The following is a 144,179-nucleotide window of genomic DNA, read 5'->3' as shown; positions in this document are numbered from 1 at the left end:
CCAAGAGCGGCAGTTTGACATGATTTTGGGTATTTGACTGTTTAAGCGCAATAAGCAGCGAAAAAGAGCTGAATTTAGTCCTGAGAGGCGCTTTACGTGCCAGTGTTTGGCAACAAAATCTGTAGGAATGAGTAAAATTATGAGCAATCCCATGCCGAAATTCAAGCCATTTAAAAGAAACAATATTCATCCGCAGCAAATGAAGCGAGTGTGTGAGTGAGAGGAGGGTGTGTGTCACTTGCTGTCGGAGAGATGAGAGAGAGAGAGAGAGAGAGAGAGAGAGAGAGAGAGAAAGAGACGCTGGTATCGTGTGTCTATTATGCGGGAAAATGAGTATTAGAAGGGTTTCAAATATTTCAGTATCGATATGTATCGAAAAATCAATGTTTGACAATACTACACTGCACTTAGTTGATTTCAGATGCCTTTTTTAAAAGACTACAATTGAAAAGTGTTGATAGTATATATAAAATTCAACCTGCCAAAGTGGCTAGTAGGAGTGACTGCGTTACATGCCACTGCTGAAATACACACACATTTGGCGGGTTGGCGAGTGTTAATGTCAAGCCCTGTTATGGCCTACAGACAAAAGACCACCATATTGACCTTAAAGAGTCAAATAAAAGCAGGCACTCACTTTCTGGTCGGGTAGGACCGGGTTGCTCTGCAGGTGAGTATTAAGGAGTGCGGCTCCTGGCCGGTCGTGTTCGCAAAATATGGTGCCGTTTACGTAGTGGAATCGGTCACCGGGGACCAACTGGTTTCTGCACGTTGCACAGGAGAAGCACTGGAACAGATGAGAGAGGAATGAGTACATTTATCCCTTTTTGCAGTCTTTTAAGTGCTGAATTATTAGCCATGCGTTTTATTAAAGCATGCAGAGCTGCTAGTCAGGGTTAGCCTTTACTGAACAAACTGCCTTGGCTCAGTGCTCAAAATAATTTTTTTATTAAAAAGAAAATCACTGTGCAAACAAGGTCAGTTCCATTCGAAACAAATGAGACTGAACAAGATTATTAGACGAGAACACTGAAGGAGAAGCTGTAATATAGCTAGGCTTTATCCAGAGATGTATTGTACCATACTATTATGTGAAAAATAAATAATGATTAAAACATTTAATTCAGCTCTAATGAGCATCAGCCATTTAGAAATGCAGGGATTGTTCGCCAAAGAAAGTGAAATTCTGTCATTTACTCACCCATCATGTCGTGCAAACCTGTATGACTTTCTTTCTACTGCGGAACATAAAACAAGTTTCATGTTTTTGTCCATACATAATTTTTGGACCCCATTGACTTTTAGGCAACACGGTTACACTATTTTAATGTGTCCGTATTACAGTGTAATTATACATTTAGGTTCTGAGTAATAATAATTACTACATGTACTTACTATAGGGTTAGCGTTTGGGGAAATGCTTTTTTTACAGTGTCATTGTTACACGTTACATGTAGTTAATATAATAACAATAAATTCAGCCAAATTAAATGAACTAACCCCTCAACCCCGGTTACACTTTATTTGAAGGTGTCTTTGTTACACTGTAGGCTAATTATACATTTACAAGTATATACAAATATTACAAGTACTGAGTAATATTATTAAGTAACTACATGTACTTACTATATGGTTAGGATTAGGTTTGTTTGAGGGTTAGTTGCATGTAATTATACATATTTTACTGTTATTACTATAGTAACTTCATGTAACTGTAAAATAAAGTATTACCTTACATCAGGGGTGTCCAAACTTTTTTAAAAGGGGGCCAGATTCGCTGTTGTGGACACACCTGGGGGCCGGTTACTTTTCTATTATACATTATTGCTGTCAATAAAAACGAATTAAAATCACACGTTTTCTGAATATTAAAGTTTTTAAATATTAATTTATATTGCAATAACTTTACATTCAATCTCCAAATTTATGTATAAACAACAAAAAAGTATATTTTTAATATTTATGATATCTTTTTATGACTGAAGGCCAGTATCTCTGATACCAATACTACTACTGATGTGAAACTTTTTTCTCTCTCAAATGTAACCATTAATTATAGCCATTCAACATTACAGTATAATTGAGAGCTATCAATTTTAATATTTATTAGACTTTAAAAAATAACCAAGTAAAAATGTACTTTAACTTTAATTTAAGTAGCCTAAGCTTAAAGCAATCTTCACTAAAACCCATTATAATAAATGTCATAAACCTGTGACCTCGGAAATATACGGAAATTGAATAAAGTTATCAAATACTAAATTCTAAGTTAAATGTAGATTAATCCTTAAAAGTACAACAACATTGTTTTCCTCTTTTTCTTTTGTTCTTAAATGTGATGCATAAATACATACATGTACAGTTTGAGGCAGCTTTAATTACCTTTTTGGTAACTTCATGACTTAATTGCCGACATAAATGACATTGCATGCTCGGGGTTTCTTTTGTGCTTTAATATGAAATGATATAGGCTATAGCGCGCCGTCGCCACATTTGTGTGTGCAATTAAACACATAACGTTACACATTTAGTGGCGGTGAAGCTGCGTTTTATGGTGTGTTCGTAGCGCATACTCTTCAATTAAAATATCGTTTCTATATCTAGAATGGCTTTATGGTATTTAGCCAATAAACACATTTAATATAAATACAAATGCACAAAACTGCACATTTATGTATGTCTTTAAGTCTGTAATTACTCATTTTAATACAAATTTAATAAAATGAGATATCCTACATTAGTGTCACCACAGTAAATCCATGATGGTGAATTGTTGGTTGAAAAGTATTCTAACTGAATCGGCTAAGTGTTTCTTCTGATTTGCACATTAGTGTTGTTGATAAGTCAGCGCTGTTTTTACTAACGAAATTTAAAATCACAGAGAGATTTGCAGTTTGTACCGGAGACCTCTCCACCGAACTCGAACACTTCTCACAGGGCGGTTTTGTGGACATGTGTGATCGAGACACTCAGCAAGTAAACACATTTGTGAGCTTGTGAGTCGCGCGCTGCGCAGTACGCACAAGTAGCACTGTTTCGTTCCGCTTTTGGCATTTTAATGTTTACCAGCCTAAAATCTATTACTGCCAACTTGTGTTGACATTATGAAACTGCACGATTTGTAAATTATGCGTGGCGGGCCACATATAATATATTTTAATAGACAAGCTGCAGGCCATTTGAAATTCATCCACAGGCCGCATTAGGCCCGCGGGCCGGACTTTGGACACCCCTGCCTTACATGCAACTAGGTCTGCATATATTGAAGAAAAATGCGATATGCGATAACTCGTTAATGCGATATTAAACTTATACAATTTAATCAACAATTTATTAAAAGCTTGACAAAAATTATGTTTAGGGTCATATAAAATACGTTTATTTATTTTTCTCAAATCCTAATTCTATTCATTCACACAGAGACACGCAGAACATGCAGGATTCATATTTAAATAATCGTTTTGCGGTATAGACACTAGTTTAAGATTTCAGTGTACTGGCCTCCTTTTTTTCAATATTTAGAAAAAATTCTGTGTTATACAATAAATTCCGTTCTTATGACTGGATTCCGCGATTCTGTCTGCGTTTTCCACATCGTGGAAATAAAAGCGCCATAATTAAGCACACAGAAGGATACATGTTTATTAGGCTGCTGTCACTTTAAGAGCTAATGCATGGATCCAATATAATGTTACACACGCTTTCTTTCTCAACCCTTTATATTCACTTAAGACATAACTGACCGTTTAAGTGAAAACAGTCTCCAAGACAGGCATTTTGAAATAATTTAGTGTGTTTTTGGCCATATAAGCTGCGGAAGAGAACTGAATTCGTCATCATGTGCCGCCCGTGAGGCGGCTTCCTTTGTGCGCGAGTACTTCGCTTAAGCAGGTCACATTATGGAACAGGCATGTGTCCAGTCTACTCTCTGCATCAACCTAAAATTTGGACTTTTTGTAATCTTTTGGAGTATTAAAATCATGCAGTTATCACAAGCCGTTGCGATATGCATATTGCGATATTTACATTTGCGATATTTCGATAAATTGTGTATTAGCCGTACATGCAACTATAACAAGGACACTTGTTATAAAGTGTAACCCTTTATTTTAAGGTGTACTTGTTACAGTGTAATTATACATTTAAAAACTGAGTAATAATTAGGGATGCACCGAATCCAGGGTTCGGGTTCGGATTCGGCCGAATATTGGGCTTTTTGACTGGGTTCGGTTTCTGCCGAACCTCAGAATTTATTTCCACCGAACCCGAACCCTAGGCTTGCACTATGCGCGCCCCGCTGGTCGAACTTAATGACGCCGCTGTTGAAAGTGAAAATGGAACTCATGAACAGAAAACGTGGCAGTAGCCATATACTTTAAGTCAAAAGAAGGCGATTCAAGTTGAGCTACGCGTTCAATTTGCAATGCCGATTTGTCTCGTGATGACAAGGACCCTAAACAACAGCCGCTGTTAAAACATTTGCATATGAAACATCCGAGAGAATACGAGTTGTGCATGAAGGAATCTACAGACAGCAGCCAAAAAGTATTTTATTTTACCGTGCAAACAGCCTATAGATCTATAGATCAGATAAAATATAAATAAAATTAGGCCTAATAAAATATATATAGGCTACTTAAATAATTACCAAATTAAGATGACAAAACGAAAATACACTGAATCCGTTAGCTTTGAAGAACCGGAATTAGGTAAATAGGTTGATAATATACTATATATCTTTACATATATAGCATACTATTCTCTTAAAACCATAATTTCGTTATTTTTATTAACCCAAATAATGATTCATCCGCTAGGTTGCACGTGAGGGGGAAAAAATAGGTTCCTTCCACTTAAGAGTTGAGCTCTTTTTATTTTAATAGGCTATATCTCTTTACATAAATAGCCTACTATTTTCTACTTAAAAAAAATAAATAACTTCGTTATTTTACTAACCCAGTGTTTTGTATGTGAATGCTGTTTCACGTGAATATAACCACAGGAGTGAAGCACAAAGCTTTGTTTAGCCTGAAAGGAAATAATGGTCAGAGAGCACTTTTTCATTCTGTTTTGCTATCTGGATATAGTCACTCGATTTTCCGTGAATTTTAACAATAGGCCTAGTCCATTTTATCCCAATGGACATGGACATCTCGTTTCTTTTCCCAAATCTTCACTCGCGTCGCACCCATTCGCAGGGGATTATAAACGTTTCTTCCTTTCGTTTGCTTATAATTAAGTCTATTATAACTATTCACATCCTTTACTGTGGGAAAGTATAAAAAACACTGTAGGACGAATACCTTTTTACTTCAAATTTTATTTAACACAGTTTGTTCTTGTTATTAAACTTGTTAAGGCGCGTCAAGTTTGGTTTATTTGAATAGCGCATTTCACACACACGCCGGTGATTTTAGTTTCGTTTTCTCTGGCAGTGAATAATCACATTGCCTAAATGTCTTGACCCTGTGGAAGATAAAATCCGCTCTTCAGACCTTTTACAGCAAGTGTTGCTTTGCAACATCAGTAGAACATATGAATACGAAGATATTCGAGAAGGTGTAGGCTATATTCAGTGTCCCATTCCTCTCAAAGCGCAGAGCGGTAGGCTATATGACGCATCTTTGCGGGGAAATAGTATGAATCAAATATTTTTCTAACTGATATTTAATTTTCATATATTCTTGAGGTTACCATTATTTACTGAAAATCGTTTTTGTTTTATAGGCTGTGTTGTTTCACTGACGGAAGTGCTAAAATAAACACGCATGCTTATGGATGTTTCAGCCTCAAATGATTTCAAAATGTAGGCTATAAAGGGTATCTGACATAGACTACAGTATTTAAAATTGCATATGCATTAGTTACATTCTCAATTTAATTTACAGAGCAATTCCTGCTAAGTTTTTAGTTTAACTAATACTATAGAAGTGGATTAGTGTGTGTCGCAGACTCGCAACGGGGGCGTGGCATCACGATGGTGGCGCTCCATCTTGATGTCGGCACAACCCTAGCGCGCGCCTCCTGCTCTCCGTTGGGTTGTTCTTTGAAACGACAGAGGACGACTCGGGGTAATTTTTCTATAAACCATCATGAAATAGCGGCGAGAAGAACATACACGACAATGTTTCCTTTAGTAAACTTGACCAAAACTGGTCAATAGCATCCCTACACTGCTGTGGACGTTGTTAACTTCATTAATGTGTTTACTGTGATAATGGACTGCGGACGGGAGTAGGATTCGGTATTCGGTTTCGGATTCGGCCGAATCTTAACCAGTGGATTCGGTATTCGGCCGAACCCCAAAAATCTGGATTCGGTGCATCCCTAGTAATAATAATTAACAAGGGTTAGGGTTTGGTTTAGGGTTACTTGCATGCAAGTATGCATAATTTGTAGTTATTACTACAGTAACTACATGTAACATGGGGACACTAAAATAAATTGTTACCAAATAAAGTGTTATGACTTTATCATTTGGACCAAAACATAATCTTTTGTGTTCCGCAGAAGAAATTAATTCTGGGTTTGGAGAGACATGTGAGTAAATGACAGGGGGTGAACGATCCCTTTACAACACTTCACGTAACAGACCTTGAGGTGGTAGACGTTGCCCTGTGCCCGCATGACCATTTCACTGGCGGGAATGGACTGACCACATGCGCTGCAAGCCCCCGTGTGCCCAAATAACCTGGAACACAGGAGGTAGAACAAACACAGTGAACATCCTTTCCAAATTGAATTTAGACAACATAGGAGTAATATTGAGTAACAACATAGGAGTGCAGCAATGACTTCAGCAGTGTCGACACATCAGGCTTAACGTTAAATGATGGTGTGTGACGCATCTACGACAGCACGCGGCGTCTCTGATGTTCTCTGCGGGAGAGAATGCATCTGCAGAAATCATCAACACCCGGTGGATGCAAATGAGACCAATGCAAATCACCACAAGAACAAAATGCTTGTCAGCATAGCATGACAACTACAGCTTCAGACAACTTTTGAATTGCAAATGACTGTGGAGACTCTTGTCTCAAACGGTCTCATTATCGACTTGCGTCTTTGTTATAATGATCAAGATTTTTGGTCACTACTAACTGTGGAGGTGGAAAAAAAAAATACGGCTCTAAGAGTTAAAAGCCTTTTTTCACACTCATTATTAGTTGTTAAAACTGCATGGCATTTCAAGAGTGCAAGATGAGTTTTGCCGTTTGTAAATTTTGCAGTGGTACCTGGTGAATGTATGGTTTAGTGAGCAATTAAATTACTTTTAAACATTTTTATGCTTGATCGGTGAAATTAGGTTCTATTAGTGGAGTAGAAATGAAGGGCTTAAACAAAACTGCTCATTCCATTTATTTTATAAGTGGGTTTCTATATTTTCAACCCTGTTACTAAAATTATGTTCATGTCTAAACTCAGTTTAACACCCTGGTTTCTGCGATCTTGGGTTTTAAGCAATAACCAAAACCTCAAATTTAAACAGACAATACAATTAATCAGACTTACACAATTTAAAAAAAATAATAACAGTAAAATGTAAACAAGGTTATGAGTAACAGGGCTGCAAATTACACCTAAATCACACTAGAACTCCGTAGGATCAGCTAGAACAGGACTAAATGCTGGTTTGCAATAAGTGAGAAACCCATTTAAAAGTAGTAACAGGGTGGAATGGTTGGGCTCAATAATAATAATTGAGAAGATGGAATATGATTATAAATAAATACTATGCTTTGGAAAATGTCCAAATTAAGTTACTCCCTGGATGTCACAAAAAAAAAATGTTTTTTATATATATATATATAAAAAAATGTTCACACACACACACACACACACACACACACACACACACACACACACACACACACACACACACACACACACACACACACACACACACACACACACACACACACACACACACACACACACACACACACACACACACACACACACACACACACACACACACACACACACACACACACACACACACACACACACACACACACACACACACACACACACACACACACACACACACACACACACACTACCGTGTCCTTTGGCATTAGGCTTAATTTGCAGCCCTGTTACTCATATCCATGTTTACTGTTATTATTTTTTAAATTGTGTTAAATTTGAGGTTTTGTTTATTGCTAAAAACGCAAGATCGTAGAAACCAGGGTTTTAAACTGTGTGTTTAGACATGCATATAATCTAAGTAACAGGGTTGAAAATATAGAAAACCATGATTATAAATAAATACTATGCTTTGGAAATGTTTTTTTTTTTTAAATATAATTTATTTGAATGCATGCATTATATATATATATATATATATATATATATCCCGCCTTCTGGGAGGAGATACAGGAGTCTTAAAAGTAGGACAAATAGACTAAAAAACAGTTACTATCCATGGGCCATTAGGACTCTGAACGGGGACAAGACTTAATATCGTCCATTTTATTCTTAACATGCAATACATTTTAAGGTGCAATACACCAATATATCTTTTAACATGTTATGTGACTACTTTTATAGATGATTATTCACTTAGTGTTATTTATTTAACTTCAAATTTTATGGTTTTCATTGTCTTTTGCAATGTGTGTTTGTGTTCTCACTGATCAGATGGGCATTATAATTTCGTTGTACTGCAATGACAATAAAGCTTCTAAATCTAAATATTATATATATTTGGTAACACTTTACTTAAAGCCTTTATGTATAATGCATTATAAAAGTTATTCATAATGCATGTTATAATGCATTCTATGTTTTCATAATAATTGTAACCAAAAGTTAAAACGCATTATAATATTTACAGATTTCTTGTTAGATCAGAAAATGGATGTTTGTCACACGTTTTAATGCTTTATACTTTCAAAAGTTGTAACAATGAATAGACAAGTGATTATGTCCATATTTACAACCATTTATGAGACAATACAATGCATTTTAAGGTGCATTACAATGTATATTTATTGCATCAATATACTTTTATAGTTCATATATATACACACACACACACTTTACAATAAGGTTCATTAGTTAACTACAATAGTTAACATGAACTAATAATGAACTGCTCTTTTAAAGCATTTATTTATCTTTGTTAATTTTAATTTCAACATTTACTAATGCATTATTAAAATCTTGTTAACATTAGTTAATGCACTATGAACTAACATGAACAAACCATGAACAGCTGGATTTTTATTAACTAATGTTAACAAATGCTGAATAGAGGTGTTGTTCATGGTTAGTTCATGTTAACTAATGCTTTAACTAATGTTAACTAATACAACCTTATTGTAAAGTGTTACCATATATATATATATATATATATATATATATATATATATATATATATATATATATATATATATATATATATATATATATATATATATATATATATATATATATATATATATATATATATAAAAGCATTACTTCTTTTTTAGTGATTAAAATGTGTTAATAATTAAAGAGATTTACGTTAACACTTTGTCTTAAATCCTTTATGCATAATGCATTATAAAAAGGTATTCATAATGTGCATTATAATGCATTATATAATTTCATAAATAACTGTAACCAAAGTTAAAATGCATTATAAAATGCAGTTACCTTGTAACACCTGAAATTGCTTGATTGTGATGCGTTTTAATGCATTATAATCTCTAAGGGTGCAAGTATGATGCATTATAAGGTACATTACAAGGCATAATTAATGCATAAAAAATACATTATAAAAGCTTTAAGTAAAGTGTTCCTAAATTTACTCCAATAAGTTGACCATCAGATTATGTCAATATGATTAATTGCTGGATGTAGTTGAAGAGGTCATGACCTCTGAGCTGGGATCCCAGCTGGGGTCATACAGAAATGCAGTCTAAATGAAGCACTCGCGTCTCAGGCCAAGTGCATGTTGGGTTGCGTCTGACCTGATGTAGTCTGTCCTGCAGAGGATCATGCCTCCTTTGCTGTAGCAGGTGGATCCGATCTCTCCCAGCTGAGCCTGACAGCACGAGCACTTGAGGCAGCGCGTGTGCCAGTAGCGCTCCATGGAGAAGAGCAGGAAACGGTCAGCGATCCGACCCCCACAGCCCGCGCATGATCTGGACACGCACGCGCCGCCCGCGACCTGGCTGTTCACCATAGCTACGGCTGGAGGGAGGCAAATCACAAGACTATAACCAACAACCTGCATGGTGTGCAAATCAGTTGTTTTGATGAGGAATTCTTTTGACTGATGTAATGGGAACAGCAGGGCCAGAACCACCATAGACACTAAAGTGAACGTTTCCCCCACAATACTCAAAACAGTGGGTTTTTCTAAATAGAAGTTCTTTAACTTCTTCGCACCTCCGATGAATGAATATTTGTTGGCTGTGACGCTTCATAAACAAGCGATTAAGTGTATGTGCAGCATAATCCTTCAGTACAGCTAAACTACACAGTGACGCAAAGATGATACAGGACAGGTTTACTGTACAGTACACTGCTGACTGAATCAACATTAATAAAGAGCATACATGTGGATAGTCATGCCTTTCTAGATTTTCTAACCACTTAGATGTGAGAGGATTAGCAGGAATTCAAATCACTTGTAAAAAAAATGTAATGTATTAGATTTGGATTATGAGTTGAAATAAGACAATAGAAATAGTTGCTTCCTTTTGACAAAAAATATTACTTTTTGTCTGTCTGCATCATGGCAAGTTATTGTGTACAAAAATAAATAGAGGCATTTTATATCCAAGCATCTAAATTCCAGTATCACGGGATAAAATGCATTATATTTTCCATAATCAAGCAATAGACGTAAACAGGCTTAAACAATATAACTTTAAAAGGGCAGACAAATTCCATTAAAAGACGAGCGAGTGTAAACGAGATGAAACACATTTATATAAAATGTATTTATTTAAAAAAAAGTATACATAAATATTTTTATTTTATATATATATATATATATATATATATATATATATATATATATATATATATATATATATATATATATATATATATATATATATATATATATATATATATGCCGAAATTTTTCTAGAATAACCATTATAAGTCGTAAGAAATAACATGTCATGAATATGTAACGTTAATGCAGTGAACACGGAACAAGAAGAGTTACAATACACAACATATATTGATGAATCCAGTGTATTTTAATCTTTAACGTTAAATCCTCAGCTCATACATTGCAACTTCGTCAACTTGAATGTATAGTGCAAATAAATATCATATCAGCTCAGTTTCGCGCATGTGAACATAAAGAAGAGCGACTCACCTCGAAGATCTTCCAGACCCGGTGAGCTCACACACTTTATCCGTGTAAAGTTATCCGCCTCAGGACCTCGCGCTCTTATGACTGTCCTCCTCCTCCTCCTCCTCCTCACGCGCACATTGCAGAGCACATTGCAATCTAATTAGGGTCGCTTTGTTAGAAGAAGAATGAACCGCGTGTGCCAAAGTTACTGGTTCCGTTGCATCGTGCGGCAGACAGACAGCAGTCCAAAACAAGAGCGCGCGTTATTCCGTGAGCGAATTCATCAAGCAGAGCCGCGTCGCGTGAATCTCAACGACCGACGGAGCCGCCGCGGGTCTTTTTTTATCGCTGGCGTGACGTAACAGAACTGAACACTTCACCTTGATAGGGTTGATTATTTCGGGGCGTGGCATAGGCTAATAAATATGTGTCTGTCACGTGCCTACTGAAACTCTTTACAAAAAGATAAAACCATCTATCACTTGAAATGGATCTTTATTCTCAAATGAAACAGATATTATAAACGAGGGATTTATCAACAACCCTAATGAATGTTCACTATATTAAGTAAACACTAAAACACTTAATATTCAACAATATTATTGATCTGACTGCTGTATAGAACATGGGTTTTCAAACTGCCCAGGGGTTCTCCAGAAGGTTCTAAGGAGTCCCCTGAACATTTTGGATAGTAAAAAGACAAAGCAAAAATGGATAACATTAATTCTAGCCAATTTAAGTTTGGAAACAATATGTTGTATTTATAATGTCAAATTTAGTCTACTATTTATTTAACAGTGTAAATGTTTTTTTCCATACATAAAAATATGGATTTTAGGAAGGGGGTCCCTCATAAAAGGTTCATCATTTGGGGGTCATTGGCATCATAAAGTTTGAAAACCCCTGGTATAGGATTGAGCTGGACAATTACGATTGACAATGATGATTTTTATTTAAAGGGATAGTTCACCTAAAAATGAAAATTACCCCATGATTTACTCACCCTCAAGCCATCCTAGGTGTATATGACATTCTTCTTTCAGACGAACACAATCAGAGTTATATTAAAAAATATCTTCCAAGCTTTATAATATGCTGGAACACCAGACTCTCATGAACATGCGTACGACAGTTAGCGGAAGTTAAGAGATTAGAGATTACAGTTTGTTTTTCTTACACAAACCCATGGATTCACTCCAGAAGGCCTTTATTAACCCCCCAGAGCCGTGTGGAGCACTTTTATAATGGATGGATGCACTTTTATGGACTTCAAAACAAAACACAAGTTCACTGCCATTATAAAGCTTTGAAGAGCCAGGACATTTTTAAATATAACTCAATTGTATTTGTCTGAAAGAAGAATGTCATATACACCTAGGATGACTTGAGGGTGAGTAAATCATGGGGCAATTTTCATTTTTGGGTGAACTATCCCTTTAATTAACTGATGATCTTTACAACGGAACTGAATCAACACTGAACTGACTTTAGCTGAACAACAGCCGAAATGCATTATTTTCCTGTTATCAGTGAAAAAAGTTGCTTCGAACAATCTGTATTGTATAAAGCGTTGTATAAATAAAAGTGACTTGACTTTTGACTTAAACTAAAGTTGCTTGCATTTAGTACAATATTTATTCTCCCTGAGGACAAACTCACATAGCTGAGCACTATTGTTTTAATACATTAACATTGTTTTAATACATTAATATTAAGATTATTTATATATAAGTCATCCAGCACCCTGGTTGAGAACCAAATCGATTATGTTTTATTAATAAAGGTGTTTAAATAGGCTACATGCGTCTTAATTGCAGTCATGAGTCAGCTCAAAAACATAAGGTCGTAAATTATAACCCTAATATAATTTGCTTAGGCTAACTGTTGTGCTAACATGCTATTTATTAAAACCAACTCTGTTAATAAAACAATCAAGTTTTGCAACATATTAAAGTAGCTCACTTGACGCCCCATCGATCATCATAGTTGACTCCCAAAACTTCAGATCACTCAATAGTTATCGATTGATTCAATTCAACGAGCGATTTAAAAACGGACATTGCAAATATGACAGAAACAGCCACATGAGCTCTCTTCTGAATTCATAATCTTCACAGAAGACAACGGGAGAGGGTCATATTTGACACTTTATGGTTTTGCACCTGTGTGTTATTGTAGGCACCACTAGAGGTCAGTGTTGTCTGAGTTTGGTTTAAATACCTACTATGCCAGTATACTGTTTTTGTGAAGAAAAAGTACATACTTTTGAATTTTGGGACACACTTCTTCATGCTCTGTAGCTATTACTTACGTGCATCCTGTCACCGTTTAAACTGCAGAGACTCTCCTCACGTGTTTGCAATTTGCATAAAGAAGCATTTAAAAGTTAATGACCAAACGTATTATTACTTGCTGTTGCAGATGAAATAGCTATAATGTGGATAACATTGAATAAATAAATTTTCGTCAGGTTACATATTGATAAATCACTTGACCCCCTTATCTTAACCTTTTCCCCACCTCTCTACTTAAAGGGTTAGTTCACCCAAAATTGAAAATGCTCTCATTAATTACTTCCCCTCATGTCGTTAGACACCCGTAAGACCTTTGTTCATCTTCGGAACACAAGTTAAGATATTTTTGTTGAAATCTGATGGCTCAGAAAGGCCTCCATTGGCAGCAATGTAATTTGCACTTACAAGACCCATAAAAGGTACTAAAGAGTCGTTACAAAGTTATACTACATTATACTGTAATATAGGCTACTGCAGTTATTTTTTGTAAGGGATTTTCACTCTACTGTTACACCAAGTCTTGATTTATCAGATGTGAGATTATATAGCCTAATATGTTTTTTCCTGTTTACGTATCAATATGCAAATTGTCACTAACTAACCTGACAATTCATATTTTATTTATTGTGGTAAAAGTTGAATGTATGTGCTAGTCTTTAACCCTGTGGCCTTCTGTTCTGGTTTCCGACATACTTCCAGTTCCTCTGTCAGATCCATGCTGAAACTCACATCTCGCTGTTAGTCGATCTGCTCCAGACCTGGATCTTCCTGGATCTTCCTCTTTTACTCTCTGTGCGGCGCCCAAAGCCAGCTTAACCTGATTGATCAGTTATTGTAGTGCGTCTTCAACATAAACTTATTTTATTTCAGTTAGTTTTTCATGTAATAATCATGTAAGTCTATGCTTTAGCTTTCGCTGCGTCTGAAATCGCATATAGTCTGAGGTACTACATTTGAATTTGTGACTGTTAAAAAAGTATGTTGTAAATAGTACGAATATGGGTAGTATGAATGAAATTTGCCATGTTTTTACTGTCTTGTGATCAACTAGCGTCAGTTGCACCTCTTCACTGACATTCAAGGGATAGTTCACCCCAAAAATGTTAACCCTCTGGGGTTCTTCGGGTCAAAAAGGATTTTTATAAAATAATGTTAAAAATTGTAGCTTCATCGGAATGGTCCGAAACTTGGTGACTTTATTGGTACTTGGTATATGAACACCCATTGGGTGACAGTATTTGAAAAGTCTAAGTAGTCGTAAAAAAAAAAAGTCACACTCAGGACCTTCAGATCAAAAATGACCCCCATAGGAAATGAATGGGAAATGGTAAAAATATGAAAATACAGTTTTTTTGTGCATACAATCAGCGTTTGATACTGTGGATCAATGCACTTTGATTGATAGACTGAAAACAACCGTTGGCATTACTGGATCAGCTCTGGATTGGTTTTCCTCCTATCTTTCAGACAGGAGTTTCTCTGTGTCCGTAGGAACATATATGTCAGACTCTGCTCCTTTGTCCTGTGGTGTGCCCCAAGGTTCTGTGCTTGGCCCGCTGCTGTTCAGCCTGTATATGCTTCCTCTTGGGCAGATTATTGGTAGCTTTGGAGAAATATCATACCATTGTTATGCTGATGATATTCAACTATATTTATCTTTTAGCCCTGATAGGTTGGACAAACTGTCCTTGTTGCACAATTGCTTAGCCTCCATTAAAAATTGGATGGCAGACAACTTTCTACAACTAAATCCAGACAAAACTGAGGTGATGATTTTTGCACCAGACAACATTATTCCTAGGATTAGGCACGCAATTGGGGCTATATCATCCTCGGACTGTAATGTTGTGCGAAATTTGGGTGTCATTTTTGATAAATCTACGTGTTTTAGCAGTCATGTTAAATCTGTGGTTCGTTTCTGTTTTTTCCATCTCAGGAACATTGCTAAGATTAGATCTGTGGTTTCGAAAAAAGAGATGGAGATGCTTATTCACGCTTTTATTTCTTCTCGTCTCGACTTTTGCAATGTATTGTACACTTGTTTAAACAAATCCTCCATGGACAAATTGCAAGTGGGACAGAATGCAGCTGCAAGACTTTTGAATAAGACCAACAGGAGAACACATATTACACCTTTACTTAAGGCTCTACATTGGCTTCCAATTAGTTTTAGAGTACAGTTTAAAATTTTAACCATTACTTACAGAGCCTTGCTTGATCAAGCTCCCTCTTATATCCAGGATATACTGCATACATTTCTGGTCGCTCTTTGAGGTCTTCAGGCCAAGACCTTTTAACTGTTCCTAGAACACGTTTTAAAACAAGAGGTGACCGAGCCTTCTGTGTAGTGGCTCCAAGGCTCTGGAACTCTCTTCCATTAGCCTTGAGAGCTTTGGACTCTGTGGAAGCTTTTAAAAAACACCTTAAGACGCATCTTTTAGACAAGCATTTAATTAGCAATTATGGTTTTGTATGTTTTTGTGTATATATGTATATTTGTATGCTATGTGTATGTGTATATCTTTTATGTGTATATTTTCATTTTGTGAAGCACTTTGTGACCTTTTTGTCTGTGAAAAGTGCTATAGAAATAAAGCTTACTTACTTACAATCTACAAATCAGCCAGGATGCAGAAAAAAGGACTCAACAGTGAAGGGGTGAATCTCTAAAACATCAAGAGTGCAAAACAGACAAAAAAAACTCACACACAAAAACACAATTCGCTTTTGGAATGGCACGCATTCATTTGTGTGTGCGTGTGTTTTTGTGTGTGTGTACATTTTTTTGTCTGTTTTGCAGTTTTGCAAAAGTTTTACTCCCACCCTGTACTAAGCAGGGCTGAGCCTGGTCAGTACCTGGATGGGAGACCAACTGGAAAAAAAAAAAAAAAAAAAAAAAAAAATATATATATATATATATATATATATATATATATATATATATATATATATATATATATATATATATATATATATATATATATATATATATATATATATTTATTTATTTAATATTATATTTTATTCATTTTATATTATTTCCCTTTACTGAAACACTAAAGATGAATATTCCCTGTACTTCTCTCTGAGGAGACGAACATGTTATCTGTATGTTTTGGAGAACTATGTTGTTTTCAGTTGACGCTCCAACTCCAACCTTTGTATCTGTGTGTGTGGTGTGTGTGTGTGTGTGTGTGTGTGTGTGTGTGTGTGTGTGTGTGTGTGTGTGTGTGTGTGTGTGTGTGTGTGTGTGTGTGTGTGTGTGTGTGTGTGTAGTATTCTGTGTTACAGATCAGTATTGAAGGTGTACAACGGGCATCCTAGGGAGAGTGACAGTATGTTGTTCTGGGCAAGCTGCTCCAGACCTGGAAGGTCACTATGTGCCTAATTCCAGAGTGAAAGCATCAACAAGTGATCTAAGGAGACGTGCATCTGATTAACTGACAATGTGTGGAAATTTACTGTGACTATCTATTTTCTCTTAGCCAATCAGAATCATTCAACCTGCAGCTAGACCTTGAAAAGAGTATAACTGTTGAGAAATTGTATGTACGATAAAGGTAGAGAGAGAGCGCGACCTACGAACTCCTTGTGAGACTTGAAGCTGGCTTCTGCTGATGAAACTGCAAACTATCCTTCAGTAATTTTTTCTTTAATTAATTGCACTTCTGACTCTTGGTCTTCATTCTTCACAACTGGTCTTGGGTCCTAAACTGCTATCCCCTAACAAGTCTCTAGATCAATTACTCCGACTTGGCAAACAAGCTCCTTTAGGGATATGTGAGGCCCCTAAAGCAAACAGCTCAGGCACATTTTACATCAGTGATGACGTCGGCAATCCAGACAGGTTTGTGTCCATGGCGATGGCAAGCATGAACATTCTTTAACTTTATTTCTTAAAAAACATATTTTATACAATTCGTTGTCCATATCCTGAATAGCAACCTCTAAATTGTTAGAAGAATACTGTTTTTCATGCTTTTAGTATGATTATGTTAGTCTTATAAACTAGTGTGCTCCAAAACAATGACAACATTTTGAAGATATTTTGAAGAGTTCATAACTTACAGTCTCTCAGTTCCGCCAAAAAGGATCAATGAATTTGATGACATCACTCTGCACTTCAGCTTCTCATCAGATTTTCTGTCCAATCAAATGCTCTTTTGAATCTGAAGCCGCTGAAATCGGTCACTTGTTCACACATTTATTGTTTTCTACATGGCACACAGTGCACTATATAGGGGATAGGGAAAGATCAGACAGTGCATTATATAGGAAATAGGGAACGATCAGTCAGTGCACTATGTAGGGATAGGGAATGATCAGACAGTGCACTATGTAGGGATAGGGAATGATCAGACAGTGAACTATATAGGTGATAGAGAACGATCAGACAGTGCACTATATAGAGGATAGAGAAAGATCAGACAGTGCACTATATAGGAGATAGAGAACGATCAGACAGTGCACTATATAGGGGATAGAGAACGATCAGACAGTGCACTATATAGGGGATAGGGAATGATCAGACAGTGCACTATATAGGGGATAGAGAACGATCAGACAGTGCACTATATAGGGGATAGAGAACGATCAGACAGTGCACTATATAGGGGATAGGGAATGATCAGACAGTGCACTATATAGGGGATAGAGAACGATCAGACAGTGCACTATATAGGGGATAGAGAACGATCAGACAGTGCACTATATAGGGGATAGAGAACGATCAGACAGTGCACTATATAGGGGATAGAGAACGATTCAGACAGTGCACTATATAGGGGATAGGGAACAATCAGACAGTGCACTATATAGGGGATAGGGAACAATCAGACAGTGCACTATATAGGGGATAGAGAACGATCAGACAGTGCACTATATAGGGGATAGGCAACGATCAGACAGTGCACTATATAGGGGATAGGGAACGATTCAGACTGTGCACTATATAGGGGATAGGGAACGATTCAGACAGTGCACTATATAGGGGATAGAGAACGATCAGACAGTGCACTATATTGGGGATAGGGAACGATCAGACAGTGCACTATCTAGGGGATAGGGAACGATTCAGACAGTGCACTATATAGGGAATAGGGAACGATCAGACAGTGCACTATATAGGGGATATGGAACGATCAGACAGTGCACTATATAGGGGATAGGGCACGATCAGACAGTGCACTATACAGGGGATATGGAACTATTCAGACAGTGCACTATATAGGTGATAGGGAACGATCAGACAGTGCACTATATAGGGGATAAGGAACGATCAGACAGTGCACTATATAGGGGATAGGGAACGATCAGACAGTGCACTATATAGGGGATATGGAATGATTCAGACAGTGCACTATATAGGGGATAGGGAACAATCAGACAGTGCACTATATAGGGGATAGGGAACGATCAGACAGTGCACTATATAGGGGATATGGAACGATTCAGACAGTGCACTATATAGGGAATAGGGAACGATCAGACAGTGCACTATATAGGGGATAGGGCACGATCAGACAGTGCACTATACAGGGGATATGGAACTATTCAGACAGTGCACTATATAGGTGATAGGGAACGATCAGACAGTGCACTATATAGGGGATAGGGAACAATCAGACAGTGCACTATATTGGGGATAGGGGATGGTAAGACAGTGCACTATATAGGGGATATGGAGCTATTCAGACAGTGCACTATATTGGGGATAGGGAACGATCATACAGTGCACTATATAGGGGATGTAAGACAGTGCACTATATAGGGGACAGGGAACGATCAGACAGTGCATTACATAGGGGATAGGGGATGGTAAGACAGTGCACTATATAGGGGATAGGGAACAATTCAGACAGTGCACTATATAGGGGATATGGAACTATTCAGACGGAGCACTATATAGGGGATAGGGAACGATCAGACGGTGCACTATATAGGGGATAGGGAACGATTCAGACAGTGCACTATATAGGGGATATGGAACTATTCAGACGGAGTACTATATAGGGGATAGGGAACGATCAGACAGTGCACTATATAAGGGATAGGGAACGATCCGACAGTGCACTATATAGGGGATAGGGAAAGATCAGACAGTGCACTATATAGGGGATAGGGAACGATCAGACGGTGCACTATATAGGGGATAGAGAACGATCAGACAGTGCACTATATAGGGGATAGGGAACCATCAGATAGACTTTCACACTACTATAAAAATATAACAATGTAACTATATTAATGTCCACACCAGCGGATGATATTGTTCTGTTCATTCTGCAGTTTTGTCTTCTGTCTCTTTAAATGTGCACACTCTTCAAAGCAGGATTGATTCTGATTGGCTGTCAATGTTTTTATTATTCATCAGCTGGGGAAAAAAAAACATTCTAAAAGTGATTATCGTTCCACTATGACGTTAGTTGTGCTGGACTGCTGTTCTTTTATATCTAAAATGATTACTTATCGCCCTTAGTGTGAACGGGCCTTTATGTGGTTTGGGTTTTAGTGATCCTCTAAACTGCATCAAGTGATGATCATGGTCAATATGATCAATGATCAATATGGACATGGATATATGAAGGAACAGCTTGGCAGAGAAGAGTGTGGAATTTGAAAGTCAGCTGTGATGTTTGTATTGCAAAGCCAAGAGTGAGCTGAGACCTCAACCAACAGTCATTCTCTCTCTCTCCCTCTCTCTCTCTCTCTCTCTCTCTCTCTCTGGTCTGTCTGAGACTTTATTTTTGTCTATCTGGCAATAAAACCTTCTGACAATAAAGCCAACAACAGTTGTTAAAGGAGGAAATTAAAAGAAAAGGTGTACCCCCGGTTTCACAGGCGAGGCTTAAACTAGTCTCAGACTACAATGCATGTTTGAGCTCTTTTAACTGACAGTAACTTGTACTGATATATCTTAAAATATGTCAGTGTCATTGTTTTGTCTCAAGATGCACACCAGTAATGTTTTATGGCATGTTTATAAAAGCTACTTAAAGGGGTCATGAACTGAGAAATCTAATTTTCCTTGAGCTTTTGATCTATAAGAGGTCATCATACTATAAGAATATCCTGTTCATTTCAAAACTGAAAACTTCTTTGTTAGTCTAAAAACAGCTTTTATTATAACTAAGCCCAGAGGTGAAAGACCGCCTCTGCAGAAGAAGATCAACGCCTACTTCATCATCACAACTTTGGCCCCGCCCACTGGAGTGTTAGTGAGATGACGAGGAGAGAAGAGTGATAAAGGATCACTGGACAAAAAATAACATTACCTTCCAAAGGATCCTAATGTTAGGAATGTGCTTATTTATTTTCAATAATGTGAATGTCTCAGTTGAGCATTATTTATTTGTATTAGGTTCATTTCACTGTGGATTCTTTGGGAAATCAGTCGTAATTTCGGCGCAGGCTTTGCAAACAGACTTTTACGATATGGACTCGACAGTAATGCCACAACATGTAAGTAACTGTGTTAATTCTAACGCCTGATCTGAGACCAGTGATTTCTGATATGATTCATGTACAGTATGTTGCTTTTAATTACAAAAATAATCGGTTATTTAAACTGTGATCAAATTATATATAGAAAGCGATCAAAGAGCACTCACTTTACAATCACTGGAGCTGTCAATCAAACAGTGCGAGTTTATCAGTGACAGACTCGCGCCAAAACTCCCTTAATAATCAATGAGAGCTGTAATAGTAGAAACGTGCTAAAAGTTTTCGAGAGAGTTAAACATGTAATACTAGCTATGTCATATCCAAAGATGTCAGCCAATCACAGCAGTGGGCGTTTACACTGAAGTCTCACAGCAGCCAATCACAGCAGTGGGCGTTTACACTGAAGTCTCACAGCAGACACGCCCCTTCAAACAGAGAGTGTTCAAAACAGAGGCTAAAATCAAGTAGGAAAAATGCCTTTTATTTCTAAATCATGACAATTTTTGATGTAAAAATCATACTAACATTATAAGTGCACCACAGGAAAATGTATAAAAAAAAAGTTAATGATTCTTTTAAATGTCCTAATTGAACTAAGGCCCAATCGTGGCCTAGTCCTGTCTATTAAACCAGGCCTAAGTTAGAGTAATGTACTTAATTAACTAAGTCATCCTGGAGTTTGCTGAGATGCCCTATAGTTGAGAACCACAGAATCAATCAAACAAGCATTTTTCCTGAAAATGTAAAAAAAAAATTGTGACACAAACTGATCAGCAAAGTAATTTATATTCAACATCTTAACTATACAAATAGTCGTTCACTCCTATACAAGAGAGCATCTAGAATTTAAATATGCCCCGAAAAATGAAGCAGTCTCAGAGAGTCACTCCACCGGTAGTGAAGCCTGTACACTTTACAGAAGACAAAGCCAGTCTCCGTCACACACACATCCTGCTTTCTTCCACACGTAAACACGTTAAAGACATCTGTATACAGAGTAAACACTCTGCAGTATAAAGAATGGTAGAAAATATATTAGTTTAAAGCAAAAAAAAGTCTTATCTTCATTTTATCCCTTAATCAGGTAACTCACTCACATAATATCTCATTACTAGTGCATTTTCATAACTGTTGAGCGGCAAATATATTCACTTATCCTTCCAGAAACAATAAAACACTTCAGAGCTAAAAAATAGCAGAATAAATAAAATCCGAAAGATTTTACAAACAATATAGCTATGTCCAGACGATTATGAGGAGAGTAATGGGCAAATCTCACGAAACCTGTGAAGAAATGTGACCTGGACATGCTTAGATGAGATTCACACTAAAACAGGCCAAAGCAAAAGAGAAATACATAAAGTGCAATAACTGTATACAAATCTAGAACAGAAATGCGGCAGCTGAGAGAAGGCAAGTTTACTATTCTACAGTTTAGGGAACATCCCTGAGAACGGGGAACGTCCTTTGAGTGTCAAAAAAGTGAGTTTTAGCCATTATGCAATGATGGCGCGTTGTGTGTTCAGTGGGAGAAGGTGTGTATGTCGTTGTGAAGGCTGACGGTGGGTGAGGAACGCTCTCTCTGAACCCTGCACAAGCTCTTGCTGCACCGGCAGCGCTGGATCCACATGACATTACGTGTGATGTTCTCACCGTCCGGGCAGCGGAATCGCAGACGCACCGTTCGGGACGCGGACGGCTGACAGCACCGGCCATCCACACAGGAGCCGCACGTGCGGGGCCGGTAGCGGCGAGCCGTAGAGCAGCCGGCAAACGTGATCTGCTCCGGTTCCCGAGACCTCACTGTCCGTCGACACTTCTTTCCTCTCTGAATGACATAACAAAGCAAGAAACCATAAATAAGCGTAATAATACCTCCATACAAAGATGTAATTAAGGTTTAAGGTACACAAATTTCTTATGCTCAAAGATTGTTTGGAGTGGGTTTCGCCACGGAAAGTCTGTTCACTTGGCGGCCATATTTGCTACGCCAGTAGAGCCGACTGGAATCAAACAAATGAGTTCAATCGAATTAACATTTTTGAGTATTTAGAACTTTCTTTTTCTTTTGAGTTCTCAAAACTGACATATTTTAAGTAATTTCTTTTGTGTTCCATTGAGTTTTATGAACTTGTTTCTTTAAATTTAGACAAGCTTAATTTGAACTGAAATTAGGCTGGGATTTCTATTTCCCAGCATGCTTTGCCATGACACTCAAAAGTGAGATATTATAAATGCTAAAATATTAGATGCAAGATTAGTGTTAAGGTGGAGATATACACTCACCTAAAGGATTATTAGGAACACCATACTAATACTGTGTTTGACCCCCTTTCGCCTTCAGAACTGCCTTAATTCTACCTGGCATTGATTCAACAAGGTGCTGAAAGCATTCTTTAGAAATGTTGGCCCATATTGATAGGATAGCATCTTGCAGTTGTGGAGATTTGTGAGATGCACATCCAGGGCACGAAGCTCCCATTCCACCACATCCCAAAGATGCTCTATTGGGTTGAGATCTGGTGACTTTGTGGGGGCCATTTTAGTACAGTGAACTCATTGTCATGTTCAAGAAACCAATTTGAAATGATTGGAGCTTTGTGACATGGTGCATTATCCTGCTGGAAGAAGCCATCAGAGGATGGGTACATGGTGGTCATAAAGGGATGGACATGGTCAGAAACAATGCTCAGGTAGGTCGTGGCATTTAAACGATGCCCAATTGGCATTAAGGGGCCTAAAGTGTGCCAAGAAAACATCCCCCACACCATTACACCACCACCACCAGCCTGCACAGTGGTAACAAGGCATGATGGATCCATGTTCTCATTCTGTTTACGCCAAATTCTGACTCTACCATCTGAATGTCTCAACAGAAATCGAGACTCATCAGACCAGGCAACATTTTTCCAGTCTTCAACTGTCCAATTTTGGTGAGCTTGTGCAAATTGTAGCCTCTTTTTCCTATTTGTAGTGGAGATGAGTGGTACCCGGTGGGGTCTTTTGCTGTTGTAGCCCATCCGCCTCAAGGTTGTGCGTGTTGTGGCTTCACAGATGCTTTGCTGCATACCTCGGTTGTAACGAGTGGTTATTTCAGTCAAAGTTGCTCTTCTATCAGCTTGAAACAGTCGGCCCATTCTCCTCTGACCTCTAGCATCAACAAGGCATTTTCGCCCACAGGACTGCCGCATACTGGATGTTTTTCCCTTTTCACACCATTCTTTGTAAACCCTAGAAATGGTTGTGTGTGAAAATCCCAGTAACTGAGCAGATTGTGAAATACTCAGACCGGCCCGTCTGGCACCAACAACCATGCCACGCTCAAAATTGCTTAAATCACCTTTCTTTCCCATTCTGACATTCAGTTTGGAGTTCAGGAGATTGTCTTGACCAGGACCACACCCCTAAATGCATTGAAGCAACTGCCATGTGATTGGCTGATTAGATAATTGCATTAATGAGAAATTGAACAGGTGTTCCTAATAATCCTTTAGGTGAGTATTATAGTGTTTAATGGTTTGTTTTGTTTGAGTTTCTGTTATGTTGGGTTTTATGGGGGTTGGTCAGCAATTAAAATGTATGAGTACAAAATAAAAATCAGCAAGTTCTGCTTACTACTAAAAAATTTATGTTTACCGATTGCCTCACTTTTTTTGAGTTATGCCAACTTATTTGGGTTTACACTTTACAGTGCATTTGTAGTGATGTCCGAAACGATAGTAATCCCCCGAGTGTACAACATGTACGCTCATTGGCCAGGGAATACCCATAATACACTGTGAGAGTCGCACGCTGAATGAATTCCTAAGTCTGACCAGAAGATGACGCCCGCAGAATCATCCATCAATCCATTTTCCAAACCGCTGGTCCAGCGTAATATCAATATCATATTAGTGTTAATTTCGTTAACGATTTATTTTATGCCAAAAATCATTCGAATAGTAAGTAAAGATCATGTTCCATGAAGATATGTTGTAAATTTCCTGCCGTAAATATATAAAAAATGTATTTTTATTTGTAATATGCATTGCTAAGGACTTCATTTGGACAACTTTAAAGATGTTTTTTTTTTTTATCTTTTGCACCCTCAGATTCTAGATTTTCAAATAGTTGTATCTCGACCTTATATTGTCCTATCCAAACACACCATACATCAATAACTATTCAACTTTCAGATGTATAAATCTCAGAAATATCTCACCTTCACAGCTGGAGTTATGTCACATTCTCGGTTCTGGCAAAGGCGTGTCTCTTTAACCAGCTTGCACTGTGCATTGCTATTGGTCACACGACTTGAGATGCCAAACCCGCAGGAAGTAGAACATTCTGACCAGTCGGTGGTCTGTGGGAAACATTCGGATGCTGGGAAGGGAACCACAGACACCGGCGCAGACGCCCACTCTGCAGGGTTAATGAGAAAAGAAAGCCATGAAGAAAGCGTTTCACCTTTGTGGTTGCTAAAGTAGTTTAAATGTTGCTAAAGTGTACACAGTGTTACCCAATACACTATTTGATTTTGATTTGTTAGGCAAGGATAGCATAATAACATTTTTCCACTTATTCCACTCTTGAGTATTCGAAAGACCTACGACAACTCTATGACAACTTTTATACCTTATACATTTGATAAGGTTATTCTGTCATGCAACACCGGAGTCTGTTAGCCTCTCCCCCTTCGCCATGTAAGGAAAGATGTGACAGTTGAGCGCATGAAGTGTCCAACATTCCACACTTAATTAAGTACATCATCATCAGGGTATTTAAACTGCACTTTATCTTTTTGGAATTTTCAGTGTGAACACACGCCATGCGCCAATAGTGCATTAGTATGTGAATTGGGATGCACCCTTATGTACACTCCATTTTATCAATAAAATGCTGTTTTAACTGGGGCGATTTTGTGCTTGAGCACCCCCAAGTCGTGTTTGAGTTTAACTTCAGCAGCTCCAGGCACGTGAACAAAAGCGCCGATCTCATTGGTCGGCCAGTTTTTAACGTGCCGTGTCAAAACAAAAAAACTAACCCACTGTGTTTTTTTTTTTAAATTACGTTTTTACGCCTGCCGGTTTTGCGTGTCGGTGTGCATACTCACATTGGCGCCCTTTGTTTAGTCACGAGGCGTTAAACGCGCGCAAAACTTGTCCCGGCGTGAACAGGCCTTAATTCTATTCCCAGAGTTGCATGATTGACCTTATCATAACTGATTATAAACCTATTTTATCTTAAAGGTGCAGTGTGTGATATTTATGAGGATCTATTGACAGAAATGCAATATAATATACATAACTATGTTGTCAGTGGTGTATAAAGACCTTACATAATGAACCGTTATGATTTTGTTACCTTAGAATGAGCCATTTCTATCTACACACACACCACGGGTTCCCTTACAGTGAAGTCACCGCCATGTTTCTACAGTAGCCCTAAAGGGACAAACTGCTCTACAGAGCGCTAGCTACTCTCTGCTGTCTCACACAACCACATCATTGTCCTGTGTAGGCCACCGTAGCTTCTCTATGTGCTTCGAAACTAGGGAGGGATGAGCGGTGGGTGGGTGCAATTCTCAACCTCACCACTAGATGCCGCTAAAATTTACACAGTGCACCTTTAACACTGTTCAAAGTACTTTAAAATAAAATAAAAATGGTACAAAAAAATGAAATAATAATAATTAAGTATTTATTTTTATAAATTATTTTATAATATTATTTATAATATGTAATAATATAACATTTTTCCATTATAAAATGTTTACAATTTATTCTCAGGAACCCCAAAAATGAACAGAGTAAAATCAATCTCAAGAGAACATGAGGGTTATGAACCAGGGCTATATAGTTAACTAAAACTAAAACCATAACCATGAAAACAATTCAATTATGTGAAATTAAATAATCATTAAATGAAAAAAAAAGTTGTTTAATTTACCTTGATGCGCTAAAATAACTAAAACTTTATAAAAACTATTTAAGACATTTTTTTTATTTTATTAAAAACGAATAAAAATGACAAAACACACAACTAAATTACTAAAAATAAACTAAAATTAATTGAGGTAATACATTTAACAAATTTAAATGCATAAAATTATAAACTCAAAATTGGAAATATTAATAAAAACCTTAAGACCTCCGTTCATATTCGGAACACAAATGAAGATATTTTTGTTGAAAGCTGATGGCTGAGAAAGGCTTCAGATAGGCCTCCATTGGCATTCAGTACATTTACACTCCCAAGACCCATAAAAGGCACTTAAAACGTCCTTACAAAGTCCATCTCACCACAGGGACTCTACAATAATTTTACGAAGAGACGAAAATAGTTTTTGTGCGCAAAAAAAAATCAAAATAACACCTTTATCCAACTTGTTCTTGTCTTCCGTGTGTGCCTCCACGACGCATGCGCGAGAATATGACGTAGCGCCGGGGTTTGGGAATCCATGAAATGCACACTTTAACCCCATTTTGAGAACTACGCCGAGACCTAAAGCACGATCAATGTAGAATTCAACAGCTTAGACACGCGCGTCTTCCTCTGCTTGTAAACAAATTGCTTCTGGCTCATGTGTCCGAACGCCGGATCTGCGTCATATTCTCGCGCATGCGTCGTGGACAGTGTTGCCACAGTTACTTTGAAAAAGTAACTTAGTTACTTTACAGATTACTTGATTTTAAAAGTAACTAAGTTACTTTACAGATTACTTGATTTTAAAAGTAACTAAATTAGATTACAAGTTACTTTATTAGTTACATTCATCAGTTGCCGACAACACCTCTGCAGCCTCAACATAAAAATGACAACCGTTTTTGCCAACACTAAACATAAAACATGTTACACTACACTAAACATAAAACACTAAACATAAAACCCTAAACATGTTAATGAAAAGGTACAAAGTAAATTGTTTTTATTAAATACATTTATGAAAAACAATTTATATTTAATTTTTAATTTATATTTATATATGAATGTAAATAATTATATGGGCCTACACAAATAATATAAAATTACAAGATTTATATTTTATTGTAAACGTAATGTGCAGCTCTGTAAAGGGACAACAAATATATGATCGATCCGTGAGAACAATATATTTTTTAATCATCTTTAAGTGCACAAAACTATCAAAATATATGAAACGCTTCAAAACAGAGCGGCAACAAAGCGCTTATGCGCATCCCGGGTGCAGAATGATGCGCTTAAAGCAACATGGAATCAGAGTGTGAAAAGTCCACGGCATAAAGAGAAGATGAGCGTCGAGCCCACAAATCCTAGTCTACTATGTTGGACCTATCGGTCCAAACATTCACTGATTATTTGTTTCTTCACAGTTTTTAATTCTGGTTATTGTGCGTGTGATGCTAATTAATAGTCCTTGTGTTGTCACCTGAGTAGCGAGCACAACATCTTTCAGAAACCGCAAGATAAACTCCAGGAAGATAAATTATTTTATCAACATATAAAGTATTATAACGGGAATATATCATATGGAGTGAGCTTTACCGTGCTGCTGACTGGAACCGAACGACGCGCAGTTTGAATGCTGAACGGAGAATGACAGCAGCGGAGGAAAGACATTCAGCTTTGGAATGGCTTTAGATGACTTTGTAGGCTACTAGCAAATAATAATATACTAATAATGATTGCTGAAGGATAATGTGACATTATATATTTCTGATGATTATTTAATTATCACGACATGCCTAATCTGAACAAGTGACTGCCTGTCTTGAGTTTTGTCGACAGACGGAGCGGCCGCCTCGTAATTCTCTATGCAGGAAAAACCCTGCTGAGACTAAACAAGCAAAAATATATATTTTTACTAAGGAAAATGACAAAAAAAAGTAACTCACAGTGACTTGGATAAGTTACTTTAATCTGATTACTGGTTTGGAAATAGTAACGCGTTAGATTACTCGTTACTGGAAAAAGTGGTCAAATTAGAGTAACGCATTACTAAGTAACGCGTTACTGGCATCACTGGTCGTGGAGGCATACACGGAAGACAAGAACAAGTTGGATAAAGGTGTTATTTTGATTTTTTTTGCGCACAAAAAATATTGTCGTTGCATCGTAAAATTATTGTAGAGCCACTGTGGTGAGATGGACTTTGTAACGACGTTTTAAGTGCCTTTTATGGGTCTTGGGAGTGTAAATGTACTGAATGCCAATGGAGGCCTATCTGAAGCCTTTCTCAGCATCAGCTTTACACTAAAATATCTTCATTTGTGTTCCGAATATGAACGGAGTCTTACGGGTGTCGAACGACATGTGGGTGAGTAATTAATGACAGAATTTTCATTTTTGGGTGAACTAACCCTTTAATAGTATCTCAATGCTTCTTGAATACAATACCTTGAAAGGAGCTCCTGCTGGACAGGAAGCTGTCCTGTAGGAGTCTGCTGATGTGGTTGGATTGGCTGTGGTGGGAACTGGGGTCCGGCGGCTCTTCCCTGATGCTGTTCTCATGGTCGCACAGCCACTCCTCGCAGCAGTGGCCCGGCGGCGTCTCCAGCCGAGGGTTGGCGCAGTGTGTGCTGGGCAGAGGGATGTTGTGTGGGCACAGAGGCATGCAGCCCACCACACCGTCCATACAGCTGCACTGGTGCTGGCAGCTGGGCTGGAAATCCTCTCCGTGCTGATACACACGCCCACCAAACTCACACGGACGGCCCTGAGCGTCAGCTGACACACACACAAGACATCATCAGTTGAGTCATTCAGTCAAGAGTCTCTGATGGAGCAACTCACATAAAAATAAGCTAATCGCTTTTAGGTCCCACTTTATTTTAATGTGTCCTTGTTACACTAATTACACAAATAAGTACTGAGTCATATTAAAGCTGCAGTCCGTAAGTTTTGCCTCTTTGTCGCAACTTGCAATTGCAGTTATTTCCTGAATTATCATCTTTATGTGGGTTGTGCGGTGTTGAGTAATACCGCACCGGTGTGGATACTGTACTTGGAGTATGACCAAAATAAGACTTTTCACTGGAATATGTCATCTGAACAAGTAACATGTCTGCCACTTTTGTTTTGACCAACTGAGAAAAAAAAGCATTACAATAAATCGCGCTACCAACAATGATTAAATCTAACTATTGCTTAGCTCATTTCACATAAACCCGTGTAAATTATTCTTATTCTTATACTTTGTTCTCAAACTGTTAATGTTAAAAACATCAGCATTGCGTGACTATATGTATTTAGTGTGTGTTAGCGTTACCTGTAGATTTAAACTTCTGTACAGTCTAATCTTTTGCTTTTGACTACGGTTGAATCTCCAGTTGTCACTGATGATTATCGTTTGGACCTTTCTGGATTACAATCCCCCATTAAAATGATACATTTAATTATTCCAGCTGCTGTGAGAAAAGGCTGTAAATGATCCGCCACCTGCATCTATCTATCTATCTATCTAAAACGTATAGTATGTTTATTATATTACATTACATTTCTATAATATTATATACACTGAAAAAAAAAGTGTGCTGGATTTACATGATTTAATCAACCCGATCTCACGGCAATTCGTACATATTTTACGAGGTGGCTAAAGCGTACGAATTTGTACGACCTCACTCGTACGACCTCACTCGTACGAATGTCTACGATTTTTGCTAATTCGTACGTATTTGACGAGTTGACAAATTCGTATGAATTCTTACGAATTACCTACCTCAAACCCCGCCCCTAAACCTACCCGTCACTGGGGTTTAGACAAAACATACAAATTCGTACGAGTGAGGTCGTACAAATTCGTACAAATTAGCCACCTCGTAAAATATGTACGAATTGGTCGTGAGATAGCGTTGGATTTAATTGTGTACATCGCTCCCACATGAATCAATTAAGTTAAACAAACATAATTTGTTCATGTAACTTAAACATCATGGAATTAATACATTTTAAGTGACCCAATTAAGTAGCCTCAAAGTGAATTTTATATGGCTCCCTGACATGATTCAGGCATTCAATTTCATATATACATTCATCCACATCAGTTTCATATATTTTAATGTACAACTGAATTATAATACTGCACTAGCTATAGTTGACAAACTTTCAGCTAGCTCTAGCACACATCAGCATCTTAATGCTAAGCATTAAGAGCTCCTTCAGCAAAGCCGTTATGACATTAGTTGTGTTAGTCCACAGCCTAATGCTCCACTTTTCTCCACAATGATGACCCACTGTAATTTAAATTGTTCTAATAATTCCAACATAATTGATTATTAAACTCTATTAAACCCAATCAAGTCTCCCCCTTTCTCATCTTGCCAAAATATACATAAAATAACACTTTTACATATAAAATAACAACATTTACTCTCTCTTTATTTAGCCATATGCAAAGCATGCTGGGAACTAACAAGGGGGCCCAGTGTCAGTTAAAGCAACAAAAATCATTAATGTAATCTCAACACAGATGGATTAAGTAAACTTCAATTTGACTTATATTTAAGTGGATTGAACACAATCAATTTAAGTTAGGACAAAATGTATAGCAGTTGTGTTGCTTTAGCTCATTTTAAATAAGCAATTTGAACAAGCAGTACAAATATTTTTTTTCTGTGTACAATATTTCAAAATATTTTTTTATACAATTGTTAGATTACCCTTTCTACTTGTAATTATACACATAATTTACTGTTATATAGTAACATGTAAAACCTGCAAAATCCTTGGACTTACATCAAGTCAACTATAAGTGTATTAAATTGACTGTAATTTTATTTTGTAATTTGTAACTTTTGCTCTGGCAAATATATATAAGATTATATATTTAAATAATAATAATAATAAAAAAATCATTTACAATTATTGACATGATGGTAATGACTTCATTATTGAGGACAGCAATTCTTTACGATTCATTTATACTATTACAAACAAACACCAAATATTTGTTAAGTTAAACTGCAGTGAAATAGAAAATTGCCTACAGTTTTAACATCTTTGATCATTTTTATATAAATGTATAGTTTATTATACACTACGGCCTGGTTTCACAGACAATGCTGAGATTAAGACAGGATTAGTTCAATTAGGACATTTAAGAAGCTTTTATAAACGTGCCTTAGAAAAAGACAAAATCTTGAGACAAAACAATGGCACTGACATATTATAAGATATATCAGTGCAAATTACTTTCAGTTAAAACAGCTCAAATATGCATTTTAGTCTGAGATAGCTTAAGCCTGGTCTGTGGAACCGGCCATAATCTATCTAATATTATATAATTTCTCCTTAATTTATTATATATGAGAAGTTACCCTACCCTTTCTACTTTAAAAATGATGAAATTAAAGAGAGAGACTTACCTCTACAGAGTCCACGTCGAGGGTCCCCCCCGGCCCCTAGGTGGCAGCGCAGGCCTTTGATGTGGTCACAGGGTCGGTCAGGGCCGCAGTCTTGATTAAACTGCTGGGCGCACACCTTACAGCAGCCACATTCATCCAACACCCAGCTGACCCCGAGCGGACAGGAGGGCGGAGACGGGGCGCACGAGCACGGACGGGAACAGCCCCGGGTTCCCTGCAGGAACAGAGCGAGAGATGAGAGAGAAGCACAGCCACATCCACTCACTTCAGTAGAAATGAAAGGCTTTCACTGTGAGGATGATGATGAGAGTGTAGGAGTTGTCAGGCCAGTGTTTTTGTAAGTTTGTATGAGTGAGTCAGGCTGTGTTTATAAGATACGCTCGCTTAGGTGTCTGTGTTTGAAATGTGACTGTAGAATCGAATCATAAATATACACTGTAAGATAAATTGAGTCGTTGTTACCATTAGGAGCTATTTCTGATGTGATCTCCACAGAAATATTTTCCCTGATGCAACCTAAAGTCAAAAGGTCATGCTTATACTTTAAAGTGTTTAAAATGAAACAAAATTTGAATGAAGTCTGCTCACCAAGGCTGCATTTATGTGATCAAAAATACAGTAAAAACAGCAATATTTAGAAAAATTATTGCAATTTAAAAGAATTGTTTTCTGTGAATATATAGTAAAGGGTAATTTATTTATTTGATCAAAGCTGAATTTTCAGCATCATTACTCAGTCTTCAGTGATCCATCGGAAATCATTCTAATATGATGATATGATGCTCAAGAATCATTTATTATTATTATTAATGATGAAAACAGTTGGGCTGCTTCATATTTTTGTGGAAACTGTGATACTTTTTTCAGGATTATTTAAATTCAAAAGAACAGCATTTATTTGAGATAGAAATATTTTGTATCATTAGAAATGTCACTTTTGATCAATTTAATGCATCCTTCCGAATAAAAGTATTAATTATGTTTTTGTCTTTCTGACCCCAAACTTTTGAACAGAAGTGTGTATTTTTAAAACATTAAAAATAAATAGATTCACATAAAATGTAGCTTTTACCACATGAAATGCCTTTTTTAGAATCTTTATATATATTTTTAGAAAGAGATTGACTCGATGAAATCAAACAAATAATTTGTTCATAACATTTGTGAACCTGGACCACAAAACCATTCATAAGGGTCAAGTTTTTGCAATTGAGATTTATACATCATCTGAAAGCAGAATAAATAAGATTTCCATTGATGTGTGGTTTGTTAGGATAGGATAGAATATTTGGCCGAGATACAACTATTTGAAAATCTGGAATCTGAGGGTGCAAAAAAAAAATCGTAATATTGAGAAAATCACCTTTAAAGTTTTCCAAATTAAGTTCTTAGCAATACATATTACTAATAATAATATATTTTTGGTCGGAAATTTACAAAATATCTTCATGGAACATGATCTTTACTTAATATCCTAATGTTTTTTGGCATAAAAGAAAAATTGATAATTTTGATCCATACAATGCATTGTTGGCTATTGCCACAAATATACCCGTGAGACTTATGACTGGTTTTGTGCAGGGTCACATTTTTATGCTCAATAAAGAGAAATGAATGAGCATTAGGTCGTATCCGAGTACAACAACCATAATAGACTATTTGTCATTTCCCAAAAGATAATTTTTTGTCCCACACAACCATCAAAGATTGAACAGATATCTCGTGCAATGTCTGTGAATTGACATGTGTGCAACATACAGGATCTACTCACCTCTCCTTCAGATGTGCATAAAACAAACAAGACGACGATGCAAATAACTGTCCGGGTCCTTTGATTCCTTCCAGAACACATTTCCAAGCTGTCCCCAAAAATGAATACCCAAAATAGTAAAAAAATCCCCAATGCAAAAGGCAGGTTTATCCACTTTCTAATGAACTCAAAAGATCTCAGAGGGTGTCAGCTTGTCTATTTGTTTAAGTGAGAGATTCAAGCAGTTACAGAGCGCATCAGTCAGACTTACTAAAGGTACAGCAGGACTCAAACAGATGCTTGTCAGTTTTGCAGAGCTTTTCCAAAGAGCAGGCAGGACACCTTATACACACAGAGAGAGAGAGAGAGAGAGAGAGAGAGAGAGAGAGCTGGTCTCTGACATCAGAGCAGTGGGAGTGTGTCTTCATAATGAGGGGGTCCCTTATTTGTGTTGCGGGGCCTCTAGGGACCAGGGTGTGAATGCAAAACTGCAAAACGAGACTGCAAGTCTCAGTAGTGTGGATTACAAATGACAATGAAATGAAACAAAACCACAAAGACACTTAATACAACTAACAAACACATTCATGTAGGGTGTTCACCTGACCGCACAATTTAATTGCGAAAGCCGCACTGGAGTGTATAAAAACATTGTTATAATAGTGGAACAATTGAGAAAGGGAACTCCAGCCGTTTTCCGTTTGGATGGGAAGTCCTGATGCAGATGCGAAGGAAAATCCCCATAAACAACTCAGCTCACACACACGTATGCGAACACTTTCTACTATCCTGCTCCGAGTGCTTCCTCCTGCTCTTTCCTCACTCCCTCCAAGCGTTTCCTACAGCGGCCTCGCTCAGGAAAGCCCGGCCGTTCACACAGGTTCCCGTGTTTTTGTAGGAAAAACGAAACATTCTCATTGTCATCTTGTAAGGACATGAAAAGTGTTTTCTATTGAGTCACAGGAAGAGCTCTCCGCTGGGCCTCAGGTCTGTGTTATGAAACCCAGGAAGAGAAACATGGGAAGGCAGGAAGATCTCCAGAGATTGCTTTCATAGAATTTATATAACCGCCCTAGAACTTCTGTGCCATTTCTGCATGGATTTTTCTTTGAATTAAACAGCTGATCCAGTATGATTTATGAATAATAATATACACTGTCAAAAAAATTAATCAAAGAGAAAAAAGCCATTAGCTATAGTTGCCGGAACTTTACCGTAAAAAAATATACGTTAGCCACACTGTAAACCCTAATGCTCAAAATAATTAATTGGTTTGAGCAGAGTAAACTTAAATTAAACAAATTAGTTCATTCAAATCAACTTTTATGAGTATTTAGAAGTTTCTTTTGAGTTCACAAAACTGACACATTTTAAGAATTCTGACCTGTTTCATTGTCTTGAATTTTATGAGTTTGTTTCTTTTAAAGGGATCATGGACTAATAATTAAAAATTTGACATAAGAGGTCATCATACTTTAAGTATATAAGAATGGAAAACTTCCTTGTTAGTCCAAAAACAGCTTTTATTGTAACCAAGCCCAGAGGTGAAAGACCGCCTCTGCAGAAGAAGATCAACACCTACTTCATCATCGCAACATTGGCCCCGCCCACTGGAGCAGGCACGTGCAGAGGGGGGGGCTTTGGGTGCTTGAGCCCCTGCCCTTTTTCAAAATGAATCAAAAGTGCCCCTCTCAGACAAGTATCAATGATAATATCGTGGTCAATAAAACTAAATAAATGTGATTATTATAACATGACATTGATGACAATGTATACAATAGTAAGGAACGGCTCAAAAGTCGGACAATTTCTGTTGAGGCGTTGCCATAACGCGTTGCTATGGGTTGCGTGCGTTTTGATTGATTGCTGATTTTCCTCTGTTCGGAAGCGGCTCTCGAGCCAAATATGGTCCTTTCAGAGAGTATGTGGCCTTACGGGAAAAATGTAAACCAATATTTTTTTTCATCCATAATCAGAGCTAATGTGTTGATTTAATTACAAATCTATATATTATATATTTTAAAGTATTACACAATTCACCAATGCCCGTTTGTCATGTATATACACCAACCAATCTGGCAAAGCAAGTTCAAATTCCATTGGGCATGTGAAGTGGAGCGGTAATTTTCTGTTCTTATTCATAAATCGGTTGAAAACTACATGGACAGACGAACTAACGTTTCGGGCTTTCGGTATGGTGCGCGCGTGTACCGAACGGTTATGAATGTAATCTATAACAGTTAACAGTCGGCTTGTTTAAAGCGCGGAACACACTTCAATCCGAGTTCCCACACGAACATATTAAGTATTCATTCCATTTTATCACGAAATTCAAACGATAAATGCCGTTTTAACGCTCTATTATGTGACGTGACAGATAGACGCGTATCAGTTCAACTTCAAGCGGCAGCGCGCGGCGCGCGAGTGAACGCGATAATCTCTTCCTAAAGAAATGAATATCTAAAGGTATGTTGAGGATACATTACAACTTACTGAAACGTATCATATGTTGTGTAATCGCTCCATCGGTGTTTCAACCGCGGAAAGACAATAAAACAGTTTGTAAACAAACAATGTCATGTAGAATCACATTTACCTCAGAAGTCATTCAGTGTCCACAGCTGTGAGTTCACTATAGAGATTAACTCTTTCACTGAATACATGCACTATATTAGCCTATATATTCGTTATATTAGCCTATATATATTCATTATATACCACTTAGCCTGTTAGTGATCTTGTTTATTTAATGTATGTTTAAATAAACCTGTCATGAAAATTACAGCCACTAAATGATTATATTTCAACAAATAAATCAAAAAATAATAATAATTAGATTTACATATTAATGCAAAAACTGCTTTATGTGAAGCTTATGAGTGTTGATTATTATATCTAAAAATAAATAGCAAATGAATTTAGGCTAATAGTTTGGGCTCTGTTGTTAATCTTTAATAGCAATATGTAAGGGCTCCCTATATAGTTTACAGCATTATCTTTAAGAAACTTTTAGTTATAATTGAATTCATTTAAGGACAGACAATTTTTTTTTATTAAACCACTGTTGAATAAAAATTAATAAAACGCAATTTTGTAAAACTGCTGTACCGAATCCGTACCGAACTGTGACTTCAAAACCGAGATACGTACCGAACCGTCAGTTTTGTGTACCGTTACACCCCTAATATATATATATATATATATATATATATATATATATATATATATATATATATATATATATATTTACATATTGCCCCTTTTTTACATTTGAGCCCCTGCCTCTGAAGAACTCTCTGCACGGCCCTGCACTGGAGTGTTAGTGAGATGACGAGGAGAGACGAACAGATTAAAAATCAGTGACTGAGTTCTGGACTCGCACCAAAACTCCCATTAGAATCAACAAATCTCTTATTTACATTGTGTTTCACTGTTAGTTATGATGAAAGCATTCATTAGTGTGCAGAAATCGAGTTACAATGACGAGATCACTGCATTCATGAGTTCAACATGTCTGTGATCGGCTACAATGCTCAACACTGCAACCTTCCATGCCACCATCTGAATATAATGCCATAGATCTAAATATAATTCCATAGATCTGAATATAATGCCATAGATCTGAATATAATGCTATAATCAACACTTTTCATGATCAGTTAACCTTGAGAGCTGTAATAGTAAAAACGCTCTAAAAGTTTTCAATTTGAGTAAAAGGGTTAGTTCACCCAAAAATGAAAATTCTGTCATTAATTACTTCCCCTCATTTCGTTCGACACTCGTAAGACCTTTGTTCATCTTCGGAACACAAATTATGACGTAGTGGTCAAAATGGTGCTAAAGTGTGCATTTCCTGGATGCCCGAACCGTGAGAAGCGAACAAGTGCAAACAAAAGTGCCTTATCAAAGCAGCGAAATGAAAGTCATATTCACGCGCATGCGTCGTGGTGCTTTGTGAGTTCACGTCAAAGGCGCAAGTGGTAGACAGAAACTTGTTGAATAAAGTCGTTATTTAGATTTTATTTGCGCACAAAAACTATTCTCGTTGCTTCATAAAATTATTGTAGAACAACTGTAGTGAGATGGACTTTGTAACAACGTCTTTAGTACCTTTTATGGGTCTTGTGATTGCAAGTTACATTGCTGTCAATGGAGGCCTTTCTGAGACATCGGATTTCAACAAAAATATCTTAATTTGTGTTCCGAAGATCGAAAAGTCTTATGGGTGTCGAATGACATGAGGGTAAGCCATTAATGACAGAATTTATGTGATGACTAACCTTTACGGTTAGCTTACGTAAATGGACGAGTACAAAATAAAAGTCTGTCAGTTCTGCTTAAACTTTTGTTCTGCTTTAATTAACTTAATTATGTTACGGATTGCCTCAGATTCAAGTTATGCCAATTAACTTATTCGGGTTTATAATGTAGGTTTTATGGATTTGCTTGAAATCTACAGTTTAAAAAAAAAACTCATTAACTGATAGAAATGTTAATATTAACCGGTTACAATTTCTTTTGCTGGTCCAATTTAGACAATATACTCACTATAAGCAACTTCAACTATTGCAACTACAAGTGAACTTAGTCGACTGTTAGGTTCGGGTTAGTAGAATAAGTTGACATAGAGTTGAAAAGTTACTTATAGTCAATAGAGTGTCTGTTGGGAGCATCAAAATAAAGTGTAAGCAGATAATAAGCAGACAGTCTAATACTCTTATGAAAGTTAGTTAGCATGTAGTGTTAGTAGAAAGTCTAAAGTGGACCGTCAAAATAAAATGTTTCGTACTAACCCAGTTGTCACAAGTGTTTGCAGGAAGACAGACAAACACAGAAGAATAGAGGTCCAAACAACTCACAGTTTAATAATCATTCCAAAGAGACAAACACTTGAACATAATGATGACCAGACAAAGAGTGACTGTGAAAGTTAAACTTATAAAGCAAACACAGACAAGATAATTAATCTAACACAGTTGAAACACAGAACGCATAATGACGGTGACCATAGTAACTAAACAGTGGCGGGAAATCCTTGTGGTGTGAGAGTGTGACACCAGTGAAATCTGTTTAGTATATTTTGTAATACACTGACATCTGCTATAATAACATAGCCGGTAAAACTTATCACGAGAAGCTTATGAAATGCAATACACATTTATTTAACAACATAAGACGTAACATAAAACCCAAGAAAGAAAAAAAATAAATAAGAAGAAACATATTTCAATGAAGAACCATCAAATGTGAAGTATCACACAGGGAATTCTGGGAATGTCAATATATGTAAATTATATATAATGAGGGAACTTAGTTGATAAATTATCAGGTTTTCACCATGGCATTTTTAAGGTCTTATATCCTTAAAATTATGATTTTTTGCAGTTTATGCTTTTATATAATTTAAATGGAATTAGATTTTCTACGCATACTGCTGCTGCAGGGCAAGTATGTACTTTCTACTGTTATTAGATACACTGACACACTGATGTGAGCATGTAAGATGTGTTGCTGCTGCATGACTAGACTGGAATAAATCCTGCAGCAGATCTAGGCATGTGGAGCTGGGGAGGTGGAGGGGTTCAGAGGAGCTAGCTTACAGCAAACATGGAATCATCAAGTGCAATGCAAAGCGTGGGATGCAGTGGTGATGCAGTGCAGTGGCACTGTCTGGCAATCCAATGGGTTTGGCGGTTGCCAGGAGAATGGTACTTGCCTGACTGCATTGTGCCAAGTGTAAAGTTTGGTGGAGGGGGATTATGGTGTGGGGTTGTTTTTCAGGGGTTTGGCTTGGCCCCTTAGTTCCAGTGAAAGGAACTCTTAATGCTTCAGCATACCAAGACATTTTGGACAATTTCATGCTCCCAACTTTGTGGGAACAGTTTGGGGATGGCCCCTTCCTGTTCCAACATGACTGTGCACCAGTGTACAAATTTAGGTCCATAAAGACATGGATGAGCGAGTTTGGTGTGGAGGAACTTGACTGGTCTGCGAGTCCTGACCTCAACCCGATAGAACACCTTTGGGATGAAGTAGAGCGGAGACTGCGAGCCAGGCCTTCTCGTCCAACATCAGTGCCTGACCTCACAAATGCGCTTCTAGAAGAATGTTCAATAATTCCCATAAACACACTCCTAAACCTTGTGGAAAGCCTTCCCAGCAGAGTTGAAGCTGTTATAGCTGCAAAGGGTGGGCCAACTCCATATTAAAGGTCCCATTCTTCGTGTTTTATTGAAGCTTTGATTGTGTTTACAGTGTGCAATATAACATGTGTTCATGTTTCGCGTGTAAAAAAACACAGTATTTTTCACACTATTTACTTATCTGTATACCACTGTTTCCACTGTCCTAAAAACGGCTGGTGATTTCCTTGTTCTATAAAGTCCCTCCTTCAGAAACACGTAACGAGTTCTGATTGTGCAAGCGGTTCCTGTGCTGTGATTCGACCACAGCTTAGCGCACGTGAAAGCGGTTCCTGTGTTGTAATTTGACAGCAGCTTAGCGCACGTTGGAAAGGTCACGCCTCTTAACGGAGAGATGTATGCGTTCAATAATCTCTACAGCGTCCCTGGGAAAGCCAAACAAAGGTGATTTGACTCCTGGATGAAAATAACAGCGTCTCGATGACATGGCGATAAACACACTCAACGCAACAGTTCCTTTTCTCCACGCGACCGTCCGCTTCTCCACGTGGGACAGCAACAAGACCGCGCCCCCTTTTTCGCGTTTCTTTGTGGGCGGAGGTTAGTCTGTTCTACTGCTCTACTGACGTAATTAAAGAAGGAAGTACCAGGATGTAGTCCAAGCCAGCCGTTCGCTGTAGGCTTTGAAAGGGAACTTCTGTTAAATAAAATATCTCGCTTGGCATTGAACTTTGAGCTTTATAATTTTACAGGTATTATTTATGCTCTAACAGCAACATTACACACTAACTAAAGTTTGAACAATGGAATCGCGAAGAAGGGGACCTTTAAACCCTACACATTAAGAATGGGAGGTCATTAAAGTTCATGTGCATGTAAATGCAGACGTCCCAAAACTTTTGGCAAAATAGTGTATATTTAAAAAGTGCTGTTACGACTTCTCTTGGATATGTAGAAGTTGTTTTGTGGAATCGATTCATATGAGTCAGCTCTTGATTCCCTTCGATGAATCTATTCTTTAGAGGCACCACAACTCAAAAATGTTATTTAATTAACATTCGCTGCATCTTCACTAGATGATACAAACATGTAAAGTTTGGTGTATGGTGTGATGGTGGATCTGATAAAGAAGCTGTCAGCAATCAAATTGTTGATTTTTGATTTTGAAAACACTGAAAATTATATTTTTGAGAAAATGTTTAAGATTCAGCCAAATGCTGAATGTTCTAGAGAAATGAACTCTGACGATGACTGTGATGATGGTAATGGGCTTTATTTTATTATTTTGTAATTGTTATTGAAATATTGGGAGAGTTTTATACCACTGGACCAGTTAAAGATCCATCTGTGTTAGATATAGATCCGGGTCGCTAAAGACCTGAATGTGTAATAATGACTGGTGAAGCATTCATGCATTTAAGGGTTAATCTTGTAAACTAAGGTAAATATTTGGCCCCTGCTATGGGTGCTGTGCAGAGATACACACTAACTAAACAGGTGCTTGGCATCATAGTTGTTACCATATTTTAAAATTGAATTAAAAAAATGCTAGTCTCCAACTGCATTCAGTGTGGTGGGGGTTTGGAGACTGTGGAATGAATCATATGAGAGAGTGAGAAATGTGAGCGAGTAACTTTGAGAGACAGCTGAGGAGTGAAGCCAAACATGATCTGCAGGTAAGATGGGAACGTGTGTGTGTGTGTGTGTGTGTGTGTGTGTGGGCATGTTTTCGTGAAATATCAGGACACAAATGTGTATAATGACATGGGTATGACATAGGTATTACAAAAAGAGGGTGAAATATGAGGACGTTCCCCATGTCCTCACTTTTCAAAATGCTTATAAATCACACAGAACAAGTTTTTTTTCACAGAAAGTGAACTGCACAGTCTCCTGTGAGGGCTAGGTTTAGGTTTAGGGGCAGTGTAAGGGGATAGAAAATACGGTTTGTACGGTATAAAAACCATTACGCCTATGGAATGTCCTCACATTTCACAAAAACAAACGTGTGTGTGTGTGTGTGTGTGTGTGTGTGTGTGTGGTATACACTGCACACGCAGCCCTTAACGCAAATACCCAGACATAGCAATCACAAGAAAGGAGGGTCAGCTCAGTAATTCTTGCACTATTTGGGAGAGCCGTGGGTCGGCCTGGAGAGAAGAAGAAGAAGGAGAGAAGGAGGTGGTCAGAATTCCGGAGATTCCTGTCCCACAAAAGCAGGATATGTGCACTGGCCCTCTCACGCTGAATGATGACGGAGAGAAGAGGTCATTAAAACCAGGGTTAGAGAGAGTGAGGGTGTTGTGAACATTTGTTATTAGACAGTCTGGCTCAATCCCAGCCATTGTTACTGGACCAGACAAACATTTCCAAAGGTGAACAAGGTTATGTAGTGCACACCTCCACAGGTTAAATTATATGCTCTCTATTGTCTAATTCTTAAGAAAATATCTGTACTAGTGCAGTAAAGAGCCCAGAAACCAAAATAATGATCTGAGGAACCAAATATAGCCACCTCAAGAACCCTAGATCCTGCTAAAGGACCTTTATCTTGAGGACAACCTTTATATTTAAAGGGATCCCTTGTATTATATTGAATGTGCAACTGTAGTGTACTTCAAATCTTAAAAGTGTATTTTAAAAAACTGTACTTGCAGTTAACATAGAAATAAAAGGGCATGTAAGTGCACTTAAAGAGGGTTTACCTTGATGACTATTTCTTAAACTTAAATACACTGTAAAAAGTGCACTTTGTAATAATTTTTTATTAAGTTTTACCTTAAAGTACATTTTAAATCATTGTGTTTCTATCTATCTATCTATCTATCTATCTATCTATCTATCTATCTATCTATCTATCTATCTATCTATCTATCTATCTATCTGTCTGTCTGTCTGTCTGTCTGTCTGTCTGTCTGTCTGTCTGTCTGTCTGTCTGTCTGTCTGTCTGTCTGTCTGTCTGTCTGTCTGTCTCTATCTATCTATCTATCTATCTATCTATCTATCTATCTATCTATCTATCTATCTATCTATCTATCTATCTATCTATCTATCTATCTATCTATCTATCTATCTATCTATCTATCTATCTATCTATCTATCTATCTATCTATCTATCTATCTATCTATCTATCTATCTATCTATCAGTAGATCCATATCTACAGTGTCCTCCACTAATATTGGCACCCTTGGTAAATGAGTAGAGGTGGCTGTGAAAATAAATCTGCATTGTTTATCCTTGTGATCTTTCATTAAAAAAAATCACAAAAATCTAACCTTTCATTAAAGTAAAACAATTGAAATTGTGTGTTTGTGGGTGTCTCATTATTAATTACATGTTTTTCTCTAGTTCACATTGGCCACAATTATTGGCACCCAATTATTGAAACGTCATTTCCCAAGATAACAGCTCTGAGTCTTCTCCTATAATGCCTGATGAGTTTGGAGAACACCTGCCAAGAGATCAGAGACCATTCCTCAATACAGAATCTCTAGATCCTTTAGATTCCCAGCTCTACGTTGGGGCTTCCTCTCTTCAGATCACTCCACTCGTTTTCTATAGGGTTCAGGTCAGGGAACTGGGATGGTCATGGCAGAAGCTTCAGGTTGTGCTCAGTGACACATTTTTCTGTTGATTGATGTTTGTTTTGGATTGTTGTCCTGATGGAGGATCCAGCCACGCCCTATTATAAGATTTCTAGCAGAAGCGCCAGGTTTTGATTTTTTATCTGTTGGTGTATGCTAGAATCCACGAATCCATTAAGATGTCCAGGACCTCCACCAAAAAAATAGGCCACAACATTAAAGATCCAGCGGTGTATTTAACCGTGGACATGGGGTGCTTTGTATCCCTGTTTGCACCATCTGGTGAATTTGCTTCCAAAAAGCTCTTTTTTAGTGTCATTTGACCACAGAACCAGGTCCCGTCTGAAGTTCCAATCGTGTCTGACAACTGAATATGCTGGAGCTTGTTTCTGTATATGAGCGAGGAGGATTTTTATTGAAACCGTCCTGAACAACATGTGGTGATGTAGGTGCTGTTTATAATTTTTTTTTTTTTCGTCTTTCTGAGCCCAAGACTCAACTAATCTCTGTGATTCTCCATCTGTGATCCTTGGAGAGTCTTTGTCCACTCAAACTCTCCTCCTCACCGGGCATTAGGACGATATAGACACATGTCCTCTTCCAGGCAGATTCGTAAAATCTTTAGTTGATTGGAACTTCTTAATTATTGCCCTGATGGTGGAAATGGGGATTTTCAACGCTTTAGCTGTTTTCTTATTTTGTGAAGCTCAACATGCTCTTTTGCTGCACATCAGAACTATATTCTTTGCTTTTACTCATTGTGATGAATGATTAAGGGAATTTGGCCTTTGTTTTTCCTCATATTTATACTCCTGTAAAACAAGACAAATTCATGTTCTAGTCATCCTGGTGTGCTAAAAAAATGTAAATATTAATGGGAATATACCTCAGAGATATGTCTCTCATAAGAATTTCTATCTATCATCCTCCTGTTCTTTCTTCCGTGGAACATTAAGGAAGATATTTTTGAGACATGTCCGAGACTTTTCTGTCCATAAAATGGAAGTCAATGGCAACCAAAACTGTTTGGTTACCAACATTCTTCAGAACATCTTTCGTTGTGTTCCCCAGTACAACGTTATTTGAGTTAGGAACAAGATAAGGGTGAGTAAATGGTGACAGAATGTTAATGTTTGGGTGAACTATCCCAAAATTATCAGATTATAAAAAGGCAAAAAATCATTAGACTTCCATTAACGGAGGATCATAGGTCATATTTAGAGACCAGAATATCATATTCATGTATCTTATTTTGGGGTGGGCTCTAAGCGACCACCTAGTAACCACACACCCTACTTTTGCACAGCAAGCATCATTCACACTTACTTCAGAAATGTCTTGTAATGTATCATTTAGAAACTGTGTTCCACAGAACTTTCTAAAGAAATCTCATTAAAGGCTTTATGTGTTTGTGTATATGTCAGTCCAGGGATCTCTCTTCAGCCCAGTGTTGTAAACACAACATACAATGCCAAAGATGGATAAGAGGGTGCAGTGAGTCAGCAGGACGTTGGGTGTGTGAAGTGTGCATGATGGAAGGCTTGTTTTTTCCACAGCACTGTAATGGAATTTGTGCTTCAATGACTGACTCACCGGCACAAGCAAAACAGAGTGCGAGGATATGTTTACAGAAAGAGATATTATAGCAACGCTGACACATTAAAAATTCTAAAAAGAACCACCTGTAGGATTAGAACTCAATTAAGTAATGTTTAATAAAAACCCTCACTTAGAAACGCTTTTGCAATGTTCCTTTTCACAATTTACAAAGACATGGGCAATATTTTAAGCTGAAGCTTCATCCCACACATGCTGGTGTCAGAAGTCAGGGTGTGTAGAATCAGCTGCGCTTCACAGAGCCCTCGCCCTGCAGCTGACACCCCCTCTACAGGTCAAAGATCACGCACATTCCTCATGAGGACGTCCTGAAGATCTCCTGAGAGCATCGGAAAACACACTTTGAAACTGCTAAGACAAATACCGGTATATGTATTGAAACGCTCATCTAGTTGGAGGCTTTGTTCCAAAACCTACAGTAATGAGCAACAGCATAAATGCCTAATTTGAGCCAATTTCTAGAGCAGCATTTCATGTATTCTTAAAGGGGACATATTATGCCCCTTTTCCAAAGATGTTATATAAATCTCTGGTGTCCCCATAATGTGTCTGTGAAGCTTCAGCTCAAAATACCCCCCCAGATCATTTATTAGAGCTTGTCAAATTTGGGTGTGAGTAAAAACGTGCCGTTTTTGTGTGTCCCTTTAAATGCAAATGAGCTGCTGCTCCTGCCCCCTTTCAGAAGAGAGCGGATCCTTTACATGAGCTTTGGATACTCTGTCAACAACAAAACAGCCAAAATGTCAGAAATAAGATAGATTCTTGTGTCCCGACACCAATTGTCATTTACAAATCACCACGACACCCAAAATTAAATGGATCGTTCCAAAATCAGGCTGATATAGTTTAGTCTGAACCCGCCATAAGAGTACACATTGTTTATTTGCATATACTACCGACATTGTAACAATAAAAAGGTTAGCGAACATGCATTTAAACAGAGAATACAATCCTAGAATCCATTGGAAAATGTATCTGTTCCATATTTTAATGGAATAAGGCTGTAACATAACAAAATGTGGAAAAAAAATGAAGCAATGTGAATACTTTCTGGATGCTCTGTCCTTCACAGGATTCTTGCATGCATGTTCCCTGTGTTTAATTATTTTTATGTTAAAAATGCAGAGAAAAAATTCTTACATCACATTTTAAGATGGTCTGTCGAATTAAAAAAAATCTACTTTTTACATTTTTTTTATTTAAAATGCATTTGTTAACTATATTCTGTTTCATTTCTGTGTTTAGCTGTTAGCAGAATGGAAGAACGCATCCTGTATGAACATCCCCTTAGAAGGCAGCAGCCTGTGTAGGCAGGAGACAGCACATTTGGTTTTGGAACAGAGATGTAGTCTCTTTCGTGAAAGATTATAAACTCAAGACAGTGCAAACATGGTATGATGCCTGATTTCATAATGTTCCTTGGAATGATTACCAAAATCTAAATACCTAAATTGTGTGGAAAAGGGTTTGACAACAGGCCAGTCCAAATACCTTAATATTTCCATAATCTCAGTTAATGATCAACAGAACGCTTCTATAGAAATAGTTATTATGATCATATCGTTTTTTTAATGTGGCTTTGTGTTGGCTTGACACATGTGTGAAGGTATAACATATGTGCGTCTATTTCGCTCTATTAGCAGTGATGAAAGCGCCTCTGAGATCACCTCCTTCCTTCATCACCGCTGATGCACAGCAATAACTCGCCGTTCTTTCAGCCAGATGAACAGGTGTGCCGAGAGCTTAGTTCTGCACAGTGTGTACAAGTGCACAAAAATGCTAAACACTTCAGAGCATGAGTGTGCATCTTTTTTGGTAAGCTGAGAGCCATAAGTGTTTGCTCTTGATCTGTAAAAAATATCCCTCCTTTCTTGTCTATCCACCTTATTTTGCATGGCCATTTCTAACTTGAATGTCTCTGGCTTCCAGTGTCATTTGCTTCCAGTAGAACCTGTACAAAAACAGTCCATTTTGCTGCTTTATAATCGCAAGCTTTTAATTATCATATTATTTTTGTTTCATTATCATAACTAGAAATTAAACTTTCGTTGGGACAAACTTTGATGTTGACTTGGTTTTAACACATTGCAAAATTAGCATGTTTTAACACATTACTAACATGAATGATCATATTGTTTTAGCACATTGTTACCATTAATTAGCATGTTGCTAGCAGTATTTAACATGTTGCTAGCATGTTTTAACATTTTGTTAGCATGAATTAGCATGTTGTTAACATTTTGACACGTTGCTAGCATGAATTAGCCATCGCTAGCATAAATTAGCATGTCACTAAAATGTTTTAACATGTTGCTATCATTATTTAGTACGCTGATAGCATTAATTAGCATGTTGCATGAGTTATGTTTACTAACAATGTGCTAAATAATGCTAGCAACATTATTCATGAATTAACATGTTTGCAGAATGATTTAGCATGTTTAAACATTTTGTAATCATTAATTATCACTTTGCTAACATGATTTAGGATGTTTAACATTATTTAGCATATTTCTAGCACATTTTAGCATGTTGCTAGCATGATTTAACATGTTTTGACATTTTGTTAGCATTAATTAGCTATTTGATCGCATGCTTACCATTATTTACCACATTTCTAGCATGTTTTAGCATTTTGCTAACATTATTTAGCACATTTCGAACACGTTTTAGCACGTTGCTAGCATGATTTAATACATTTCAAACATGTTTTAACATGTTGCTAGCATGATTTAACACATTGCCAGTTTGTTAACACCATTAGCATGTTTCTAACATGATGTAGCATTTTCTAGCATGATTTAGCACATTGTAAGTCTTATTTTACAAAAGTTTGGACCCCCTCAATGAAAGTCTTTTTTTTTGTAGTTTTGATTGTATATTTAATGAAATTCGTAAGTCGGTTCAGTTTGAAACAATACAGCACGTCTACACCTAAGGCCTGGTTATAATGCTCTACTCCATCATTTTTGTTGAGATACTGTTTATAATGCATAGATGGGCTATATAACAGTGTTAATTTCATTGACGAATAATTTGTGTCATAATTTTCGTCAACAACCTTTTTTCACAGACGAAAACGAGACGATAACTAAATAAAAGCTAGTGTTGGGATGACAAAATCTATAACGAAAATCAACTGTCATTATATATTCATTTTTGGTTACACAATAAACTGTATTTAATTTAATTCCCATTTAATTCATAGTCAGGAGAAAACCAGGAGGAAAGACCAGTATTTGACACATACAGGGAGTGCAGAATTATTAGGCACGTTGATTTTCTGATCATATTTTTTTTCCAGGCACATTTGACCAATTCCAAACCACAGTAATCCTAATAACTACTATTGATTTAGTATTTAATAATGTATAAGTGATATATAATTGTTCATGAAGGCTGGAAATGAAAATCACCTTATATTCAGGTGTGCAGAATTATTAGGCATGTTTTCTTTTACAGATAAATTGAGCCAAAAAAGAGATTTAACTCAGACTGAAAAGTCAAAAAGTATTAAATGCCCATGAGAAGGATGCAATACTAATGCAATACTAGACATTGCAGTTAAGGCATGACCATTGGACAGTGAAATGCTCGTTGGGTCAGCAGGATCTGACAAAAACAGGTGGTGAAGAAAAGACACCTGTTAACTGCAAAAGAATGAAGAATTAAGGTGAAGAATTAAGGGTGAAACCATCAGGAACCCTTTAGTCTCCAGCGCCACCATTTTCCAGAGCTGAACAGACCTGGAGTCTCCAGAAGTGCAGGTGTCAGGATCTCAGAGACTTCAGTTAGGTAAAGAATCCTAAAAAATGACCCCCACTAGATAAGAATCACAAGCTGAAGTGTTGTAAAATACATGAAGAAGGTTTTTTTATAGGCTTTATAGGTTGAGAGTGACTCTTGAAGGACCAGCACCACATCCTCTAGTACCACTGTTTGAAGAATTCATCTTCCAGAATCTGGCAGTACGTTTTGGGAGTTAATTTTTAGTCCATCTCTGCAAAACGGACTTCAGGATGGACTAAAATGAACTCCCAAAACGTACTGCCAGATTCTGGAAGATGAATTCTTCAAACAGTGGTACTAGAGGATGTGGTGCTGGTCCTTCAAGAGTCATTCTCAACCTATCTGTCCATAAAGCCTATAAAAAAACCTTCTTCATGTATTTTACAACACTTCAGCTTGTGATTCTTATCTAGTGGGGGTCATTTTTTAGGATTCTTTACCTAACTGAAGTCTCTGAGATCCTGACACCTGCACTTCTGGAGACTCCAGGTAGGTTCAGCTCTGGAAAATGGTGGCGCTGGAGACTAAAGGGTTCCTGATGGTTTCACCCTTAATTCTTCACCTTAATTCTTCATTCTTTTGCAGTTAACAGGTGTCTTTCTTCACCACCTGTTTTTGTCAGATCCTGCTGACCCAATGAGCATTTCACTGTCCAATGGTCATGCCTTAACTGCAATGTCTAGTATTGCATTAGTATTGCATCCTTCTCATGGGCATTTAATACTTTTTGACTTTTCAGTCTGAGTTAAATCTCTTTTTTGGCTCAATTTATCTGTAAAAGAAAACATGCCTAATAATTCTGCACACCTGAATATAAGGTGATTTTCATTTCCAGCCTTCATGAACAATTATATATCACTTATACATTATTAAATACTAAATCAATAGTAGTTATTAGGATTACTGTGGTTTGGAATTGGTCAAATGTGCCTGGAAAAAAAATATGATCAGAAAATCAACGTGCCTAATAATTCTGCACTCCCTGTATTCAAAAAAGTATCAGGGTTATAATAGTGAACTAAAACCATAAAAAAAAACGTCATTACTTGAAATTAAATAAATGTTAACTGGAATATAAAATAAATAAATAAACAAACTTATTTGAAGCTTTAGCTTAACCTGATATGGCCTACTGACTAAAACAGATTACAACTTATACAAAGTTATAAAAAACTATATAGCTTTTTTTTTTTTTTAACAGACAAAAAAGTGAATTGAGCTCTCTTTCGTGTATTTTTAATGTCAAAAACAAAATGATATCAAAATGTAAATTCAAGTGACAGTCGGTTATGTAATGCTTAAATGCTTAATGTATCACAATTAAAATAAACTCATTAGATTTTAGGAGACTAAAACTAAAAACAACTCAGGTGACTAAAATATGACTAAAACTAAATAGCATTTTAGTCAAAAGACTATGACTAAAACTAAATCAAAATTTGCTGTCAAAATTAACACTGCAATATAATTATTTTGTTGCCATTGACAGTATTTTCGAAAAAATCTATGACTTTCTAAAGAGGAAAAATAAATACTGAGACAATAAGTAAATTCACTTCACCAGCTAATTACTCTTCGACAGCGATGCCATAGAAATATACAGTTACTGCAAAAAACAGAAGCTCAAACACAAAATTCTAAAATGGCTAAGCACTTGTTTCTCTGGCGCATAAGGCCTATACTTGCATCGATGAATATGCAACTGAGCCCCGCCTCCCCTTACTCACACAAGCTCAGAGATACACTCGGTTTTACTGTAGTAAACGCTGCACAATGGCAAGTGGAAATACTGGTTTAATTCAGCCATATATGTTTGAAGCAGAAACTGATTCAGAAGAAGAGGAAGAGTGAATTATACATTCAGCTTCCCAAATAACCCAGCGTTAAGGAAACCGTTCTACAGTTGTGTGTGTTAGTTCCCGTAAGTCAAAACTGTATCAAAATGCCTGTTTTGTTGGCAATCAATTGGTAGGTGCATTTAATGTACACAACACAAACGTATAGTGAATAGAAAGTTATCCAGGGAGGGATAATGCCACAAATCTGTATTGTGTGTGTGTGTGTTTGTCATAGGTAGGTTTTTTGTGTGTGTGTGTGTGTGTGTGTGTGTGTGTGTGTGTGTGTGTGTGTGTGTGTGTGTGTGTGTGTGTGTGTGTGTGTGTGTGTGTGTGTGTGTGTGTGTGCGTGTGTGTGTGTGTGTGTCTTTATCTCCGCCCACTGCACTCCTCCACGAGTTCGCTGTTTTTGGAAAGAATCGGTACAGCTCTGTCTTTTATAAATCTAATAAAACTAAAGACTTTTTTTAGATATGAAGGATGCAATGCTACTCTATAGGTACTCAAGATTAACATGAGATAATGATATGCTAAAGCCCTGCCCCCAGTGACGTGATTGGTTACAAGGTTGTGACGTCAGAAACAGCGATTTCAAACCGCGTTTTAGAGACTGTCTTTGGTTCAATGTAGTTTTAAAGAGAAAATACTCAGCAAAGGCATGTTGACTTATGAATTTGCACATGGTTTGTCTTAAAGCATATTAAAAACACCACATAGACAAATAAACAACATTAAAAACTTCATTTTAACCACAGGGGGTCTTTAAGTGTTTTCTGGAAGACCTCACCCTGACCTCAAGAAATCACACAGAAGCTAGCCAATTTGCCATTTTGTTGCACAAGGATGATCTTGATTCTGGATGTCTGTGGGTTTGTCAGACCTTCTCCCTCTTCATTCGTAATTAGAAGTAGATTCATTTCACTGTATCCAGTGTCCAAAACCCCAAATGGTAATTTTACTGGTGAATCTGAGGTGGCTTCGTATGCAGTGCTGAGCACACAGAAAATAAGGTAAACAGTGTTTTCAAAGCGGGTAAAGTGTCGGGGTTTCTGAGGCAATGCGCTCTCACACAGGCCTGGCTGTTTGCGGAGGAGTGTAACAGGGAAAACCACTCTCTCTTACAGAGCACAGCCTGTTGATTTCACGAGGAAAAATGTTATCACAGAAAGTTCCAGAACTACCAGCAAACAAACACGGCTGAGAACACATCCTCACAGTGAAAGCGTGCTTGTGAATGTTGACCTTATGGCCATATCGTTATCAAACTGGACGTTTTTTATGGGTGAGCCCCTTCACCTCTAGGCCCAAATGAGCCGTCTGTACAGCTACATTAATGAAAACAGCGTTTTCCTTTTAAAACGCTTACTGTCAATACTACCGTTTACAAGTGCTTTTCAAAAGTCCACACTGAAATGTTGTAAAATCATCTTACTGTGCATGCGTAAATGAGCAAATATACCACGAGTAGCAGTGCGATATGGCTGTATATCATCACGGCTGTGATTCGTCCATAGGTAATCATATCTGTGCTGATATACAGCCATATTGCACAGCTATGAGTCTGATATTGCGTTTATACAACAGTTCTACGACACAAGTGTGTAAATAAATCAGAAACAACAACAGAGTGTCTTTAAAAACCCTCTTTTTTGCTTCCGTCCTTCCGCCACGGATTCAAATCTCAAGTTGACAGTTTGACAGTTGAGCCCAAGCCTCCGTTACTAATTCAGAAATGCTGCTTTAGATCTTGTAACGAAGAAACGTTGAGTCGCTTCATTGAAGCTTATTGTATTATTATGTAGAGTATTATTATGAGAGAGAGATCGACTAAAACGAGTGTATTACCTGCATCTGATATAGTATTCATACTTCAGGTCGATGTTCATAATATTATATCCATTAAAAATCTGTTTGAATGTACGCTGAGAACGCGATATTGATCGTCTTTGTCCTTTTAAAAGATTGACAGCACTGAAACAACTTCCTTGTTTACAACCAGTCACTCATAAAGACAGGCTTTGCCACCATCTAGTGGTTTAATAATGTAACTGTCACTGAAGTCGACTATTGGAATCACCGACGGACTCTCTCAATACCAAATACGGCATATTATTTATATTAAATTATAATTATTGAATAATACTATTAACATAGTAACAAAAGCCATTATAAAAGACAAAAGAAAATAAACACAAGCAAACAATTCAGTCAAACGTACAAAAGCAAAGCTCTAGTAGCCTAAGTTAGACCAGACTTAAATTAAATATAGCCTAAATATAAAGTTATGAAACTTAATTTTCCCCTTAACCAAAAACAGTTTGCTGTTAAATATAGCCTAAATATAAAGTTATGAAACTTAATTTTCCCCTTAACCAAAATCAGTTTGCTCTGAAACATGTTATAGATTAATAAAACCAAAGATTGCCCGTTTGATATCCCCCAAATTAATTATATCTGTTTAACCACTATCTACTTAACTGTCCGAGATGAAGCTGTTCTCGGCGGGTACATGAGCACTGAACGGCCGCTGACGGTTTGGAGATTGCAAAATAGGCGCTATGCAAATGCGGAGGGTGAACCAACTCGAAGGCTATGCGGTATTCCTCCTTAAAACATATTTAAATAGAACGTCATGAAATAGTTACGTGTCGCCTATCAACAACCCACACATCCCAACATAAACACTCTTGCTATTAAAGTGGTTATGTTCAATTGTACAATTAAAACCACTACAATTTGAACAGGCAAGCATACGTGATTTGGCATTACAGCCAGTTCAATTAATAAATAGCCTAACCATTAACTAATTCAGCAGAACATACGTGTTTTCTTCTAATTCTGATTGGAATATCGCCTAGAAAGAGTGTGGATAAAGCACTCCCTCTATAATCACTAAACTGCCGCTCATCTTAATGCATCGATCTCACAACGTTCTGTTAATCGATAAGGCTGACTGTACAATGAATATCTTATTTAGCCTACATAACGTATACACTTTTTTTTGTTACTGTAAGATAAATTATAATGAGAGGATATGAGGATAAAACTCTGACGTTTTTGTGGTGAGGGGACAATTTAACACGTCTGATTGGCCATTGTGTTCAAGAAATCATCAGATATGTTTGTGATTGGCTATATTGCTCAACTGCAAAAATAGGTTGTAAATAGAAACCGATTTATATTAGTTTCAACGCTCTCAAGAGCACAAACACCAAATATGTTTATCACTTTACGGTGAGAGTATTCGCAAAAGTAAGTTTATATATGAGTCACATATTTGAGGTCTAACTACATTCTCGCCTAATGGCGCTTTTCCACTACACAGTACCAGCTCGCCTCGACTTGCTTTTGTTTGGTTTTTTCACTGTCTAAAAGTTGTACCTGCTTCCAGATACTATTTTTCGTATCACCTCCGGCGAGGTTCTGAGCGAGCTGAGGCGATACTAAAATGTGACGTGAAAACACAGCAGACTGCTGATTGGTCAGAGAGAACCGTCACTATTCACTGCGTCATCATTGCACGTGCCAGGCGGAGTATCCTGAATAACCCCGCCATTTTTAAATAATTTGGCCAGAGATTGCGTGATATACCCATTACTATCATGGCAACTCGGAAAAATACGCCGTGGTCAAACGAGGAGGTGCAGACTTTCCTTTGTTTGGTTGCCGAAGAGAGGATCCAGCGAGAGCTTGATGGGAGCTCCATTGATGGGAGCATCCTGTGCATAGATATACATAATAAAGGCTAGATGTCTTACGGCGGAGTCTCTAACGTCATCACCGGCAGCCATCTTGTCACAGGCAGGGCTCTGTGGTACCTGATGTAAGGCGAGTGATCTGCATGAACACAAATACTCTTCTCTCGCTGAAATCTTGACGGATTTACAAATGGTTTGGTTTCTTACAAACGTTATTAACGTGGCTATAATTATGGATGCTTGAACAAATTATGAATAATTTTTAATTAAAAGTATGCAGTGTCATAACTATATCTCTGACGTTTATAACAAACCAAACAGTTTGAAAATTGAGCAAGTTATGATTATTTAAAAAGTGCAAGCACCATGAAAACAATGTTACGAGTGAGCGAGCTGCCTGTGACAAAATGGCCGCCAGTCAACCTCCACGTCAACCTCCATTGGCCAGCAGTGCGGACGAGACCTTTATTATGGTCATAGACAGTAAAAGAAATGGACAGAGCGACCCCATAGACTTCAACGGGGAGAATTGAAGTCAGGATAGGAGCACTCACTTCCTGATGGCTGATGTACTGCGCAGCCTCAGACTGAGCTTGACGACGTAGATGTGACGTGATCAGCCTGTCCGACAGTGGCAAGTCTTCTAGTAGTTGTGCAACTAAAAATCTGAATCACCGAATCTTGCAGAGACAGAGAGGGTGAGCAGGAGCAACTTTTGATGAATGAAGCAGGATCTGCAACATCTCTATCTGCGTTTATGCCTCCACGTCCCCCCGATTGCCTCATAGACAGTAAAAGATTGCCTACGAGCGTCTCCTCGGGTCTACGGTCATTTGCTCAACAGCGTGACACAGTCGCGTGGTTATGGCGCAATCGTTAGCCTATATTTTACAAAAACAGCTTCAACGGGGCGATAGTGTAAGATACAAGGTAATGGAGCCTTTTATACATTGTCGTGTTTGTTTAGAAATAAACAATGGACGAATGGAGTCTTTAAACGCCTCAGATGTAAAGATATACACTGTCAAAGTGAGGCCAAAATGAATGGGAGTCAATGGGATGCTAACAACAGGTGATGGCTTGGTTAGCAATGGCCGCGCCTATGGGTGGTACGCTTTCCGGGGGTCACGGCAGTTTCCTGCGGCGTCGCTATGACCAGGTACTATTGTGGAGGTACTATCTGCAAGGGAAAACAGAGTGAAAAGCGAGCCGAGATGAGGCGAGTCGAGTTGAGCTGGTACTGGTAATGGAAAAGTGCCATAAAACACAACAGTAGAATTTTTAAAAGTTAAAGTGGATTTGCTCGACCGCCATGACGGTCGCCGCAAGTGGAGGGATACAAACGGTGAATCGGCTTAAGTGCCGATATTGGGAGAATATTTCAGGGCTGGAAAAGACTCTCAGCCAATCAGACTCGAGAACCAGAAAGAACTGTTGTATAAAACACAATAAAAGCTCCCTGAGATGATACGAGAGACAAAACATAATAAAGTTATGCTATTCTTCTGACACAATCATTTCATTAGCAGGTGACGCACTCATGTTTTGAGCTAGGACAGCATTTCCTATTACATTTTCAAACATATCCAGATGAATGTAGCCTCTGTCATAGAGGACCTTAGTGGAACCAGTACAATGTTCCCGATTGCCCTCTATGGTCCTGCTTGGCAATTATGGCAATAGGAGCAAACAGTAATGAAATCTGGAAATACAAGAAATGCACGACTCTGATTCACGTCACCGCAATGGCACTTTTACAATCCACAATCCCACAAGCAGTTATTTATTTCACTTCCTGCTCTACTCATCAGGTCATCTGTTTGCTTAAACGGCTTGCTTGGTTCTTACGCTAATTTAACTATGAGAGCTGACGGCCGGCCTGAATGAAATCTGTTTGCCTGTGGAGGCTCTCAGTCTTTCCCTGAGTCACCGGCCATCAAAAGACGCCTTTATCCTCCGCAAAGTCAGAGTTTACCTGCTGCAATGAGGTCAGCACATATAATCACACACACACACACACACGCTCACACACACACACTCACTCTCTCACACACACACACACACACACACACACAGAGAATATAGTCTATTATTTAAAAAAGTGAAACCTGATGACAAATATTTCAAACCAAGCAGTAATTTTGAGTAAAAAAGTTTTTACTTCTGGCATTCAGATCAAATAAGTGAGTCAAGAAAGTGTTGCAATTGCTTTCGCCCGCTAAATTGACTTTCTATGAAGCCCATGCTTATAATGAATTTTAGTTCCATGACTTATTTATAAGTAAGTATTACTATTCTGTAAATATATTTATAAAGACTCATTAAGACCAATACTGCATTCTAAGAACATTTTTTGTTACATTTATATCATTTTATAGGTCATGCATTTGCTTTTTCAATGCACATAATCCACTATACACTGATTTATAAATATTAATTAGTCAGTCGTATGATTCCATGAATGTATTTATGAAGATTCAGCCTGCATTGCTATAATGTTATTATTTTATAGTTACAATGACTTTTTAGTAATTCAGATTTATTTCTGTCAAATAAGTGAATATATTGTTATTAATAGTGTTGTGTACTCATACTTATTGTGAGTGATAATACAGTTACTAACATCTATAAATGCATCATTGATGGCTTTACGTGAAAACATAGGATGCGATTATGTTAAGAAATCATGCTATTATACACTATATGGACAAAAGCATTGGGACACCTGACCATTACACACTGTAAAATCTAATTGTTTTTTTTTTGTTTTTGTTTTTTTACAAGTAAAGTGAAATACTTTAGATTTACTCATGACTTTATAGTGCCATGGTGTATTTTGGTTTTGTTTCATGTTCATATTTTGTTATGTCCAATGTCATGTGATTCCATTGTGCCCTCATGTGATCATGTCATGTGCTTCCCTGGTCTCTTGTGTTATTTTATCATTGGTTCATACATGGACCTGTTGATATAAAAACTGCTTTATTAGATTTTAAAATAATAATAATTGTCCTATGGTGTGACTGTGTAAGAAATTGTAGTTTGCCCCGACTCAGATCCCACTCTAAAGTTTTAGAATGAGCTCATCCCCAAAATGGCTTATTTATCATACAGAAGAAAGTCAAGTTATATTGTTTATGTACCATTTGGGTTGATCACATCCTGAGCAAATGGTAATCAATTAGTAGAATGGGAATGGGACACCGAGAACCATCTCAGACAATGGGGTGCCTAAAATTCATTAACATATACAGACCACAGCTGTTACAACAGGAGTAACTTCATTTACATTAAGAGTGGTAAACTGTAACAGGATAAAAGGTTTGAGATTTGAATGTTCTGGGTTCATTCTGACACCGGTGAACCCAAAATGCTACATGTACTTTGTCACTGCTATGCTGCAATAAACTTCTTCAACAATATCTTCTACATCCATCTTCATTTTTCTTACAACTGTCTCAAGCATGGTTCAATAAATTAAAAAGAAAAGGATACAACTGTTAATAAATACCTTTTACTAATACTTTTTGTCACAGAAAACCATGTCCAACCAATTCCACGGACGACTTTAATTAGTTGAAGGACCCCATTCAAGGTCATGTTACTGTGAAGCCCATGACATGTGCACATGTACCCCTTTTCCACCAAGGCAGTGCTGGTGCTTGTTCGGAGCCAGAGCCTAGTTTCAAATCGGTTCTTTTTCTTTCGGCACCCAAAGCACCAGTTCCGACCCAGGAAAAGTGGTTCTTAAGTAGCACCAAAACATTGCTGGTCTAGAAATAAGAACCGCTTGTGTCAGGGGCTGGGTTACCGTGAACAACAAGTCTGAGTTTGGTAGAACGGGACTTGCCTGACTGTAAAGTTTGGTGGAGTAGGGATAATGGTATTAGGCTGTTTTTCAGGGGTTGAGCTAGACATTTTGGACAATGCTGCACTGTAAAATCCAACAGTGATTCTAACTATCATTTATTAGTTAACTTTTCATGTCTTAATTGTAAAAAATCTAGTGATCTGTACTATTCACATGCTAAACCTTGTTTACTCAGAAAACCCAAGTTAAGATTAATAGATTGGTTTGAGTGAATGCATGGTTAAACAAAGAAATGTTTAACCATTTACTGCATTTTAAATGATGACAATACTAATTATATTAATTTTTATCTTGTGTGACAGTGAAAATGCCATGTCACGTCAACAACCCATTTGATGTGATGTTTGCATGCAGCTGCTAGGGCATGGAAACCCACTCCACGGTGCTCCCGCCGCACAGTTTTTGAGCTGATATTAATGCCAGAGGAAGTTTGGTACTCTTCAGCTGTGGAATCATCAGAGCGTTGGCGACTTTCACGCACCATGCGCCTCAGCATGACTTTACATGGTCTTTCGCTGCTGTTTCTTACTACTAATACCACTCACAGTTGACTGTGGAGTAGCAGGGATGACTTGCAAAGGTGGCATGATCCTATCACACAGTACAACGCTTGAATTCACTGAGCTCTTCAGTACAACCCATTTTTTCACAAATGTTTGTAAATGCAGACTGCATGGCTCATTGCTTGATTTATACACATGTGGCAATAGGTCTGATTGAATTAACAGGTGTGTCCCAGTAGTGTTGTCAAAAATATTGATATTTCGATATGTATCGATACTGAAATATCTGAAACGATACGATATTGCTTTTCTACAGTATCGATACCAGCCGTGCTCTCCTCTCTGACCGACAGCGAGTTGACACGCACCTGCCTCCTCTCATTCAGTCCGGTTAAACCTCTGAACACGGCGAACGCGTGTTCTGCTGGATTTTTCTTTATGACAGCGTGTTCATTTTGGTGTGACCGGTCTGAATTTTGCGCGGGATCGCACATAACATTAATTCTACTCATTCCCGCAGATTTCGCGCTTGCATCTGAAGAGCACATACACATGCCGTAATAAAGCCGTAAATGAGCTCCTTTTTCCAGCTTATTAATGGTCAAATACACTCAAAACATGTCTCAATGTCCATCTTGCTTGAGTATTAACATAAACATAGTCGTAAACAGTTCAGGAAGAATGAGTAACAGGAACAGTGTTTGGGATCCATGCGTGCGTTGGGTCTTAAAGGGACAGCAATTATTTATTATTCAAACTAAAAAAGACAAACGATCACTTACTGCTCTTGACTCATTAACTTGTGTAGCTTTAATGGATTAATCTGTATTACATTTTTTATAATGAAGATTATCCAATGTTATTTTAAATTTGATTACTTTGTTTTTTTAAATTCAGTTTCTTACCTGAATACTGTTAGACCTACCTGAAAATATAAAGCAGTCTATTTCATTTATACCATTATTCTATTGTATTTATTTGTGCTAATGTTAGTCATTTGTTTATTTGTTCTTATTTTATTACTGTTTACTCGTCTTTTTAAATTCAATTTGAAATCAAGCTTTCTTGTGCTGTATGTAGTAAGCTATTGCAACACAATTAGTTAGCAAATATTTGTGAGATAATTGTAATGGGATCAACGTTTATGAGAAAAAAGCTTAAAGGCCTTTTCATATAAAGTGATCCCTTCAGAATAAATTTGTAATTGCCTAGACTTTCAATAGACGGACAAAAAAAGAAATTATATTAAAATATCTATTTGACAGTATATGCAGCATTTTTTCCCCCGTGGTATCGAAAATGGTATCGAATATCGATACTTTTTTAGGTATCATATCGAAGTTAGAAATTCCAGTATCGTGACAACACTATGTCCCAGTACTTTTGTCCATATAGTGTAGTTATCTTTATAGTTCTTAGTGTGAATGGGCCTTAAGAGTCATATGTTGGTTGTGAGGTCCTCTTCCAAGCAACCACACAAATCTCTCTGGTATTGTCATTTTATCACATTTCTCTTTTAAGTGTTTAAAGGTCAGAGGGGCTTGTTGTCAGTCCGATGGCGTTGAGCGTCTGTTCAGAACAAACACTGGCAGTCAATGACGCGTCTAGGCCCGTTGTGTGTGTAGCACTTTACTGCAGCTCTATTCAACAGTAGAACAGCGGCTGTTTGTCTTTCTGACTTGTGTTTGTTCCAGTCATGCATTGCCACCTGACTAAATTAGGAGACACAGGCTGTCACACTAATTGTACTATTTTTGGAGTATATAGTATGTATACAGTGCACTTTACGCAAATGTTTTGTATGCGTGCATGGAATACCCGGATCACATACGGTCAATCCCAGCTAACGGGGAATATTCTGGCAAGGCTCTCTCAAATTTATGAACAAACCTTAGTAACATTAAAAGGGACATATTATGCAAAATTCACTTTTATAAGGTGTTTTGAACACAGATGTGTGTCCACAGTGTGTGTAAACAACCAGCCTATAATGGTAAAAATCCACTCAATACTTTTATAATCTCCATCAATCATTATCAATCTCTTCATATTTCCTCCTACTCCCACGTAAGAGTAGGAAAGCCCCGCCCATGACAGTTGATGATTGGCCCTTTTAGCATAGACACACCTGAGTGTGAAGAACAGAACATTTATGTTTACTATATCAGCACTAGAGTATTACAGTCCACGCCAAAAACATTACTAATGTTCTGTTGTTGATGTACCAACGAACATACGAGTCTCCATAGACTCCCGCCATCCGAGCCACTAAAAAAATGTTTTTTGAAGGAAATGTGCCGAAGAATGTCATTAAAATGTTATATATTTGCGCAAATTATTTTACGCATCACTGCTTCACCAACGAAGGATGGGTCAATACCAACGCTTTTTGACGCTTTAACTTCATATCCAGAACAAGTGAGGATGGCACTTCATATTCTGTGAATGTTTGCAAATGTCCTTTCTGAATGAGATTTCTAGAATGCTGTACAGCTGTTGTTTTATCCCAAAAACGCTCACCTAATTCATAAACGCACATTTATTATGCATTGTATAGTCAGGTGACTATACAATGAGTTTTTTAAGCCCCCACACGAGCACCTGTACAACTTTTTATAGATAAACATGATGGTACATGCTAGTCGATGAGATGAATCAAAAGTAACATCCACTAACCATTGAGAAACGTCCAGGTGTGTCTAAAAGTGTCAGCCTCTTGTCCAAGTCTTTCAAACATGCAACGCTGCACTCCACAACTGGTTATTTCTGACATTTGAGTGAGATTAGTTTTGTTGTTGACTATCCGAAGCTCGTGTAAAGGAGTCGCTGGAAGGGGCGGGGAGTAGTAGCTCATTTGCATTTAAAGGGACACACACAAAAGAGACTCTTTGCTCACACCCAAATAAGGGCAAATTTGACAAGCTATATTAAATGATCTGGGGGGTATTTTGAGCTGAAACTTCACAGACACATTCTGGGGACACCAGAGATTTATATAACATCTTGTGAAAAGAGGCATAATATGTCCCCTTTAACTGAATTATATGCCTACTTCCATACAATATAGCAGGGAAAAAACAGTATGTGCAAATGTCCAAAATCATAGTATTATTCATAAAACAGTAGGCGAAAAGTACGCGGATGACCTACTACTTCCGGTGAGATTCTGAAGTGTGCATATGATGGACACTTTACTATCCCATGTGGCCACGGGAGACAATTTATGAATGGCAGTGAAGAGATGAAACTGACGCCATAGGTCCCATGACAATGACATACTATATAGAACATACTTTTTTAAATGGTTTCTAACCAAATGTAGTACCTACTTTACAGTATGTGATTTCGCAAGCAGCACTGGTCTTTAATAATATTCTCAAAACATCCTATAAATTGTGGAATATTTTTTAATTGTTACTTGTTTCAGAATGTTTAGAAAAAATTTAAAAGTAACATTACCATAATGTTTGCAGAATGATTTAAACATTTATGAAACATAAAAAAACTGTAACGCTTTAGTTTAGGGTCCAATTCTCACTATTAACTAGTTGCATATATAACTAGGATATTGGCTGTTTATTAGTACTCATAAAGCACATATTAATGCCTTATTTTGCATGATTATATTCTACATCTTTTAATCCTAAACTTAACCATTACCTTACTAACTATTAATAATAGCAATTAGGAGTTTATTGAGGCAAAAGTTAATAATAGTTAATAGTGAGAATTGGACCCTAATCTAAAGTGTGACCAAAAAACCTTTTTGAACATTCAGAAAACATTCAGAAATAACTTTTATGTGAATATCAGCAAAAGGCTATTAGAACATATTTTTGTTAGCTGGTATACTATTAATCCCACAGTGCAATGCGTTCAACTGAACCTTTCATTTCCAGTGTGACGAATGAAAAGTACTTTGAGAATTATTTTCTTGACTTATGATTTGATTGTACAGCAAAATGTTAATAAATAAAATGTTTGAATAAAATGCAAAATAACTGTTTATTTCCACAATGACAACTGCAAGTGTGACTTCATGAGGTCATGTGATGAATTTAGTACACTTAAGTTAAATGTAGTGGCATCAATTTAGTGTTGAAGTTTCTACTTGCATGATTAGACATCGGAGTGTGTTTGAGTGATTTCTGTCGAATGGATTCGCTGGCCTTTTCACTTCCATTTCGGCACATATGTAAGAAAAAATAGTCATGTAAAAAGAAAGAGCAAATTGTGTGTATTTGATGCTATGTATAATTATAACTTATAAGAACAAACTGCTTTTGTCATAATTCTTATATAGTAAAATTATATATTATCAAATGGCTATTTTTACTATAATAGAGAGTGTTTATAATACATACTGTATTATTCAGTCAATAGCAAACGAATATTTCATTCTGATGACAGGCATAATAAATGATATGATTCAGATGCATAAGTAAAGGAAACACCTGCACACATGGAGGAACCTGACTGACAAACAAATGTCATGCAGTAAATGACCTTTTCTTTTGGGTGGATGTTGCATGTCACCCAGAGTTGTAGTCAGTGCACAGTTTCTGGGTCACACCTGGCTTGTGCCACAAACATTATGTTTATGGTGTCTCAGCATCTGTGACCGGTGAGGAACAAACCGTATCCTCCCTTGGATGTCAACTGTGGAAATCCCAGCGCACAGAACCCACTCTCTCAGTGTTTTTTGCCCATTCTCTCCTATATAAACACACTCAAAATCTCTGGGCTAATGGAAAAACAAGTGCAATGGGTGTGTGGTCATGCGTGCGGTGAGACGGGAGGTTACCTGGAACAGAGACAGACGCTGGGTGTGAGAAGCGACCCGGGGTGGACACTGCAGCTGTGTGTGTGTGTTTGCACCAAAGGGTCAAGGTTTGACTTTTTAGCAATAGCATGATGTACGATAGATGTACAACATCTGGACCTAAAAAGCTTTTTTCTCCACTGGCGGCCAATTAAAAGTAGTTTTTTTGCAAGCAACAAATGCATTATAACATTTTATTGCGTTAAAATAGATGTTTCACCAATGCATATTATTATTATTTATATACTACTATTAAAAAATTGAAAAGGGTGGGTTTCACCAATAATGATTAAATTAAGAAAGGTTTGGAGCTAATCAAGGATTTGTGCTCCACTTAATATTAAAAACAGTATTAGAATTCTAGCCTGTGATTTAAAGGCACAGTATGTAAGATTTTTGGATTAAAATATCCCCCCAATTTTTTTTTAGATATTTTGTGGACTTGTGTACCTGGATTATCCCAAATGTTTCCAAGAATGTTTAAATCCAGAGAAATAAGCAATTTTAACCAGGACACGGACCGTGCGTCGCCTATCAATGACATCATACCCACGTTACCCACGATTTTATTTTGTAGAAACCATGGAAACACCAAAGACGCTTTAATATAAGATGTGTTTTATTAAACAGATGAGCAACTGTTTGGATCATTCATCACAGAAAACGAATCATTGTTCTACAGCTCAACACAGTTAGTCTTATTGTTTAAATCTGGTTTTCTTGATTTACTGCGAGTACCATGTTTTACAATGCCTAAAATGGATCTAGCTCACTGCAGTGTGAACAAGTGTCTCATAGTCGCGCTGAGCAAACACACAGAGTAGCATTATAACATAACTTTCAACACACTCAAATGTGTGTAATATGATAAACAACGGTGCGTTACTCCATATACACATGAGCAGAAGAAGCAGAAGCGCTCGACTGCGGCAGAATAAAAGCTCCGCCAAATCAAGGTGTCATCAAGCTACGCCTTTGTTTTGAATAAGCGACCTCTAGCGGCGAAAAATTACATATTGTGGCTTTAATTTAGTCACTTTGCAAGTTCAGTTCAGTTAGGATGAAATCACTGAATCACTGGACACAACTTGCTACTAATGGAACAGATTGTGTAGAGTTGTACTGTTAAAAATCTTTGGCTTAAGTATGTATAGGTCTGTTTGAGTTGCCTCTCCAGCACTTCACTGATCCTAGACTCAGGCTTAAGGCTGGACTGAGACCACTGCTATGGTTTGGGTGTGGTGTGGTTAGGCTTGGCAGTTTTTGGTCCAGTGATCCACACCCACTATCTGTGGAGAGATGAGTGGGAGAGACAGAAACAAAAGAAAAGAATACATACACAAACAGACATATTATGAAATCTTGTAAAATTGGGTTTTTGTGACATAAAAGATCACATTGAGAAAATGAACATTATGGGCCAGATTTACTAACAGCTTGAACCAGCGCAAATCCTCTTTTGAGTTTTCCTTTCAGACGCAGTATTTATCGAAGGAGAGTATTTAAAAGAATCACGCAAAGTGATCGCAAGGATTGCATTCGTTAATTTACTTGTGTTTGCGCCATTATTTACTGTCCAAAAAATGTCCAATTCGCGACCTAATGACTCCTTTGAACCGAATCGTTTTACGACTGGTTAAAACATCTGATCTGTCCAACACTGAACTCAGTTTAATCATTTACTCAGAACACCTCTGAAATGAGAACACAAGTGTGCTTACCCCATTTAGCAAGAGTGGATATTAAGAATTAGTTTTAATTATCCACAGTCTTTCAGCTTATTTATATTGACAATGTGTAGTAAAATAAATAGCCTAAAATCATTTAGTTTAGACTGGAGTGAGGTTAAACCAGAACAAAGTTGTTATTAGCTAGCTGATGATTTTATGAAATTGTATATGGCAGAAAATTAGGCTATTTGTTAATTTTTTTATACTACTTTTTAATATTGATATCAAGCACACCTGTTTTTTCTCATCGTTGGAACTCTGTAGCCCCTCAAAGTTCGGCACAGGCGTCAGAACCATGTCATCTCACAACAGTTCTGCTTTTGTGTGGAATTTCTTTCCTTTACACATTTTAAAGTCCCTTCTCAAGTTCTCATCTGGTCAAAATACCTATGCAGTCTATGCACATATAACGAGTTCATTTATCCCAGAACACAGCATTGTTTCCTTTGCAATATGTATAATTTCCTTTTTTAGTCTCTGGACCAAAAGAATCAAGAGAACCGAACACCCTAAACTAGTTCAACGTCATTTTATAACATGCTGTGGCCATTTATATATAAATACAGACGATACACAAAGTGGTGTTGTGCTCTGGACGCCTCATTGGCTGTTTCGCTGAAATGGCCACATGCATTCATTTTTATTAAGTTGGTAGTGCTCTAATATTGCATTTAAATGACAAAACTCAGAATTATTATATTTAATATGGGTCAGTTAGGCAAAGGGCAGCTGTATGCCAAAAAGCTTCTGTGCTCACCTTTGAAGGGAATGCTGCGGGAGAGTTGATGTGGGATGGGTTTAGGGATGGGATCAAAGCCAATGCCCACCCACCGTGGGGTGCCAGCGCCCTCTAGTGTACAGTTACTCCCTCTCGGCTCCCTCCTTTTACACACATTACACCTCTTCCGCAGGTTAACCTGGATATTAACAACAAAAACAGAATTATACTGGACAAATGGAAGAACAGGAGTAAGGAATAATAAATATATATTTTTTGCATTTACCAATGCTGTGTTCTCCAAAACAGTGCTCAGTGTGGATAAAGTATAAATGTGTCAGACACCTTCCTTAGTTACTCACCGCTTTGGATGACTTGGACATTTGACAAGATGGAAGGCAGATTATCTCTTTTATTGCAATGTTTGGAGATTTAGACCTTTAAGGTGAAAAGCAGATGCCAAACATCAGTTAAATATGAAGAAAGATCATTGCAAATATATAAAAAAGTACATTGTACATTATAATAAATACACAATACATGCTCATAAATACTGAGGTTAAAAGTGCTATAGTATGCAGCACTAGTGATTTATATAACCAGTCTGTTTACTTTCAGAAAAAAAGGTTCTATTTAGAACTCAGTTTTAAAGAACCCTTAATGACAAAAAGGTTCTATATAAAGAGAAATGTCTTAAAAGAAAAAAATTATAATGATAAAGTATGTTTTTGAGCTGTTTAATTACCACCCAGAATACTCTAGCAACCACATAGCAACACCCTAGCAACCACCCAGAGTACCATAGCCACCACATAGCAACACCCTAGCAACCTACTAAACTAAAACTATTTCAAGCTTCAAAATTTTTAAACTATTCAAAACTTCCTGGCTAGGCTTTTTCAATCAAAACTTAAAGTTTGTCTACAAACTTGATCTAGTTTCTTGAGCAATTATTGATATCATTATGGTGAGGTCAGACCTACTTGTTTCGGTGGAGCCACTGAGGCTTGTGGTGCGGGTTGGGAATCCATGTGACCACTGGACACTGTGGCAACTCAGAGCAGCCAATGAGAGGACTGATGTGAACTGTATTTAACTGCAAAAACAAGTCATGATTTAATGCTCATCATCAACGCTTGAGATTCACTTTTTTTGCTCACCAGTCACTGTGGCTAGTGGTTTTCCAAAGTTATTAGACACTCGCATTTTCACTGGCCACAATTTTGACATCGATACCGTGGAGAAAAACTGCCATTTAGATATTTTTTATATTATCTCATAATTTGGCAGCAGGATTATTAAGCTGTGTTCACACCAAACGCGAATAGAGCGAAAATTTTGAATCCATTCGCGGCGCAAATAGTTTGAAGCGAAATAGCGCGTTCAAGGCACTCCAGGAGAAATATGTCATAAAACACCACTCTTCCTCTTTTCATTTTCGTTAAAAATATATATTAAACATGAATAGCCACACAAATGTGGTCCAGGCAACTCCCACATTATCTTCACTGCATGTATATTTAAATATCCTTAAAAAATAAAGTTATGAAACTTCTCTTTGCCCTCAGTCAAAATGATTTGGCAGACAACAAATTGCAGATTCATGACACCAAAGATCGGCCGTTAGATCCACACAAGACGAACCACTACAGGACATCAGAGCCAGCGGCAAACATCAGAAGGACTAGCCGAGGAAAGGCTGCTCTCGCCGGGTTAATGAGCGCTGAACGCCCGGTGATCGCCTGGATCTCACAACTCCAAAAACACAAGATTATTTTTTTAAATAGGCACTCTCTTTATAAATAAACCACAGATTTGAGCTTTAAAAAACTACATTCTCACCTGAAAAAGTCTTAAAACTACATTTATGCAGGGTTTCTCATCACGTCACTTTACCACGTGACAGCAGCAAGCAGGCTCCTGATTGGTTAACGCAGCGCGAATTACCGGCGAAGTTCAGATTTTTCAACTCGGGCGTCAGACGCGTGAATGCACAAAAAGCACCTCTCGCGCAGAACACGCGTATAGCGCAAGACGCTCAATTTGCGTCCAATTTGCGTCATTCACGCAAACTGAATGCGCGAATGAGGCGGAATTGCGTCCATCGCGAAACGTGTCTATCGCGCCGCAGGACCTCCAGACGCGCCTCAACGCGCCTTTCCATTGACTTAACATGGAAATCATTCGCGCCAGATGCTCTATTCGCGTTTGGTGTGAACACAGCATAAGGCTGCTGTCACTTTAAGACCTGATGCACGGCTCCATTATACTGTTACACATGCGTTTATGTGAATACTCGCCAAGACCGGCATTTTGACATTATTTTGTGTGTATATTGTGCCATATTGGTATTCCCTAGTAAGCTCACGCGTTCTATTGAATGAATAAGACATTATATGATTTTACTGAGAAAACATTGCCTAAGGAGACACCGTTTTTATATCTAAAATCTCCCTGTACATTCTTACAACACAAACATCCTAAGCATGTAAATGATTAAAAAGTTACGTTCATATTCATTACAGTAGTAAACATCAGCTCGGCAGGCGAACGAGACACTTCAGCGTATGTATTATAACTGTCAAAGCGTGCATTTTGAAATCGGAATAAAGATTTATGCCTTGTAACCTGAAATCGCATTGTACTGTTGTGTTTATGCATTTATGTATATATGTTGCAAATGTTTCAACAATGATTTTGTTAACAGCATGCATTTTGAAGCAGTTAATTATTTAAACAACATGGCATACAAAACACTTAAATGAAATACTTATACTCATATAACACTTGGAATATATGGAAACTCATATGGAAACTGTAAACGGCACAAATTTGCGATGTATTTAAGAGTCTGAAATAGACTTTGATCAATCAGGAAATAAAATACACACATCATAACGCTGACTACTTTATTTCCGAGATGATGCATGGCAAACTTTGAATAGTAATACAATATAGTGCGATATAGAGGCTTGTATTAATATTGTATAAGCTATTCAAATCAATTTCTGCAGCTAAACACAGATATATGTTAATGTTTCATATTTCCTCAATAATGACATACATAAAGAAATATGTTTGTGTTAGTTCAGTTACGTTACCTGTGTCGGCAGTGTGCAGACACGCCCACATTAACGATTTCAAGATATCTTATCCTCTCCGAAAAGACCATAAACATTACAGATAACATCTGAAGTAACTATTAATTTACATACATATATCGTAAAACTAATCCTATGAGTTGCTGCAAATCGTGTGATTTTATAAATGTTTTGGCTGTACGTCAATGATACCCTCTGCTGGTAGGGAATAGTAAGATGGCCGCTCCAGCACTTCCGGTGGCTTCACTGCCTGATGGCAGTTTAGAACGCGATGAGCAATCCAGTCATTTATATAGATCAGTGGTTTGAGCACAAAATCTGTGGCAATGACAATGAGTAAAAGTATGCGCAATACACGCAATCCCACGCTGAAATTCAAGCCCTTTAACAGCAACAATATTTATCCGGAGCAAATGAAGGGAGTGAGTGAGAGAAGGAGGGTCTGTGTGTCACTCGCTGTTGGAGAGATAGAGAGAGAGAGAGAGAGAGAGAGAGAGAGAGAGAGAGAGAGAGAGAGAGAGAGAGAGAGAGAGAGAGAGAGAGAGAGAGAGAGAGAGAGAGAGAGAGAGAGAGAGAGAGAGAGAGAGAGAGAGAGAGAGAGAGAAAGAACGCTGGTGTCGTGTCTCTATTCTGAGGAAATGAGTATTGGAAGCATTTCAGATATTTCAGTTTCGCTATACACTCTAAAAAATGCTGGGTTAAAAACAACCCAAGTTTGGTTGAAAATGGACAACCCCAGCAATTGGGTTGTTTTGGGTTGTTTTAACCCAGAGGTTGGGTTAAGTGTTTGCAACCCAATTGCTTGGTTAAAACAACCCAATCGCTGGGTTACAACAACCCAATGGCTGGGTTTGTCCATTTTCAACCCAACTTGGCGATTTTTGACAACACTAGATTGCACTTAGCTATTATTTCAGGTGCCTTTTTAAAAGACTACAGTTGAGTTGACAAATGTATATATTATTATAAAAGTGCCAAAAGTGGCTAGTAGGCTAGTAGTTACACGCCACTGCTGAAATACACATGCATTTGGCGAGTATTAACGTCTAGCCCTGATCATGACGCAGTTATACATTATACAGCATACAGTATAAAGGTCAATTCACACCGAGAGACGCCGACCAATCACCAGATTACAGTACATCACTTCTCAGAGATTCCAAAGCCTGACAAGCGTCAAAAACAGCACATATTTGAAAATGTACTATATTTTGGAAGTCAAGTGTAACCTCCACATACCTTTATTTTGTTTTGTGTATCGGTGGGCATGCTGGAAATAGACGACATGGATTCTGGGAAGAAAAGATCTGCCCTGCCAGAAAATAACCAGAGATGGAACAATAATATTTTTGATGACTTTACTGATTTCCTAATGCCATGACGTATAAGACTCACCTCTTAATCTTTCCAGTGTCTTTAGTCTGTCTGGTGAGATCATTCAAAGATGCCTCTGTGTCAGCGCTGTACAGAGGCCTTTCTTTAAAAGCTCTCCTCCGTCCCGCCCATTCAGAGACGTTGACAATACTCAGAGATGGAAAGATCGCTGTTGGCATTGCAAGAAAGCAGAATAACATTATGGTATTATACAGGCAAAATTGAAATGAATAGGAGCTTAGGTGACAATATGCAGAAATCACAAGCAGAATTAGACATGCAGAAGTCATAAGAAATGCAACGCAAACGCACGGTCTTTGAGAGAGCTTCTCTTCACGCGTGCTGGAGTGAGGCGTGTGATTCCTCTGATTCCTCTGTGCTCAGTGTCCCAGCAGCACGGGTGCGAGCACAGCACCCTATAACAGTGAGCTCCATCCAGATCACTGAAAGATGAATAGATATGCTTTTAAAGAAGTACACTGAACCTGATCAGATTTGTGAGTAAAAAGAAATCTTAATCCTATTAATATCATATTTTGTGTAAGGAATAATTGACAGCTTAATTATTAGATATTATTAGATAATACTGCACACCAGAGGTGGTAAGCAGATGTGCATTATTTATACACATATATATATATATATATATATATATATATATATATATATATATATATATATATATATATATATATATATATATATATATATATATATATATATATATATAGTTCAGGGTCAGGTCTTTTGTATAATATGTATTGTAATATTATATTATAATTAAAGTACTTCTTTGACAACTCATATAGAAATATTATATATACACCGATCAGGCATAACATTATCACCACCTTCCTAATATTGTGTTGGTCCCCCTTTTGCTGCCAAAACAGCCCTGACCCGTCGAGGCATGGACTCCACTAGACCCCTGAAGGTGTGCTGTGGTATCTGGCACAAAGATGTTCCTTTAAGCAGATCCTTTAAGTCCTGTAAGTGACTTGGGGCCCAAGTCATGGGGCCTCCATGGATCGGACTTGTTTGTTCAGCACATCCCACAGATGCTAGATTTGATTGAGATCTGGGGAATTTGGAGGCCAAGTCAACACCTCAAACTCGTTGTTGTGCTCCTCAAACCATTCCTGAACCATTTTTTCTTTGTGTCAGGGCGCATTATCTGCTGAAAGAGCCACAGCCACCAGGGAATACCGTTTCCGTGAAAGGGTGTACATTGTCTGCAACAATACTAGGTAGTACGTGTCAAAGTAACATCCACATGGATGGCAGGACCCAAGGTCTCCCAGCAGAACATTGCCCAAAGCATCACACTGCCTCCGCCAGCTTGCCTTCTTCCCATAATGCATCATGGTGCCATGTGTTCCCCAGGTAAGCGATGCACACGCACCCGGCCATCCACGTGTAAAAGAAAACGTGATTCATCAGACCAGGCCACCTTCTTCCATTGCTCCGTGGTCCAGTTCTGATGCTCATCGCTTTCGGTGGTGAACAGGGGTCAGCATGGGCACCCTGACTGGTCTATGGCTATGCAGACGCATACACAACAAGCTGTGATGCTGACACCTTTCTATCTGAACCAGCATTAACTTCTTGAGCAATTTGACCTACAGTGGCTCAAATGTTTGATCGGACCACACAGGCCAGCCTTCGCCCCCCACGTGCATCAATGAGCCTTGGCTGCCCATGACCCTGTGGCCGGTTCACCACTGTTCCTTCCTTGGGCCACTTTTGATAGATACTGACCACTGCAGACCGGGAACATCCCACAAGAGCTGCAGTTTTGGAGATGCTCTGACCCAGTTGTCTAGCCATCACAATTTGGCCCTTCTCAAACTTGCTCAAATCCTTACGCTTGCCCATTTTTCCTGCTTCTAACACATCAACTGTGAGAACAAAATGTTCACTTGCTGCCTAATATATCCCACCCACTAACTAATGAAGAGAAAATCAGTGTTATTCACTTCACTTGTTGTCAGTGGTTATAATTATGCCTGGTCGGTGTATATATATAATATTTCTATATGAGTTTTCAAAGAAGTAATACATTGAACCTGATCAGATTTGAGAGTGAACATAGGCTACGTCTTTTTTAAGCCTACATGAAATATTTCTAGCCAACAATGAATCCACAGGCTTTTATTAATTCAGTTAGTGAATAAAAATGACAATGTCGATTATTAAACGACATTTAACTCTCTAATGTTGTGGTATTCATTTGTTTACCATTTAAAATGATTCGTGAAAGGAAAAGCTGAATTGGATGGAATTGAATTCGTTCTAAAAACGCATTTGTTCCAATTCAAAGCAGGTTTCATCGCACTACGCACAAACATGAAATACTCTTTTAAACACTTACCTCATTTGTTAAAAAAAAATAGATATATCACAGTGACAGTACATACTCGCAGTCGCTAAGAGACCATAGACAGTAGTAAGAGACTCGTGTCTTTGCTTGTGTAAAGTTAGGTTGCTTAGCAGCAGCAGAAGTTCACGAGCTACTTTCACTTTCCACGCGCCAATGCAAATCAGATTGGATTTACTATTTAAATAATTTAATTATTTTGTATTATTTAAATCTGTTATAGTATTGGATATGATAAACAAACACAATACAAAACTATAAAACAAAGCTGCAATCCAAATAAATTAGATTAATCCCTAAATATTACTAATCTAGTTTTGCATAGTTTCAAAACAGTTAATACTATAGTAAAAACATGGTATTTTTCCTCATACAAGTATAAATAATAAGTATTATAAAAATATAATAACATAAAGGATAATTAAAGTACCATTGTTATAATTACGTAAACATTATGGAGTCATAAATTATTTTTAAAAACATCATAAATTATAAAATTATTGTTAATTATAATATCATATATTATTTTCACTGATCAGTAATTATTTTAAATTTTCCAAATTAGCTTATGACTTTTTTTCTCTCGCAGTTTTGTTTTGTTTGTTTGTTTGTTTAAATAGCTTTACAGCTTTCAACATTTAACAATAGCCAGGTTGTATATAAAGAGATTTTTAGAGACAAAAAATACAATAAAAAAAATAAAATAAATAAAAAAACTTTTCTCGCACAGAGCCGTTGGAAATGCTGAGTGACGTAAAGCGCGCGTGATCATGTGGCGGGTCAGCTGACGCCAGCAGAACCAGGAAGCGACTTGGAAAGAAATATTATATGTTAATATTTACTCCCCGCATGCTGGCGATCATTCCTTCATATCTGTGATATAAGTATTGCTGGAGCCTCTGCTCATCTCGCGGTGTGACGATCAGTCAGAGGCATGTTCGCGACAGACGACGAGGACGGAGACTTTCTGTCTCCCACTGGGGGGTGAGTGAGTTCCTGACGGACAAACACACAATCATGCAGGGCAGCAGGGAAACATATTTCACCTTATTTATCTAAATAACGTTTAGTTAAACGTATAGCACGGAAACTACTCGAATGCACTCATGGTAAAATATAAACCGAAAGTGAAGTGTCACTCAATGGTTACTAATATAACTTTGTGTGGCGACTAAAGTACATTAACGTCAAGTGAACCGTTTGTTGTGTTAAAAAACGAGTTGTTTTCAACATTCATCACTTGAATGTTACATTTGCTCTGGCAGGACCTCCTTGATCATATGCTGTCTGATCTTTCAACACTCGTGCTGAAGGTGACTCTTGGTTGGGGTGTTTCCTTCTCCAGTTTCATTAAAATCATCTCAGCCTACTAAACACAGAGAGAAATTATGTCAGAATTGTCCATTTAGGGGTACAACAGCTTGTCGCTGGGACAGTACCCTTTAAAGGACATCTTTGTACCTCTTTTACTCCTAAAAGGTGCATATTAGTACCTTAGAGTACAAATTAGTTCACTTCAAAATGAACATTTCCTGATATTTTACTCACCCCATCTCATCCAAGGTGTTCGTTTCTTTCTTTCTTCAGTCGAAAAGAAATTAATTTTTTTAAGGAAAACATTCCAGGATTTTCTCCACATAATGGCAACCAAAATGTTGAAGGTCCAAATCAATGCAGTTTCAATGGGCTTCAGAGGCTCTGCACGATCCCAGACGAGGAATAGGCTCATATCTAGCGAAACGATAGGCCATTTTCAAAAGAAATTAAAAATGTATATACTTTTTAACCTAAGTTGCTCATGTTGCACTGCTCTGCAGCTCGCCACGGATTGCGTAATCACGTCAGAAAGGTAGTACAATGGAAGTACAAATGCATTGTTACAAAAATATGAATTTAACAAATTAAGTTTTTTTGGTACAATATGTTTATTTAACATGTATTTAGAAATAGAACAGAAATGTAATTATCAAATGTAAAAAAATAAAATGTATATGCATATTAGCCCTGCCTCCACTCACTCACACCAGCTCAGAGATACATTCGTCTTTACTATAGTAAACGCTTCAACTTTACTGTAGTAAACAACACACACAAACCATGCTCCCGTTTGCCATCTCAGCTTGCCTTCTGTAAAATCAGTATCATTAGAAATGCTTTGAACAACTTAGAACGTCAGTGGAGAAAGTCATATAGTTCATCATAACACCGTAATATACACTATATTGGCAAGAGTTTTGGGACGCCTGCCTTTACATGCACATGCACTTTAATGACATCCCATTCTTAATCCGTAGGGTTTAAAGGGTAACTAAACCCTAAACCAACTTTTTTTAGTTAATGATCTGTAATACTGGGGCTTTATTAATGCTGTTCATTGATTCGAGTAAATGTTTTGACATTTGAGTATAAAGTGTTTTAATTCTATAAAATATGGTGTAAAACCGCCAAAGTGCTGCCCTCTTAAGGTTGAACAGTGGCTACTGCAGTTGAATTTTCCTATTGGACGTTGTGGTACATCGTGACGTAGGATGGTACCTCCAACGGCTCACTATCCGCGCCCCTGGCACGAGCTCAACACGCCCTCAGAAATGTTTCCCCCAATCACATGATGAGAACGGCTTCACTCCAGTATGAACTGTCATATTACATGAAGTAGAAACATTATGAATGAAACTGACTTGACACATGCTTTAACATTGTATTGAAGAAAATGCGGTTAAATAATGCAGTTGTCAGTACACGTCAGGCTTTTCTTGCGATATTATTGCCGCCCGTCATGTGTACAGATAATTTTCATACATGAGACGCACTTTCAAACCCTGACACGCAAGTGGTTGCCGCGGACGCAGATAGATTAGGTCAGTTCTCTTGCGCGGCTGCTTCACTAGCATCGTCTGCATCGGGAGTTAACGCAGTTTGAGCTGCGGCTCGCATTGATAAGGCTCCGGGTTTGTGTCTACAGACAATCCACCCTCCTCCAATTCAGGTGAAGGTAGGAGAATGACTGCTCTGTTGCAAAGCTGGCGTCACTCCAGTCTTTCTCCATCTTTGCGACTCGCTAGTCTGACAGCTGTCAATCAATCCGTCCCCGCGTGTCTCAGGTGCACGCCCTCCGCTCAGTCCCGCCTTCGGTTCGTCCCCTCTGTCTCCGCTGGGCTAGTCTGCCCACTTTTCCAGCATTTTTCAAAATTTGCCAGTGGGTGGAGTTAAGCTCTGAGCAGGGGTTTAGTTACCCTTTAATATGGAGTTGGCCCACCCTTTGCAGCTATAACAGCTTTATCTAGTCTGGGAAGGCTTTTCACAAGGTTTAGGAGTGTGTTTATGGGAATTATTGACCATTCTTCTAGAAGCGCATTTGTGAGGTCAGGCACTGATGCTGGACGAGAAGGCCTGGCTCGCAGTCTCCACTCTAATTCATCCCAAAGGTGTTCTATCGGGTTGAGGTCAGGACTCTGTGCAGGCCAGTCAAGTTCCTCCACACCAAACTCGCTCATCCAATTCTTTATGGACCTGCTTTGTGCACTGGTGCGCAGTCATGGTGGAACAAGAAGGGGCCATCCCCAAACTGTTCCCACAAAGTTGGGAGCATGAAATTGTACAAAATGTCTTGGTATGCTGAAGCATTAAGAGTTCCTTTCACTGGAACTAAGGGGCCAGGCCCAACTCCTAAATCACAACCCCCACACCATAATCCCCCCTCCAACAAACTTTACACTTGGCACAATGCAGTCAGGCAAGTACGGTTCTCCTGGCAAACACCAAACCCAGACTCGTCCATCGGATTGCCAGATAGAGAAGAGTGATTGGTCACTCCAGAGAATACGTCTCCACTGCTCTAGAGTCCAGTGGCGGCGTGCTTTACCCTACTCCATCTGACGCTTTGCATTGCACTTGATGATGTAAGGCTTGGATGCAGCTGCTCGGCCATGGAAACCCATTCCATGAAGCTCTACACACTGTTCTTGAGCTAATCTGAAGGCCACACAAAGTTTGGAGTTCTGTAGCTATTGACTCTGCAGAAAATTGGCGACTTCTGTGCACTGTTCGCCTCAGCATGCGCTGACCCTGCTCTGTGATTTTTACGTGGCCTACCACTTCGGGGCTGAGTTGCTGTTGTTCCCAATTGCTTCCACTTTGTTATTATACCACTAACAGTTGACCGTGGAATATTTAGTAGTGAGGAAATTTCACAAATGGACTTATTGGACAGGTGGCAGCCTATCACGGTACCACGCTTGAGTTCACTGAGCTCCTGAGAGCGACACATTCTTTCACAAATGTTTGTAGAAGCATCTGCATGCCTAGGTGCTTGCTTTTATACACCTGTGGCCATTGCAATGATTGGGACACCCAAATTCAATGATTTGGAGGGGTGTCCCAATACTTTTGGCAATATAGTGTACATCTTATACATAATTCACCCACTATATTGCTAAATATACCAGATTTTTCATATCAACAGAAAAATATAGCGGGATAACCTGGCTTCTCTTGAGACTCCCCTGCTTCAGAGCATAATTGATATGCTAAAGCCAAAATATGCTAAAGCTCCCCTCACGACGTGATTTGTTACAAGGTAGTTTGTAACGTCAGAAACACCAGCGATTTCAATCTGCGTTTTTGAGACGGTCTTTGGTTCACTGCAGTTTTAAGGAGAAAATACTCAGCAATGGTGTTGTCTCATGAATTTGTCTTACTCTTAAAGCACCATATAGACATATAAGTAACATTTAAAAACTAGATTTTCAGAACTAGATTTTTTAGACTTTAAGAACTCTTTGTAACATCAAGGACGTCCCGTTCTTTATACGTAATTAATGCCAATCTAAGTTATTATTAGTGTGTGCTATGTTTATATATTTATATTCTGCGATATACACAATATAACAAATTCTCTAATGTTACAAATTTTATACCGTTGGTACGATACCCTAGCATGCACGTGTGTAAACTGGGGAATATGAAGCTGTTAGGACAGATTGTGGAGAGGTGGAGACTGGAGTCAGCGTGTTAATGCCGCTCACATGCTGGTAGTTAGACGTCCCGGATCAGAGCAGGGCCACAGTCTGGGAACGGGGCACCCACAGTCACGAGGAGCTCCTGTGGGGTTGTTGACACTGCCAGACCTGCTAAAGAGATCTGATATTACATGCAATTTGAAGAGTGGCACGAAGCTCACATGCACTAGTGGGAAATTAGCTGGTTACCATTCCATAGCTTTTAGCTTTGGTAACAGGTCAAAATGCACACACGGTTGGTGGCCTAGCATGGCAGGACAGCAGGACAATGACTACAAGTGGAGAGAGATCCATGGGTCAGTGACGTATGCGTTTATTACCGTATGTAGCTTACTGGTGATATGTTTTGGGTTTCATTTATGTTGTTGCAGGTGTTCATTGATGTCCTTAAGTTTGAAGTTTAATCAAAAACTCATTCGGAGTCAAAATTAGGTCAGCTTTGATTTGAGATTCGAGCATCGTTCAGAGACTCATGTGATCTTGCACAAGTGGAGAAGTGTAATAGTGGATTTACTTGCTGCTTTTTTTGTGATTTCAGAGCAAAGTTAGCCTCTCTCTTTGGACTGGATCAGACAGCAAACAAGGGGAATGAATCTTTCCAGTACACGGCACCCAAACAGCCCCGCAAGAGCTCTGGGAACTCAGGTGAGACTTGAGCAACCGAATGAGGAATGACGAATCAAATTTTCTATTTTTTTTTAAAGATAAAATAACTTGATCAGGACTTTATGCTTAGTTTTTTCCAACTAAGTTGAAAAATTTAGGAGCGCATTTAGAAACTTTAGGGGCTCAACAAACTATTTCTGCATTTATATAAAACACACTGTAACAGATTTTGCCATTACTAGTGTTTTATTTTTATTTTTATATCACTTAGACACGGTATAGTTTTTGTTAATATTTTCATTTGAATTCAATTTAATTCTGCTTTATTTGAAGTTACAGTCATTTAAGTTTTAATAAGTGGACCTTATGGAAAACAATTATAAAAAATATGATGCTACTCCTTTAAAGCAGATTTTCTGACAATTTGTTACAGGACCCCCAGCCCAAAAGCCAGCTCCTGCCCAGAATCCTCCCGCTGTTCTCTTTGCTACTGCAGTACATGCCTACAGATAGTAAGTTGGAAAAGAAAATGTTGCGCATTATTTGTTATTTAGCCTTTTTATTGTCAGTGTCATGGTAGTGGGAAACTTGGCATATTTTTATTGACTTTTTATACCTAAATTAGGAATCATTCAAAAGCTTAAACACTCTAAATATATCCTGTGAAAACCGTTTTGAAATTGGACGTTGCGTTACCATGAAATGGTACTTTAAAATCTTTTAGCATGCTCCATCTTTGTCATATCAACTTCAAATTTGGAACACAACATAGACATATGGCTTTGATTTCCTAGCAATTTTAGAGGCCAAATTATTTTCAAAAATATGCATTTTGTATAAAATAAAGAAATTTGCTTTACAGTATACTTGCATAGCTTTTTACTCTTTCTTTTTTGAAGTCCAGTAATCTGTAGAGCATCATCTTTAAAAATAAACCTTGAGTTACAATCCATTTTAAAGGGATAGTTCTCCCAAAAAAGGTGTCATCATTTACTCACCCTAATATCGTTCCAAACCTGTAAGACCTTGGTTCATCTTTGACACACAAATTAAGATTTTTTTTGATAAAATCTGAGAGATTTCTGTCCCTCTATTGACAATCCACGCAACTACCACTTTGATGCTTCAAAAAGTTCACAAAGAAACTGTAAAACTAATCCATACAATTTTTTTAAAGTAAAATTTTTTAAATTCTTTAAAAAAAAATCATGTTAATATAGATGTAAAATATGACACAACAGGCTTTTGGGGAAAATGTTTCCCAATTTTATCAATTATCATTGATTTGCAATGAATTGCATATAAGCCATAAAAGCCTATGATACTCAACAAAAACGTACGCATGCATATGCAACGTTCACGCATAACATTATGACCGGCATTATGACAGGTGAAGTGAATAATACTGATTATCTCTTCATCACGGGTGCAATAAGCTAACACTTAACAACATTTTTAAACATGCAAGTCCCCTCCTAATATTGTAAAAATGCGAAATATGTCAACTTTTATCTGAAGGCGAGTAGATTTCCTAGATTGTTAAACAAAGACTGAATGAACAAAGTCACCAGATCTAAATATTCACAACAAACTTTCAACATGAAACCAAGAAATGACACTTTCCCTGCCTCTCCCCACAGCCTCTCAAATGTTTGTATCGCCCCTTTTTGTGTTTTAGTGTTCGATATTTAACAGGTTAATTTTAAGTGTAAGGATTAAGGCATGACATTTCCAAAGCAAAGTACATGCTAGAATTTACATATAAAGATTTATCTTGAGCACTGATTGTCTGTAATAAGTTTGCTGACTGATATCATGAGTCTTTTCCCCGTGCAGTGTTAACGGACAGTATGTGAAACAAGGCAAGCTGGGAGCTGCGGTCCTTGGAAATCATACAACTAAAGAGGTTAGAATGATCGCATGTTTTTTGACTGAGTCCTAAATGGTGATACACACACTTACACACATGTCTGAACTCTTCTTCAGTACAAGATCCTGCTGTATGTCAGTCAACAGAAACCGGTGACGGCCGCCAGGATCCACAAAGGCTTCATCCTCACTGTGAGCTCTTACTCACATAGTTAAAGACGGAAAATATGTTTCTTTTCTGTACGTTGTTTGTTAAGGTCTCTTTCACATTCAGGTCCAGCCCAGTAACTACTGCACGTTTTATGATGACCAGAGACAGAATTGGTCGCTGATGTTTGAATCAGAGAAATCAGCTACAGACTTTTCTAAAGAGGTTTGTGTTTTATGGGTTCTTCGTCACCTGGTATTGTGTAAGGAGATTCTTACGCAGCGATTTAATTGTTTCAGGTTTGTCTGGCCAAAGTGAACTGCGGCGGTCCCGTAGACTCTGTCCTGACCCAGGATCTTCTTCTTGGTGAGGGTCAGGCTGTGGAGAATGGAGACTCTTTAGAAGTGGCCTACACTGGCTGGCTGCTGCAAAACCACACCATTGGACAGGTAAAGATGTTTTATCAATGATCACGTTTATGTGCCCACAGGGCAAAAAATGGACATGGCTTAGGCGAGTTAATAAGCTGCCATTATGATCTGATATGTACTACAGTATATGTGAAGGAAGTTAATGTATTCACATGATGCATGCATAATCGGAATATGACTAAAATCTGATTAATGTTCTGGTTAATATAAACATGGTTTTTATGAGAATTATAGAGCAACACTAATGTTTAACGGTAAGTTTGGTACCGGGTCAATTTTTATATTTCTTTCTTTTAAAATAAGTATTAAATGCTCACCACGGATTTATTTGTTTGATCAAAAATACTGTAAAATTATGAAATATTATTACAATATTTAAAATAATAATTGTATTTTAAATATATTTAAAAATGTAATTTATTCAAAGCTTGTGATCAAAGCTGAATTTTCAGCATCATTACTACTCATTTCTGATTATTTTCAATGTTGAAAACAGTTTAGCTGCTTCATATTTTTGTAGAAACCACAATAAATTTTTCCGGATTGTTTTGATGAAGAGAAGCATTAGTTTGAAAGAGAAATATTTTGTAACTTTATGAATGTCTTTACTGTAATTTGTTTTTCAATTTCATGTCCTTGCTGAATAAAAGTATTAATTTCTTTAAAAAAAAAAAAAAACACTTTATTAGTAGATCCTTTTTTTTAATTTCTTGCTACCCAGCTTTATCCAAATTCTTTTTGTTTAATTTCCTCTCCTCCAGATGTTTGACTCAAATCTGAACAAAGACAAACTGCTGAGACTGAAGCTCGGGGCTGGGAAGGTCATTAAGGTGAGGGGGAAGTTGACTTTTACTTGTCATTATCAGTCATACGGCAGTCTAAAGCGATTTCTCTCCATCTCTCAGGGCTGGGAGGATGGGATGTTGAACATGCGCAAAGGTGGGAGGCGGCTCATGGTCATTCCGCCCAGTCTCTCGTACGGATCGCAGGGCGTTCCCAACCGCGTGCCACCAGACAGCACGCTAGTCTTTGAAGCAGAGATCCGTCGGGTACATCATTCTCACAATTACTTTCTTATGTTTGTATAATGTTATATGCTCCAATGTCTTAAAGCGGACCTATTATGCCATTTTTCAAACTCTGTTCCCAGTCAGTAATGCTTTGTTTTAGAGGTCGACCGATAGTGGATTTTACCGATACTGATAACTAGGTTGGACCGCACTTGCCGATAACCGATTAATCAAACGATAGTTTTTAAAATGGATGCTGGATAAAAATAAATAAATAAATAAAACCTTATCATTCTAGTATAAGTAAAACAGTGCTGAACCCATGAAACTGTGCTAAATGAAATGCATATGTAAGTATGAATATATTAAAATGAGAAGTTCTAAGATAATTTTTTTTACCGAAAATAATTTAAACATTAAAATATTATAAATAAATGTTTCTTTAGCTCTAACCTAGAAACATGTACATATTATAGGTAACACTTTGCAAGTCCTGTTTGTTAACATGGATGTATTAACCAGCTTACATGAACGATATGCATTATGCAATATACATTTACAGCATGTATTAATATTTGAGCAATACAATTGCACTCTGATCATTCATGTTAGTTCATTGTGCATTAAATAAAAATTTAAACTCAATTTCAAAATGTATACAATACTTCTACAGCATTTATTGACCTTACTTTACAATAAGATTCCATTTGTAACATTGTTACCATTTCATATACATCCAAACAGTCAGCTTTTTTAGAACACAGCGATTATCTACTCAAAGATATTATCTGACTGGCGGCTGCATGACGATACAGTTCGATTTCTCACGTCACTAATTGTTACTATGGCTGAATCCGAAATCGCCACCTAAAACCTCATTCACTATTCCCTACGTTAGCTCACTATTACAGTTCACTTGAAGGAGAGAGTGAATTCATACAGCCGCTGTGTGTACATTGGCTGTACACTCGTTATTGCGGTGATGTGTGGGATTGAATGAGTGCACTCAATAACGTCCACTACGGTTTCGGACACCACTACAAATGGCTGTCCCTTCAAATAATGCCCTATTTGAGGGTATAGGGGGCGATTTGGGATTCAGCCATTGTTTTAACTGCTTGAGGTAATGCTAATGTTAGCTTCCCGTACAGTACATAATGCCGTTCTTTCCCTGCTAATGCAGCATCTAGTCAACAATTGAATTACTTTATTATGATTTGGCAATATGTACTGAAGTGTTCTGTATTCATACCTTTTCTCTGTCTGTGTTTTAAGCGTGCATCTAATGTGTCAGCGCTCTCTGTGCAGCGTGTGCTTTCCGTGCATTGCGCAGCCTCACTTGTCAATATAAACGGCAAAACCGATGAATCGGTCGACCTCTACTCTGTTTAATTCCTGTCTCTGTGAAGCCTCTCCTTCTGAAAAGCACGCTGTGCTCTGATTGGTCTGCTGGAGCAGTGTGTTGTGATTGGTCAAGCGCTTCCAGTGCGTTTTGGGAAATGTCCCGCCCCTTACCATAACCACCAGTTTCAACACACTACTAACTCAACCAGGCCCCGCCCCTTTATTCTGCATATTAATGATTTAAATGACGAATATTGTGATGTGTTGGTTCCCGGAAGAAAACTCAAGACTATAATGTTTCAGGTAGTTCAGAAACACTGACACTGATATAGAGAAGAACTCCTGCTGGAGGGACTTTGCAAAGTTTTTCTGGCTCAAACTTGCTGTTTGCATTACACACTAAAGAAAGATGAAAATGTAAAAAAGCATAATAAGAGGACCCCTTTAATACATACTCAAAAGTATGTCCTTTCACATCCTCGGACCCAGTATATACTTTGTGATATAACTTCAAATATGTTTTCTCCCTTGATGCATGTGCAGGTTAAGTTTGCAAAGGATGGAAGCTCAAGAGATTCGGCGGCTCCGTCTCCTGCTCCCAGCGTTGAGAGTCTGGGCCCCTCTGAGCTGAACCAGCCCCTCAGCTCGGCCCCACAAACCAGCAAACCCAGGTGAGCCCTCTGGCCTCTTGCTGGAGCCTGACAGTAGATTATTGTTTATATTAATAGTGTTTGATTGAGGTTCTCTGTTTGCCTTGTTTCTTCTTTGATTACAGTGAACCGCCTCTTCGAGCAAAATCCAACTCCCTCAGTGAACAGCTGAGTGTAAGTTTTGGTTCTTTTTAGGTGTATCACATATATGTTTTTAGCTTTTTTGTAATGCAGTTTTTATTGGGGCTTAGAGGTTAGTGCACAAGACACATTGAGCTTGAAGTGTTCATGTGGGCATTGCGAGTTCTAATCTAGCATGCAAAATTTCCAGATACTTTCCCCCTTTAAATATAAAATAAAAGGCCAAAGTTATCAGATCAATACTAATGTTTTGCATATACCCTGTTTTTTTATTTATTATTATTCAAGCTAAGTGCTCCTATTTTTACATTTGTCATCTATCATTAGACACCATAGTTCAAAGTTTGGGGTAAGTTTTTTTTTTTTTTTTTTTAAACAAAATAATACTTTTATTCAGCAAGCATGCATCATATTGATCAAAAGTGAGAGTAAAGAGATTTATAATGTTACAAAAGATTCCCATTTCAAATAAATGCTGTTCTTTTGAACTTTCAAACAATCTTGAAGAAACATGTATCCGGCTTCCACAAAAAATATGAAGCAGCACACCTGTTTCCAACATTGAAAATAAATCATCATATCAGAATGATTTCTGAAGGATCATGTGACACTGATGACTGGAGTAATGATGCTGAAAATTCAGCTTTGATCACAGGAATAAATGACATTTTATTATACATTCACATAGAAAACAGCTGTTTTAAATTGTAATAATATTTCACAATTTTTACTGTATTTTTGATCAAATAAAAGGCTTGGTGATCAAAAGAAACTCGAAAACGTTAACCCCAAACTTTAGAATTTTAGTTAATATTTTTATTAACTCTTATCATTTAAATAACACTGTTAAATGTAATCTTTAGCAAATCTCAGAATGAATATCCATCATTCATAGTCGTCAATTATATTGTTTTGATGCTGAAATTCACTTGCATTCTTTTTTTGTAACAAAATTGTATAGACTTTTTTTTATTATAAGCACTTTATTAGTAATCAGTAAATAATTATCGAATAGAATTTTAATATCAATGCATCCCTTATAATAAACCCTGTATAATAAATGTGTTGACATGTTTTTGTCTTCAGAATCCTGATGCCACTAAAGCTAAACTGATCTCACGCATGGCCAAAATGGGCCAGCCAATGCTGCCCTTCATCGCCGGCCCAGCCTCATCACCCTCACAGCCAGACTCCAGCGACTCTGAACTCGAGGCAAGACTGAGGCGGCTTTACACCGTCTCCTATACAGACAACAGCACAAAGTGTCAAACAAAAAATATCTGGCACTATAATCTGTGTTTTGCCTTTTAATATAAAGTATAAATGTCAGAGAGCGCATAAGTGAATGTTTAAAGATGATCCTGTTATTGCTGTAGGACCCGAGTGTGTCCAGACGCAAGGAACGCAGCAGTGCACCGTCGCCACAGCCTGTACACATGTCCTCCGCCCCTCCGCCTTCAGTGCATGGTAACACTCATCTATCACACCATATTCTTATGAAGGCCAGTGGCTTAATTCTCAGTTAAATGCTGTTATACTGTCATATGTGTGCTTTCCATTCCAGCTTCGGCCCTTCTACCTGTTTCCATGGCAACAGCCAATCCACAGCCCATGATGCCGGGAGTCGTACATGCATTTCAGGTAATTCCCTATTGCTGGGTAACTTCCTCAGTCAATCCCACCAGGATTTCACAGGACTTTTTTTTTTTTATCATTTATGCAGTCTAAAATGACTGAATTTGCTTCGTATGTTCACAAATATTGCAGCGACTTTTGCTGCGCTTTGTGTGTTGATTGCATTGAAAACCCAGCAGTAATCATGATGTACGTATGTAATTAGTGTTAGTGCCAATAAGAGTACAATTAAATAAATAGTCATCATTATACTTCGCTGCAATAATCACTCAGTGGCCGTTTACACAACCGCATTTTCAGTTAAATTTACTGTCTATTGTTATGTTGTAATAATATATAATAGTATTATCAGTAGTTATCATGTGTATCTAAAGTTGCAAATTTAACTCACAAAATTGGGATATCGCATAAAACATTTCTGATAAAACAGCATTTTCGCCCCAAGTGTTCAAGAGAACAAAATTATCACTTCCTGGGAAAATATCTGTAATAAAAATGGAAGTTGTTGCAATTGGGCTCTTTTTCCCTCCATCTTAAATGAGTTGCGCCTCAGAGCGGCTGACGAAACGCAATAAACACTGTCATGTTCTCTTGCGTTGGGATGCTGGTGTTTGTGAACTCAATTGTGTGAGACGCTTCTGGAGGGAATTAAACCAAATGATATGCACATTTTTAGAACTTATGCACTGCCATTTCCATCCAGCATTTTTCTTTTCTATGCAATATACCAACATTTGCATAAAAATAGTTGGATGGAAATATAGCTAGTGATTAGGGCTGCATGATATTGGAAAAAAATATCATGCGTAAATGTCATCATTTGTAAAAAATATAGTGTTGTGTTAAAGACAGTGATATTTAAAAGAGTGATATTTTGTTTTTCTGCTATATATATTGTGATATGAAAACAACTACACCAAATTAATTGAATGGCTCTATAAGGAAAGAATTAATCATTAATATTAACATTAATGACACAAAGTGACAGTAGCCTACTAAACCTGCTGCCATCTAAGACAAAATGCACAGATCCAATATAATGATACGCATCCTTTTTCTTTCTCAATTGTAAGCCATAAGCAACTGTGTTTACAAGGATACTCACCAAGACGGCATTTTGACGTCATTTTGCATGTCCGTTCAAACACAAATGCGGAAGAAATATACATGTTCGCACAGAAAACAGCGTGCAAGGTTCCAATTGAGTTCTCTTTCACGTGTTCTTGCACAAGAATGGTTTAAAATCACTTAAATGTTTCAACTGATGCTCTAAGATGGTTAAACTTTGGAATCAGTTCGAGAATCATGTGCGTTTCGAAACGTGGGGCCTGGTCTGTATGGATCAACTACGATCCCTGTACTTGACATCGCACATGCGATATCGATGGTAAAACAATGTAATCTGCAGCCCTACTAGTGATTGCGTTCACTTGAAATAATGAAAAAGTCCATTAAAATAATGTATTCATTTTGATGAAGACCTTTTATGAGGACAAATATAAATTATATTTAGTATTATTTATATATACATATATATATAAAGCTGTCTTGATTTTGCTCTAAATTCTACGGCTGCAGAATCGCGAAATCCTGGAGGGACGGATCAGTTACATATTTTTATAACTTTAATAACAAGATTGATAACGTTAACATTTATTATTGTCTGTTTTTTCTAAGGCCAGCATCTCTGTTATTAATGCTCATACTTTTAGTTAGTGCCCAGATTTAAACCTTTAAAGCGGTCATAATACACACAGTTTCTGCCATTCTCATGTTAATCTTGAGTACTAAAGAGTAGTATTGCATCCTTCATATCTCCCAAGAGTCTTTAGTTTTATCATATTTATAAAAGACCGATACACTGTATCGATTCTTTCCACAAACAGCCGAGCTGTTGGAGGCGTGCAGTGGGCGGAGCTAAGAGTCACACACACACACACACAATACATCATTCCATTATCCCTGGATAACTTTCAATTCACTATACGTTTGTGTTGTTTACATTATATGCACTTACACAGATAGCCTGTGAAACAGACATTTGATGCAGTTTCACTCACCGCCTGTGGTTTCAACTCGTGACCGGGAACAAACACACACACTTGCAGCACTCTGGGAAAACAAACTGCATCCACTGTTTCCTTAACACTGGGTTATTTGGGAAGCTGAACAAGGTTATCTTTCCCTCACAACCAAAAACACACTTCTTTAATGACATTATTGATTTTAGTGGTCTAAAAACAAAATACCAGTGCTGCCGACAGCTCCCGTACTGCTCCCGTAACCTCCCGTAACCTGAACGAAGCTTGTTGATGGACGCGCTCTTGCTCTCGCTCTGGTTGATGTGTGTGTGTGTGTGTGTGTGTGTGTGTGTGTGTGTGTGAGCTCATCCAGGAGAAGTGCCCATGCAATCCCACTCTTTGTGATCATACAGGGTCATACTCAAAAAAAACTTGCCGAAACTTGTTCGAATCCTGGAGTGTATTTGCACAGAAATACGCCTTCATATGTTCAACTTGTTTTTTGCAATTTTGGCAGTGTTTAGCATGATAATCAACTCTTTAACAGTGTAAATACGTCAGAATGCATGGAATAGCATTAGACCTTTAAGTAATAAAGGTCTATTCATTTTCTGTCTGTCTAATTAAAAAAAAAAAAAAAAAACTTCTGTCCTGTGTGTTCTGTGCTAGATTAACTGAGACTTGTTACTGCACTTGCATACTGTTGCACTTGACTGTTCTAGTTGCTTCTATTGCTCTCATTTGTAAGTCGATTTGGATAAAAGCGTCTGCTAAATGACTACATGTAAATGTAAATGTAATAAACATCTGTTGACTGTGACTTCCTCTTTGCAGCCTGTAAGCCAGATGTACCCGACACAGACCGTGCCTTACCAAGGTAAAAATCACTACAAAATCTGTACAATATTGCATTTGTTTGTAGTTCATCAGCTGCAGATGTCCATACATTCATGTAGTTAAGGTTGGGATTTTAAATGAAGCCTGTCTCTTTAAGGATCTAGTGATGTCACATCCTTCTTGATGACAGAGGCTCGACAACACAACACTGAAATCCGAATGGCTGTTGGGAAAGTGACAGACAAACTGGACCACTTGTCCTCAAAGGTTGATACATAATTAGCAGATATTTGTAAGAAACTACATTTATTAACTTGAACAACCTTTTGAGAAATCGCTCTACTTTTTCAGATCGATGACCTACAAAAGCAAGGCAGCGTTTCGATGGGCTTATCGAACGTGTCCATGGAAACAGCCATGATCATGCACAACATTCAGAGAATCATACAGGTAATATGCAGTGATTGGTCAATCGAACCTTCATTCTCGGTTCTCAGTACTCAATGAACCCACCTATCATTTATTCAGGAGAATGAGTGTCTGAAGAAAGAGGTGTTTGACAAAAGCTCACGCATAGAGGAACAGAACCGCAAGATCAGCGAGCTCATCAATCAGAACCAGAGGTCAGACATTGTATTTGGCATCTTTCCTTTTTGTATTATATTTTTAGGATCTTCCATCCTTCAATAAAGGAATGTTCTGGCTTAAAAATAGCGCTGCACAATATATCAGACTAAAACAGTCATTTTTATAGGGAAAAATATAAATATGCTGACTGAGTTACTCTACTCTTATTAAAATTTGCGTTCCATAGTATCATACATTTGTAGATCACGATAACCACAGGTAAAACCCTGCATGGCACCTCATAACCATGGTAAAACTATATCGATTCTATGGTATTTTTTAACCATAAAACAGTAGCCTAAAATGCATTTAGTATAAATTAAAATGCTCAAAAACTGCTATAGCTTAATAAAAAATAATACTGTTATTATATTACTTTACTACTTTAATACATTTAATGCATGCCTGCACTAATAATATAAAAAAGTTCAGTATGAATATCCCACATTTTTGCCACAATACCATGGTTACAGTTCGTGTTACTATAGTAAATCCATGGTAAATGTTGGTGATTTAATCATCAACATTTATAAAATCGATATTGTGATTTATCAAACCACAAAGGCTAAGATTGAATGAAATACAGTTTATTCAGATTATTAAAAATAAGCATATTGCGTACTTTGAGTCAATTGTTTTATTTGTGAAAACGCAATGAAACATCATTTTTATCCAGGCTGTCATACAAAGAAATTATGAACGCATGCAAAAAAACAACAAAATATTAATAACTGATATTGTAGTCAATGTATGCACTTTCCTGTGAGATTTTAGTTTTAAATGCATTTTTTTTTATAGTAAATGTAAACCTGTAAATGAAAACCATTTTGTCGAGAACCAAGTTTAGTGTTTTGTTCTTCCCACATATTTAAAATATTGGGTAACACTTTATTTTACAGTGGCATTGTTACATATGTTACATGTACTTACCATAGTAATAATAGTAAATTATGCATAATTACACACAACTAACCCTAAATCAAACCTTAATCCTACCCAAACCAATAGTAAGTACACGTTGATTAATATTACTCAGTACTTAAATATGTAATTACACTGTAACAATGACACCTTAAAATAAAGTGTAACCAAATATTTAAAATATATCTAAAATATTTTACTTATATTTTGATGGTTTTAATTGAACTTGTAGGGTCATTAAAAACAAACGTCATTTTTGGCCACTACTGTATATAGCAGAAAAACAAAATATTGCAATGTAATTTTTCCCAGTATCATGCAGCCTTAGAAGTAAGTTAGTTAATTAAGCTTGCAAAGCTTGCACTCTCTCCTTTTCCTGTTTTAACGAACACAGTCAATAGAAATGGATAAAAATGTCAAAATAACACTGTGTGCTTTGACTCAAGGGGAGTTTGTGCTTGTGTAGGTACGTGGAGCAGAGTAATCTGATGATGGAGCAGAGAACCGACTCTCTGAAGAACAGCAGTGAACAGAATCAGACCAGAATACTGCAGGCAGAACAAGACAAGGTAACACTGTTAAACAGTCCAATACATTACACACACACTATAACACCAGAACAGCTCTTGTCCAGAACCATGCTGTATACCGCCTACATAGGGTGCTACCTTCTAAGGCATTGTAATCATGATGGAAGTGACTGACCAGAAGTGCTCTTCATAGGCAGCAACTCCACACAACATAAAGATAGCGCTAAGGATGGGATACTTTAATATTCAAGTATTCAGTAAAATAGTATACATTGTTTTCACGCGTACCTTAGTGTATCTTAGGGACACGTACTGTACACACACACACACACACACACAGATTTTTCTTACTGCACATTATCTATACACTCATCTTGCAGATGTGCAAGACAAGGAAAACTCAACTTAGGAGCAAGATAAGCACACATATCCGGTCCTTGCAATGGCACAGCAAGCGAGACACCGAGCGGGTCTCCGGTGTTACTGGCTACTTGAGGAGAGTGCACGGGAAGATACCGGCTCTACACGATGATTATAAAATCTACCAAACGTGTTGGGTGTCGCCCAGCCCGCAATATATCTGACAGCGAGGCGCCGTGCTCCAGTGCCCAATGAGCTCTCAACCCAAGGGGGTGAGGCTTGCCTTGGGTCTGGTACGCCAAGACGATGGCATCCACTATCCAGTGGGCCAGCCTCTGCTTGGAGACAGCCAGACAAAGAGCTCGTCTGAGGTCCTGAAGCTCTGCATTCGGTCCACGTAAAGGCACAATGCGTGAATGGGACAGAGCAAAGTGAGGGCTAGGTCTCCCTCCTCCCCCCTCCACTCTTGATGGAAGCCAGCACAGTCAGTTTTCAGCTCAGTTGACTGCAATGGTTTAAAGGGAGCTCTCTGTAATGCTGTTAGCACCAATGAGAGATCCCAAGAGGGTACGGGGTAAGGGCGAGGAGGATTTAGCCTCCCTCGCACCCCTCAGGAAAGTGATGATCAGGTCGTGCTTTCCCACAGATTTACCATCTACCTTGCTCAGCACTGAGATGAACCAAATGCCCCTGAAGTTGGGGGGATGCCAGGCGAACTGAATCGCATAGCCGAGTCTGATGGTCCGATGAGCCAGCAAGACGGGCTGGAGAGTAGGCTTGCTACGATAGTCGGTGTTGCCGGTGTTACCGGTGTCCAGACTCAACACCGGTTATATCACTTGCCCACCGTGGCACAGCCCACCGTCTTTTTTATGTTTTTATAGTAATAAAATAATTTAGTTCAGTTAGAGAACAGACAATACAAATAAAAACTGAATGTATCTGCTTAATAAAGCAGGATCCGACCGTGAGTCTCGGCAGTGGCAGGAGTCATTCATCAGATTTAAGAGTGAGGAGCTGACGGAGATGATCGCGGAAGATTTGATTTCAAAGCGAAACGCAAAAGCGCCTATTTAAGGGAGTTTGTCATTTGTTTTGTTGTTGTGTTTTTCATTAAAAATTATAGGCTAATGAACCCATAATTCAAGCAACCCGCAGCCGAATTGGCGCTTATTCAAAACGAAAGTAAAGTAAGTAAAATGTGCACGGCCGCACAGAGCGCGCATTGTTTACTTTCGCCTGGCTCCGCAGTGTGAGCCTCCGCGCTACGCTGACTGCGGGCGCTCGTGCGGGCGCGTCGAGTATAAACGAGGCTTTACAGACGAACGGTTTTTCATTCATGGCGTGCATCTCAATCATAGACTGATCAATGCTTGATCAATGCTTGATCAGTGCCCTGATTACTGAACTAGGAACTGATTGAGACGCACCCATGGCCTCACATAGCGCGCATTTACAGACGAGCTGTCATTCACGGTGTGTGAATACGCAACACTGGCGCATTTTCAGTTCAGACCGGTCGTGTGTATGTTACTTTCGGTTAGATAGAATTAGTGATTTAAAAGCCTCCGCCGGTGATACCGGTATTACCGGTGTTGTCACACATCAATTAACCGGTGGGAAAATTTCCTCACCGTCACATCCCTACTGGAGAGCGCTATCCAGGCCCCCAGAGACTGTACAAGCGGGGTTAGAGGGACCACAGATATTCCTGCAGTGAGGCAGCGAGGTAGAGTGCAGGGACCTGACCCAGAAGGCACAGCATCCCGGAGTGTGGTGCAACACTTACCTGGCTCCACAGTTGGGTTTGGTTGATGGCTGAGCTGACACCGGAGGTCTTTTAAAAAAAAAAGAATTTTACCGCAGGGGAACAGGGGACGCCCTTGCCGATGAGCAGGCAAAGGGGCAGCTCACGATGGCCTGGTAGCATGTTGGAGCTGGCTCTTGATTGCCTCAGCCTGCTTCTGGACTGCTGAGAACTGCTGGGCAGGATAATCTCTCGCTGAGATCCTCGATCTCCCAAAGTGTCAAGCAGACCCGCTCCTGTGCTTTTACACACAAGTGGCGGCTGGTCAACAGCAGAGGGGACTCAAACTTTCCAGAAAAAGAAAAGTCGCAACTAGCATGCCGACGTGGTAATGTTCTCATGTGAAAACATGAACCACCCACAAATGCTGTCTCGGCATGCTTATGTCCAGGTATGTGAGACTGCGATCGTGGCCGTCAGAAGAGGACATGAACGATTGCATCTGGAAATTCACGTGTGGAATAACGCCTTTAAAAAGGTGTGACACCCACTAGGCTATCGTAGCGATAGTCGGTGTTGCCGGTGTTACCGGTGTTCGGACTCAACACCGGATACATCACTTGCTCACTGTGGCACCGCCCTCACCGTCGTTTTGATTTTTTTTATAGTAATAAAATAATTTAGTTCAGTTAGAGAACAGACAATACAAATAAAAACTGAACGTGTCTGCTTAATTAAGCATGATCCGACCGACCGTGAGTCTGGGCAGTAGTCATTCATCAGATTTCATTCATCATGAGTGACAGGAGCTGACGGAGTTTCAAAGCGAAATGTAAAAGCGCCTATTTAAGGGAGTTTGTCATTTGTTTTTGTTGTTGTGTTTTTCATTAAAAATGATAAGCTAATGAACCCACATTTCAAGCAACCTGCCACCGAATTGGCGCCAATTCAAAACCGAAAGTAAAATGTGCACGGCCACACAGAGCGCGCATGCCTTGTTTACTTTCCTCTGGCTCCGCTGACTGCGCGTGCGCCTCGTCCGCTTGGCACTCGGCGATGACGTCATTTTTATTCGTGTATAAACAAGGCTTTGCGGACGAAATGTCATTCATTCATGCCGTGCATCTCAATCATCGACCGATCAGTGCCTGATCAGTGCCCTGACTACTGAACTAGGGAGTTGATTGATTGAGACGCACCCATGGCCTCACAGAGCGTGCATTTACAGACGAGCTGTCATTCTCGGTGTGTGCCCACTGGCGCGTTTTCAGTTGCGTTATGAAAGCCCGAGCGGTCGTGTACATGTTACTTTCGTTTAGATAGAATTAGTGATTTAAAAGCCCCTGCCGGTGATACCGGTATTACCGGTGTTGTCACACGTTAATTAATTGGTGGGAAAATTTCCTCTCCGTCACATCCCTAACACCCATGCTTGCTCTTTTAGGGAAATAAGCTCTTTCAGTGCTGAAATGCACCAGGGAAATGGCTGTGGCACAGCTGGCGGGCTTTAGTGCAGTCTGCAGTGTGCACTAGGCTCTTTTAGGCTGTATTAGAACAGCAGGAAATGCTCATCAAAGTCACAACCACCGATGCAGCGCCATCACACCAACACCGTAATACAGGGCTTCTTCCGACTCGTAGTCACTCGAACAGAACAGATGAGATGGAACAACAACAGACGGCCATGTTGCCGAGTGCTTCTGTGAGGTAGCTTAGAGATACTCACAACTCTAGTTTAAAGGTCCCATGGCATGAAATTTTCATTTTATGAGGTTTTTCAACATTAATATGAGTTCCCCTAGCCTGAATATTGTCCCCAAGTGGATAGAAATGTTGATCGGTGTAAACCCGAGTTCTGGCTGTCTTTCTCTGCCTTTGAGAAAATGACAGGCCAGACCAGCCAATCCTGAAGTCGCCTGGTTTGACGTCCAAGCAGGAGCGGTTTCCTCCCTTTCCTCCGCCCAGAGAATCTGCCACGCCCATGCAAACGCTCGAGAGATCATTGCATCATTGCTTGTGAACGAGTGAACGCTGGCAGTTTCTCAGTGTTTGGATGTACAAATGAAAACAGAAGTCTTTTTTCAGTTCCTTCTGATCTGTGATCAGTGATTTCTGATGTGTAGCTAATTATTTATTAGTCGTGCACACTCAGCGGCTTCTCTCTCTCCCGACAGAACGGTGTTTTCGTGTTTTATATCTTGTGAGTCAGTGTTTTTGTACGTCCTCGTCGCGTCTATCGGTTCTAAAATGTGCATACAGTCATGAGTTTCTGCTCAACATCAGCAGAGATAAACCTCACACACGCCGAAGCTCGGCCTTCAACATCCCCGACCCCCAGTACTGCATCTGGCCCACAGCGGAGGCACCAAACGCGGCGTGAGATTAAGCAGAAGGGGGGTAAGGGTGAGCATATCCGGGCTAGCCAGCTTTCCCCACAATAAACTGGATTACATTCGATTACTGCTGTTGTGTCTTTGTTTGCGCTGTGTACTCAACGCGCGTCACTGACGCTTTTATTTTATTTTAAAAATAATGCTATTATCAACACTTACTTTTAACTCGTTCATCTCGACAGCTGTAATGGTACTTTGCATGTGTTACAAAGTTGGTAGAATAATGATGAAGAGACGGACTCGGTGTGACTGTTTATTCAGAACTCTCAGATACAAACACAATAAACTCGCGCTGACTGACAGCGCTCTCATAACTCAGTAGTTACTATAAATAACTTTGTTAGCAATCGCTGAGCTCAGTCTCTGATACATTAGTGATGTCCGGTTCGCGAACGATCTTTCTTTTGAACCAGTTCTTTTTAGTGAACCGAATCAGTTCACCAAATCGGACTGAATCGTTCTAAACGGTTCGCGTCTCCAGTCAGCGCTGATCCATAATTTACTAAAGTTACTAACTTTCTGACATGAGTGACAGTCCCTCCGACTAGAAATAGACTAATAACCTAAAGTATATGCTGTAACTAAAACAGTTCAGACATGCTGAGAACTGATGTGAAGTGAACACAGGTCCATGCGTCTCCCTGGCAGACTCGTGCCTGCTCGTGCCTCGTTAAACCACGCCCCCTCCGCTCATATAAAATGCAAAGATGTCAGCCAATCACAACAGTGGGTGTTTTTACTGAAGTCTCACAGCAGACACGCCTCTTGAAGCAGGGCATTCAAGCCACAGGGCAAACAGCAGTAGAGAAAAAATGCCTTTTATTTCTAAATTATGACATTTTATGATGTAAAAGTCATACTAACAATATAAGTACAGCTCAGAAACATTATAAAATAATAGAAAAATGCCATGCCATGGGACCTTTAAACAAGAGTAAAGATGTTTTTATCGCTCATAACTTCTAGAGAGAAATAGCGCAGACTCTGAACAAGGATGGAAATTTGTAGTGCACATGTGACTGTATTTATGCATGCTATCAAATGGAGTATACTTAAAAAGGCTACGTGTTCAGCTATATGCTAAGCGTTCACATACAAAGTGAAGTATACCTTGGGTTTTAGTTTTTGGCTTAAACGAGGTGTCTTAGAAGGCAGCACAACGTCACTCCCAACCATTTGGAACGGCCTTCATGGTGCAGTATTAAAAGCACAGTATGTAAGTTTTGCCGCTAGAAGTTGCTTATTCAAAACAATAACAAAGGCATGGCTTGATGATGCCATGAATGTGTGGCCGATGGAAAGCAATCCGACGGGACTCGTGGCAGAAATCATGTTCATGGAGGAGCTAATGTATTAAAGTTTTATTAATGTTACTGTGGAATGAAGCAGGGAGCTTTGCTGTTTTTATTGTGCTAATATGCCACAGTCGGCTGTTTCATTTTGTTTTTAGCACAAAATCACTCTTTTTGCACATTCTCCACTAACATTACAGAAAAATCTAATGCTCCTAACGCAATGACAACTCGTAGATATCTCTACTGTTAACACTTTCCTTCTAAGCCATGTATCTCTGCTCTGATTGGTTAATTAACGCTACTCTGATTGGCTGAGAGCCTTTAGTGGTGACTGCTCTCTTTTCCCAGCATGCACTGCCACTGGAATTGAGTTGGGATCAGGTGAGCAAAAGCGCTGTCCCGCCTCATCCATTTTTCCATAGTCTTCACACACTCTTTCCCCATCATTTGTGTTAAATGAAGCATTTCCCATTTCTCATTTCACTTTTTGTTTGAACAGGCACCACTCATTAACCAATCAGCATTCAGCTCTCAGCAGGGGTAGATAGTTCTACCACCATATTTTCTCTTCTTGACACTGCTCTCATTTCCTTGTATCATTTTTTTTGTCTTTCCATTATAGTCCCATCATCATTTCACCTGAGTCGTCCTGCTGTATCATCAGTTGTGATTAAGCTGGTTTAATGTCAGTCTCTCTGCATGTCTCTGAAGGCACGCTTGACAGAGGAGTTGGCGTCCTCCACGGCGCGCGTGTCAGAGCTTCAGCTGGAGTTAAGCTCGCAGCAGCAGAAGGCCATGGCACTGCAGACCAAACTCAACACGGCCCTACAGGACGGCCAGCAGTTTGGCACACAGATCACAGTGCTGGAGGCTCAGATACAGGGTGAGCGGAACGTCTGCTAACCATGAGTGAAACAGGGTCTTCTGTAAATCACTTCGCTTCTAGTAGGGATGTACGGGTACCAGTATCGGAATCGAGCCCAATACTACGCTTGTGTACTTGTACTCGTACTCATTATAATGCTCCAATACCAACAACCAATACCACACAGTGTGTGTACAGTCAGTGTTTTTGACAAAGAAACACAGACATCATGTATCGAATTAATAGAATGTTAAACAAATTGAATATTTACGCTCAGGGCTTGACATTATATACTGTCATTATATAATTCTTATTGAAATACTGAAATTTTATTTAATAAAAAAAACAGGCAGTAACACAAATAAACCATTATGTATAAATTATTTACTATTTAAATAAGTAAATCATTGCGTTTTTGTCCGCATTACAATAATGTGAATTAAAATATTGTTGCTTAATTGTCATGAAAATGTTTTGTGTTGTCACCATTTTTGGTACACACACACACACACACTCACACACAATTTCGTTATTTTCTCTTTTTTTGTTTTGGGATGAAATATGACCAGGACACATTCTTTTTTTTGTTTGATGTTTTGTGTTGGCACCATTTTTGCTTTCTTTAAGGACAGAAAAATGATTGGCAGTGGGAAACTGTTGCATAACACAAGACTAAGACTTATGGTGAAGTGTGTGTATGTGTGTGTTTCAGAAATGAAGGAGACGGCAGACAGAGTGCAGGGTCAATACAAGATGGAGAAGCAGAAACGGAAGGAACTGGAGCTCAAACTCAACAACATGGAGGAAGAGCTGCAGGACATGAACACAGAGAAGGACAATCTGGAACGAGTGAGTTATTGACGTGTGTGTGTGTGTGTGTGTGTGTGTGTGTGTGTGTGTGTGTGTGTGTGTGTGTGTGACTGAAAGACTGAATCCTCATTTGGATGATCTTGTGCGTTGAACTGTGTGTGTTCAGACTATCTCTGAGAGGAAGCGGAAGTGGCAGGCAGAGAGACAGCGCTGCGATGAGGAACTGGAAGAGGTGAGGAGGGCGGGCCAGCAGGAGATGGACAGCCTCAGGAGCCAATTACGTAAAGCCAGAACGAGCACTGACCACGCAACAGCGGAACAGGTAAATGTGTTTGCATGCATGATGACAAGAATAAATCCATGCTGAATCAATCAGAATCAATCATGACCCATTACTGACACTAACTGGGTATGTAACTGTGAGTGTGTTTGTGTGCAGCTGTCTCAGTTGCAGGCGGATCTGGAGCAGGAGTGGCAGGTGAAGTGTGATCAGGCTCTGGCAGCGGCACGTGAACAGCAGAGGAGAGAGACGACTGAACTCACAGAGCACAGAGACGCACTGCAGCTCAAACTCACACAACTGCAGGAGAAGGTATACACACACACACTCACACACACACACACACACACACACACACAGACACACACAGACACACTACTTCTCTCAAACACATAAATGATTCTTAATCTTGAATGGTAGAGTAGATGAAGGCACACATTCACACAGTGACTTCCTCAGCGGTCCACATCTGAATTATAATACTTTGGCAAGAAGTCTTCTTAAACTCACAAACATTGCAAAATATAGTATTTTGTTAATAATCCAACTAACACTCTTATTTCTCTCCTCTGCATAGTTTAATGCACTCAAACAGTCCCGTGAATCAGAAGAACAGCGTTTGCAACAGCAGCAGGACCAGGGAGAAGAGCTACAGGCCTTGAGAGAGAAGGTGAAACACAGAGCAAAACCACACCCACCGGTTTCTGGTTTCCATCCATTTCTTATTTATTAACCTTCGTTTGTATTTTTTACATCAAGCTGAGCCTCAGGCTCCTCTTCTCCTCAGTTACAACCATAGACTGTAAAAAAATATGAACATAGTGTCCGTGACGTCACCTGTGGGTTTGTGAAGAGCATTTTTGAAGCCTGAAGTGGGCGTAGCTGGCCGTTGCCATCTTGGCAGTGTCACTCCCGGAAAACTGAAAATGGGCAAAGAGGTGGGACGTGGGCGGAGCTGAGGTTCCTGGTTGCTGAAACCACACCCACCTAGCTCGACCATAGTGGCAATCCACCTGTCACTCAAGTGTCCACGCCCTTAATTATGCAGAACTTTAAGGCTTAACTCTTTCCCCGCCAAACACAACATTTTCCGGGTTTCCATGTTTTCACTGTTACACGGTATGGGGCGCTATGACGCATCTTCTGAAAGAGTACAGAATTTCCAGATCAAAACGCAGGAGAAGAAGAAGCTGAAACAAGCGATATCATATGTAATCATATGCAATCATATGCATATGTAAAATAACGTGATCATCAACATTAAACCGCATATAAATCAAAACTGCCTAATGTTACTGAATGAAATGTCGACCCAGGACGAACTCTAGGACTGTGAAGCTTTGGGGTGTTGATGGACTCCATCTGTGTTTGATCATCGCTCTGAATCTGATCTGGATGTAGTCTTTGACAAAAACGTGATTTTCTCAGCTTTTGGCTCAATTTTGCTTTTTTATGAAACTTGATTAAAAAAGAATGCATGAAGCTAAAATAAAACTGGGTTGTTGTTTTTTGTTAGACGGTATGTTCTTTCTTTTGACATATTGCATGTTCAGATATTCATACAATAAAATATTCTTGGGGCCATGAAATTATTGTGAAAATGGTCAAAAACTGTTGCGCTGGCTGGCAATTTTTTTTTTTAAACACTGGCGTGGAAAGAATTAATATAATTTAAACGGATGAGGGGGGAGATGCAGATTTGACTCCCTTTTGGAGCCTGTCTCTTGTGGCCAGTCAATGAATTGCAGGTTAAGTCACTTCTGTATTGGATTCAAGAGAGACCCTCTCTCTGGTCTTTTTTCTGCTATTTCTAAGACTTGTAAATGATTGGCTAACCTCTTTGCAGTGCCTTCAGCACTTATTCATAGATGGTGGGTTTGCTATCGGGTACAATATAGTTTTCACTGTCTCATACCGAGCCCTGTAGTGACAGTAGTTGTGTGTGTTTCAGTACCATGCGCTGGAGCAGAGAGCAGTGCTGCTGGAGCAGCAGGAGGAGACGCGTGTTTCAGAGCTGACGGAGCAGCAGCAGCAGACAGACACCGCAGGAGAGGTGAGCTTTCCAACTACATCTGTGTTATACTGACACTCATAATCAGTGTTGGGGGTAACGCATTACAAGTAACTTGAGTTACGTAATAATATTACTTTTTCAAGTAACTAGTAAAGTAACGCATTACTTTTCAAATTGACAACAAAATATCTGAGTTACTTTTTGAAAAAAGTAACTCAAGTTACATTTTCACATTTATTTGACTCACAGCTGACACCAGAACTCTTCTTCTCCGTTTTTAGTGTATTTCTGTGGCAGAATTACACCGCCACACACTGGTCTGGCATGTATACTACATCGCTTGTGTACGCAGATATTTCTTGAGAGGAGGGGAAAACATTTTTGGATAGGGAAAGCTCTGGCTTCGTGTGGATGTGGCCTAAGACGAGATGATAATGAGATGACACCAACGTCATTAAACGATAACTGTGACTATATCAACATGCAATATCGTTGACAAAAAAGACGAGACTAAAATGTCATTAAAAAATTTAAACTTTACGAAAATCTTTATTTTTTTTAGAAAAAAGAAAGGAGACAAAATATTACAGACTGTTTTTAACAAGCCTCTACAAGCTTTCATTGTTGCGGTTGCCAGATTTCAAGAATGTAAATCCCCAAAATCAGAGCTTTAACTCTTAAAATTATACATTTTCTGCCCGGTGTTTTACTTAATCTTTGCAATCTGGTAACCTTGCACACACTCGCGCTCGCTCTACACTGTTCTGTCATGACTAAATCTGTGATCAAACCTCCTGTGATGAACTGTAATAAATTCAAACATGAATCGTGACTGTGATTGCTGAATTTGCACTTGTTTTAGTAGAAAAATATTGATGTGATTTGGAATTATTGGAATTACTATTAGGAATTTCCTTTCCATTTAAATTTTTGAGAGAAATGTTGTTCTTGTTTTCCTAATGTAGAGAGTGTTAATTTATATAAATCCGGAAACTAGATTCTCTAGATTTGTGCTTATAGGTGCAATAATCTGATGAAATTCTCAAATGACAACAATCGTTGCGATTTTATAATTTTGAGCAAAATCATCGTAATTGTCAATTTAACCATTATGCAGCATTACGAGAAAAAAAAAAAAAGACACAAACTAGACTAAAATGCTCAGACATTTAGTTGGATAAAACTTGACTAAACTAAAACAGGACAAGGTTGACTAAATATGATGAAAACTAAAAAGTATATTTGATTATATAAAAAGAAATATAAAAAAATAGCTTTACTGGTACATTTCTGAACATATTATTGACCTAACCTCTATTTCTATTAAACACTAATGTTCAAAAGTTTGAGGTCAGTAAGATTTTTTTGAAATTCTTTTATTCAGCGAGGACACATTAAATTGATCTTAAGTTTCCACCAAAATATGAAGCAGCACAACTATTTTCAACACTGTTAATAATCATAAAGGTTTCTTGAGCATCAAATCCTCATATTAGACTGATTTCTGAAGGATCATGTGACACTGAAGACAGTAATGATGCTGAAAGTTCAACTTTGATCACAGGAACAAATTACATTTTAATTTATATTTACATAGAAAACACTTATTTTAAATTGTAAAAATATTTCACAATATTACTGTTTTTACTGCATTTCTGATCAAATAAATCCAGCCTCGGTGAGCAGAAGAGACCATTAAAAAAGCTTTTGAATGGCTGGCGCGACAACTTGCATTGTAGTAATTTTGGCAAAATACATCAAATAAATCTGATGAACTCAAGACAATTATTGCATTTTACATGAGAAGTAATTGTGTGATTTATATTGGGTATTATAATAATATATTACTGCTGTAATATAACAATTTTGTAGTACTTTAATAGATGCTCTGAATCTTTTATTTATTATTATTTTATTTTTAAAGTATTTAAATAAATGATTCCGTATTTTTGAAGCATTTAATTTGGTTTGCGTCATTATAGTCATGATGGATCTCACTCTTTCTAAGCTCAGCTGTGGTTGTTTCCAGGTGAAGCGTGTGATGAATGGAGTGTTTCAGTCTCTCCGAGGGGAATTTGATCTGAACGAGACCTACACAGGAAGTGCTGTTCTCCGAGTGCTGGTCAGCACTATCAAGGTCTGGCTCTCAGTGCTCAGAATCTGACACACAAACACTTCATGCTGCAGATACAAATGTCACAGTGTTTTTGTCCCTCCAATGACAGAGTGTCACGCTGCAGCTCCTCACTAAGACTGAGAGATCTTCACCTGAGCACAGTGAGAAAGAAGAGGAGGAGGAGGAGGAGGAAGAGGAGAGAGAGAGCGATGCACAGCCTGGACTTCAGGCACATGTGAACGGGCAGAGAGAGGTAGAGGAGGAGACAGACAGAGATCCTGAAGATGGACTGGCACAAGTGCAGGAGGAAGACGTTTCACCAGCAGAAGAGAAGAAGGAAGAAGAAACGGACGAAATCGAAACGGAACAGGAAGTCGTAGAAGAAAGGAATGAAGAGACGGTTGTGGAAGAGAAGGAAGTAGAAGTTAAAGTCAGCACAGAACACAATGTGCGAGATCAGGACGGTGAAAATACACAGGAAGAAGAGGCTGAAAGTGACGTCACATCCACACAGGAGGTGGCCACCGAGCTGCCTGATGACATCAGTCCACAGGAAGTGAAGGTAGTTGATGAGGGGTCTTCAGAGGAAGCAGAAAGTACAATGACGCTAGGAGGACCACCCAAGAACCCGCCGCCGCCCCCTAGTGCTCTACATGAGGACTGCAGCGCCACACCTGACCAGATCAACAGGTATGAACAGTTATGACACTAGATTTGAGGCAAAGGTTGTTTAAAGAAAAAAAAAAAAAAATTTAAAATCATAATTTACTCACCCCCACGCCTTTCTAGACCCTAGTGTTGTTTTAGTATAATTGAGATACTGTTATAGTTTTTATATTTATATATATATATATTAGTGTTGTCAATCGATTAAAAAAAAAAATCCTTAATCGTTATAAATTTACATTTAATCTCCAAATGAATGTAGAAACAACATATTTTTGTTGTTTTTGACCCATGTAACCTTGTAAACAGCACTTCATCTGTCAACTAAATATTCTTTGTGAACTCTCCATTACACTGTGCCTCGCTAGCTAAATAATGTGCTCCGAAACAAACACAATCCTGCGACATGATCCAGGACTACATTACAATAAACCATCCGCTTGTTCCAGACGCTGCGATTTCAATCGTCTCATTACTCTCTGCATTTAACAAATATTTGGGATGCAAAAGATACAATATAATTTGCGATATACGTGAAATTATGTATGGAAACGACTCAAGGGCAGATTTTTTTTAGCGATACAACAAAACGTATGCAACAATTTTTTTAGGGATGACGTCATTACGCACACCATTTTATCGGTAAACTGCCAACTGCTTATTCACTTTCTCAATAAAACAGTGGAAACAGTGGATGGAAACTTGGCTGTTGTGTGAAAGAGAGCAGCTGGAACATTAAACAAAATGGAGATATTTTGAAGAGTTTTTTTATTGGAACAAAGAAAGTCATACAGGCTTGGATTCAGTGAGTAAATGTTGACAGAATTCATTCCAGGGTGAAATGTGTCTAAAATCTTCTCTCATGTGAGAAAAGAGAGTACATGACAGCTCAAACAGGATTTAAAGAGCACCTATCATGGAATTTTGAAATTTACCTTTCATGTAGTGTGTAACATAGATCTAAGTGAACAAAAACATCCTTCAAAATTTTGAAATATGACAGTACACCGTATATATAGTTATTTTCTTTCAAAAGTAAGAGTCGACTCTGAGTCATTTTTAAGAATCGTTAGAAGACCGAAGCTTTTTCTCTGACTAGATGACGTCAACTTGTCAAGTTATTTGAATACGATACGCTCACTTATTGCGCTCCAAGACGCCAGTGAAAACTAGAAAACATCATGGCGACGAGACGCGGTGTTCTGAAGTGCCACTCAAAAGCAAACTTTTTTCATCTGCCCAAGGATGAGCATTTGAAGACTAAGTGGCTTGAAGACAAACCATACATTGTCGCGATTGTGTGTTTATTTAATCGTCAAATGTCTCTATTTGCATGTTTCGCGATCTCAGGAAGCTTTTATTATGGACTTCTATTATGGCACATGGTATCTTCTTCGTCTGTCTGTACCATATGGACTACATGTGCACAGAGCGCCCTCCGGCTGCCAGTATGAATTGAAAACAACACGTAAGAGACTCAATCGCTCATGATTAGGCTACATCTGCGCATTTTGAGGAAGTATTGAATAAAAAATACTCCTCTGTTTAGAAATTTGACACAGACATATGAGAATCTATCCATATGTCTCCTCATCTGCACACTTTTGAACTAAAAGCCCTGAGGGATGTTGATTTGTCGCGAGTCTTTGTGAGGAGAATAGGAGTTTTTTTATGAATGAGATCAGCTGAGGCTCATATTACAATCAAACGGTTCCGACGCGGTTTTCATATTCATAACTCCTGACACATATTAAATAATTACTGTCACTATAAGACTTTGATGGGCGTTCCGTTTCCGAAAATATCTGCACAGACTATACCAATCACAACTGACTGGGTCATCGGACCAATCACCGCAGATTAGCGTCACGTAAAGGCGGGGTTTTGAAAAGTGAATCACTAAAGGAATCATTTGAGAATCGCTGTCAAAACAGGTAAAAATAAATACATATTATAAGAAAACTAAAGTCTTTTTTTGTCATTGCATGCAAAAACTGTTGTTGGGGACTTCTAAAAGAAGAATATTTGGAACATTTTAAATGCCATGATAGGTGCTCTTTAAATTAAATACAGTAATTAAATTTCACCGCATGTATTCTTGCGAATAATTTAATGTGTTTTTTGTTGACGTCCCATCGTTACAGTTCATCTAATTAAATCAGTTTTATGATTGTTGGTCAACCTCAGAAATCTTTTCAACACTGTAATAACACTGTAAATTAACATAAATTAACACAAGACCCTCTTTAACCGTCACTGTGAGCATGTGTTTGTCCCCTGAACGCTCTGTCCTGTTTCTGTCTGTCTCTCGTCTCATCTGTGCTCATCCTGCTATTCTCTCAGTCCGTCTGAGAGGGTAGAAGAGGAAAATGGAGAGGAACCATTTTTCCAGAGTCCTGTCCCGCACACACCCGCACCCGCACCGACAGCGGCCGATGAAGAGGAGGAGGAGCTGGTGAGCAGGGCTCTCACACACACACTCCACATCCACCTGCTCATCTTCTGCTGCTCGTTCTCACAAACTAATTATTTTATTGTCTTTTAAAACTGAAAAATATTTTCTTTTGTAGATAAGCCAATCATTTTAAAGTCATTAAAGGTCCAGATCATCTAACGTTGACCATTCCCCAGTGTGTTTCTCAGTGTAGTGTGAATGAATGTGGGTATTGTGTCTGTAGTGGTTCAGGCTCAAGGTTGTTGGTTTGATGGCAACAAGCTACGAGTCGCCACCACGATAGAAGCGGTCATACTGTGACCAACCCATGGCTACTTTTTACAACACATCAAAGTCATAAGCCCCGGTTCCACCGAAATTACCCGGAACAATTTGTCCCAGGAACTCTTTTTTTTCCCCCAGACCTGCTACAATCTGCATTTCCATCGTGGTCTAACGTACCGTGAAGATTAGTCCAGTGATGTAGGACTGCGCGCGACTTTCCAGAGCCCACTGGATTTCGTCCTCCGCATAAAAGCTTAATAAAGCCTGAACCTCGTTGTCGGTCCATCTGTCGTATTTTTTCAACTCCATTGTTGATTTAAATAGCAAACAACTCTCACTGCACGCACTGCAACAGACTTTTAGGTTGAAATGAGTGTGAACTCAACCAATCAGCATGTTCAGCGCCCAAGTCCCACCCCCGAAAGTTCCTGAACTTTGAAAAAGTACTACCTCGCGAGCAGGGCCGTTTTGAGGGGGAAATTTTTACCCGGAACTTAATTTAGACCCTGGTTCCTGTGGTCAAAACACACCGATTACCACCCCAAAGTCCCTAGTTCCTGGGGAAAGTTCCCGCAGTGGAAACGCGGCTTTAAGTACAAAAAATCGAATTCTAATAAAAAGATTTGATTCTGAAATTGAGTTCTTTGTGATGTATAGATTCCATAATGAAATATCAGTGCATCCATTACAGTACTAAAATATTTTCATATTACTGCAGTACTGCATTATTATAATTTACAATTATAGTACCCAATAAATCACACGATTACTTATCCATGAGTTCATCAGACTTCTCTATTGAATTTTGTCAATATTTTACTACAACGCAAGTTGTTGCACGAGTTACACAGCGTTCAAAGGTTTACAGTATGTAAGATATTTGTAATGGTTTTGAATGAAGGTGGTTGAATTTATTTGATCAAAAATACTATAAAAACAGTAATATTGTCAAATAGTATTGCAATTTAAATGAACACGTCACTATTTTTGAAAACATTTTCCACCTCCCATAGAGTTAAACAGTTGAGTTTTACCGTTTTCGAATCCATTCAGCCGATCTCCGGGTCTGGCTGTAGCACTTTTAGCATAGCTTAGCATAGATCATTTAATCTGATTAGACCGTTAGCATCTCGCTCAAAAATGACCAAAGAGTTTCGATATTTTTCCTATTAAAAACTTGACTCTTCTGTAGGTGCATAGTGTACTAAGACCGACGGAAAATGAAAAGTTGCGATTTTCTAGACAGATATGGCTAGGAACTATTCTCTCATTCCTGCGTAATAATCAAGGAGCTTTGCTGCCGTACCATGGATGCAGCGGCGCAATGATATTACGCAGCACCTGAAAATAGTCCCCGGCACGCTCTCTGTGCAAGCAGGTTGTCACGTTGGTTATGTTGACGGAAGTTAGCCTATTTTCAGGCGCTGTGTTCCTTGATTGTTTATGCAGGAATGAGAGTATAGTTCCTAGCCATATCGGCCTAGAAAATCGCAACTTTTCATTTTCCGTCGGTCTTAGTACACGATGTAACTACAGAAGAGTCAAGTTTTAAATAGGGAAAAATTTCTAAACTCTTTGGTCATTTTTGAGCGAGATGTTAACGGTCTAATCAGATTCAATGATCTATGCTAAGCTATGCTAAAAGTACAACCGCCAGACCCAGAGATCGGCTGAATGGATTCGAAAATGGTAAAACTCAAATGTTAAACTCTAGGGGAGTTGGAAAATGAGCCTATTTTCAAAAATAGTGGCGTGTTCCTTTAAAGATACACTATGTAACTTTTGGCCCTCTAGCGGTTTAAAAACAAAACTGCATGCATTTTGCGGAGGAAAATTGTTTTGGTTGTGAATATGATTATCATACTGCTCATAAAACATTAACTAGTTGGCTTATCAGATGGATTTAGATGGAAAGGATCTCAAGCTAGCTGAAGACGTTACTGTAGCTATACCCATTAACTCCTTCCCCGCCAGCATTTTTGTTCATTGTATAATTTTTATGGCCCCCCAGAATATTTTGTTGTATGCATGGGTGTCGGAACCATTGTATGTGGGTGAGACAAGACCCACCCACTTTTTAAGACCAATGATATTGGACCCACTCACTTTTATCGTCTCTAAATCAGCACGTCTGTTTACCCTAACCGATAAACACTTATTATTAAACACCTTAGACGCTTTATTTTCACTTTTCTAATATTTTCATCATTTTTATTGAAAATAAATGCCTTTCCGATCTGATATGTGATGGGAAAAGGGAGTAGAGCGAGTTCGACAAAAGGCGGATTCAAACCTCAGGTCGTCTTACCCCTACACTATTGCCGCAGTAAACAAATCAGTGTTTTCCATAATTTTGTCTTGCCCAACCAGACGTTTGTTAAACAAGGCGATATATTTGTACTTAATGTAATATGGCATCTACTCCAGTAAAAATGTTCTGGGAGAGGACTCACCCACATTTTTTTTGCTTCTGACGCCCATGGTGGAATGAATATATGCAATATATTAAAATAAAGAAAGAGCCTCTGTTTTAAAACAAAAAAACCTGCTTTATTCTTAAACCCATTCTCTTAAAATAAAATAAAAACATTGAGCAAAAATCTGAGAAAATCACGTTTTTGTCAAAGACTACATCCAGATCAGATTCAGAGCGATGATCAAACACAGATGGAGTCCATCAACACCCCAAAGCTTCACAGTCCTAGAGTTCGTCCTGGGTCGACATTCATTCAGTAACATTAGGCAGTTTTGATTTATATGCGGTTTAATGTTGACGATCACGTTATTTTACATAAGCGATATCATATGTAAGCAGATGCATGTTTCAGCTTCTTCTTCTCCTGTGTTTTGATCTGGAGATTCTGTACTCTTTCACAAGATGTCATAGCGCCCCCTACCGTGTAACCGTGAAAACACAGAAAGCCGGAAATTTCCGTCAATGGCAGGGAGAGTTTATAGACATTGTACTTCCTTGAAAATAAATCCCAACACAGCGCAACAACCATAATGAAATGTACCATACTCACCTGCTGAGTAATAAAAACAGCATCTCCACATCGCTTTTACAACATTTCAAATCCTTCATTTCTCGCCATCTCTGAAAAGCCAAGCTAATGTTGATTCTTGTTTTATTACGAGCTCTGTCGCATTCTCTATCTGCCAGCAAATAACTAACAGTAACTAATCTAATGATTCATACTTGTCTGTGAATGTCCTCAGAGTTTAAAAGGACGGCCCCCTCCCGCCCCTCTCTTTGGTGATGAAAGTGATGATGATGATGACCTGGACTGGCTGGGCTGATCATGTGACCCTTCTGAAAACCAGTGTCTGATGTCAGCTGACTCCCGGCAAGGAGGCCAAGCGGTTTTGTGTGCCGGACCGCCGGGGACTTTAATGTGTGGGTTTGGATGGTTCTAGAAGCATTTCAGGATTTTGTGATCAAAGAACAGAGAGTAACGTCCTGTCCAAAAATCGATTTATGGCGTATGAACCGAGTGCTGCTTACAAACTGATTTACTGCACATACAGCAAAAAAAAAAACTTTCAATCTACAAATACTGTAAATCATAATCCCTTAACTTTTTTTTTTTATCTTAATTTATGATTGTTTTCCCATCTTTAAAACGGTTTCATGTTTAATTCTGATGACGGTAGCTTGCTGTCTGTTATTAATATTTATACATTGTACTAACAGCAACCAATTCAATATTAATAAAGAAATGAGACTTTCTCTGTTTCTTTAGCATTTGACTGATTTGTTCCTCAGTTCATGTATAATAATAAACAAAGTGAAAGGAAATTGCCAGTCAATCCATCAGTCACCAAGTCATAGTGATATGAGTCCTCCATATGTCTTTGTCAGTTACAGTTCGTTGAATAATTAAATTAATGCACAATTTGTTTATTGTTTTAATAATTAAACGGTCCAACTTCAGTCATTCTGCCTTTATCACCTTTACCACAAATAAATCTATTCAAAGGGCCTCGTTCATAAAACACAAGCAGAATCAGTTTTTGCTAATTCCTCACAATTCAACAATTTACAATCACATAAATGTACACAAAAAGTCCAGGTTTTGCCCCAATAACAACTTCCTTCATTTCCTGATATGAAACTGTAAAACGGTTTGCATATAAAACAAACCTGGATCTAAAAGTTTTACAAAGTTAATCAAACCCTTAGGGCCGTTCACACTAGAGATGGGTGATTTTGAAACAGCGCTTCATGGAAACCTTTATGAATCATTTGTTTCAAATCAGTGGTACGGAGCGTGTATCAAACTGCCAAAGTCACGTGATTTCAGTAAACGAGGCTTTGTTAGGTCATAACTGTTTCAATGATCTCTGAACCCATGAATCAAGCAGATTGATCAAGTTTCTATGGGTTTTACCTGATCGCTGATCAGTTTTATACATGTTTTAATTAGACATTAGTATAACTAACAGGAATAATAGTAGTTAATAGTCTCTTATTGGCCTGTTTAACAAAACAAGCCCTAAAAAAGAACACGTATTATACGGACACTTAATATTTAATCTTATTAGATGATTATGTTTTGCTTTCGATAGATGTAACTTTCAATAAAACATTTGCAATGTATTTGTAAAAGGAGTTATGCATAGTTGGAAAAACGTCTCTATACCTTGCCTTTTTTCCATTACACTGCCACATGTTTTTTTTTAAACGCAAAAATGGTAGTTGAAAATCGTCTTTTGCAGCATCTTGCGCATGACACATCATTATAAAAACGTTGTGCTAGACTAAAAGTAGTTCAATGTTTCAAAATACACTAACTTTTGGCCCTCTAGCAGTTTAAAAAAACTATGCATTTTGCAGAAGAACATTGTTTTGGTTGTGCTTTGGCTCTGCGTGTGTGTGGATGAATATGACCCTTCACTATAGATAATGCTTTATAATGAACATTGCATTTCAAATCCCTCAGTTCTCGTCATCTCTTAAAGGCAAGCCAATGTTGATTCTTGTTTTATTACGAGCTGTCACAATTTTTCTTTTTGGCCGCAGGCTCTCCTCTGATTCCCTGGAGGTTGGAGATTTAGCGGCTCATGTCAAACTTTCTAACTCGTTGTGACAACTAACCTCTGACCTCCCACACCAGACACGCGTCAAAGCAACTTTATTGTATTTACGAATATGAGAGGAACTATTTTGAGGAACTGAAAATGACTGCGCCATTGATCAACAAAAACCTGGTCTAAAGTCAATAGTGCAGTATTTTTTGTCATTTAAATGGTGTGTTAGTAATATGAGCCCATTAAAATAGGGCCCAAGGTTCTAAAAATTTAGTTCAAGTTAGTTACGTATTAAAAGGTTCAGTGTGTAAATTTTAGTGGTGAGGTTATGAATTGCAACCGTCCACCACTCACCCCTCCCTAGTTTCGAAGCACAGAGAAGCTACGGTGACCAACACAGGACAAGGATGTGGTCGTCTGAGACAGCAGAGAGTAGCTAGCGCTCTGTAGAGTAGTTTGTCCGTTTACGGCACCTGTAGAAACATGGCGGCAACTTCACTGTAAGGGGACCCGCGGTGTGTAGATAGAAATGGCTCATTCTAAGGTAATAAAAACATAACGGTTCATTATGTAAGGTCTTTACACACCACTGAAAACAGTTATGTATATTATATTGCATTTCTGTCAATAGATCCTCGTAAATATTACACTCTGCACCTTTAAAAAAAAGTGTCGTAACTTTTTTCCATTCACTGCCTTGAGTAAATTAAAAAAGGTATTCAGTGTGACGTCTCACATCTAGTGTCTTTTGCAGTGTCTCACGCATGAGCCGTGCTTTTAAAATGCTGTGTCAAGTTAAAAGCAGTTCAACTTGTTATACCTTTCATGTTGTTCATTCCACTGACTCGCGTCTTGCATTTTTAAAATGCAAAAATGCATTCAGTGTCTTTTGTAGCATCTCACACATGACAATGGCATTCTAATAACATGGCTCAAGTTAAATCTTGTTTCACTTTTAAAAACCCTGTCTATATTTCATTTCCACTGCCCTGTGCCTTGCATTTTTAAACGCTAAAACGTGTTTTGTGTGAACGGCCCCTCAGAACGTCTGTGAACCAATCAGAAGCAAGAATGAATCAATAACATCACCATTATGGACTTATGGAGTATTGTTATCAAAAAGTTGTTTTTAGAAAATATTTCATTAGTAAACTGATATCGCTGCATTCATGACAGGTGCAGCTGTTCCCAAAGATACTCAGTAGTTAAAAAAACCTTTGTTTTAATGTTTCAACAGAGGAGATATGATAGTGTGTACGATCAGAGCATAAATAACCTCAGAGGGCCACAAAACATTTGCTTACTGCTCACTAGGACAACGCAAATGGACACATGGATGGGCTACCGTCCCCTGGAGGTGTTCCTGTGCTCCCAGAAGACGCCGCTTCGGTCAGTGCGTATGTGTTATCCAAAAAGTGCTTGTTGTAGGAAAGTGTCTGTCTTTTCAAGAAATCCCACCACCACTGAAAATATATGAAAAATAAGCTTCACGTCCTGCTGAGTAAACACCAGAGAGGGATCATCGCAGGTCAAGCATCGAGACAGTGCCTTCTGTGATTATAATGTGGCTTCCACCCTGAGGGAACAACATCAGCGTTAATGAACGGATCATATGCTGGCGTCATGTCGAATGAATGAATGGTGAAGGTGGATGTCACTACCGTGAAGAGAGGAGGTTCTTTGGGGTGAGGGTGAAAGCCTTTCTGAGTGCAGGTTGAGATCTCCTCCAGGCCATAGTCTGTCAGTCTGAAGTAGCCGGTCCTGTGCACACATCATTGTTCAGAGCAATATGCAGACAGGCTGAATGAAAATGCAATTGTACTCTCTGACAGTAGATGGCACTTATGACACAGGCTCCAAAAATGTAATAGTGGACTCACACACAGGTAACGTTTCGAGCACGCAGACTCTTCGACAATTAAAAGCGTTTACCCAACAAGTGTAAAATAGATTTATTAAAGGAAATGGGGACGAAATAGTACAATTAAAATACACACCTGTGCCCAAATTGATGCAGTTGGCATTAACACAGGCAAAATGATCGGAAAAACCAAACTGAAAAAGACACATTTCCATAAGGACGCACAAGGGTTAATGCCAACTGCACACATTTTGGCACAGGTGTGTTTTTGTATAGGAATTTTACTATTTCACCCCCTATTTCCTTTAATAAATCTGTTTATTAATAGTTCCACTCAGGACCTTAAAGGGATAGTTCACCCAAAATGAAAAAGACCCCATAATTTACTGACCCTCAAGTCATCCTGGGTGTATATGACTTTCTTTTTTCAGACGAATACAATCAGAGGTATATTAATAAATGTCCTGGCTCTCCCAAGCTTTATAATGGCAGTGAATGGCAGCATGCACACAAAGAAACATACACACACACATATTGTGTGTGTGTGTGTGTGTTTCTTTGTGTGCATGCTGCCATTCACTGCCATTATAAAGCTTGGAAGATATATATATATAAAAAAAGGCTGCAGAACAAAAGCCAAATTTATTATCAACCTTATTGGGCGAACTCAAATGAAAGTGTTCCCACATTTCAGAAAAAGAAAAACTATAAAATTATTACCATGCAATGATCAAGTGAGATCTGACTTCAACTTTTTTTGTCGTTTTGTGTCTAAAACGCTGTTTGGGCTGTAAAGTCTGATTGGATTGGTCATCAGATGACTCTACCCCGTGTCCACGTCTTGCTCGATGAAATATTTAGCTCTTGAAATACTTTAGAGCAAAGCATAACTAGGAAAATCTATGATCACAATAGAAACATCAGTTGAATTTGATTTCTGAGAAAAGCTTAATATTTTATATCTAATGCAGTGACATGTGACCTGGTGTCCAAATAGAGTTCAGGGCCACTTTAACTCACATGTGCCGTCACGGTTTTCATCTCGCTCATTGCTGGACTTACTCGTTGAATTTGGGAGAGCAGACGATGGCGATGGACTCCGGCAGCATCATCTGGTAAGAGCAGTGGGTGTGCAGATCAACGCTGGACAGGAAGGCGGTCTGAGTCGGGTGCGTCTGTGGAGCAGACCTGATCTGTCACACTTCTGAGAGAACTGTATGCCTCTGATGGACATGTGGGGAAATAATCATTTCAAGATGATTACTTGCTCATTGAGCTCAACAATAGGGAGTGGGAGGTGATATTCAAACAAACATTACATGCTATTTAGGAATGCAACGAATCCAGGATTCGGTTTCGGACGAATATTGGGCTTTTTGACCCTGGTTCCTGCTGTCGAACATACCAAGTCCCTAGTTCCTGGGGAAGGTTCCCGTGGTGTAAACGCGGCTTAAGTGGGCCGTTCGAATGTAGGCTGTGAGAAAGTGAAAAGGAACTCGTGAACAGAAAACGTGTTGTTTGGCAGTACTTTCAGTCAAAAGAAGGCGATTCAAGTCGAGCTACATGTTCAATTTTGCAATGCCGATTTATCTCGTGGTGGCAAGGACCCTAAACAATAGCCACACTTAAAACATTTGCGTATGAAACATCCGAAAGAATACGAGTTGTGCATGAGGGAATCAACAGACAGCAGCCAAAATACAGCAACTTCAGGAACGGCAAAGGAAGGACAGTCATCCTGGAATAATGTTGCCTTTTTTTTTCAGTTAAAATAAAATCAAATGAAAAATACACTGTTGTGGACGTTGTTTACTTCACTAATGTGTTTACTGTGATCATCGACTGAGGATGGGATTAGGATTCGGTATTCGGCAGAATCTTAACCAGTGGATTCGGTATTTGGCCGAATCCCAAAAATCTGGATTCGGTGCATCCCTAATGCTATTGGATCTCTATGGTTGATATGAATTATATGAGTAGAGAAGGCAGAAATGTCATGTGAGGTTGAGACTGACGTGTATCCAGCCCAGCGTGATGAGGTTGTACTGGTCCTGCACCAGAAACAGCTCCTCTTCATTCTCTGTGTCACAGTAATCCGGACCGCCACACTGTTTCGGCACGATCACATGCGTCACAGTGAACGCGTTCATATTCTGCAACAGACACACACACATACTCCATTTAGTTTTAATGCATTGTATTGGTAAAGCCCATCCAAGAATATATGCATAATATACTATACAGACAAAAGTATTAGGAAGAGATACTCCACCCAAAAATTTTAATCTCATAATTTACTCACTCTGCCGCCACAGATGTATTTACAGCCCTATGATTTTCGCGATGTGGAAAACGCGGTCGGAATCGCAGAATCCAGTCATAATAACTGTATACCGCCTAATTTCACGAAATTTGTCATTTTGATGAATAAATAAAAAGCAGGTCAGAACAGTTAAATCGTGATATAGACTAGTGTCTGAATATTCATGGCAACCTGTCAAAATAAAAGTTCGGTTTAACTTGAAGAAATTGACAAATATATTACTGTTGTACAGTAGAATTTGGATACGTCTCAATGTAATAATAATAATACTAATAATAAACTTTATTTAAAGGGATAGTTCACCCAAAAATGAAATGTTTATGTTCATCTGCTTACCCCCAGGGCATCCAAGATGTAGGTGTCTTTGTTTCTTCAGTAGAACACAAATGAAGATTTTTAACTCCAACCGTTGCAGTGTGATAGTCATATAATGCATGTCAATGGGGATATTTTAGAGTATGAGAGCAATGAGAGTAAAAACACATAGACATACGAATCCTTATTAATCCATGCGGCTCATGGTGACACATTGATGTCTAAATTAATTAATTTTGATTACTAAAATTTAATTTAACCATTAAAATGGAGTCAAAAAAAAAAAAGGAATCCAGAAAAATTAAAACAGAAAAAAATGGAACTTGGAAAAAGGATTTCATAAGGCTCTATATATACGACTTTCTTTCTTTTCCATCTGATTCCATACAATTGAGCGGATGGGACTCCCAAAGTTGACGCTTCAAAAACCACACCAAACAAACAACCCAGTGGATTAATGAATGTCTTCTGAACCAAAACAGGCGTTTGTGAGAATACTTTTTAAACTATAAGTGCCATATGTGCCTTCACAAGTTCACGCTTGAGGTAAACGTCAGCATGTTGTGAAGTCTGATGCAAACGCGTTGTGAAAGTGACTGTACTCTGTGCTTCCACATCACTTCTTACTTATGTCATAAATATAAAAAACTTGCTGATGTTATGTCAAGTACTATTCTCGTAAAGTATTCAGGGTTTCAGCAGGTTAATTTAAATAAGACATAAGACATATTTAAGAAAATTGTAGGAATATATTGAAGGGAACGTAACATATAAATAGGTTCTCTAAATTTAAATGTCCAAGCACATGATGAGCTGTATCAGTGACACTTCAAAGTTTGAAAATACAAATTCGATTATCTCTACAACTTTTTAATTAATTTGACTAAAATAGCTGAAAGTTTGAGATAAGAAATCTTGTGAAAGTGATTTTCTGATTCAAACAAGAACAAATATCTGCCATTGGGTTCATAAAAATCCACTTAATTCCAATGCAAGTAATGTTCATACCCAATGACAGGTATTTGTTCTTGTTTAAAGCATAAACTCACTTAATTTTGTTCAATTTCTCAGAAAACAAGACTTAATTTCTTCATTCTGCATGTCAAGTAAATGTCTCTTGAGTTAAGGATGTTTGGACTTTGTACTGGAAAACACTAATCCTGAGGAAGAACATCATTTTTTTCAATGTAAGCAATTTAATTTTGTATTAAATGTAGGGCCCTATGAAATCTTTTTTATTTTTTGTTTTTGTTTTATAGTTTATTCTGTTATTAACTCTGCTTTAATGGTTAAAATACATTTTCTTGACTTTCATTCATCTTCAGATCACAAATGAAGATTGTTTCTATGAAATCTGAGAGATTTCTGTCCCTCCATTGACAGTCTAAGCAACTTCCACTGACGCTTCAAAAAGTTCATAAAGAGATCCTAAAACTAATCGATACGAATCGAGCGACTTATTCCTAATTTTCTGAAGAGACTCGATGGCTTTATATGATGAAGGAAAGTCTTACGGGTTTGAAACGACATTGGGGCAAGTAAATGATAATTTTTGGGTTAAGTGTTCTGACCTACTTTTGATTTATTCATCCACAATTTGACCAATTCTGTGACATCCCGCATTATACAGTAAATTCCATTTTTAGGAATGGATTGGGCCTAATTTAACGCCATGATAGTGAATTTAAGACTTTCTGCTCCAATTGAAAACATTTTTAAGGCCTTAAATTGTGGAAGGTCAAATTAAGACTTTATAAGACCTGCGGAAACCCTGAGTATTACATCAAGGATTACTGTCGTGTTCGTTTTGTGTGGTTTTTGAAGCGTCAAATTTGCCGTCCTGTACACTTGTATTATATGGACTCGCAGCAATGGATTATTTTTCTTAAAATCTCTGCTCCACGGAAGAAAGACATGCATTTACATCTGGGACAGCTTGATAAGGGTGAGTAAATTATGAAAAATAACATTTTTGGGTATACCTAAGTATACCTACCTAAGTTCATAAAAACGTAAAATAATACCGCCTAAATTTAGGTGACATCACAGTATGAAATCCTAAAGGAGGAACTTCGAGATCACAAAGTCGTACCAGTCTCCCACAGAGTATCCCACAGGTTTCCACTGCCCTTATGGTGTTGTTATTGGCTATTCGCAGAAATTTGCCACAAAGCTCAGCAGGAACAGCAATCTGCCGTAAACCATCAACCATTGTAGCTGAAACACAAAGAGAAACACTGTGACAACAGACACAGAGGCTGTTTCATGTCTAGAGCAGTTTGAGAGCGAGCCGTACTGTTGTTGCTGAGGTGACCCGGTTTAAGTGAGCGGTCGAAGGTTGGGGGAGCGGCCGGAGCGCTGTGATTGGCCGAGGGGTGCTGCGGACTCTGAGGGGGAGTGGGGGACTCTAGGTGGGGCAGCGGTGGACCCTGGATCCCAGGGATGAGCAGCGTGTCGTCCTGGCGGGGCGCTGCCGAGCTGAACTCGTGGACTCGATGCCCGTTTTGGCGGTCCTTCTGCCGAATCATCTCCTCGAACATACTGAACTGCTCCTGCTCCAGCTGCCTCCTCTGCATGTCCGCCACACGCTGCCTCTCCGCATCCAGCTCCCGCTTCCGAGACAACTCATGTTCCAGCGCTTGTGCTTCCGCACGCTGGTGGATGACAGCAGATTCATAAGGTTAAACACACGTGCGTCTTTCACTTTGAGATTGATTGCACCAAAAACAGCCATATTTCATTCCCAAAAATCAATAATACATACAGCAAATTACTATTTGACTATAATTCCATAGTACATAATAGACTATTATTTGTATTTTTAATAAAAAAATAAAAAAAATTAAATAAAAAAAATTAAAAAAATTATATATATATATATATATATATATATATATATATATATATATATATATATATATATATATATATTACTGTAATACATATGCCATATAATTATTTTATTTTGTATTAATTTATAAAGCAGAGACGCAAATAATACCATGTGTAAAAACTTTAAAATGTTTAATTAAATTTACAATAGATACACTGGAAGTTAAAAATCTGGAATAATTAAGTTTATGTTCTTGAATGAAGTCTCTTCTGCTCACTAAGGCTGCATTTATTTGATTCAAAATACAGTAAAAACAGTAATATTGTGAAATATTACCATTTAAAATAACAGTTTTCTATTCTAATATATTGTAAAATGTAATTTATTCCTGTGATCAAAGCTGATTTAACAGTGTGATTTAAATTATAAGAGTTATTAAATATGAACTACAATTAAAAAGTTTGGGGTCAGTAAGATTTTTTTATGTTTTTGAGTCTCTATGCTCACCAAGACTGAATTTATTTGATCAAAAATAGAGTAAAAGAGCAATATTACTGGTCAAAAGTTTGAAATAATTCATCTTTTTTAATGGTTTTGAAAAAAGTATCTTCAATCTGCTCACTAAGGCTGCATTTATTTGATCAAAAATACAGTAAAAACAATACTATTGTGAAATAGTTTTACAATTTAAAATAAGTGTTTTCTAAAATGTAATTTATTCCTGTGATTAAAGCTGAATTTTCAGCATCATTACTCCAGTCTTCAGTGTCACATGATCCTTCAGAAATCATTCTAATATGATGATTATTACTCAGTTATTATCCATTATTATTGGTGCTCAATTATTATTGTTTAATTGTAACAATATAATTAGTTTCACCTGTCAGTGGTTTTACTGTATGTGTATATAATACTGTATATTCATGTGGAATTATCGCAACTGGAAATTAAGCAAATAAATGATAAAGAGAACGGGAAGTTGTTACAGGAAATGTGTTAAACTATCATGAAAACAATGTGACAATGCACAAAAATAATAATGGTACTACAGTTCGATTTATTCTCTCCATGTAAAAAAATATATGTTTTGGGGTGAAATATGACTTGTTCTCTTTTATTCCATGACAGGGTTTCTGCAGGTTTTATGAAGGTAAATTTAAGACCTTTTTAAGTAGCCTGGTCCTACCAGACTCTCGTACATTTCATTTGTACAGCGAGTCTGGCCACTCTCCATTGTTAACTTCCTTGAAGGCGGGTACTCAGTTGAAGTTTAAAACTATTGGATCTGCCCAGAGCCACTCTGGATCTGCCATAACCAATCGCTAACAGTTGTCATCTCAAACTAGCGCATGACATCAACATCATCGTTCTCAGCCACTCCCTCTGTTCGCTGATTGGACCGGTTAAAATTTGACCAGAGAAAACCAGAGAATATACTGCAATCCCAGACGGAGTACTGAAGGAACATGAAAATTGAGCGGAAGTACGTAGAAGGGCGGAGCCAGGCTATTTTTTAATACCAATGAAAGAAAATTGAAGGAAAAATTTAAGGGAACATAACACGTCAAAATGTTCCCTAAATGTAAATGTCTAAGCACACAACGAGTTGTATTAGTGACACAATTTCCAACAGATCTCCATAAATATTTAATACATTTTACAAAAAAATTGCTGAAAGTTTGAAATAAGAAATCTTGCGAAAGTGATTTTATGCTTTAAACAAAAACAAATATCTGCCAATGGGTTCATAAAAATACACTTAATTCCAAAGTACGTACACTCTTAAAAATGCTGGGTTAAAAATAACCGAAGTTGGGTTGAAAATGGACTAACCCAGCAATTGGGTTGTTTTAACCCAGCTTGGGTTATTTTTAACTCAGCATTTTTTAGAGAGTGTTTTCATACCCAATGACAGATATTTGTTCTTGTTTTAAGCATAAACTCCCTGAATTTTGTTCAATTTCTCAAGAAACGGGTTCATTTCTTCATTCTGCATGTCAAGTAAATGTCTCTTGATTTAAGGATGTTTAGAATTTGTACGGGAAAACACAAATCCTGAGGAAGAACATCATTTTTTGCAGTGCATGCAAAATGTTATATTTTATATTTTTGTTTTATAGTTTATTCTGTTTTTTATTTTTCTGGACTCTGCTTTAATGGTTAAATTTGACTAACTTTCATTCATCTTCGTGACTAGGGGTGTAACGATACACTCGTGTCACTATGCGATACTACCGTATTACTGAACTCACGATACGATATTTATCGCAAAAAGAAGAGATTTTTTTATTATTATTCAAATAATATTATTGTTATTATATTATTATCAGGACACACAAATATTCCCCCATTGCATTATTATACATTATATTCAACATTATATATAGTAGTTTAAATGTAGTAATGTCACTGAAACGTAAATGTTTTTTCTCATGCAGTACTCGCACCGCGCGCACACAAACTCTCCCCGGTGCGCGCTATGTCCCACATCTCCCGCTATTAATGCACTATACTTATAAGAATAAACCATCTAAAACGCTTTGAATAATCATACAATTAAAACTAAATGTGATCTGGTGATTTAAATGATGTTTGTGCTTTCACTTTGAGGAGTGTCATTCTGGCAGCGCGTCCGCTTCAGATGATCAATGCAATCAATCACAGTTCTAAACGCAAGAAAGCGTGTCAAAATGACTATTCCCAAACTGTAAATGGTTAATTCTGGATTTAATTACATGACGACAGAATTTACATTTTTGGGTGAATTATACCTTATGAATACAGTAAGCTGAGTCTTGGATAAAACAACTCTATATCACGAATCATATCGTTTACATCAACGATACATATCGTCGCATTTTTATATAGGGATATCTCGATATACAATGTATCGTTATATCCCTATTCGGAACACAAATTAAGATATTTTCAATGAAATCTGAGAGATTTCTGTCCCTCTATTGACAGTCTAAGCACCTTCCACTGACGCTTCAAAAAGTTCATAAAGAGATCCTAAAACTAATCCATACGAATAATAGAGCGATTTATTCCAAATTTTCAATGGTCATTTTTAAGTCAACAATTAATTTTTAAGTGAATTGTTCTGACCTACTTTTGGTACTTTTATTCATCCACAATTTGACCAATTCCATTTTTAAGAATGGATTCTGCAATTCTGTCCACTTTTTCTGCGTCACAGAAATCATAGGGCCTTAAATTGTGGAAGGTCAAATTAAGACTAATGCTGCGTCCCAATTCGCATACTATCCGTACTAAATAGTATCCGAAAATAAAATTAGCATGTCCCAAATCGTAGTATGTTGAAAACAGTATTCCAAAGATTCCCGGATGGTCTACTACTTCCGGTCAGAATCCGAAGTACAGATCGACGCACACTCTAACGGCTGATATTGCCCACAACCCATTGCGAGTTGGACGAGGATTCGATTAGAACTACAAGTGCGGGGGGAAAAAGTGTTAAAAAACTACAAACATGGCGGTTGTGCGTGTCCAACGGTTAAGTAGAGAGGGTTAGATAAGGGGGTTTGAGTGATCAATTATAAGTATTTAACCTGACGAAAAGATATTTAGTTAATGTTATCCACATTATATTTCACCTGCAGCAGCCTTGAGAACATTTGTAATGAAACGTTTGGCCATTAACATTTAAATGTGAGGAGGATGAACACATGAGAGGAGTCTCTGCATTAAAGTCCCACAAATGGCAGATCAATGTGCGTCTACACTTCTCTCCAAAACGGTAGGAAATGAAACTGAATGTGGAGGATTTGAACTGTGGCGATGATTGACAGGGCAGTTTAAACGGTGACGGGCTGCACGTAACTAAGCGACAGAGTCCGTTAAAGATGATGAAGTAGTATGTCCAAAAGCTTGCATATTCTTCTGCTACACACTCAAAAGTATGTACTTTTTCTTCACAAAAAGAGTACATACTTTTAGGTCGTAGTATAAGTAGGCGAATTGGGACGCAGCACATGACATTTTTAAGACCCGCGGAAACCCTGCAGGATGATATTGACCAGCGTTGGGACAATGTGCCTCACCTTTTTGCTGATATACTCGGCATATTCTCTCTCATATCTTCTCAATAAATGTTTCTTCAGCAGCTCTGCTTGAGGGAAAGCCGTCTCCTTTAGCTTCTGTGTGATGAGCAACAACAAAACTAAGACCACTAACATGGTATGTTGAGATTATAGATCAAAACAATCATTTTCCATCTAGACTTCACTCGACTACATTACCCTTAACGTCTCCTTCTTCTCAGCAATATTAGACAGCTTATATTCTGGATGCTTAGGAATCTTTTCAATGAAAAGCCTGCAGGGTTAAAAAGATCGGGAGTTAAACCTGTTGCAAGTAAACTGACACATTAGCAATATTACTCACACACTCCCATTCCAGTTAAAGGGACACTCCACCCAAAAAATGTAAATCCTGTCATCGTTTACTCACCCTCATGACTTCCTTATGCAGAGAACAGAAATGTTGGGAACCAAACCACATTAGACCCCATTGACTTTCATTGTAAGGACAGTGAGACTTTTAAAAGAAAGTCATTTGGTTTGGAAGATTTCATTTTCGTGCGGAGTACCCCTTTAAAACAGAACGGAGAGTCGTCTTTCTTACGTGATGTATTTGTTGTAGAGGACAAAGGCGTGCTCTGTGTTGCCCTCCTCGCCGTACACGTGGGCCATGCGGATCATCTCCATGCCCGAGCGGAAGTATCTGCGGACAGGCACTGCTTCATTCATGTCCACCGTGCTGCCCTTCTTCGTCAAGGCCCGCACCCGCTCCTCCGGGGTCAAACTCACATCGGCGTGGTCCAACATCATGTGGACGACGTCCCCAATCTAGGCCTTGTGAGGAAATATCACAGACAAAACACCATTTCTGAATGAAAGAGGTATTCTAATGTTTACCCCAGCCATATAAACACCTCAGCAACTTAAAGGTGCAGTGTGTCATATTTATGAGGATCTATTGAAAGAAATGCAATATAATATACATAACTGTTTTCAGTGGTGTATTAAGATCTTACATAATGAACCGTTATGTTTTTATTGCCATTTCTATCTACACACACCATGGGTTCCCTTACAGTGAAGTTGCCGCCATGTTTCTACAGTAGCCCTAAAGGGACAAACTGCTCTAAAGAGCGCTAGTCACTCTCTGCTGTCTCAGACAACAACATTTTTGTCCTGTGTCGGCCCCCATAGCTTCTACGGTTGCGATTCACAATCTCACTGCTAGATGCCGCTAAAATTTCCACACTGCACCTTTAAAAGGACAGTAGCAACTCATAATGTAATAAGTATTACATTATTGAGATAAAAAAAAATCATAATGTAATATTTTCTCAATGTAATAAAATATTGAGCTCATAATGTAATCATTTTTACATTATGAGAAAATTATTACAATATAAACTCACCAAAAACAGGTCATATTTTCATAGCTTTTGAAACTTAAAAGAATATTAGTATTCCCTTACAGTACATTTTGAAAAATCTACAGCCAGTCTTAAACTACCTGCGAAATGCAACATTTAAATACTCATGCAATTATTATTATTATTATATGTTTATTAAACATAAAGCATTGGTATTCCTTTACAGTACATTTTAAAAAATCTTAATCCAGATAAATAAATAAAATCTGAACTTTTCCACCTTTTAACTTAACATTTTTTAAATGTACTGTAAAGGGATACGAATGCTTTGTTTATCATTAATAATAATACTAATAATAATAATAGCATTCCGCAGGTAGTTTAAGACTAACTTTAGATTTTAAAAAATGTACTGTAAGGGAATACTAATATTTTTTATGTTTTAAAAGCTATTACAATAATGAAATTTGAAAATATTACATGTTTTTGGTGAGTTTATAATGCAATACATTTCTCATAATGTAAACATTTTTATTACATTTTGAGAAAATTATTACATTTTGAACAATTTATCACAATAATAATGTAATACTTATTACATTATGCACAGTCTTTACATTATGTGCTGTTATAACATTATGAGTTGCTACAGGGACAGTTCACCCAAAAATAAAATATTATGTCATCATTTACTCACCCTCAAGTTGTTCCAAACCCCGAGTTTATCCATTGACCTTCCATTTTTCACAATTGATGACAGAGTTTTAATTTTTGGGTGAACTGTCCCTTTAATAAATGTCAGATTCATTAGAAAATCGTATCTCTAACATATAGAAGTCTTAAAGGTACAGTAGTAAAAAATACAAATACAAATCGTGTAAATTAAAGTTTTGTTGCAAGAAACCTTTACTAGCATTATACGTTGACCATTAAAACACAGGTGTTCAAATATGTGTACATTCTTACACTAGTGAGTATAAACCACTGAGTAGTGGCCGAGTAGTGAACTATTTACTGTGCTGACAGAAAGGGTCAAATAAAGATGTGAAATAAAGTGTTACAGCTCTAAACAGGTGATATTTCCCATTCAAACACTCACTTTACATTATTTTGCGTCATTTCAAAACGCCTTCATTGTATATGTGAATTGTTATGGTGTGTGATGTTTATGTGCAGCTAGCTGGCTAATGTTAGATTAACGCTTTAAAAAGCCTTACCCTGGTAATAATGACAGTCTATGTCTTTCAGATCACAATCACACCAGCTGGGGAAACCCGAAACCCTTTGACTGTGTTTCATGTGAATAAAGGCGCGTTCTGAAGCTCTGTGTCCATCCTTAATCTTAAACACTCACTGACTTCCTCTTCCTGTGTGTGTAGAGCTGCTCTCAGATCAGTGCTGTCTCCCTCCACAGGTTCTCACGCTCACTGACTGACTGACCGATCAATCGATCAGATTAAGGGTGTGTCCGTTAATATGTGACTGATAAACTGTTTACTTACTGCCGTTAAACCAGGAAGCATTCTCAAATCAATCATTTATAGGATATTATAATTATTAATATTACTGTTATTCTTCTTCTTGGTGTTGTTGTTGTTAAATAATAATAATTATAATAATAATAATGATGATAATAATAATAATGTTGTATTAAATGAAAAAGAATGTAAAATAGAGACATTATGATAGCGATAGATTTGAAAAGATTTTAAATATTAAAAAATATTACATATATATATGTATATATATATATTTAATATTTATTTTTTATAAATATGTAATACATATTTATTAGATATGTATTAAATATTAATTTTTAAATATTGAAATATTAAAAGCAGATTTTTTTGTGTCATTAATGTAAAATACTAAATGAACTATTGCATTCAAAATTGAGTTTGAGGTGTTGACTTGGCCTCCAGATTCCCCAGATCTCAATCCAACCGAGCATCTGTGGGATGTGCTGAACAAACAAATCCGATCCATAGAGACCCCACCTCGCAACTTACAGGACTTAAAGGATCTGCTGCTAACATCTTGGTGCCAGATACCACAGCACACCTTTAAGGGGTCTAGTGGAGTCCATGCCTCGACAGGTCAAAAGCAAAAGGGGGACCAACACAATATTAATAATGTCATAATGTTATGCCTGATCAGTATATATATATATATATATATATATATATATATATATATATATATATATTTTTTTTTTTTTATATATATATATATATATATATGTAGTAAATATTTAATAATTGTTAACTGTTGACAGACAAAGCAGGGTCCCAGTAAAAGAGATTAATCTGAAAGGTAAAATTATTCTATGACTTATATACAGGCATATAAATATTCACTTATTATACAAGTTTGGAACAACTTGAGGCTGAGTAAATGATGACAACATTTTCATTTTTGGATGAACTGTCCCTTTAATGCAGCACAATTAATTTATGTAGTCTCAACACAAATGAATAAGGCAAACTTCAGTTTCACATATATTTAAATGGATTGAACACTGTGGAATTAAGTTAGGATCAAATGTAGCCTATAGAAATTGTGTTGGTTTAGCTCATTAAATAATTAATATAATTAATAAAGAATAGTTTTTGTTACATATTAGTAGTTCACTTTAAACTAAGATAATATGAAAACTGATGCCTTGGCAATTAGCTGAAATAAGTTTTTAAATATTTTATTAATGTTTATTTGATTTCAAGCATTGAATTTAATCGTTTGTTTTAGTTGATAATAACCCGGTATTCATGTGACAAAAAAGACGAGTCAGAGGGGGAAAAAAACAAACCTTTATTCAATTTTCTTTTCAGTGTAGAAAGAATATCGCTCATGAAAAGGTTGCAATAGTGGTAAAAGACAGACCACAGTAAATAGGCAAGTTAAACCCCTTCATATTTGTTACCCACATAATAATTCAAAATAGCTTCTGCATATTTCAAGAAAACCCGTTGTGCAAAGCCACTGGTTAAACGTCAAATCACAGGCTGAACAGAGAATACAGCGGGAATCACAGTAGGCACAACCAGAGAGTGAAGGTTTGTAACACGGCTCCCAATAAAAGATATCCATTTCCCAATTTTAGGATCAAGGGATGTATGAGTATCTGTTCTTTTGTTGCTCATTTCTGGGCATTGTCTAGATTTGGCACAGGAATCTCATCAGTTACATGGGTTATTATGATACTACTACACCAGAAAAACATCTTTAAATGAATCAGTGACTGCTGAAGAGAACAATAAAACAATCAACGTGATTTACTTCAGAACGGATGGCGTGTTTGATCAATGAAAAGTGCAGCTTGTCAGAATCAGGGCTGTTGTATTTTAAAGGGACGTTTTGAGAGGGTTTGGACTATGGCATTATAAAGTCTTTGTTTGCTTTAAAACATAATAAATTAGTGTACTTTTTTTGGTAAAGAAAATGGAATGTTTAACGGAAAATCTTTCTGACACATAAACATAAAATATATATCTTTGTTGAGGGACCAGTGAAAAGGGCGAATCTGAACTGAATGGCCAGCAGAAAATATATATGATTCGTACATCTATACATCTGTAGCGTATGCCAAACCCGTTTACTAACCTACACTGATAGAAAGTGCATCTCAACTCACATGCCCTAGAAATGGGTGCGATCTGCTTCAAGAACTCGTACAGCACATCTCAGAGCAAATCTGATTCAAACATCAATCAGTTACCCACAAAACATCAACATATACTTTCAAAAATATACATAATTGTCTCCTGTATTACACAATTCGTCCAGCAATAAAAGGAGAAAAGAAAACAAGGAATCTCTGTAATTAAACGGAAAGAGAGGCCACAGATTCAACCATCACCTACAGTCTGTACCGGTACAGTGAACGTCATTTCTGACGATTTTTGTGACGCTAAAGGAATGAAGATCCTGGCCCCAGTAATCTTAGACCTACATTCCTGACATGCTATGAGCGGATGAGGACGCAACATTAATGTCATTTTAGTGAGGATCGCTGTACAGCGTATATGAGTGTTAATATATGCCGCATTATGAAGAATTCAAGTTTCAAGGTCACAGTTCAAATACTTCGACTCATCCACTGCTGACTCGTCTGACTGGATTTTCTCACTGGAAAACAGAAGACAAAAAGACAGAACAATTTCATTTGTCAATGGAAGAAATGTCCAACAGTTGTTTTCTGTATTAGGCAGTTCTATTTCATTAACTCTGATCAGTTGTATAAGCAATATCAGACTGTTGTACTTATGATTTAATTTAAATCATATAATGTGCTGCAGTTCCTAATTAGGTTACATGATGCTTTTTATTTACTTGCCAAAGCCGAGTACATTTTTGCATTCGGGTTAAATGACAAACAAGAGCATCCATAAAGACAAGGGAAAAACATTTTAAAATCTAGTTTGAATCCAGTGTTGGGAGATAACACATTACAAGTAACTTGAGTTAGGTAATCAGATTACTTTTTCAAGTAACTAGTAAAGTAACAAATTACTTTTAATATTTACAACAACATTTTTCAAGTTACTTTTTCACATTTATTTGACTGACAGCTCTCCTGTCCCCATGTTGAGAAAAATCGAGAGTAAGTGCAGAGGCGTTGTGTGTAAACATGATGGTTATTGCAGTTCTAGACTAAATGTGAGCATCTCCCTTGCACAAAAAAATATTCATTACTCCTCAAAATGAACAAAATCAGTCAAAATGCAAACCTCCAATAATGAAATTGACCAATGTCTTGCTGCTAACCTTCGATGATTCAGTTAAACCATGAGCAAAAATGTTTTTTTGTTTGTTTTTATTGGGGAAGTAAGTGTTAAACTTTTTTTTTCCTGCGACCTTCCATTATCCAGACTGGCAGCACAGCTGAAAGGTTTGTTTGTGCGCCCTCTACTGTACAAACGTGTGAATTAGCATTTTTACCTCAGAGGTTTATCATTTTAATTTTGGTATGAAGAGGTCTTTACATTTGCACAAAAATAGATAAAAAAACAAACAAAAAAACAAAAAAAGAAGCCCAATCCAGGTGAGAAAACGCATTACTTTTCTTAAAAAGTAACTAAGTAACTCAATTAGTTACTTTTTTAAGGGAGTAACACAATCATGTAATGCCTTACTTTTCAAAGAAACTTTCCCCAACACTGTTTAAATCACATTCACTTTATACGAGTTTCTGATTTTGTTTTAAAAAAAAAGGTTACATTTAAAATTCTCTAAAAATAACACTCAAATAATGACATTTTAAACGTGAATATTTGTAAGCATTATTTTTACAAATTGTATTGTGTTTTGGGAAGTCGTACCTCATTAAACTTATAGAAACTTGTTTCCACCACAAAATAAAAAGGTAATTGATACTTTTTATCTCGCAAATTGTTACTTGTTCACAGAATTTTGAAAAAAGTCTAAACTGCGAGATTATAATGATACATTTTTATAATTATAAAAAGACTTTATTTTTAATTCTGTGGTAGAAACAAGCTTCTATACCTTTCACTACCTGAACTAACCTTGACTTGTCATAAAAAGGTCAAATTGTCTGATATTTTAAGAAGGCATTTACACAACACTGTTATCAACTAAAAACAGAACACTTTTTATGGGTTTGGGCCGTTCATTTACACGACAACGTTGTTTTGGGGTCCTGAAAACGCAAAATGTTGAAATCAGGTTTCAAAGTGCACTACTGTGTTCAAAATCGCCCCCTATACACTCATTCACTATTCCCTACATTACTCAACTAATATAGTCCACTTGAAGGAGTGAATGAAAACGGTTTGGAAAAGATGTGGGCGCCATCTTGTGGTCAGACACGGGATTTGATTTGCAGCTTGACTCTCACAGTGCATTATGGGTATTCTCTAGCTTTTGAGCGTATATCAGTTGTACACTCGTTATTGCAGTGGATTGTGGGATTGAATGAGTGCACTCGATAACTATTTAAGGGTATAGGGGGGCGATTTCAGACACAGCCCACGATACCAGCATCATCTTTGTGTAAACTACAAATCGCCATCTACTGGCCCGACAGCAGAATACAGCATTTTAGTCATTTCTCCTTTAACAAACAAATGCATTACATTTAAAAAAAGATTTTTAAAGTTTCAATTTGCTCTGTCAAGGAGTCACCGTTTTGTTGATTTAAAAAAAAAAAAAACCTTGTTGATATTGTTTGTATCAAAGTTAAATTCTTTCTTCTTTGACACATTCAAATTTAAATATTACCCCTGACTTTCTTTAATGCAATAACTACCATTTCTGTCCTTCAGTGTGACAATGTCCTCTGGTGTGACACACATAAAAGAACCACATATTTGATTTATCTCAAAATATCTTAAAGAGCACCTATCATGGAATTTTGAAATGTACCTTTCATGTAGTGTGTAACATAGATCTAAGTGAACAAAAACATCCTGTGATAGCTTGAAATATGACAGTGCACCGTATATATAGTTATTTTCTTTCAAAAGTAAGAGTCGACTCGGAGTCATTTTTAAGAATCGTTAGAAGACCGAAGCTTTTTCTCTGACTAGATGACGTCAACTTGTCAAGTTATTTGAATACGATACGCCCACTTATTGCGCTCCAAGACGCCAGTGAAAACTAGAAAACATCATGGCCACGAGACACTGTGTTCTGAAGTGCCACTCAAAAGCAAACTTTTTTCATCTGCCCAAGGATGAGCATTTGAAGACTAAGTGGCTTGAAGACAAACCATACATCGTCGCGATTGTGTGTTTATTAGTCGTCAAATGTATGTTTCGCGATCTCAGGAAGCTTTTATTATGGACTTCTATTATGGCACATGGTTCTTCTTCGTCTGTCTGTACCATATATGGACTACATGTGCACAGAGCGCCCTCCGGCTGCCAGTATGAATTGAAAACAACACATAAGAGACTCAATCGCTCATGATTAGGCTATAACTGCCCATTTTGAGGAAGTATTGAATAAAAAATACTCCTCTGTTTAGAAATTTGACACAGACATATGAGAATCTATCAATATGTCTCCTCATCTGCACACTTTTGAACTAAAAGCCCTGAGGGATGTTGATTTGTCGCGAGTCTTCGTGAGGAGAATAGAGGAGTTTTTTTATGAATGAGATCAGCTGAGGCTCATATTACAATCAAACGGTACCGACGCGGTTTTCATATTCATAACTCCTGACACATATTAACAAATTACTGTCACTATAAGACTTTGATGGGCGTTCCGTTTCCGAAAATATCTGCACAGACTAAACCAATCACAACTGACTGGATCATCGGACCAATCACCGCAGATTCGCGTCACGTAAAGGCGGGGTTTTGAAAAGTGAATCACTAAAGGAATCATTTGAGAATCGCTGTCAAAACAGGTAAAAATAAATGCATATTATAAGAAAACTAAAGTCTTTTTTGTCATTGCATGCATGCAAAACTGTTGTTGGGGACTTCTAAAACAATATTTGGAACATTTTAAATGCCATGATAGGTGCTCTTTAAAGAACAGTTGAGTATTGCAGTAGGGGAGATATAATCATCACTCATCTTAAAATGGTATAATTTTCAGCAGTTTTGAAATGATGATGACAGCAAAGTTTGTCTCGTATTTATTGAAAATGTCCAACAAGTCATAATAACGTTAATTATGTTATTCGTATAAATAATGTTATTCATAATTTCATTTTAAATAAAAAGCACTATATGAAAATAAGTATCTAACAATGAAGCTAAATCTATCATGCTATTTGTATATTATAAAGAGGGTTTTTTTTTGTGCTTAATTTTGCTATGTTACACAATAGGACACATTAACGGTACAGTTCAGTAAAAATTTTCAAAAAAATCTGTGAAATTGATAAAGTTAGTGACCCCTTAAATTTTCTCAAACATCAGACTTCACAATACATACATATACTTATTTTTCAAAAATGGTGTTTTACAAAAAAGCATTTTTACTGCCTATTTGTCAACTACCCACACACACACAGCTCTAGTCTAGATGCTAGTTGAGTACTGCCAGTCATTATAACAAACTTTTTACATCATTTTTTGTTTTGTTTTACATTTGAAAATATATTTAGACACGATCAAACACTAGATTTTTATACGTTTTGATTTTTTACATTACGTTACATAATTACTCACATCCTAATGTTATTTTATGATAGTCACAGAAGCATAAATAATATCAATAAATGCAAGCAAATACTGAATTTAACCCAAGAAAGAAGTGTTAAAAAAACAAGGTAAACATTCAATGAAACTCTTTATTATATCATATATCCAATGAGAGCCTAGATAAGATGTTTTTCCTCGTTCTTCATAGAAACGCATTCGACCTCCTACAGGGAGAGGAAAGATTGCAGAAAGACTAAACTGTTAAAAATATGACAACTAGTATCTTGTTATGGTAGCTATATTAAAGTTTCCTAATTTAGTTTTGGATGTTTTTCAGGTTTCCATGCACCAAAGGTAAAAAAAACATTCATTTTCTCATAATATACATTGCACATCACCACAATATTCAATGACTCTCAAACGATTCAATGGATGAATTGGTCTCTCTAAATCCCTCCTTTCCGCGAGCTACTCTGCTCTGATTGGTCAGATGGCCCAGTCTGTAGTGATTGGTCTACTCTGCTCTGATTGGTCAGATGGCCCAGTCTGTAGTGATTGGTCTACTCTGCTCTGATTGGTCAGATGGCCCAGTCTGTAGTGATTGGTCTACTCTGCTCTGATTGGTCAGATGGCCCAGTCTGTAGTGATTGGTCTACTCTGCTCTGATTGGTCAGATGGCCCAGTCTGTTGTGATTGGTCTACTCTGCTCTGATTGGTCAGATGGCCCAGTCTGTTGTGATCATAGACCGTGAAAAAAAAAAGCTGAAGTAAGTGAAGCCTCCGGAGGTCCGAATATGGCGCTGACATCTTGCGCAATGTAGAAATTAAAGCTAAAGCTCCACTCTCCCAAAAATCCAGAAAAAAAGTCTGTTGGTGCCTCGGTGACAACTTCACTCAGAGAAGCCGTCAATCTCAGCTGTCAATCATGAAGTCACACCCCCATTTTTATAGCATTAAATAACTAACTAAAACTAAACTTATTTAACATTGAATACTTGAAGTGAAATCATTGTGATAAAAAAATTATTTGAAGTGTAATTTGATTGTTTAGTTTGTCTCGCGTCCATTAGAATACACGGAGGGGCGGGGGTTATGACCTATACTGGGACCAACCACCTGGGGGCAATCGAGGCACGTCAGCTTCAGTTTCTGACAGGAGTGCTACAGGCTTGTGATTGGTCTACTCTGCTCTGATTGGTCAGATGGCCCAGTCTGCTGTGATTGGTCTACCTTGTACAGAGCGTATTTCCAGCTCCGTCCGGAGGCTTCCTAAAGCTCAGCGATTGTACACACAGTAAAGACAGTAACGATAACGTTGATTTTACACCAATCCCAGTGCGACTCCGAATCGATGATGAAACATTGGTACAACTAGTTATTCAACCCGAACCTTGAGCAGGACGTCTCTCAGTGATGCTACTCAGATTGAGGTACATTATGAGATGTTTCCACTGTAATTCCTCACCATCAGCATTAACAAGTGTACGTCCATCAACAAACCTTCTCCACATGATGCTATCCAGTAGGGATGCACCGATACCGAAACCAGTACTCAGTTGTCAGTCCGATACTGTGCTCAAGTACTCATACTCGTAAAACTACCCAGATACAACCGCACCTGATACCACTTTATGGCAACACATCTTCGGATGCGGAGCCGCGTGGAAAGTTACATAAAAGTTATGCACACGACTGCGATGACTTCGTTTTTGCCGCGCGCACCTTTGCGTGTGTTCCTGCAGAACATTCCTCTTATGTGGTAACACTAAGTTTGTGTTTTTTTTCTTCTTTAATATCATTTTAATGTAGGGATTTGCTTAGTAACTTTTTTGCACATAATGTATAGCACAAACATACCCTTACGAAAATTATGCTATTGATTACCATTTGTATAACCACACAAATACCATTTAGTTAAACTATGGATTTTCAGCAAAACTATGGTTAATTTGTGGTTACCATTGAATAACTAAAATTACCCTGTTATTTATTATTATTGTTTGTTTTGTTCATTGTAAAACCATGGTTAATTTATATAAGGGTAGATCTATTCACTATTTATGTGTTCATAGCACTCAGCTGACACGTTTGTTTGAAGGACAGCATTGGGCAGGATGTGAAATAGTGTTTTGCCAATAAAATAAGAAATTGGCTTTGTATCTGATTAATCGAAAAAATCATTGGTCAACTAATCGATTATCAAAATAATCATTAGTTACAGCCCTACTGACAACTATACATTATTTAACCGTATTTTCATATCTTTAGGATGATGATATAGCAACTGTTCAAGTGCAAAGTAAGCTTCATTCATAATGTTTCTCCGTTAATCCGATATAGAATTGCATACCGTATTGTCCCTCGTAACCGGTAGTATAACAAGCCTAAGCAAGCTTAATTGTTATACTAGTATGATGTAAGAAAACGGAAATGTTTTGTGTAAGCTTTCAAAATCCTCCCTCACCTTGCTCATCTTCGTTGAGATTTATTTGAAGCCTCCGCGAGCACCAGAGAGAACCAACACATCCAAAACCTGAGGTAAAATTAAATGATTTTGTTTTGCTGCAGATATACACTTTTCAGAATAATATATTAATTTCAAGATCTAAAATTAACACAACGGTAATTTAAACATAGCCTTTGTATAAAAAAAATTTAAAAATTTTTTTTTTTAAATCTTTAAAAAAATATTATACAGTATAAAGCAAAACATTAAAAGTGCAAAAAAAAATTAAATGAGAAGTATTTTTCAATTTGACTAACAGCAGCACTAACGTTTAATCGACTAGTCCGCTAGTCTTGCACATCCCTAGCTCAGTGTCACACGTTGTAAATGAAAACAGAAACAGGCTCATAGCTGATAATGCAGAGAAGCTTCTTTTCATCAATAAGATCCTGCCTCTCACTTTTCCGAAAAAGGGTGTATGGCTATGATAACATATAATAATTTCAGTTGTTCTGCTACTATGTTGTGTGGTACTGAAATCCACTAAATGTGTTACAGGTTACATTTGGCAGCAGTGCCATATTTGTTTAGGAAAACACCAAGTTTAATGTTAAAATGTCAGCGTCAGCATTAATTTGTCAGAAAGTGAAAAACATCTGATGAAAATAAAACATTGTATTAAGTACTCATATCGGTACTTGGTATCGGCAAGTACCCAAATGTGAGTACTTGGTCTGAAAAAAAGTGATATTGGTGCAACCCTACTATCCAGGATCAGCTGCAGTGTTTGAGGTGGTTCAAGTTATCCCTGGTGTCTGCCTGTGCAGTAAGTGGATGTGACGTCACGACGAAATGGCTTGGGATTCGTTTAAAAAACGATGAGACGTTTAGAACTATGTTACACACTACACGAAAGCGAATTTTAAAAAATCCATAATAGGAGCACTTTAACTATAATGCGCTTTATAAAATACCACTACTGACTAGATTCCTGAGAGGTCAACTAATGCGTTTAAATGTCAACAACAACAAAAAAGAATGCTGGAATGCTGAATTGAATGCTGGAACTATTCAGTGTTTGGGACTATTGGTCGCCTCACAAAACGCGGTTCTTCTGCATTCCTCAATTGAGTCCAAGTGTCGCAACTCGCTTTTCAACACACACCGAGGTTCCTCTCTATATCACTGCACATTTCTGCATGTTGGTCACACACCATGCCTGATTTGTTGGACAAAAGCTTTTCAAATATTAAGCACCTTTGTTAAATATATTAGTGTTGTTATAAGTGTTGTTAAACTATTAAAGCTAGGTTTTCTTTTTATTTGTTTGATTTGATGTTTTTCTTCATTACGATATTGGACAGGAATTTTTTTACTTCATCCACCCAACAAATAAATAAGTTTAATTGAGAAACATGCATAAAAACCACTGATCTATATAGAGAACTGGATTGCATCCAATCCAAGCGTCGCAATCCATTGAATCCAAGCGTCGCAACTCGTTTTTCAACACAGTCATTATGAGGTTCCTCTCTATATCATTGCACGTTTCTGCATGTTGGTCACACACCATGCCTGATTTGGTGGACAAAAGCTTTTCAAATATTAAGCACTTTTGTTAAATACATTAGTGTTGTTATAAGTGTTAAATACAAAAGTGTTGTTAAACTGCTAAAGCTAGGTTTTTCTTCATTATGATACTGGACAGGAATTTTTTACTTTATGCCCAGTTGCCCACCCAACAAAAAGATAAGTAAAATTGAGAAACATGCACCACGCCGCCATATTGGGATTCCCCATTTTGCCTAATGAGACATCTGGTGTTTCCCTGTACATTCTTACAACGTAAACGTCCTAAGCATGTAAATGGTTATTCGTTTAAAGTCGGGAATTCCCCCTGCTTATTAGAAAGCAACGTTCATATTCATTACAGTAGTAAACATAAGATTAGCTGACAGACGAAACACTTCAGCATACGCATTACAAATGTCAAAGTGCGCATTCTGAAATCAGAATAAAGATGTATGTCTTGTAACCTGAAATCACCTTGTACCGTTGTGTTTATGTACTTTTGTTGTGTTGTAGTATTGTTTTTATTAATACAATAGGCTAACTGCAAATGTTTCAACAAAGATTTTGTTAAAAGCATGCTTTTCAAAGCAGCTCATGATTTAAACAATGGTTAAATTAACAACTTTATTCATATGGAAACTAATTCTAGTAAATCGCCATTTACTTTAAGAGGCTTAAATAGATGTTGCTCAATCAGGAAATAAAACACACGCATCATAACTTATTGCTTTGTTTCCAAGCTGATGCATGGTAAACTGAATGTTTAATGTTTAATATTTTCTCCATAATTACGTAAAGTATATTTTTGTGTTAGGTTGGTTACCTGTGTCGGAAAGCAATGAACACACCCACATCAAAGATTTCAACATATGACTTATCCTCTCCCAAAAGACTAAACATTACAGATAGCATCTGAAATATCTATTAATTTACATACATATAGTGCCCTATGAAATCCGTTTAATTTCTTGCCCAAATTCCTTTAAATTTTTCTGATTCCATTTTTTTTGGACTCTATTTTAATGGTTTCATTAACATTTTTAGTAATCAAAAATCATGTATAATTAACTGAAATCATGAAACTTGTACTATTTAACAATTTACATATTTAGGACCCTATAAAAATACTTTTTTTTTTCTCTCAAATTCCGTTTTATTTTTACCAAAATCAGTTTTTTTCTGTTTTAAGTTTTCTAGATTCCATTTTAAGGGTTTGGTTAAATTTTAATAATCAAAAAGCATGTCTAATTATTTGAATTCATAAAAACAACAATTTATCATTTCTAAGAAAAGTTTTATTTATATTTAAGAAATTCTGTGTTATTTAAATTTTCCTGGCAATAAAATGAAGGCATTTCAAGTTAAACCGAATGTTTATTTTGACGGGTTACTATGAAGACCTTTGAGTTTCTGTGTTTGATATGACGCTAGTTTTTCTCAAATGAAACGGTGAAATGCTGACAAAGTGACTCTGGAGATGAAGTTTGTGTGTTCATGTCCTCATATAGTGAGACTGCAGATGCTGAAAACACCACGTGCTTCAGGGTGTACTCACACTAGGCCCGATTGCCTTATTGTCCATTGTTCATACACACAGAGACACAGAGATCCAGGATTCATATTTAAAGTCTTTTTGCAGTTTAATATTTACAGACACTAGTCTACATTGTGATTCATTTTTAATTGAACTAACCTGCTTTTTATTTATTCATAAAATTTTACAAATTCTGAGAAATTCTGCATTTTTATGACTGGACTCCATGATTTGGTCCGTGTTTTCTGCATCGCGGAAATCATAGGGCCCTATACATATATCCAGGGCTTGACATTAACTTTTTTGGTAACCAGCCACTGTGGCTAGTGGTTTTCCAAAGTTACTAGCCACTCAGAATTTTCACTGACCAAAATTTTGTTGTTGGTCTATATTTAAATGACCACTGTACACACCCAAATCAAGTCTACATGAAATGCATACCATGACCAATGTTCCCTCTAAGCGGCACGCGTGAAGAGAAAGAATAAAATGCCGCGCAGACGATAGACTCAGACGCGAAATGTGGGGAGAAATCCATTTGATTGTAGTTTAAATGAGAAATAATTGCAGTGCTCTGTTCTACCGCTATAGAGTTAGTATCGCTATCGTGTTAGAACCGGTGGATGCGGTTTACAGGCTTCATAGAGAGACAATGATGTCATGTGTGAGCACGCAGCAGCGAGTCGTGTTTGCGGTCCAAATAGCTCAAAATGAGAGGCAGCGAGAAACACAAAGACGTGGAACAAAACCTCATCATGTTTTAAAGAAGAGTGGCTTGATCAAGTGGTGGAAATAACAGATGATGAACACAGCACGGTAACAAAACAGACATTTACAGTTACACCCACCACAAGTGTAGCGTGCAAACTCTAAACATCAAAGTAACACACCTCAGTTTAAACAGATGTGTGTGTGGTTTGGGTTTCAGTGATGTTTAGATAACTATAAAAGAGTTCACATGTTCCCTTGAAAATATTTAGCTATTAGATCTATTTCATTACTTCAGTTAGTTGTTTTTTTTTTTAAACAAATTGACAAATTTAAACTGATAGAATATACTATCAGTTTAATTTCTTCCATTAGTTTTTATATTATATTATAGGCTAATATAATTGTATTATAGTGTAAGCCTAATAAAGAATTGATCTCACAAGGGGATTGTTTAGGGATCCTTGCCATTAAAACATTTGAAAAACCCTGAAATAGAAAATCTTGGAAATTCATAAGCAATAAACAAGCATTTAATATAGATGGTTTAATGCTGCCTGTCGCCAATAAAAAACTGTACAAAAACACATTAAGAACCATCTCAGTGTAACCGCTTAATTATTTTCATATTATATTACATTATATTATAAAGAATTGACCGTCCTGGGGGAGATTTTAATAGTATTTCTTGGTAAAGAAGACTACAGTTAACAGCACAGTAAAATGTGATTAATTTAGTGACTTCTGAATTAACAGTTTTTTTTATTTATTATATACATTACTAAGTTACATCAATGGTAAAATAAAATAGAAATGGCACATTAAAGTTATAAGTTATAACTGCATGATGAAACCACTTTTTGTGTGCGTTTAGATACGCTGTACAGGTAAAGAATGTTTTTGCTCAGGTGACCAAAATGTCCGCCCAATAGAGAAAAGTTTTGCTCAGCGAGAAAAGAAATTAGAGGGAACATTGACCATGACAGGTCATCAAATAGGCCTATTTAGCTCTGATGAGGTTATGTGTAAAACTCCTTAATCTAGACTTTTAATCTAAAAAAAATGTTGGTGTAAATATAATCTCTAATATTATCTCTGTAAATATATTCTCAAGCAATATTCTCATCAGTGTTCTATCAGCTATGACGCATTTAAATCAACATATTTTGTGTATGAGCCCAAACAGTACCCTAGTAAAATGCATATCCATATTTTCATATGCTTTTTTTTATTAAATATCAAAAATCTAAAAGGTGTGCATCATATCTGACACCCAGATGAACACTTTACAGTCAGTTTTATGACTAAGTCATTCTTTTCAAATGCTATTGAAGTTAGCAACGTGTATACCAATGTTGTATGTAACTTTAGAGACGGCCCCAAAATTCGCAAACATCGAACATCAAGCCAACTTTATGCCAGTCACATCGGGTGCTACTGTGTTTGTTTGAACTATTTTCGCTGTTTAAATGGAACAAAAGCAATCAAACACTATATGACGAATTAATCTCCTGCGTACATTGCATGTTCATCTCTACTTTGAGTGCAGATTTCAGTGTGTGAGAGCGCGCTCTGAACAAAACTCTGGCTAATCTGAACGCCTCTGATTATTAGACATTGCATTCATAAACTCAATAGAAACACGTGTGATTGGTTATAATGCGCAATGAGATTATAACAGATGGCTTTTGAGAAGACTATAATAAGTTCAACCGCCAAAGTGGCTAGTGGGAGTGACTGTGTTACACGCCACAGCCGAAATACACCCGCAAATGGCGAGTGTTAATGTCAAGCCATGCATATGTCGTAAACTAATCTTGTGAGATTGAGACGCAGCAAATCGTGCCCTGTTGGTAGGGAATAGTAAGATGGCCGCTCAAACAATTCCGGTGGCTTCACCGCCTGATGGCAGTTTAGAACGCAATGAGCAATCCAGTCATTTATACAGATCAGCGGTAGGAACATGTTTTACAGTCATCGCATGAATGACACTTATTTTTGAATAAATTAACTCTCTGTGTGTACATATCGCTACTTACATTCTGGTCGAGTTTTTGGTAATCTGATGTTTTGGGTCTCCGTGAGCCTCTTGATCTCCGGCCCTCAACGACAAAAGCAATTATCTGCAGGAGAGGGCGAAAGGAATTATAAGTGATTGCCATTTTGACATCTTTAAAATGCATCAGTAAAAACCGAAAAGCATCTCTCTAGGTGGCGCACTCACCTTCCGCTTGTTGTGACTGGCAATATACAGCACAGCCACCAGAATGATGGCACAGACCAGATAGGCGAAGAAGTGGCTGCTCTCTGCGTTCTCCTCGAACTTGTCATTTGCTTTTCTTTTACCGCCCAGGTTTTCAGTTTTGTGGTCAGGTTTATCCTGGTCCTCTGGCAGATTATCACCAGTATCGTCATTGCCACCATTGCCATCGTCTTCAGCAGGGCCGTCCTCTTGACTGTCTGTAGGGGTCTCAGGTCCGGCTCGGTTACCTTCAAGATCTTCATTTTCAGTCTCATCAGCATCTGGATTTTGGTCAACTGAGGCCGGGTCTTTGTCATCACCATTTGGTTCATCATTACCAGTTTCAGAGGATGCTTTACCAAGGATAGGCGTGTTTTGAGTCTCTTCCTCTTTTTTATCAGGTTTAGAGAGTGTTGGTTCACCTTGTTCTTCTCCAGCCGTCTTCTCCTTTATGTCTTTCTTTGATCCATCTGCGTCATCTTCACCAGGGTCGTTTTTTTCACTGATTGCTTTATTTTGGTCAGGTTCGTGGAGATCCTCTTCCACACTTTCAACTTCTTTTGACACAGCTGCGTCAGCCTTTTCAGTGGGTTTGATATCATTCACAGGTTTGACTTCTGGACCACCTACAGAAGCTTTAGGGTCGTTTTTTTCAATCCCAGGTTCTTCTGGCGTTTCTGGCGTTTCATCATCTGTTCTAACTTCAGAAGCTTCATTTAACTCATTGTTTGTTGTCTCAATTTCTATGAGCTGTAGTGGATTTACGCCTGTGGCCGGTTTTTCAGGACTTTCTTGAGTGTCACGTTCAATTTGCAATGGATTAGCGCAAACTGAAAAATACCACAACAAAGAATCACAATAAAATCTTGGGCCTAGCACAGAGTTGAAGCCTATAGTATCATCAAAACACCAAATGAGTTACATCGCACTATTCTATCACGAACAGCAATATTTTCTTAACCTTTTAACAGTTTAAGAATCGGTTTGAGTTGGGTAATCATGACTTGTATAGGACACTGTTTCAACACAACAGTGAATACGAAAGGAATGGGGAACAAAGTGATTTTGTCATGATACTCTTGTATGCATTTAAGGCTACTATAATTAGTAAGGTTATTCCTAAACTTTATTATTGTCTTCAAAACCACAGAGCAGAATTCACCTCTTATCTCAGAATTAAATGGTAGAAGGAAGGAAATATGGCTTGGTTAAAAAAAAAAATTGTATTTACAGAAAATATTATTTATTTAATTTTTTAATTTTTTGAGCGTTTTTTTTATCTAATATGATTTTAATAATCATAAATGTTTCTTGAGCAGCAAACCATCATATGAGAATGATTTCTGAATATTGATGATTTCTTATGTGACACTGAAGACTGGAGTAATGATGCTGAAAATTCAGTTTTGATCACAGGAATAAATTACATTTTACTATATATTCAAAGAGAAAACAGCTGTTTTACATTGGAATAATATTTCACAATATTTCTGTTTGTTTTGTATTTATAATTAAATAAATGTAGCCTTGGGGAGCAGAAGAGATTTTAAAAACATTAAAACGTACCAATCCCAAACTTTTGAATGGCAGTGTACATATATGCACATATATAAATACAAATACATAAATCCTTTTGTTTGTTCTCACCTTTTTTTTCTATTCCGTTTTGAATAATTCTGTAAATATTATGAATTTTGTAGGATGTGTCAGCTGGACTGAATGTATCCAGTTTTTCTTTTAATTCTGTAATGTATTTTTGACTCCTACACAGAACAATGTAATTGAAAAAAATAGCCAATAAATAATTAATTTAAAAAAAACAAAACACCAAATGATGGAATATCTTGGGAGCGAGTTCCTCAGACTTGTAGAATAAAAACAATTAAATTAAAGGCACAATATGTAAGATTTTTGGATTAAAATATCCAAAAACCACTAGAAAAATAATATATAGCCTATATTTTGTTGACCTGTGTACCTACATTATCCCAAATGTTTCCAAGAATGTTTAAATCCAGAGAAATAATTGAATCATGTCCTTGTGTTGGCTAGCAATGACATCATACCTGCATAAACCTCGATATCTGTCACCAAAGACGCTTTAATATATGATGTGTTTTATTAGACAGGTGAGCAACTGTTTGGACACATTCATCAACAGAAAACTAATCATTGTTATACAGCTCAGTTATACATTGTTATACAAGCTTTGTTTTGAATAACATTTTACAAAAATTACATATTGTGCCTTTAAACCACAGAAGCTGTTCTAGAGGCTCAACACATAACTAAGACACTTCATGTTTTTCCCTTTCATTTGCCACCCGTCTGTCATTTTTAACTGATTCACTAGAAAATACAAGATAATAAACATACATCGCAACGTGTAACGTTAAACAACGACCTAAAACATGGAGTCAAGACACTCCTTTCCAGGAGCAGGAATGTGGTTGATCCAGTGATATTTTTGACTACATTTGCTACAAAACCTTTTTGCTGTCAGGATTTGCAAACGTGGAAAGAAATTCGCATTGCAACTTAGATGACTAACGATTAGCTAATAGCTAACACGTTAATTAATCGAGCAGATTTATGAATAACGTTACAGTGAAATGATTCACAAGTAAACACGTAATGAGCTTTAATCAGTCAGTTAGCCAATCCCACAAACATCATGTAGCAGTATAACAATAACAAACTAACTTACCCCGAGACCAGCAGAGGACAACAAAACACAGCGTTGTTAATCGCATCATGCTTCATTCAGTGATACAGTAATTCTGCGGCACGAGACGGTTGACAGACAGTAAAAGCCAACGCAGATCCGGTTAAGCGCAGCGACTTCCGTGTTTACACAAAGAGCGCCGTGGTGAGATATAAAATGCGGACCGGACTTCAGGCACGGATGTAGTGAGTTAAATTCAACGCTGCTCGTCTGTATAGCTGCGGGTTTTACATTTTATATATATATATATATATATAATATGGAAGGATATCGCGGACAATTTTCAAAAGGAATTGCAAATGGTATTTGCAATTGCGTTTTCAATTTGTGGACGCATAATATGTGACACAATCCAAAAGCAATTGCAAATCGCTCATTACCATTTGCATTTTCGTTTACGCAAACGCACAATGACTGCCAAATTTCAAATGGAAAAGCAAAGTCTGTTTGCAATTGCATTTCCAATGTCTTGCAAGTTATGACCCTGCCATTTGCATTTCCGATGCCTAACACAGTCAACTGTCAATCAGGCTTGAGGGCGGGGTTTATTGATGTAGTCGGAAAGTAGGCCACAGGTGAACATACAATCAGTTCTGCATTTTGACTTTGTTTGAACTAAAGAGTTTAAACTTGTTTTTTATTACAAAAATAGCCAAATCCCCCGTTTTCCACCACTTGAGGGCGTGGCCTACTTTCCGACTACATCAATAAACCCCGCCCTCA

At 37.7% G+C, this 144,179-nt stretch overlaps 6 protein-coding genes across 17 annotated transcripts in view; 1 reads left to right on the top strand and 5 right to left on the bottom strand.

The window, feature by feature from the left end:
• The window catches only part of LOC307132662 (LIM domain transcription factor LMO4-B), a 13,493-nt gene extending 1,867 nt beyond the window's left edge, over window positions 1-11,626 (bottom strand). The window contains exons 1-4 of the mRNA XM_079827125.1: window positions 11,330-11,626; window positions 9,963-10,185; window positions 6,595-6,691; window positions 638-787 (exon numbers count right to left, since the gene is read on the bottom strand). Of these exons, the coding sequence (XP_079683251.1) occupies window positions 638-787; window positions 6,595-6,691; window positions 9,963-10,177 (462 nt within the window). The 5' untranslated portion in view covers window positions 10,178-10,185; window positions 11,330-11,626. The remainder of the gene's footprint in view (window positions 1-637; window positions 788-6,594; window positions 6,692-9,962; window positions 10,186-11,329) is intronic.
• Window positions 11,627-21,506: 9,880 nt separating this feature from the next.
• Window positions 21,507-34,480, bottom strand: ccn1l2 (cellular communication network factor 1, like 2). Its single transcript, XM_079826381.1, has 5 exons — window positions 34,141-34,480; window positions 32,370-32,583; window positions 29,401-29,730; window positions 25,247-25,446; window positions 21,507-22,873 (listed from the first exon to the last, which is right to left on the bottom strand). Exons 1-5 carry the CDS (start codon window positions 34,219-34,221, stop codon window positions 22,568-22,570), a joined length of 1,131 nt encoding a protein of 376 aa, XP_079682507.1. The 5' UTR covers window positions 34,222-34,480; the 3' UTR covers window positions 21,507-22,567.
• A 30,107-nt stretch (window positions 34,481-64,587) lies between these two features.
• On the bottom strand, window positions 64,588-74,652 carry LOC307133189 (uncharacterized protein). The gene is made up of 8 exons (XM_079828045.1): window positions 74,535-74,652; window positions 71,219-71,349; window positions 70,928-71,075; window positions 70,772-70,844; window positions 67,415-67,527; window positions 66,794-66,869; window positions 66,471-66,630; window positions 64,588-65,272 (listed from the first exon to the last, which is right to left on the bottom strand). The coding sequence occupies exons 1-8, from the start codon at window positions 74,561-74,563 to the stop codon at window positions 65,124-65,126; spliced, it is 879 nt and encodes a 292-aa protein (XP_079684171.1). The 5' UTR covers window positions 74,564-74,652; the 3' UTR covers window positions 64,588-65,123.
• Window positions 74,034-110,270, top strand: fkbp15b (FKBP prolyl isomerase family member 15b). 5 transcript variants are annotated; one of them, XM_079828040.1, is made up of 29 exons: window positions 74,034-74,267; window positions 78,840-78,946; window positions 79,341-79,419; window positions 80,744-80,813; window positions 80,894-80,968; window positions 81,051-81,149; window positions 81,224-81,373; window positions 82,117-82,185; window positions 82,261-82,404; window positions 84,253-84,380; window positions 84,485-84,533; window positions 85,587-85,712; window positions 85,877-85,967; window positions 86,065-86,141; window positions 88,991-89,033; window positions 89,151-89,260; window positions 89,345-89,443; window positions 89,522-89,616; window positions 91,008-91,110; window positions 97,578-97,749; window positions 98,444-98,580; window positions 98,708-98,863; window positions 98,981-99,133; window positions 99,399-99,491; window positions 100,773-100,874; window positions 102,865-102,972; window positions 103,061-103,641; window positions 105,961-106,072; window positions 109,556-110,270. In XM_079828040.1, exons 1-29 carry the CDS (start codon window positions 74,218-74,220, stop codon window positions 109,634-109,636), a joined length of 3,459 nt encoding a protein of 1,152 aa, XP_079684166.1. In that variant the 5' UTR covers window positions 74,034-74,217; the 3' UTR covers window positions 109,637-110,270. The 5 variants fall into 5 exon arrangements, with proteins under 5 accessions (XP_079684166.1, XP_079684168.1, XP_079684165.1 ...); XM_079828041.1 differs by lacking the exon at window positions 74,034-74,267 and adding an exon at window positions 78,326-78,597; XM_079828042.1 differs by lacking the exon at window positions 105,961-106,072 and having other exon boundaries at window positions 74,044-74,267; window positions 109,556-110,127.
• Window positions 109,927-125,496, bottom strand: stambpb (STAM binding protein b). 5 transcript variants are annotated; one of them, XR_013817382.1, is made up of 11 exons: window positions 125,327-125,486; window positions 123,347-123,576; window positions 122,962-123,037; window positions 122,764-122,859; window positions 118,163-118,520; window positions 117,959-118,083; window positions 115,244-115,381; window positions 114,291-114,403; window positions 113,029-113,128; window positions 112,672-112,943; window positions 109,927-111,840 (listed from the first exon to the last, which is right to left on the bottom strand). XR_013817382.1 is itself a non-coding variant. In XM_079828044.1 (10 exons), exons 2-10 carry the CDS (start codon window positions 123,550-123,552, stop codon window positions 112,887-112,889), a joined length of 1,269 nt encoding a protein of 422 aa, XP_079684170.1. In that variant the 5' UTR covers window positions 123,553-123,576; window positions 125,327-125,496; the 3' UTR covers window positions 110,225-112,886. The 5 variants fall into 5 exon arrangements, 1 of the variants encoding a protein (XP_079684170.1); XR_013817383.1 differs by having other exon boundaries at window positions 109,948-111,840; window positions 114,291-114,451; XR_013817384.1 differs by having other exon boundaries at window positions 110,224-112,943; window positions 114,291-114,451.
• A 1,030-nt stretch (window positions 125,497-126,526) lies between these two features.
• tgoln2 (trans-golgi network protein 2) lies at window positions 126,527-143,594 on the bottom strand. 4 transcript variants are annotated; one of them, XM_079827824.1, is made up of 5 exons: window positions 143,439-143,594; window positions 140,714-141,561; window positions 140,529-140,612; window positions 134,694-134,762; window positions 126,897-128,234 (listed from the first exon to the last, which is right to left on the bottom strand). In XM_079827824.1, exons 1-4 carry the CDS (start codon window positions 143,485-143,487, stop codon window positions 134,715-134,717), a joined length of 1,029 nt encoding a protein of 342 aa, XP_079683950.1. In that variant the 5' UTR covers window positions 143,488-143,594; the 3' UTR covers window positions 126,897-128,234; window positions 134,694-134,714. The 4 variants fall into 4 exon arrangements, with proteins under 4 accessions (XP_079683952.1, XP_079683950.1, XP_079683949.1 ...); XM_079827825.1 differs by lacking the exon at window positions 126,897-128,234 and adding an exon at window positions 131,710-132,453; XM_079827826.1 differs by lacking the exon at window positions 134,694-134,762 and having other exon boundaries at window positions 126,527-128,234.
• Window positions 143,595-144,179: the final 585 nt, after the last annotated feature.

Source organism: Gobio gobio, assembly GCF_949357685.1.
Source record: "Gobio gobio genome assembly, chromosome: 10".
Lineage (NCBI taxonomy): Eukaryota > Metazoa > Chordata > Actinopteri > Cypriniformes > Gobionidae > Gobio > Gobio gobio.
This window is presented reverse-complemented; position numbering and strand designations above follow the sequence as displayed.

Excerpts from the sequence above, each read along its gene's own strand:
- ccn1l2 (XM_079826381.1), bottom strand. The coding sequence starts at position 34,221 with ATGTGTTCTGGAAGGAATCAAAGGACCCGGACAGTTATTTGCATCGTC. Across the intron at positions 32,584-34,140 it reads TATGCACATCTGAAGGAGAG|GGAACCCGGGGCTGTTCCCG; the intron begins GTGAGTAGATCC and ends CTGTTCCTGCAG. Across the intron at positions 22,874-25,246 it reads ACATAACTCCAGCTGTGAAG|AGAGGAAAGAAGTGTCGACG; the intron begins GTGAGATATTTC and ends TATGTCATTCAG.
- fkbp15b (XM_079828039.1), top strand. The coding sequence starts at position 74,218 with ATGTTCGCGACAGACGACGAGGACGGAGACTTTCTGTCTCCCACTGGG. Across the intron at positions 78,947-79,340 it reads CAAGAGCTCTGGGAACTCAG|GACCCCCAGCCCAAAAGCCA; the intron begins GTGAGACTTGAG and ends AATTTGTTACAG. Across the intron at positions 86,142-88,990 it reads GAGTCGTACATGCATTTCAG|CCTGTAAGCCAGATGTACCC; the intron begins GTAATTCCCTAT and ends TCCTCTTTGCAG.
- LOC307133189 (XM_079828045.1), bottom strand. The coding sequence starts at position 74,563 with ATGATCAAGGAGGTCCTGCCAGAGCAAAT. Across the intron at positions 66,631-66,793 it reads TGTCCAAGTCATCCAAAGCG|GTTAACCTGCGGAAGAGGTG; the intron begins GTGAGTAACTAA and ends GTTAATATCCAG. Across the intron at positions 65,273-66,470 it reads CCGCAGCATTCCCTTCAAAG|ATAGTGGGTGTGGATCACTG; the intron begins GTGAGCACAGAA and ends ATCTCTCCACAG.
- stambpb (XM_079828044.1), bottom strand. The coding sequence starts at position 123,552 with ATGATGTTGGACCACGCCGATGTGAGTTTGACCCCGGAGGAGCGGGTG. Across the intron at positions 122,860-122,961 it reads AGAAGAAGGAGACGTTAAGG|AAGCTAAAGGAGACGGCTTT; the intron begins GTAATGTAGTCG and ends CTCATCACACAG. Across the intron at positions 112,944-113,028 it reads AAGAACCTCCTCTCTTCACG|GGTGGAAGCCACATTATAAT; the intron begins GTAGTGACATCC and ends TTGTTCCCTCAG.
- tgoln2 (XM_079827824.1), bottom strand. The coding sequence starts at position 143,487 with ATGATGCGATTAACAACGCTGTGTTTTGTTGTCCTCTGCTGGTCTCGG. Across the intron at positions 141,562-143,438 it reads TGTCCTCTGCTGGTCTCGGG|TTTGCGCTAATCCATTGCAA; the intron begins GTAAGTTAGTTT and ends GGTATTTTTCAG. Across the intron at positions 140,613-140,713 it reads CCAGTCACAACAAGCGGAAG|ATAATTGCTTTTGTCGTTGA; the intron begins GTGAGTGCGCCA and ends CCTCTCCTGCAG.